We start from the raw sequence: 107,079 nt of genomic DNA, 5'->3' as shown, positions 1-107,079 counted from the left end.
ACAGAAACGCGGCTCCTCCTGCAAGCACGTTTATGGAGGCTTTGTCCTTTAAAGAGGACTAATGAGCCTCTGTTCCCTCAGCCACCCAGGTTTAAAGCCCTGTTCAACAATTTCACCTTGTACCCAAAGGGCCTCGACACACGAAACCTAAAAGGTTTAGTCTCGCAGTCTGAAGTTCATCTGAAAGAGACAACTAGCATGCGACAACTTCAGTTATTGATACACTGCATGCAAAACCAGAAGCTTTTCTTTTTTGTAGCTGATGCAAACGAGCACAAAATGTTTGCAAGCCTTGAAAGTTACGTTGCAAAGTGATGACAAAGCATCGATGTATTGGCTTTGGAGCCGTTCTGGGCTTGTAATTGAACTCTTGCGTGCAATACTTCCACGCTGGTGTGTGAAATGCAACTTAATGTTTGCTAGTCCTGGGGTCAATTAGCTGGAAGAGTTTGGATATTTTGTACTAGCACGCTTTATGCGGACAGTCACCGAGCGGTCTCCAGGCAAAGGTTTGCGCAGCGTGGCAGCGCAGTGCTAAGCCAGAGGTATCCTGGGCTTTCTCTGAGGAGCCAGAACTACCCCAAGTCCTCAAAGCCAGGAGGTTTGAAGCAAGCCTTGCTCTGAGGAGCATAGCAAACCCTGGTTCCCATGGGAATCAGTGTAAAAGTACCCTTCAGTAAAAGCAGTACCAGGAAGAAACATTATGGAAAGAAACTTGGTATAGGTAACAACAACCACAGGAATCGAAATCTGTACTGGTACAGAGAAAAGAATTACTAAAACAGTTAACGCATTTGAAGAGTCATCAAAACCAGGTATCTTGTTACCACAGGGAAGGGAGATACTTCTACAGAAAGATGTGCTTGAGCACAGGGGAAAGGATATAGCCTAGAAGTAAGACAGTGCACATTTTATTGCAGACAGATCACATTTTCATCAGTTAAATACGGTAAAATGAGTAACTTCAGCGAGACAAATCCACTTATTTATAAAAGTAGTCTTATTTAAGGTGTAACAATTTTCCTGATAAGATGATCTGATTGACTGAAGCACATCCAGCTATTTTTTTTTTTTTACTGCACCAATAATGAGATTTTTTTAAAAATGAAAACCTTTGGTAAAGTACAAACACAGTTTTAAGATGAACAGGATCAATGTTCTTTTCTTACTGTGCTGGGAAAAATAGGTATAGTTCTACAACTGCTGTGATACCTAGAAGAGGTTTAATTAGAGTAAGTGAAAGAATTTTAAAATAAACTTTTAAAGCAAATCTAAAAGAAACACACTAAGTTCAATGTCCCAAACATATTTAACAATGAGCAGAAGACTGGTTGTTCCACAGGTATTCTAAGTGAGCGAAAATGAATTAGTCCACACATCATTTGTCCAGCCATTACAGACTCCAAAATGGAATGTAATTTTTTCAAACCAAGACTTCTGAATTTTCATATCCATACAATATTTAAGAAATGTCTATTCCACCATATAAAAAAGCTTTAATGTACTACAAAGTTAAAAACAAAAAGAAAATGACACAAGCTAAAAGTAGAAAAATACATTGTAAAACATTTATATTTTGTTCCTTACACTGATCAAGATATAACAAAATATTTTAGATTAGAACACTTTCCTAAATTCATGGCATTTTCAGAAGCAGACAGTTCTCAAGTCAACAGTCACTGGTTACCCCCTGGGCAGCATCCAGTAAAGATGTCTGGCCATTGCAAACATCCAGTATATTTTAAGTTTCTAGAAATCCTGTGTAGACATTAAGCTTTATGATTACTAGCAGATTCCAAAAATAACAGAACCATTCTAAGTTAGGTTTGACAGTCAGTCAGCATCCCTCCTCTGTAGAGTAATCAGCCAATCTTTTGTAAGGAAAGGCCTTGAGGACTTACGGTGCCCCAAAGGTACAGCAAGGACCTGTGTGGGCTCTGAGGTGAAGGGGACAGTCCTAGCACGCTCTTCCACTTCTGTTGCCTTCTCACTTGCATCCCTAAAATTCACATGAACCATGATACTGAAAAAACAGAGAAGATGGGGAAAAAACCAATCTGAAAGAGAGGTATTATCTAATAAATATCGAAAAAGAATACAATTACAGATAATGGTGCTGAACCTAGTTTTAAGCCCTTATTGTCGTGTTTTTCTTTCCCCCTGCAGCGCACGTCAGTACTGCAGGCAGGCAGGCACGCAGGCCTGCCTCTGACCAGCAGGCGGTGCTGAGCTCACAGCAGTAACCGCAACATCCCCCAACATCGCCTCCTCAGGCTTTTTTTTTTTTAAAAAAAAAACACGAAACAAAAAAACCCCGTAGAGTTTCATTTTGGAAAATGTATTTGCAGCATCTCCCTAACATTGCTACCACCAGAGTAGGAAACCACTACTTTTATAGGGCTTGTCTGGATTAGACATAAGGTTGCAAATATGGTGTAAACAAGTGGAAGGTCTGTATGTAACAGTAGGAGATCAGATGGCTATTAAGCAGCACTCTCTTTAAACCAGTATTAGAAGAAAACCAGATTCCACTTCAAATAGGCATGTCTGTTACTATTAAAATCTAATTCATATACATGCATGTATAAATACATCCACCCATGCATTCAAACCCAAGTATGTAGCACTGCCATTGGTAGCCTGTAAGACTGCTTAGATTTATACCAACTAAAATAAATTTGTGTTCTCACTTTAGGGCTGGGACATAAACCAGGTTTTACACTCTGGCTTTCTCCTGACAAATTTTGCACTGCATGACAGTTTTACATCTAACTCCAGATGCCACATTTCCTAGAAAGCAACAATCTTCTGCACCCATGAGGTTTATGAGAATATCAGCTCTCTGGTTTGTGCATAACATGTTGCAAGAGTCAGTTGTCCCAACTGGCACTTAAGACTGAAAGGAGAGTTGCAGGAATTGCTACTAAAGTGTAATGACTGTTCCATCCTCCTCGATACCTCCTCTGGGGATAACCAGACTGTGTCGGGGATCAGTTTTTAAGGAACTGAGTAATTTGTGGATGTTGCCGTTGCTTTCTCGGCCAGAGTTGTTGTTGAGCACCAGGTCCCTTTGTAGTCTGTGGGTAAGGCTGCTGCCATTGATTCGAGAGAGGCTACTGGAAGTAAGGCTGTGCAGTTTTGGAATGTGCTGTGGCTCCAGACCGCCCTCGATGACAATGTCAGCCTCTTCATCACTCTCCATTTCATCAGGGTGGAAGTTCTGCAGCACGTGGGATGTAGGCAAGCTATGGTGACTAGCAGTGCTGTCTGTAGACTGGCCAGAGCTACCAGACATCCTACTGCTTCGAATAATATTGTTCCTCTGGTTTGCTGGCTTGACTGTGATAATAAGATTATGGCTGTTGGCGATCATCATGTCTGTGACTTGGTCGAGAGTCTTTCCTGCTACTTCAATGCCATTAACTTCCAGGACTTCATCATTCACAGCCAGCAAGCCTGTGCTCTCCGCTAAGCCTCCAGGAACCATACGAGAGATGAAGATACCGGGTACTTTTTCTAGTCCATGAGGAGTAACCCTTACGCTGGTGCCATCACGAATGTAAAATCCTAAGGGTTTCTCACACCCATGTCGATACAGCCTCACTCTCCTGTGTGTTTCAGGAAGAATGTCCACATCGATTATGGAAGACACTGGTCTAAAATCATGAGGCATGCTAATGTTAATGTGGGGACGCCGGCGGAGGTTGTCATTGCGGAGTGTCACCAGAGCCTTTTTCTTCCTTGATAGCGTGTTGGTCCCAAAATTACTGTAGTCCACTTCATCTGAAAGAGAAACAGTACCAATGTATCAATCAGAGAATAATTCAATCTACAGGGCATTTTCCTCTTAAATCTGGTTTAGTGAAGCCACACACCTAATAATATGGAAAAAAAAATATCTAATGAATCCTTCCGCATACTCTAACTGTTGTTTCATTTTATGTCCATCAGCACATCATTCAGAATGATTTTTCAATGAGTACCCATATTTCTTCCATATTTTTAGGGAAAAGACTTCTGATTTGCAACTCCCATTGTCAGCTGTGCAGAATGCAATTACTTGCAGCTGCAGGCCTGATATACCATCTTAGATGCGAGACCATATTTTCAGAGTTAGATTGTAATTTTACACATACATCTCAAGTGGGCAAGGAGCGTATACACATTCCTAACCTAAAAGTCTGAACTGGGGAGTATTTTAATATCCAATACACAACCTTAACTGATAGCAGACCTTAGGTACAAACATGAAAGCAGTGTGTGAGAGAGTAGTTGGATATGTGTTTTTAGCCTAGACTTTTTTAGGAAGGAATTTATGTTAATACGCATCTCTTGGTACAGCACTTTTCTCTTTGGAGTATTTTACTTCATTTCAGCTGAATTTGACAGCAATTAATAAAAGTGCTAAAAGTGCCAAGTACCAAAAAAGTTCTGTGTAAGCAAGCGGCCCGGTAGAATGAGAAGCAGGGAGAAACTAACTGTTCGGCTGCCTAGTCCATGTGCTGAGGATCACAGAACAGACACGGACTCACACACACATTCCTGCCCTTGAGAGGAAGATCCATAGAAAAGCAGCCTTTGTAGGGTCTACTGTTTAAAGAATTGTTTAAATATTTCTGTCTCTCTGGTGGTATCTCAAGGGCATGTGCAAAGTGATCAGCTTTAAATCAGCCAAGTAATATGACAAGTTATTCCATGTAAGAAGCTCATGTTGTGCTTTGTATAAAAAACACTTAGTCATGAAGTTGTTAATGTACAAAATGCGTCACCGCATTTCACATTAAAAATACTGTGCATATTTTAAACATGAAGCATGCACTAGCTGTAAAATTATTTCACCGGGAGTTTAGGCATGCTAATACTTTTTAGATAAACTAACAGACTTTCAGTTTAGTCTACTGTTGAAGACAAGCAGTAAAATACAAAAATACAATTACAGAACTGCCACTAAGAAAATTTTCTCTCGGAGAAATTAACCCTGCATACTAATGTTTGAGAAGTAAGACAATACTTGTACCTGATAAAGGTTGAAAAAAAAAAAAATGTTAGTAAAAACAAGTGTATAATTACATTTTTATTTCTTGCAAGATCTCATTTTCAAGTAAGCTTTCAAGGAATATTATTGGCAGATTTCAATTAAGTGACATTAAGTTACACAACTCAAAGGACACTAAAAAAAGTGCTAAGCAGCAACTTGATCTAACTGAGCCTGCTTGGAGCATGGTGTTGGATTAGCTGGCCTCCCGAAGTCCCTTCCAGCCTAAATTACTCTGTGATCCTACATAGCCCTTTGGGCTGGAAAAAATCGTTTGAAGATTTCAGAAAGACTATTTCTGCATTCTCCTGTAACTTATTTACCCTGGCTATACTAATACTGAGGACATCACAAGGCATCTAGAAGGTCGTCCTGAAGGAAAAGCTTCTTTGAAATAAAGATTCTACTTGGACAAGTTTGTCATGTTTAACTTCACACTTGCCTTGTTCTCTCCTCCCAGGCCGTTCAGAGGCATACCAACCACACAGGCACTACTGTGTTATTTAGACTGGTGAGGCACAGGACTGGAAGTCCTTAAAATCACCCAAACACGAGAAACTCCCAACTGGTTCCTGGAAGCATATTCACAGCCAAGAGAGTGACTGTGTGGAGAGGACACCTTCTCAAGTCCACCTGGTGAGCAGTCAGCGCAGCGTCTACTCTTTTGAATGCACAAGCCACCTGTGGCAGCCAAAGCCAGATATTATTCCTTTTTCTTTCATCAACAGGATCACCACCGTGTACATTCACCTAGACTTTAAGTTTTGATGGATGATTTTGAAGGTTGGCAATAAATATTTTTTCCTTGTAAAGTATGTGTCCACAAGAGATGTCTTTCATCACCACAGTCTCAAACACTGCGCCCTGCTCACCCTCACAGTTCACCGATAAATTTCTGTGACAGTCCTATGAAAACAATTTGGGGGTTCATATTTAGAATCTAAAATCTTCCTCACTTGAAACATAGCCTTGTAGAATAGGAGCACTGTACCTTAAAGCCCAAGACAACCTTTACCCCAAAATTTCAGTTTAAGATGGCAATTAAAATGACATGTGGGTTTATGCGTTTAAGACTGTCTCTTGCAATACTGGCAAGCCAAACTGAAAACAAAAGCTGCATCCCTTAAAGACTCAGAAAATTAGGTTGGCGAGTGCAGTTTATTGCACTGCAGGTAAAATGAAACACGTGCCCTAGTTATCCATCTATTCCCTGAAAGCACTCAGGTAACTGTTTTCTCCCTCTCTCTCTCTCTCTATGTTAGTGTGTTAATAATACTGAATTACTTTAAAGCAGACTTGCAAAAGATTTACCAAATAATTCGGCTGGGAAGATTTGTTGACAACACTGTTTTCTTCCCCTTAAATTAACAACAACCCAGAGAGTTAGTTCTTACAACATGCAAGTTTGTAATGATCAGGTAGTAATGTCACGGGAGAAGTACGATGGTCCTCCTGACACACATCAGTCATTTCTGAAGCAGCTTCCTTTGGCTGAACCACCACCAGGGCAATGGCACAAAAGAAGTGGTTGTTCTGTGCCTATGACCTCCTCACCTGCGCTCAGCCCACTAATCTGCCTCCCCAGATGATTGCCAGCATTCCTAACCTCTGAGCAGCTTCAAAACAACCACCTCTTTTAATAACAAAAAGCCCAGCTTACCACAAAAATGCTATCTTTTTCCTCCAAACATGAACCAGGCAGAAGCAGGGATTACATTACAAGTGATAGAGGCTACTTTCAGTGTTGGACCACTGACCATTCTTGGATTTAGTATTTCAGGGCTGGAGCATGTTAAAAAAAATGAAATCCATGTCCTGTTGATGACTGGATTCTTTGTTTTTAAACGTGTCAAAGTGTCAGGCATTACTTTCCAACTCTGATCCTAAAGAGGATTACATAAGAGAAGGATGAAGTCCCAATTTTAACATGTAAAACTGTTAAAACCTGTTAAATGCTGGAGAAATGAAAGCTAATTTGGAAAGCTGCTACAAAAAAATATCAATTGACTCTATTTGCTAGAAAAAGCTGAAGTACAGAATACGTGCTCCTTGACAATACAGGGATTATACAGGGATTATTACATTATTTATATTCGAGATGACCTGCTCACTAGCAGTTAGGCTTGCCTGGGACTTCACCGTAAAATAAAAAATTAGAAAAACAAACCCAGAAGAAAACAGCCACACACACCCCCCACCCCACCCCCCGCCCCGCTATTCAGAGCCACTACTCTAGCTGCAGGAATAAAGCAAAGTATCTCTGCTGAAGTTTAACATCAGCTGTTGCTGTAGCAGCAGAAAGTCATCAATTCGTAGCACAATGAAAAAACCATTTCCTTCCTCACAAGGGAACTGGGAGAAGTCAGCCAACATCAGTCCCTTTTACCAACTATGGGGTGGTCAAACAGTGGTGTATTGCCTATTTCCAGTGATACATTGTTCAGCTGGCACATGTCAGACTGAAATGAAAACTGTATCATTGCATAATTTACAATGACACACTTTTAATGAAGGTCAGTAACTTGTCTTAGGTTTTAAGTTTCTCACCGCATAGGATCGCAAGCATGAATGTCACTTAAGGTAATGGAACAGACCGTGCTTGATGCCAGGTCTTGTGAAGACCAGTATATACCATATGGAACCAGAGCTCATTTTTCTTATTTCGTTTGTTGCAATATCAAATTCTCCTTTTGCAAAGCAAAAAGTCTACAGAAATCTGCATGCATGCTGGCAGGAGACATGCCATCAAGCGGCACATCTGAACAGTTCTTAAAGCCTCGTATTTTACAGGGTGTCATGTGTTCCTATGTCTTGAATGAGGTTGAAGTGAAATGTTACGTGCCAGTGACAGAGGGAGAATTAGTCTTTCAGGTGCTGAATATGACCCCCATTTCTTAGAATGGGGAAGATTACATGGAGCATTTTCATGTACAAGATGTAGTGCTTTCAGACAAAGATGTACTATGAGCTGGATGGATCACAGAATCACTAAGGTTGGAAAAGACCTATAAGATCATCAAGTCCCACCATAAACCAACACCACCATGCCCATTAAACCATGTCCCGCAATGCCTCATCCACACGTTCATTGAACACCTCCAGTGAGGGTGACTCCACCACCTCCCTGGGCAGCTTATTCCAGTGTCTCACCACTCTCTCGGTAAAGAAATTTTTCCTAATATCCGGTCTAAACCTCCCCTGGCGCAACCTGAGGCCATGTCCTCTTGTCCTGTTACTCGTCACTTGGGAGGAGAGACCAACACCCACCTCTCTGCAACCCCCTTTCAGGTAGTTGTAGAGAGCAATGAGTTCTCCCCTCAGCCTCCTCTTCTCCAGACTGAACAACCCCAGCTCCCTCAGCCGCTCCTCATAAGACTTGTGCTCCAGACCCCTCACCAGCTTCGTCGCCCTTCTCTGGACACGCTCCAGCACCTCAATGTCCTTCTTGTAGTGAGGGGCCCAAAACTGAACACAGGATTCGAGGTGCGGCCTCACCAGCGCCGAGTACAGGGGCACGATCACCTCCCTGCTCCTGCTGGCCACACCATTTCTGATACAGGCCAGGATGCTGTTGGCCTTCTTGGCCACCTGGGCACACTGCTGGCTCATATTCAGCTGGCTGTCAACCAGCATCCCCAGGTCCTTTTCTGCCAGGCAGCTTTCCAGCCACTTGTCCCCAAGCCTGTAGCGTTGCATGGGGTTGTTGCAACCAAAGTGCAGGACCTGGCACTTGGCCTTGTTGAACCTCATACAGTTGGCCTCGGCCCATCGATCCAGCCTGTCCAGATCCCTCTGCAGAGCCTTCCTACCCTCCAGCAGATCAACACTCCCACCCAACTTGGTGTCATCTGCAAATGTGCTGAGGGAGCACTCGATCCCCTCATCCAGATCATTGATAAATATATTAAACAAGACCGGTCCCAAACCTGAGCCCTGGGGGACTCCGCTTGTGTTTACTGGATAACCACTAAACTTTGGAAGACTTGAACCTGAATTTTACTTGTGCCTATAACTTGCTTCCTACTGAAAATACTGTTCCTGTAAAAAGAGGTGAACAAGAACATTTACCACAGTTGGAGAAGGAATCCTCAGCTTTCCAGTTCCATCCTACATGAAACCGCAACCTAAAGCTACACAAAAAAATACCTCGAACTCATCTGTAGGCACTGAACGTTATTGCAACTCTTCTCCTCAAAAGCTTCAGTTTTTGGTATACTTAAAGAAACATTTTGTTATCTGGCAATGAGCTACATAAAACCTTAAGTATTTTGGCTGCATCCTTTCTGTTAATATGTGCTTATTTTCCTTTTTTCTTTTTTAAATAGGGTTGTCACTACCCACTTACCCATGAAGACCTTTCTGTTAGAGAAGATATATGCTACAGGTCTTTTCATGCAGAGATGTACCTGTGCTCACTTTCTTGACAGCAGTGGTGGTGGTGGTTTTGCTTTTTTTTTTTTTTTTTTAAAAAACTGATGGAACTACTTCCACTTGTCCATCAACAGTAAAACCCATTAAAGAGGTTTTCACTTCCAAGCATGGAATTTTTACTATCAGAATATTATTATTTTTTAAACATATGTAGAAAGTTATAGATTATAACATCTTTGAGGTACTCTTCTAACAATTCCGTAGTCAGCCTGTGACTTTACAAAATACATTATACCTTCCTGGTGGGCATCATGAACCCTATAGTTAAGTCATACAGTACAAAACAGCAGAGCATACTAAAAGGGCTATTTATAAGGGAAAGAAAACTGCTTAGAGCATCTGGTTGTAGCCAAAAGAGTATTGTATTTCTTTCATTTACATGAAACAAGAAATTATAGACCTTCTGAAAAAACCACCAGGAGCACCACTCCCACTGCTTGGACAGCTGCTTTTCATAGGAACTGCCTGCCAGATGAAATACCAAAGCTTAGCCAGATAAGATTGTATAAACAAGCTGAATTCCACAGAGAAGCAGACTGCCAGGCTCCTATAGGAACAGTTCATTTCAGACTCTACGTTTTCAGTGTACATGCACTTACGGCTTATTATTTCCTCTGGGAACTGTGGAACATTAGTTGACAGCTCTGGAAAGTACTTCAAAGACAAAATTACTTCCACTAGGGAGAGCAGCACTTCAGGCAGCTTGGGAAGGAGGCCAATGAGTCATTAATAGCGAAGGGTAACCCCTCCATCCAACAGATCTCTATTACTGAGCATTCAAATTAGCAGCAGTCATAAAACCGTTTCAAGGGAACATGTCATGTTTAACCCTTCTACCTTTCTGCGTCCCAGCTACAAACACTGTCCATGTTTGACAAAAGTGGCATTCAGTGTCTATTTTCTCAGATCAAAACCAGAAGCATTTGTGAAAGCAATCAGACAACAAATAAGCTGGCAGTCTCTCATTTGTGACCTGTCAGGCTGACCATATGCAAAGGGATTTAAGAGGAAACAGATATGAAGTGAACTATGGCTTGGGGGTAGTTCCAGTGCCAATATCACTCATCAAGGAGTATTTAATGGAGGGAAAAATAAGGTTATCTGAATGCTAACATTGCATTCTATGTGTTACAGGAATATTAAAAAATCCAGCTATCACTGCTGCCAGCAACCTCTGGGTGAACCAATCTGAAAAACACATAGTAGGTAAAGTAGTTGTAGCTGCTATTCCATCGAAAGTAAAGTAGTGTGTCCCAAACATGCACAGACATACACACACACACTCTCACACTCACTCCTTGCTCTCCCTTCATATCACTGTATCACATGGAACTGGGCACAATCTGAATAACGTTTAGAAGACTACCTAAGTGTTATAGTTAATGTGACATTCAAGAGGGCTTTTGAAGCATAAAAAGATAAAAAAAGACAAGTTCAAATAAGCAAGAGAGCACGTTATCCTTGATATCCTTAATCTCGATCCATTAGTTTCCAAAACAAATCTTTCCAAACACTTGTTTGTAGACTGTAAACTCAATTACGTATTTTTGAGAAGTTTCATCAAATAACTGCACTAGAAAGAAAATTTGAGAACAACATCCTACTCTAGTCTAGCCCCTACTAAACCTAGTAAACTGCAGTTTTGCAAACGGCAACCTTCTTTCTATAGTGATTCAATATTAAAAAGATAAATTTGCCTTCCTACTTAGGAATTGTTCATTAGCAGGTTAGGATTAGAATCTGAGGAACACAAATGTATCTCTCTACTCCCAAGACGTTTATAAACTCAAAATATCCTGCCCTCTTTCAAGAGAGTGAACATGATTTTGTTCCTTGGTCTAGCATGTCACAGCAAGCAAAACTATAGTTGCATTAGGCTCAGGCTCTCTTTACGGTGTCAGACACGCATAAGAAACATTTTTAGGCCACTTGCATTGAGGATGGAGACAACCCCTTGAGAATTTAGCCTGCACTGCTGGTGTGGCCTCCTGCACTTCTCACCGCTTGTCATCAGAGGCCACTGTTCCCTTGCTGAACCTCCTCCCTTCTCAGTAGAAGGCCCTTTTTGACTTGCTGCATTGCTCCAAAGGAGCAGAAGCTGTTGCTCGACCTGCAAGTTTTCCCCATGAAACAAGTGAGGCATTTGGAGGAGAAGGGTGCTACCAAATGTGAGCAAGTGCTCAGGCCTGTACCTCTCAAAGCTACTCTCAACCTCAGCAACATCCAAACCCAGCTCCTCAAACTAGCCCAAAAGCCAGCTATAGGACTGCAAATTTTAGAGGTGAAGTTGTGGACAGTATTTACTAGGACTGTCAGGATCTTCTTCCTCTAAGTTTCAGATGCGACTTCTCTTCTACCATAAAACATGACAGAAACAGCCCTTCCCCTCTTGTTTCCCTCCACAAACTGCATTATGCCAAGGTTATGTTATTACATTAGGAAATTGTGGGGTTTGAGCTTTGGCTTGTTGTTGTTCCGGTTTGTTGTTTTGTTTTTGGTTTGGTTTGGTTTTTTAAGTATTAGTTAGTATTTCCCTTTTCCTGCAGGGGGGTAGTGGGAAGGTGGGGGACGTCATGTTTCTTTTGCACATCTCAGCCATCAATCATTACTGTGTTCGTCCCAAGGTCACAGGTGCTGCTATGGCAGCTTTACTGGTGAGCTGGTTTCCCAGGCCAGTCAGCACCGAGCGGACACCCAGCAGCAGTAATGGGTGCGTGTTTTATACAGACAGTAATAGCATCACCTGTAAGCACCTCTCCTGTTGGCCGGAACCTGACAAATCAAGCCTATCACCATGCACCCAGCAACTCCCAGCAGCCATCAAAAATTGTATTCACTCAGCTGCTGATATCAAAATGGGAGGGCCAGCAATCCTATTCAAAGATGCTTAGGAAGAAAAAAAAAACCACCCCAACCCCCCAAATCCCAACACAACCACCACTCTCCAACCTATAATTATCTGCAATCTCTTCAGCAAGTCATAAACTTTACAGTTTAAAGTTATTAAAAAGCAACCCTTTAATTATTTTATTTCACCCACACCATTTTTGACCTGCAACAAATATACTCTTCTGTTCACTCAGAAGATCAAGCAATTGAGGGGAGCACCATTTGCTCCCCATACAGGCACAAAAGGAATCTCTTCTTTCCAAAAGAAAATGTGTACATGTTACGCAGAGCAAAACAAAACAAAGCAAAATGAGAGACCAAACTAGAGTAACTCTTGCTACACACCGCAGATACAGTAAAAATCTTATTAAGGACACAAAAAAAGGTGGATTTTCTCAAGCATTCTGTGAGTATTGAATGTAACTGTTTCCCAGCTAGTAGTAGAAAAATAGTTACTTTTTGCACAAGTCTAAAGTTTGGAAGATAAAGGTAAACAGAGTTGACAGATTGAACCAAAGAGCAAATTCAGGAAAATACCATTCTGTTTTTCACAGCTGCAATATTTGGAAAAAACACCACAAGTCATGAAAAAACCCCAAATTCACCTCAGGATCATATTCGTTCAGAATACAAATTTTATACCTCTGACAAGAGACAAAAAATTTTGTCTCATAGTAGTCTCAGAAGAAGCTGCAAACGAAGCTTGGAAACGCAGCACAAAATAAAGGTAGTGTATTTGTACTGGACTGTTCACACAGCCATAGTTCAAAGGAAAAGGTTTTGAAGAGCTGCAGTACTGAACCTGATCAGAACTATCATCCTATAGACCCTGATATTAAAAAATTCAGTGGGCTTTATCCCCTGCACCTCCTTATGATTCTTTTCCTACTTTCAAGAAAAATGCAGCATTGCCAGGACATGCACATTAAAAGATAGAGATCTCTCACAACCATGGCAATGTGGACATTCAATAGTTGCAAGCATTAAATCTGTGAAATACAAGGGTACTACCAAGGAAGAATTACTTCAGAAGAGAAAACAGTCTCTCATGCATTCTTTTGCTGAGTAACATCTTATTCATCCCACGCTAGTTTAGACAGGCAAGCTTGGAAGTGCCTTTTCTCGTATACTTCTAAATTCCCAGTCAAAATAACTAAAAAAAAAAGAGAAATCCCCAAATTGTGAAGAAGTTCATATTTAATGAAGATTTACATCTCAAAGAGATAAATGGCAGTCTCTTCCACACTCTTTACTCTAAATTGTTCTAACAAGTCACTACCACATCTTCTCAGAGAAAGATGTGTTTTTACGCAGTTAAAGTTCTTGTAGGATGCATATTCTCTCTTTAAAAAAAAAAAAAGGACACAATCATGTTTTTATAGCTTCACTGTTGTGGTGTGATAATACCACATACATCCTGCAATGGGGGGGGGGGGGGGGGGGGGGAGAGAAAAACATTTACAGTGCTTTACAAAGCACTTTTCTGGTTCCTGGCTCCAAGTCAGCAGATTGTAAACAGAGTCCAGATTCTGCCTCTTATCACCGAATTAAAAAGGCTTCAAAACAAGTGTGGCATAAGAAATTAATTACAACACTTGCCTTTCAAGTCACGACCTCTGGGAGTCTCCCAAATTTTGCTGGCTGGAGTCAGATTAGTCACAAGATAAACACCCCTCCTGGGCCAGCCCTTTGCAGGGCTCTGCACAGCTGCACCCTCTCATCAGTCCCATGCAGCCGCTGCCCTGGATGCCCCGGGCCCTACAGCACTGGCTGGCTCTCGCCTCCACCTGCGGCCTCATGGATGCACCATGATGCCCTCCTGGCTGGCGGGACAGGGGAGCTGTGGGAATCCCACCCAGTTTATCTCCCGTGTCCTGGTGGGCCGGGACCAGGCAGCACTGCCCCAGCACAGACACGTTTGCCAGTCCTCTGCTCCCCAGGGTGAAGCAGGGGCAAGCCCGCGAGGAGAAGAAGCTGCACCAAGCCCTGGCAAAAGGGAGTCGGAAGCAGTCATCCTCTGCAGCAAGGGAGTACGGCCGGTGCAACCCCATGCTTCAAACGTGGGCATGATGGGATGGAAAAGGAGCGCCAAGAAGCAAAGCAAAACTGAGGGTCCCTCACATTGCAGGGGACAAGGGAGGAGCAATCTCAAAGCGCTGCTAGTACAAAGCAAAAGAGTTGCAAACATGTTTTCTATAAATCTATTTCCTGGTCTGTTTTCTAATGTGGAGTAGAAGCAAGGTCAAGAGCCTAATCTAACTATTACAATTCAAATTGTGCCCGTAACGCTTGACTTCCCCAAGCTGCCCCTCTGGCATCCTTCCCCCTTCAGAGGACAAGGCTGCTCACCTCACAAATGGAAATCACTGCTTCTTCTAGATATAAACAAAGCAAGCCAGGCAGCCCTCTTCCCTGATGACTGGTCGCAAAGTAGTAAAAGCTGCCTGCAGAGTGCAAAATAGGATTTTTCCTGATTAAACACAAGGGCACAAGCAAATGCTACTTTTCTTGAGAGCTCAATCACTCCTGTGGAGGCCCAGCCCTGTGCCAGGCAGAGCAGAGCAGATCTACCCTACAGAGAGGGGCTGGGAAGAACTCCCCACTTGGGGAACGAAACATCAACCCCATCCATAGCACATGGGTACCCACAGCTGAACCCTGCTACTGGTGTAGTCCCAGCCCCTGCCCACAGGCTAAGGAAGGGCTGAAAAAAGTCAGTCTGAGGAGGGCTGCCTGTCTGGGATTTGCCCCATGCACATCCTCCCTACAGAGCAAAGCACATGCTGGCTGTCTCGGTGGAGGGAGAAGCTCCACAATACACCTTTTTTGCAGCACAACAGTGGATATTTAAAGATTAAAACCGTATCGCACAAGTTCTCAATGTGAAGTTTACCATCATCCCTGTGGTCTTCACCCCCCCTCATATGGCACGTTACCACATGGTACCCATAACCTCTGCTGTGATGGTGGCACTTATCTGGGCTACAGCAGCATGTTACCATCCTGTTTCCTTAGCAGCCACAAGAGCATGAAGCAAGAGGGTCAGAGCAATGTCCCCATCCCTCTTCCTCAAAACAGAAATGAAGCCTTGCCTAATATACGACTACCGTCACTTGTCCAGCTGAGAACAAAATAAATCTGTTACTTTTAATGTTAGACTAGCAATATCCTTTCCTGGCCATCACCGGAAAGCAAGAAGCTCATCACTTCTCTGTCAGTAAAAACTGCACGTTTTACTTAAAAGCAGCTTAAAGGATCATGGCGATTCTGGCAGAAGGGTCAGCTGTGTAGAGTTATTGGCCAAGTGATTTCCCCAACATTATTTTAGTGATGCTATATTCCTTTCTCCACCATTGGCTAGGGCTCCAAGCCCAACTGTGTAGACAAACTAATCAAAGGCTGCCGCCTGGGCAAACTTTGCACCTGAGGGGACTCTCCAAGAGCTGCAGACATTAGCAGAACCTGTGTACTTGAGGAGCCCAGCCCTCAGATGACCAATAACTGGACTGTAAAGCTTCTCTTTTCCTAGAGTATCAAGCACTGAACTGCAAGACTGAATAAACAAACAAGCAAAACCAACCCCAAAATACACCACCAATTTTATACCACTTAAAAAACCTGGCTTCTTTCTTCAAACAATTTTTGAGACACCCCGTCATTATTTAAGTGTGGTAAACTACTGGCTGGTGTACCTTTTTCGTTAAAAAAGTGTCTCTTCCTATGAGCACATGATATAAACAAGGGAGTGGCAGACAGGAAGTGATTACTCAGAAATTAAAAAATTAGATCAGGTTCCATGATATCAGAACAAAACATGACACATGGCAAGTGAAGCTGACATTTACCGGCTCAAATGTAAGAAAACTCTTTATTTGTTTACTAAACCTAATTCAGGGCTCATGTAAGTATTTTGTCTCCTTAATGAACATCAGTGTTGGCAGCTGTGAGCATCGGCATGCCTCCTGGGAAGCACAAGTTACTCCATGTATTTCACCAGCAAAGTTATACCCAACACTGCAGTACAGACCTCCAGCTTCTACCCAAACAAGTTTTTTTGAATGAAAGCATAGGTCTGCTAGTAGTAGCAGCAAGTCTGATGGCACTGCTGCTCACGGTTTGACTGGCATGGCTGCTCCAGAGGTGCTAAATGCAGACACTGCTCAAGTTCAGCCCTCATCTCCACCAACAGCAATCTCCTGCCACTACGAACAGAGCGGAGGTTCCCAGTGCCACGCTTGGGTACACCTGGTATTCCTGCCACTGGCAATTCCCTTCATGATCTCAGTTTTCCTGTTACACAGGAGATAACACTGAGTCATTACCACATTTGCTCATTAAGTGACAGTATTGGGGGGTAGGGGCAGACACATACCCGAAAGAACATACAGTATTCACAGCCTGATCCCTGCTCTGAGTGAAGTGTAAGGACTATACTGGGACATGGCTTTTCCTGTGCCTGGAAAAATTAGGTTGTGGCCAAATCACAGATGTTCAACTCCTTAGTGTGCATCGAAAGATTTACTACCATTGTAAGTTCCAGAAAAGTCACCCTACAGAAAAGCACCCCACACAAGAGGGCTAATTACATAAAGCACTTTTCATCTGTGGATCCCAAAGTGCTAAAAATAAAAATTTGCTGTTCACAAGAGACTAAGTTCCCATTAGAATGGTTTAAGCTAAAAACCTGGAGAATACATCAGAAGTTACACAAAGCCCAGCAGCTTCAAAGGAAGGAGGAGGGATTCGCATGGTTCAAAGGCAGGAAAAAAAAAGATGCAGTAGTTAGGACTTATTTTCATTACACTACATAGCTTGTTTCCAAGAATGCTTTCAACAGAAGCATCCTCCCAATACAAAAGGCAAGTGCTAGCTAAGCTGACTCGGACAAGCTTCCATACAAGCTGCATCCCAGCCCAGAGACTGAACTGCTACCAGGAACCTCGGCTCATTGCTTCTCGCCTCTAGTTGTGAGACCTTCCTCCACCTTCAGTCCCTCCTGGGGTACTACTGTGAGCAGCCAGCCCATGTCTTCACACCGCCACCCCCCCACCCCCCCCCCCATACGATACAAGAATGAATAAGACCCCTCTGCTTTCTTTAGACAAAAGCCCAGTGTTCCTTTTCCATGTCTTTCCCCACCTCATTCTCTTAAATTGCTAGACAGCATCAGGAATTGGCAAGACTTTTAACAATAAGATCAGGCAGTATTACTAAATCCATATTAAATTCCCACAACAGGAGCCAAATGGTGACCAAGACAAGAATTTTTATTTGATGATGCATCCTATCTTCAGAAAAAACAGTTCCACGGACATGAAAAGTGAAGACAAATAGTTATATAAAACAAAAACACTGGCTCACAGATTGATGTGATCAATGTGTCTTCTTGCTAAGATGCTCTTGGGAGGTATACTAACACTCAGCACTAAGGGTGTGCTGTATTTTAATGTGCACTTATTAACACACTAGCTAAAAAACCCAGCTTATTTGAAGTCTACCAACTCCACAAAGTTTTGCGGCTGCAGGGAAAGGGAAAGAAGTTTGTGTTGTGCTTATGTTAAGCCTGACGGATAGGTTTCAAGGCAGCCAAGAACGGAAGTGCAGAACCTTTGTGTTCAGTACAGCACTCGGAGGCACAGCATCAACACAGGGCACCTCTTGGAGAAACTGAAAAGATCCGAGTGCTTCCTCCCATGCTGAGGGACAGCTAGAGCACCAAGGAGACAGGTTAAACAGGTTTCAAAGTCAGTGACACCTGCCCTTGGCTTAGCAGCTAATACCACGTTAATCCAGGGAGCTGCACTGAGGAAAAAAGTAAAATAAAATAGAGAGGTAGGAAAATTTTTCTGGGCTTCTTTTCCATTTACCCATCCAGATCATATTTATCTGCTCAGCTCCAGTTTTTCCTTCTGGGTGGATGCAACTAAACATCCAGATCACTGCGCTAAAACTCTACACAAGACAGCTCGTCTTGGCTTTCTCTGTATCAGTTCATTTCACGCAAGTCAGGCCTTCGGCAACAGCAAGTCAAATGATACGTTAGTTAAAAGGAATCACTTCCAACCCTTAGTCTCCACCTTCTAATATACAGATACAGCACTGGAAGTTTAAGAAAGAAAATGGAGAAAAAGAAAAAGGCTGTGGCTATGAATCACCTGCTTGTCTGGGCAAGAAAGAAATCTGGAAAATCCTGATCCTAAGAGTACCTGAAGTATACTGAAAGAGTAGTGAGGCATTCAAGACCAGCTAGGCTTTACGGATATCAAAAAGCCAGTTGATGGAAAGGAGAATCTCATTTGTAAACACACAGGTCTCCTGGGAAAGCGCCACCATCCTGTTTGGTTTTATGCCTCTTGTGTCAGATCAGTCAAAGGCCAATGTGAAGTTAACATGCCAGATTTCACATCAGCTGCTTGCCCAAACAACTGGGGAAACTGTTTTAGCTGAGCTCTGCTCTTTCACTCGCTTCAGATTGTTGCATTAATTAAAAAGTCTTGCTCTTGTGTTACACAGCCCACAGGATGTGAGGAGGAGATTCCTAGCTTTATAATCATGTTAGTCAATAGCTCCCAGCACTCTCATCGCTGCTATGCACAGAGCCACCATTCCGCTGTCAGTTTGACAGGCTGTGGGAGGATGCTGTGTAGGAGACTCATGTTATGCAGAGTCAGCCCGAGCTCCTTCACAATTGGAGCTTTCTGCAGACGTGCAACATAAAAACCTCCCTAAAACTACAGGACTATCTGAGCAAACTTCCCAAACAGAGAGCCAGCCCTGCAAAAATTCACTTGATAAACAAAATGCAGTTGCTAGCTGGTGATGTGTCATCTTTGGGCTCACCCAACCCCTAACCTAACAAGTAAAAAAAATATTACTATTGTCACCTCCAAGCTTAGACTTAAGAATTTCCACCTTGGAAGCACTACAAGAAGTGAGTCACACTATATACCTTGGCAGTGATTTGCAAGCCAACAGGGAATATCCAGAAGGAAATAATGTCACCAATTGGTGAGGCAGCAGCTATGTTTACCAGCTTAAACAAGTTTGTGTCTCAGTACCTCTAGTTAAGTATGGCCAACAGTGAATCTCCAATTCACGAGTTGTAAAACTTTAAATTCAGAAGTCATTTACAACTTAATATACCTGAAAATTAGAGATCTTTAAAAGTTATCCCAACTGCTGAAGAAAAATACTAGATATTAGGATCACACAAAGTGCTGAGTTCTTTTGAATACCTGTACTGCCCTTGCCTGATCTCTCTCTTTAGCAGAGTGGGAGCTTTCTGAAGCTAAAACTGACTATTGTCAAGAAATTGCAAGGTGTGAACAAGCTAGTTAGAAAGAAAACAAACAAACAAAAAAAACCCCACCTAAACCCACCTGACCCTGTACTGGTCAGACTAAGTTTTGAGGGAGATACCAATAAATAAGACACTGAATAATTAAGAGGACTGCTGATGTGTCAAATGAGATGCTTAATACTGTACAAGATGAGAGCTATTCACTAGCTAAATCTAAGAATAAACTGAGGAATTAAGGGCTCTAAACACATCCTTTTACTACGTAACCTCTAGCAATTTACATATTTGTGACCTGTCTGATGAGCACTGCTAAAGGCGCACGGCAGTGCAATTAAGGAAGTCTTCCTTACTTAACTGCAAAGAAACTCTTAATGTGGCTTACTCAGATTTTGAGCTAAAAGTTTACTTTTGAGAAGGGCTAATGGAGATGCATCAGCTTCACCTTTGAAACAGACAGTAAGGGGATCAGCACAGAGCCAGGCTTACAGCTTACAGTTAAGACAAATCTCAGACCAAAGGCTGGCTAAGAAGCCGTGAGAATACCACCAAGCAGTCACTTGAGAGAAAGTATATTAATTGAGCAGGGTCCTTAAGCTGGTTTTCCTCTGTCTACTTCTAACAGCTCTACTATCCTCAGACGATTTATTCTTTCCAGAGTATGCCAACTGCTTTCATTAGCAGAAATGCTTTATGAACAGTAGAAGTTGGACACTTGTATAAGCAAGGATCACGTGCAATGAGTGCATGTTTTCAAACAAGTGACTTGCAAAAAATGAGGGCACAAATCCCTTCTACTATACTGATTCAGGAACCAGGAAACATATCTTGTCACCTTCTTCCCCATCCTGAGAAGTCGGTCATCAGATAGTTTTAACACTACACAAATATCCTTTCTAGCCTTTTTATTTCTGCGTATTATTGCAAGTCTTTAGGATGCTTTCATTAAGGCCTCAAAGTGAAGAAAGTAATTGTGAGCACATACTCGTCACCTTTCTCCTCTGGATTTTGTAGATACCTTAAATAGGCAATAAAATAACGTAGAACAGTTTGACTAAGATGCTTCAGTCCTCAGGTTTTATCTCCTTCACAGTGTACAGTCTGTGCCCTATCAGCTGCCAGTGGTTAAGAGGCAGAAGCAAAGGTGGCGTATGTTTTTTAACACTGCAACCACAAAATAAAAGCCTTGTAAGAGCCTCATTTTCTTTTAATAAAATACTAAGTCTCTGCTGCCCACTTGGTAGGGCACTTTAAACATCCTTATTTTCTAAGCAGACACAAACTGTCTTTGCAAACAGAAGGCATCACTATAAGACGTGTGTTCATCTGTTCTCATGAGGAAACAGCTTTCTGAAATTTGCTTTAAAATCCCATTTTTGAGGTATCAGTGCTTGGGGCAGCACACAGAAAATGTCCCTAACTGGCATGTGCAGTTATTGCAGACTGTACTAGTTGCTCATGCAGATATTACAGCTGTCAGCACACACATATCACCAACAACTATTATTTGCAGAGTCTTCAAAAAAAGCCTGCCCTTGTAAAACAGCATTCTCACTATACGTGTTTCAAGAAATCACTCGTTACAATGGCGATAATGGATTTAAGTGACCATCTTGCTAAAGCATTTACAATAGAAGTAACTTGTAAAGTTTGAGAACTTGGTGTAGGCAAAACATTTGCACAGCAAGTGCTCTTCAGGTGTCTAAGCTGCCACTGAAATGGGCTGAAACTGTGAACCACAATTCCTCCCGCAGGGGGCTTTGCCAGCTCTGTTGCCTACTGCCAGTTTTCACCAGCTCGGCAGCAGCCACCACCACCTGACAAACCACTTCCAAATTCAACATCTGCACCGAGCCTCGCAGTCTAGGGGCAAGGTAAGGCAGCCAAGCACTTGTTGCACTGTGGAGCACAACCATGCAGAATGAAGGAGAAGTTCTTTTGTTTCTATGAATTTACAAAAGATCAATACTGATAATTTCTCTCAATTGCTGTAGTAGGGAAGGCCACATTGGGAAGAAACCAAAAAAGGAAGAAAGAAGACTGTATCAGGCTTCTTCCCCCCTCCGTTTTTATTTTCCCCTCTTCACATCTCTAATGGAGCATGAAAGCTGTTGCTGTGTCCTATCCACTGTCACTTTCTGTGCCAGCAACACAGCCAAGAGATTCTAGCTCTAAAATTTACAGACTATGGTATAACCTGTCAGCACCTCTCATGTAAAAAATACACCGGATTGCACCCTTCAAATAATTTCCATCAGAGGAAGTCATGCTGTCAGTGGGGTGGAGAAAATGGAGGAATTCCTGTTTACTGTTAGACTTGAAAACTTACTTGGGAGGGGACTTCCAATTAAAAGCTAACACCTGAAATACCACACCAATTTGTCTGTCATTAACACATATGTTTATCTAGAAGACCAACCTGAAGTTTGTTGATGAAGAATCATTGCAGAAGGTGAGCAGCAACTAACGTGAGAGGAATGGGACATGCAGGAAAACATTGCTCAATGCTTGTTTAGGGTAGGAAGCGATACCAGAGGAGAGACGTGGTCCTGTCCTCTCAGAGGACAGCTGGGCAGAAAGGTGTATGCTATGTCATGCTATTGCACTCCCAAACGTCCCTGTCAGGGCTCAAACTGCTATACAGATTCTGATAGTGAGCTGCCAAGAATGCAGACACTTCAGCTTACAAAAGCTATGAGCTGTCATTTTATTTTAGGACAGGCTTAATTTTGTGATATTCTTACATTTTAGACATGCTATATTACTCTTACAGGTCCCCTGTCCTTCTAGTTAAATCAAGAGCTGTCAGCTGGATGTTGGCTCACTAAGAGGTACCTTGGACTTGCAACTCAAATCTGACCATATACAAATGTAGGCAAAGAGTCACTACAGTTTCCAAGCACGAGAGTCAAATAATGTTGGCAAAGCTGGGACCGACACTGCAAGGAGAACATATCTAACATCCCACAGCATGCACAGGTAGCTTCCACATGCTCCAGCCAGGGCTGAGCACAACTCTGTCCTACTGTCAGACAATTAATCACTGCAGAAGGGGAAGTAGACACACTGTGGGTCTTCTCGTGACCACTCCCACCCCCAAATAAAAGCCAGATTCCTACCCAATGTTGGGAGAGATGAACATACCTGCTCAGACTGTCACCACACCTCTCCCGAGCAAGGGCAGCAAGACCCTCAGAACTGTAATTGGCTCATTACAGAGCTGTAACATACACAGAGAGCAGATTTGAATTCTGGTTATTCATGGATGGCCGATTCGTATAGATAATGCACCTTTGCCAAACCCACCCAACAGGCTCAGTTTGAACCCTCCAACGCTGCCAGCTTCCCATGGACATACCTGATCTTTGCTAACTAAACTCCACCCGCCACTCTTTCATCCTGACAAGCAACTAAGTTGTCCAGGATGCTCCAGGCTGATAAGCCATCTCCTTTTGATTACTGCTGATGGTATTAATACAAGCAGCACTTCAGCAGCTGGCTCCACACAACACAGAAAGGTTGAGGGGAAAAAAAACCAAACAGCACACCAATAAAAACCAGGGCCATTGATCAGTGAACCACCTGCAGAAGGAAATAATTTGCTAGCTATTTGCCTGATTCACTCTGCTGCTCATGCAGCAACCCTTTCTGTCTAGTCTCTCCCAACAGACATCTTCAGGGCAGGGACTACATCCACATTTTTGGTACGTTGAGTCTTCAAATTCTAAACACAACATAGAGACTGTTCAAGCTTGTGGAAGAGAGAATGCTTGCAAAGAAAGCACTGGTTTGTAAACACTCTTCAAAATTTTTCTGTAAAGAGAATGCAGTATTTTTCATACATATATATATGAAATATATGTATTTTCATGTTCATACATACATATGAACATGCATTTCACAATCTCAATCACGCCTTTTCATTTGCTTTGACCCACTGCTGTCTAGAAGACAGCCACACTGTATCAAACATTTCATAGTTTCCAAATCTAGGCAGAACAGGCCTAAAGACAATCTGGATTTAATTCAAAAAGTAATTTTGCCTTGACTGAACGTTATTGGTGATTCTGCTTGTGAAGAGTCAGCCTAAGAAAAGGGAAGGCCCACCTCAGCTTTACGTTCCACTTTGGCCACAGAGGGACTTTCAGTGTGAAAGCTTTCCTCCATTTCCACCACCAAGGACAAAAAAGCAGTATGGAAAAAACACTTGAGAGGCAGCTGGAAAGTAGTATCGATACTGTTAAGTTCTGAAGAAGGGCTAAAACCAGACAGGTGAGTTACAAGGACCACATCCAGCCTGTTGGTAGTTTTCCTGAAAGGACAGATTCTATCCATGGGCAATTCCAGCATGCATCTTCATGCCTCGCGCTACAAGTTCGGGTCTCAGACTGAACCCTTTACACCCCTGCTGTACCCAAGCTTGAATTAGGGCAGACTTCTTGTCCATTCTTCTATCTAGCTTTTGTGGTTGATTCAATCAGTCCCTGACTCTATGTTCTCAGGCTGCAGTAGGCTGTGCCATGGCATGACCCTAGCTTGATCTCAGGATTGCTACAGCAAGCCAAACCCACTGCTGTATCTTTCTCCAGTTAGGATAGTGGTTTTTGTGGTCAGGTAAAAGCGTTTCCTCCGTGACAGCCTCTGAGCAACTGGGAGGGAGTCACTGCTAGTTCCTGCAGGTCACTAACTATGGCTTTTAGCCTCTCCCTGTGGGAGTCTAGAAGTTTGGAATTCATCAGGTTAATGAAATAGCAGTAATGCTGCCAGCAGTTCCACAGACCAATATTAACAAAATTATTTTCACCTTAACCTTCTCTTGACTGTGGGGTATCAAATGCATTAACTAGTTCTTCTTTTCAGTTCTCCTAGCTAAACAAGGAGAAGTTTCCAGGCCAAGTCAATTCAGCCAGCCCTCTCTCAAAATTACTACCATAAAGTGCTCACTTCTTTGTCCTCCTGGTCCCTTCCTAAGAAGTTCCTGGGATAACAAAAAAAAAAAAAAATCACATAAATATTCTGGGAGTACAGGATTATTTTATGCAGTTTATGTGCAAGTTTATAGCAGAAGGCTACCAATTCAGGACCAACAAGTTATAGCGCGGGCTGAAAACATTGGTCCTTAGAGGTAAATATTTCCTCTGTTGTCTTAGCTCAAAAGCCTGAGCCTCGCCCGCTCCAGGTCTGATTTTTCAGACTCTGCTTTGGAAAGGATTCTTCTCAAGTCAAGAGAGACCTGTTAAATGAAGTCAAATATGTATTATAGCACTGTATCAACTATTTCTGTATGCCTTTACAGCAATCAGCAATCTTATGGATGTTATCACCCGACTATACAGACACCACCTCCAAAAGAGGCAAGAAACAAAGTCATGACTTTTGTTTTGGAGATAAGGGACTTAAGCAGAAACACTTGAAGGATCATTAACAAAAATCCCAATGATAGTGAGCGAGTAATTGGTTGTCCATCCGTCCTGGCTTCAGAAGAAATCTTTGGAACTTCTCTACCAATCCTTGAGGAGCCCCATATCAAAACAACAGCGAAGAACCTCTGCCCTCATCAAGCTCCTCCTGGGAAAAGAAATGTACGTGTACACACACATGCTGGGGCACAGATAATGAAAAGCTCTGCAGAGTACTCCCTGAAGCTAGGCCATGTGGCTAACATCAGACGGCTGATAAACTCTGTGTGAATATATCTGCACAGAAAAAGGTCTTTAAAGCAAGATTGCTGACTGCATGACATGCACTGCTCCTACCGTTACTGGCCAGCAACTTGCTCCAAAAGGATGACGGCTGTCTGCACGGCTGCTCGTAGCCTTCTAGTGTGAAAGGGAAGCCGACTGTGGATTTACCACTCACGGATGTAACTCCCAAGAACCCAAATACAGAGCTATAACCCAGATTCTGCTCTAAATGTGGAAGACCCTCCCAGTCCAGTCTGCAGAGAACTACAGCAAGTTACTTGAGTATGAGCAGAGGGAACTGGAGAGGGGACAGTGCCACAGCTCACTTTGACAATCTGGTCAAATTTTGAGGTGACATCTTCTAAAGACAGGAAAGGTTTGCATCTGATATCGAGTGAGATCTGGAGTCAGAGCAGATAAAAGACAGGGTTGTTTGTCCTAGAAGGTTCTGACAGGAGCTTAAAGCAATGCTTATGTTCTGGCCAGCATCACTGACAGGGGCCAGCAGAGTGATGGTGATGTGCCAGCAGATGAAAGCAGTGTTAAGTGCTACTGTGAAGGGAGGAGAAAGCATCTGAGCATCTGCTGACCTCACTAAAACAGTGGCTACTTAAGTAAAAGAAAAGTCTTCCAGAAAAACAGAAGCAAGAACAGCTTGTTCTTCAGACTGTCAAGCTTATAGATATCCACTCAAAGAATCTGGATTTCACAGCAGAGGCGTACAAGGCAGTAGTCCAGCGTACACACAGAGAGCCAAAGGCTGTCATGGACACTCAGTCACAGAGATATTTAAAGCAGGACAAAGGGGAAAAACCAAAAGAATCAAGATGAGCAGGAAAAGAGGGGGGAGAAAAAAATAAAGGTGTGGGGGGGTTAGTGTTGAGCTGATGACTACAAGGAGCACTGACTACCAAAAAGAAGCACTAAGAGTATTTAGAAGAGTCGAAGTCTGTATAGAAGGTTGGCCACAGGGGAAGAAGATAAGAAAACAAGGGAGTCAGGCGTCAGATCATGAGGTAGAAAGAGTACTGTGGCCAGCACTAAGGAAAGCTGAAATTCATTATTTGAGAGAGGAAGGAACTGAAGCTATTGCTAAAGACTGAGAGGACCTCTGTAAATAGACCTAAGTAAGTTTCCTCAGTCATCTCACTTCAGTCTGACATACGCTTTCTTTAATGCAGATTCCAGGAAGTAGATGAAGAAAAAGTTCACTATTCACACCATCTAGACACGAATTGCTAATTTATTTGCATCCTTCTCTCTTTCCACTGAAGACAGTATTCAGGCAGAAAACCCTACTCCAACCTGACACCAAAACCTTTTATGTTCTCCCCTAGAAAAAAAAAAGCTTTCACTTTTATCTTCAAATGGTGCATTAAGAACTCTAGTTTGTAAAAGGCATCCATCTGCTGTGACTAGATTTACAGGGCCACATCATCAGCTTTTATGTATCATTATCACTCCACTGAAGTCAGTGGAGCTGCAGCTGGATCTGCTTCATGAGCTTCAAGGTTTAAATATCACAGTCTTATGTGCTCTCAAGTTGCAGAAAAAAATACTATCTACCTTTCAGAGATGTAACTATTTTCTATCAAGACAGTGAATCCGGGCTTTTGGTTTTGGTCAAGTCTTCAAGGTCTTGGCCTAGTCTTTTGTGATACTTTTCCTGCTTTGACTCTCAGCATGCATCAAGGGGGGTGCAGGCCTTTCATTAAGCCAGGATTGAAATACAGCACTTGGATTCATCATGAAATTATACTTATGAGGGCCAGTTTGGGCCCATTATTTCACATTATGTGGTGGAACTCCACAACGTCATGAAGCTCATTGGACTTCACAATCCCTTCTGCCTCTCAGGAGTCTCCAGCTTCCTAAACAGCAGAGACTATTACTTCCACGCAGCAGCCCATGAAGATGGGTTGCTTGAGGTAACAAGGATGGCCCAAAATGCTTCCTGCTCAAGACACCTTTCTTCTCACCCTTCAGCAAAGTACGTAAGGGCACCACAATGCTGCTGCTTCTGGCCGATCTGGAAGCCTTCAAAAGTGGCGCCCACCTCAACTGTTCAGAATTTGGCACCAACCACCCCTTGCAACCTTACAGTGTTTTACCCTTTTTACCCTTTGCAGAAGCAAGTGTTGAGATGTCCTCTCTGAACAATCCTCAGCATCAGCTAGGCAGCAGTCCCCACAATGAAGATTTACTCCTAGCAACACACAGACAGGTGGATTGTGTGGCCCAAAGTCTGCATAGGTTGTTCAAGGAACAGTGCTTTGTAAGCTCTTTAGCCTACAGGGATACTCTATCACATCATGTCTGGGTGACTTGTCTATGAAGACTAAGCATAACTTACAAGTGGGCAGGAGGTACACCATCCCTCTTAGGTGCTGCTGAAAGCATTGCTTAAAACCAGGAAAAGACATGGCATCTCCAACCCAGCAACACATGATGCAAAATAAACTTTGATCCTACCCTAAAGCTATTTCATGCCTATTCCCCATGCTTCTCCTCTCAGCCACTTAAGTCACTGATTTGTACTGCTCCACTTCCACAGCAAAGCATAAAAACAGTACTAAAGGCAGAGGAGACAGGAGGTTGGGCCAGCAGCTGCGCTGCACCCGGTAGAGAATTCTTGCTCCCTGCAAAGATGAGACCACAGAGAAAAATCTCTAAGTCTGCACAGTAATGTTAGGTGTTGGGAGGAGGGATAAGGGTGGTGAGGGTGGTGGTAAAAGATGATCTCACGCAGCTATCAAGAAAAACAGGAGGGAGGGAGAGAAAAGAAAACACACCTGACAGACATGTTAAGAGGTGTCTGAACAAGAACAGGGCTGGCCCAAAACCACACTGCAGTCTCTTGGGAGCAGTGGAAGTAAAAGCAGTTCTGCAACTAAAGGCTTATCAATCACTCGTGTGTCTGCGCATTACTGAACTCCTGAGGAAAGTGATTCAAAAGACAGGAATCGAAGGATGACTCTCACAGGCTCTCAACAGACAGGAAGAAGAGAGCAGATATGGGCAGAGGGGACAGCATAAGACGACACGCGAACACTATGTTTGGGAAAACCCAAAACATACAAAATGTCCATATCCCATACTGCTGCCTGGAATGATTCTTATCTGCCTTTCCTTTGAATAACCAGCGCCACATTGCTGACTCCCTTCATATTCCCACTTACATCAGACTCTCCCAAAACATCCTTTCTTCTTCAGGAGTGGTGACTGCTAAGCTGGAACCTATGAAAGAAGCAGCTGCTGAAGGAAGCATGCACTGAGTCTTCAGCTGACTTACAAGTCATGCAACTCAGTCAAAAAAGAATAATTCACACAGCCATTCTGTGGAACAGTAGAATGAGAATTAGAAGCTGAACTATCACCATTAGTTTATTATGCATGCTTGGATCCACTCTGTCCACAACTCTAGCAATCCAGAAGAGGTAGTCAACTTACTTCCTAGGGAAAAAAGCAAGCTATAGAACACTAGGTTACAGACTTAATCCTGCAAAAAACGACACCGCCTTGCGAAAACATATTCCAGCCTAAGCTTGTTTAGGCAATTAAGACAAAAGATCTTCCACCCTACCTTTGCTATAAGGTATTCCAGTACAACTGTACCCAACACTTAGCCTCAAAACATGCCCATTCAAGTTTGGATACTGGATTCAACCCACTTAAAAATTCTTCTGCATAATTTGAAAAACTGAGCATATACTTCATTAACAGCTGGTTGATTAGCATTAATCAGCCATTTCACTCCTCTCCCACTGTCCTTGTAGGCAGGGGCTGAAAGCATTCCCCATAAAAGTCACTCAATTTTTAAAGCTTTGTCATGTGATAAATACGTTCATGACTTAAGATTCCCAACAAGCCTCTCCTGAGTCAGCACCACCAGACTGACCCACCTCCTGCAGTGGGTGTCTGCCCAAGCCCAGCCACGTTATTCTGTGAGTACACACTCCAACTCTTATTTCTGGCAAATCTGCTCTATCCTCACCAGAGCAGGATTTCCCCTGTGTTATAACTCCAACACTATGACATGGAAGAACATGTCTGTAAAGACGTAGCTATAGCTGTACGTCAGTATTCAGTGCTGCAGGAAGTGAAAAAAAGTAGACAAGATGCTAAACTGATATAGTGCTTGTTATAGTTCATTCCTGTTTGCATATATAATTCTACAACAACTCTCCAGACAAGCACAGCACATCCCGTAGCAGCACAAGCCTCTCTCATACAGCTTCTCCTCAACTCAGAAGCAGCAGAGAGAAAAATCTAGGCTTTGGCATCTGTTTCTCTCCCCTTGGCTCCCCTGATATTTCTTGGCATACCAGACACATGAAAAACTCCAACAAATTGATTGAGCATTTTCAAGAATGTCAAATCAGCATTACCGCCCCTCACCCAGTCTGCCCTCCCACACCCCAGGTAAAGCTATTAATTGTATAAGCACCGCCTGCTGAAAGAGTAGAGATCACACAGCTGACAGATTTTCATAATGTAGTGAGATACCTCCAGCCACTCACTTTCCTGTGGATCCCCAGTGAGGATGGTCTGCTGAAACTCTAGGCATGAGAGAAAATACAAACCAAAAAAAAACCCCAAGTCATAGCTTCACATCAGCAGGACCCAATGTTTCTTCTGCAGCAGGTAGTGTGGAGAAGACATTTCATGACATCTGCCATGGGCCTCCTCCAGACTCCAACAATTGCAGCCTTTCTAGCCAGCAGAAAGCCCCTTACCTCATGGAAGCAAGGGTTAAGAAGTCAGCTGTCCCATACAGTCGTGGTCCTGTGAGACCAATGTGACGGTCAGCTTGCATCTTGCCAGCACAGACATATTTGTGAAGAAATTAAAGCAGCTTGGGAAAACCACTGCATGGCCACCTACGCATCTGTGGAAGTCACAGCTTGGCTCAGTGTGCTGAGGAGACCTACGTAATGTTGGCAAGCAGGAACAGTGGCCAAAACCAGCAAACCGAAGTGGCATTAGCATCGGAGGGAAAACAGTGGTTAACACCTGCTGCTCTAAGTCAGACCTGCGAGTGAGTGAGGTTCCAGTGAACAGCTTCTCAAAGGCACGTTCAGGATTTAACCAAATCCTACAGCAAGGATAGGAAACCATTCACTTTGGATGTTTCAAGCATGAAAACCTGTTTGTTTCTATTCCACCACGAGAGAGCAAGGGCATTTTCAGCAAAGGCAGAAATAAGATAAAAACAAACACTGAACTCTCCCCTCCTCATACATCGCAGGACAGGGGAAAGTTGCTTTCCTAGTTCAGCAGAGGCAGCTGCCGAAGGAAGGCAGAGGGCCATCTGGGGCGGAAGGAGCGGTATGGCCAAAATCAACACAAACATCAGAACAGCTTCACCATGTCATCCCCTGCCTGCTGGCGAAGCAGCTCCCCTTCTGCCAAGGCACAGGGGAAGGTGAGTCGTCATAGAAGTAACTGAAACAGATATGAACACTGGGGATAGATTTCCTCAAAGAGTCTCATTAGGAGAGCAGCTAGAGCCTGATCTCCTCCCTCTTTACTATAAAAACATAAAAACATACTCTTTATTAAACTCCACTTGCAAGTGATTTCAGAGAGACTGGGAGAAGGGCACACTTAATAATGGAACATGACTGGAAGGGCTAGACCTGATTTAAAAAGTCAATAAAGCGTGTGTTTTCATTTAAGAAACAAAACTTAGTCACAGTTTTAATAAAAATCCAACCCTTATTTGCTTTGGAGGAGGAGAAGGGAGATCAGTGTGCTGCTCCCCTTGCCTCCCCCAATTTTGAATCTATCTCATTGCTCCTGGCAACAACAAACAAAATTCAGCTCATCCCTAGGAGAGGTTTGCTCCTAAAGAGAGTGGGAAACCCAGGCGCGTGCTGGGTGGAGAGAGGAAAACCACTTGGAGATTCTTGCATTGCTTCAAAGATTAATCTAACATTTTAATTTTAGACCAGAAGCAGCACAGCAAGATAGGGATTTTGTTTTTAAAGGGCAATTAGAGCCTTCCTCCTCCATTTGTTCTTTCTTTAGAAGAAATGCTTCTATTGTCTTGACATTTTGGAAAGGAAAAGCCCCACTGTGATTGTTTTACGGCAGTTATGAAATGCAGCAGCCACACAATATGCAGCCCTAGGTTTGTGGTTTTGGTTCTCTTTTAGGTGCCCAGCCTGGGCTGTGCAGGCATGAAATCATTTGCCTGACAGCTCAGCTACTGGTCACTTATCTAAGGAGTAAAATCAGTGATGACTGCAAACCAAGATAAACACCCTGACATGCACAATAGAAGAACTTTGAAAAACAACATGCTCTTTTAAAGAGAGCCCACACATTAACGACCCATTGCTTTTCCACCTTAGTCACTGCCTCTGCCATAGTCATATCTTGCTATGGGCCTACTCGGGCCCATTTTACTCCTATGGAAGATATAAAAATATTTGGCTTACAGAGCATACACAGACTAAGAACAAATTACCCTGGAAAGCATGTTGCCAGATTTATAGTCTAAAAGCACCAGGACAAATGACCGTTACCTACTCTACTGAAATGGCATCTGAAGAGCCATCTTAAAAGTCCTTTAATCTCTTATCTTGAGAAAACTTGCCAGTACTGAGTGAATCGCAGTCATGTTGCCTGCTAGCTAAGGTCAAGAGTTCTGCAACACTTTGCTGTATGATTTTATCAGGCATGAGAAATGCAGAACTCCTCACATGTGCCAGCAGCCACCCCACAACACTTGCAGTGAAAACTGGCATATACCAACTGAGCGAACAAGGAAGATGAATTTTCTAAACTTAAGCAGCTCCCTGGGGACACCTCAGATTCCTGAAAATCTTGCTGTCCATGAGGCACTTGATTTTTCTGCAGCAAGATTGCAACTTTATTTCAGAGTTTGAATAAGGAAATTTTGGGCAGCCCCAATCAAGACACACCAGGACAGAATCTCACTGTGTTTTTAAAGGCAGGGTCCTTATTTATCCCATACAGCAGTCATTAAAAACAAAACCAAGAATCCCCAGGATTTTAGCCTGTTTAGGAAAAAAAAAAAAAGTTTAAGTATTTGATTCCAGATTTCCCACAGTGATTAACGCGGTTAAAAAAAGTTCCCTGGTAGACGCAAGAGCTGTACTTATCCTATCAATTTCATGCCATGACACTGACAGTAAGACTACAGCTGGCTCTTACTAATCCTTCCATTCAACCTGCTGAAACACGGTTTTGCACCCAAGGCCACATGCAAAAGCATCTAGCTCAGGAGCAGAAAAAGAGATGCTGTTAACCAGAATGAGCTCCACACCTTTCCTTTCTATGCCCATAAATGAACACAAACAATGTTTGACGCCAGATCCCACAGGCCCTAAGATGGAGGCAACAGCCAGGAAATGCTTCTTTAAAAGTAGGGGTAGAAGCATACGCTATAAATTAGGTACAGCCCAGTGCAGGTGGCCACAAGGTTGTAATGCAAAGCAACCTTAATTTCAGATTGAATTAATCCTAAACCTGGAGATTCAAAGTATGTTGTTGAGGTCTCTTCTGCTTACTAAGTAGAAGAGACTAAGCAGTCAGAAGTCTGCTGTGAATTCTTTACACCTTACGACCGCCAACTTAGATATGAAGAATCAGGGAGGTGAACAGCAGCTTCCAATGTAAGTGAACTCCAGCAGAGAGCATTTTAAGAAGTTAACAGAAACTGGGGTGGACAACAAAAAGTCTAAACCCAAGTGGGTTCAAGGCACTCCAGCCCTTTCCTGCTATAACATGCCATGTTTAAATGGAATCGAGTTTTTATGCCTCGATCCAAGGAGGATTTCCTTTTCTAGGACAGAGTAGCATACTATTTCCTTCCCTCAAGTAAAGGCAGCAAAACTAGGTCTTCTGAACTTAACTTGATCCAGCAATGCTGGCATTGAGTGCTGGTCAAACAACAAGGAAGAAATTTTTTTTAAAAAAGTAACATAATAGTTCACTCAGAGACTACCTTTACACTAAGACTCAGGAAATGGATGGCAAAAGTTTTATTATAACTAGAGGGGGGGCATTTTTCTTTAATAAACTCCACAACTGAAGTTACTCAGGTGTGTCTCCGGCAGACCTAGTTTCAGACACGTTGCATAGTCAAAAGATGAAGTCATGATCAGTGCAAAAACCAGTCTAGCCACCAAAGAGGGAGGCTTTTCTCCCACTCAGCTACTTCACAGCAAACATCTGATGTACCTGAACCAAACAGAGCGCAGCCAAGCACCACTGCAAGCAGCAGGCTCCCCAAGAAGAGGCAAGATAAAGAGCACAAGCTACAAACTCAGTAACAGAAAGCCCTTCGAAAGACCTAGTCGCTGCATCTGCATCACTTCACCAATGCCCCTGAGGGTTTAAGGAACACTGACACCTGTGTTCGACTTGGTGCTTCAAAACAAGGCAACCAGCGAGCCTTTAACGCATCGCTCTCTCCTGTGTCAGGAGTACATCCCAACCACACAGACACAGAGCAATTAATGTCTGGTTAATGGCCAGAATGGCTTCCCGAGGTGGCCAAAGCCAAACATACAACATGATGAGCTTATGTGAGGTGTGTGCCACTGAGGACACAGCATCCTTAATTCAGATTAGGTTTTATTTATTGAATATTCACATCAGTCAATAATGCTCCTTGCTCTCCCATCTTTGGCAATTTCATATGTTGGGGGGGAGAGGGAAGAGGAAGCAATATATATGCTCTTCTTTCTTCCATTCTCCTAAAAAAATGACTTGCAGCTTTGGGGTTTCAGTTTTAACAGTAAGCAAGTAGTTATACAGATGGTGTTGGGAATTACAGCAGTGAGATCATAATCCAAGGACAACAGCATTGCACAAGTTTACTTGCGTTTTCCAACCTGCCAGTCGTTTGTTACATGAAGCAAACAGTAGACTTGGACTTCAGAGGGTCAGAATAATACACCTCTTTAGATCAAGCGTGTTTGAAAACAAAGTCATCCAGACACACGGAGGGCAAAGGGTGAGGAGATCTATCTCCAAGAACACAGCAGACTGCACCATGGGATCTCTAGCATAAATCTAAACTATGTTGTCCTGGAACAAAACCTACCAGTGGGATTTAGGAGACAACAGAAAAGCTGACTTGTTATTTGCTTCACCTGCTCACACACAGGTAAGAAATTTGCTCAGGCAGAAACTGGCTGCAGGCAAAGTACAGCACACAGGACATACAGCACCAGTTCCTCCTGCACCTTGCCGACATAAAATAAGCAGTGCCCACGAGGAAGGCTAGTACTTCACTTCTACTGGGTCCAGTCTTTCTCACGCTACGTTTTCTGACCCTGTTCTAGAGAAAAGCACACCTCTTCTTCCCCCACTTTGTGTTTGATTTTCTCTTCTTCACCTTCCTAACCATTTGAATCTGGGCAAAATACTCTTAAGACTGCAACAAAAGCATACGATTTGGTGAAAGGTACACATGCGTTTCTAAATAGCTCTGTGGGAGCACACAGCAGCCAAGGAAAACTCCTACCATGTACCACTTGTACAGGAGTTTTTGATATGCAGGGGCTGGGAATGCACCTCAAGAGACCACCAATTCTCTACAGTGAGACAAAAGTCAATTAGCTTCCAGGAAGGGAGAGCCAGCAAGATGATGAGAAAAGGGCTCCTGGCAACTTTCAATGACAGTGTGAAAGACAGTTATAAAAAATAATAATAAAAAACCCCAAATCCACTGGAAGGGAGCATAGAAGTCTGCCACACATCTCCACTGTCATGTAGGGGTCTGCACATAGGGTCTGCAGCCACAAGAAGGATGAGATTCACCATTGCCAGCCTTCCATCTGGGCAGTCTGTCCTGCTATACCACCACACTAAAGCTAGCTCTGAAATGACCAAGTAGTTTGGCCCCCTTGAAGCGATCTATAAGACAATGATATAGAAGGTCCCAACATCCAGACTAAAGGTTTACAAGGCTTTTACTTCAGCCCAGGTCTCCTGCCACAGACCAAACACCCAGCACATCAGGTGAGCTGGGCGGGCTTTGGGAATGCAGCCTGTGGTTTTGTTTTAGGTAGAAGGAACCCAGCTTGCATGCCCTGATGTTGCTCTGCAATGCCAGCCGGCACATGGGACAGGGAGAGGGGGAAATCAGGAGGTTTACTTCAGAAGTGCCCTCCTGATCCAAATCAAAACATGAAAAGCAGACATAGTTATCTTCCAATGCCTTTACCCCACACCAGTGTCAGACCGATTTTCTCCTCCCTCAATTAATCTGTTTAATTTGGGGAAAAAAAGAAGGAAAAGTTTCCTAAGCCTCTTCGCCTTCTCACTGCTCACCTCTGGACCTTTCCTTCCTGAGATGAAGGGTTAACAGCCAAAAAAGGACACAGCACATTAAATAGAGGCCCCCCCCGGGCCAAATTGCTTCTCAAATGCCATTGTGCTAGTTTTATTGATGAATACATCCCACTACGTTTATCATTGCAGCATGTTTTTCCTGAGGTGTCCCCTAGTTTGCCATTGACCACGCTGGGTGAAACTGTTGATTTTAAGAGCAGCTTTTACAGCTACTTTTGAAGAGGCCTCCCCCACTTGCAGCATTGCTTACGAAGAGGCTCAAGCCTGGGAGTGGTGAGGGAGGAGGAAGACACTGCAGAGACACCCATCACACCAACTAGGTGCTGGGCTGCTGCTGGAGCACGGAGGGAATCAGTGATGGGAAGCAACAGCCAGAGCAAGGACACTGGCACAGAGGGTCCAGCAAGGCCACTTACTGGTGGAGCGGGAAAGGTGGCAGCTGCCCAGCCAACCTGCTAACCCAGAGCTCCCCAGCTAAGGAATCTCCCCCCAAAAACGGGCCTTACCACCAGCTTCCACCAGGTTTTTGGGACATTGCTGTGCAGGGCCATAGGACAAGAAAAGTTGGATGCTTTGCTAGACTGCAGGGTCTGAAAGCACAATTTGGCCCTTTATTATAAACTCTCTTTTACAAAGAGATTGTTACTTGTGGGAAGCTTTGGCAGAGAATGTAAATTCCTCCCCCCTTTTATATGCTTCTAAAAACTTCAAGCAATAGTCAAAACAGTCCCAAGACTTTCAGTTGCTGTCTCAGCTTAATACAGGCCTGTATACTTTTTCCCCTCCCATATGCACGTCCTCCCCAGTTTTCCAAAGATCCACCTTAGCCAGCATGAAGGCAGGCACGGGTTACACTTCTGGCAGCACAGGGAACAGGCTGCACAAACTACACAGCAGATCTGCAGCAACTCCTCACTGCACAAAAGAGTGCTTGGGAAAGGGGAGAGGACGGCACAAGAACAGTGTACTTTTCTCCAGACTGAAGGTACTGAGTGGGAGTGGTTTTGTTCATTTCAAGGCCAAAAAACAATAAATTCTTATTAGCATGCCTACTATAATTCAAAGTCTTAGGAGCCTCAGTGCAATAGCAATATGAAAGACATTGCCAAGCAAAGAACTGCTGTGCTGCAGAAAACTGGGTCTAAGTGGAAAAACTTCAGCAAGTAAGTTTTCCTCCTCTTCAGGAGGAGTTTTACCGCAACACACTGGCATTTCATTTCCTCCCTCCATCACCCTAGTCACCAATGCTGTCAAGGCTGATGGCAAGTGCCTGCACCATTCTCCCCAGCTGGTTCAGGAAGCAATGACCAGGGTAACTCGGTACATGCAAAGGGGGACTGAAATCAAGCTAGGAAAACAGTGTGAGTAACAAAGCCAGACCCCCGTGCTTTCAGGAGGGTTTGCTTCTCTGCCCTCTAACAGCAGCCTCCTTCAGTCCCACTCCTCACGTAGAGGCACTCAGTTTTCAGTGAAGCCACCTTTCCTTTTACTCCCCACGGTTGTGAGTCATTGAAGGACTGAGGTTTAGCCTCTGGAAACCACGGATTTTCTTCCTTCCTGTAATACGTGGCAATAGAGCCCATACAAAGTTTTGAAGAAAAATCTGACCCCAGCGGGCATGCATTTGTTGACTGTCACCTAGCGACCCTTTTTGGTGCACAGATACCTGTATTAACACTGCTAAAGAAATGTTCATACCGCATACGCTAGAAAAATCTAGGTGTAGTAGAGCAAATATCCGTTTATAGTACCGTGAATATCTGGTGCTAGCCACACATTGTAATTCCCTTCCTCCACTTCCTCCCCCAAAAAGAGGGCATAGCACAGGGGAAAAAAATAAATTCACATAGTTCTGTTAGTTTACCCCTGGAGCGCCAAGGCCAAGGGCACTGCTCTCCCGTCCACGGCGGACGGCTGCTTTCTCAGCCCACTCTGGACAGCGGGTACAGGAATCTGAGCTTGGCACCATGCTAACCCAACTATGTGGCTTCTGGAGCAAAATCAGTTCATATCCAGCCAAGAGAGCACAGAAGCAGCCAAAATGCAACTGCCTGTACCACTGCCTGTGCAACTAGGCCCTTAGATACTCATTCTGCTTGTGTTTTCATGTCAAAGTTTTTTTCCTTGGTAACTACGAAAACTAGATGACTTGCAGAAGCACCTCAGAAGTCAACCACAGGCTTGAGAAGCAAGGGCTTTGCAAATAAAAACACCTACCATTGCCAGAGCTAAATAAAGCAGCTGAAGTTTACCTAACTAGGAGTATGTTAACTATAACATACTTTCTTGGGAAGCACTGTTTTGTTCTTTGAAGCTATGAGCCACAGCATGTGCCACAAATGCTGTCTCCCCAGCCTGGATGGAGGATACATCCTCTGCTACTTTAATTTTCTACTCCTTGAGTTTTTCCTTGAAAGTCTCCACCCCCAGCACTGCATTCCCATCTATCCGCCCCCAAGCACTTGGACTAAATTAAGCCAAAAATCAAAGCCAGCTGATTATTTATTAAACAAACAGGATACATTTTGTCTTTGGTAGAATCGAGCACTCCTCGTAGCTGTAGACTTTAAACTTTACTTTGGGGGGGTTGGGGGGGAAGGAAGGAAGCAGTGTTTCACTTTAGGAGAGCACACTGTGAAGTTGTTATTTTACTTAAAAGCCATCTGCCTATAAAATGAAACTGTACACGCACGTAAGACTTAACAAGCTATAAACAAGCATCAATAGCAACACTCATTTCAGTGATAATAGCCGGCTTTGATCACGTTTCTTTAGACTACCCTCCCCTTCAAATAATTTTCAACTCTCTCAACTCCTGTCAAGCCCATCTCCCACATCTGCCGATTAAAGGAAGAGGCAGAAATTGGAATTAATGGGGATGCAGGGACGGAGGTAGTGCGCTTTGTTTCTGTGCCAAAAGCTTTACCAGGATGCAGAGAGGTCCCTAACAAACGGGGGCCAGCAACACGTGCAAATGAAAAAAAGCCACAGTTATGTACATGGAAAGGCATTCCTAAATTTTTCCAGAGAAATTCTGAATACTTTGTTTCCTGTGAGAAAATGAGATTTGACTAGAGATCTCCTAATCAGGAAACAGACAGGTCAGGTATTTCTAGAATGCTAATGAATGTACAGAACAGAGCAGGGATTATCTGCCGCCTGCCTCAGCTGACACCAGGGACTCCAAGCATCTGAACTCCCTCCTGCTTTTATTCAAGTCACAGTTTGCAGAGAGGTCTTTTGCACAAAAACAAAACAATACACAAAGTCAGTTCCCAAATGGATACAGAGAGCTACATGTGGAGCTACAGGAAGACAGAGCTTAGAAGCCACTTGCATCAGGGATTGTTTTCTTCTAGTTGGAGAAAAAAGAGAAAACATATCTATGACAAGAATGTGCAATAAAATCAGATTAAGGATTGTTAGTCACTCCTGGCTTCCCCTCAAAACAGAAGTCAAAGACTTTCCGCCATTCATTCACAAGATGTCTAAACAGTGAGTCTTGCTGAAAGAAGGAAAAAAAACACCCAAAAAACAAACCAGAGAAAAGTGAAAGGAGGCAAAGAAGGTTGCTCTTCTCAACCTACTAACAAACTCCCAAAAGTGCTTTTCCTTCATCCCTGTCCTAAAGGCCAAAGCAATCCCTGCAGCATCAGCAGGCGCTGTGGTCAGGGCTGGGTCCCAGCCAGCCAAGAGTGCAAATACAGTATTAAATGCATTCATACTTTCCCACTGAGACAAAGCCTAAAAAGCCTAACCACTGCTCCGTCCTCTGTGCTGCCTCTTCCCAGTTAAGCCCCCTGATATTGCTCCTAAACAAAAACGTCCCTGACTGCTTCCATCCATGTTTACACAAGGAAGAGGCTGAGGGTCGTGGGCTGGAACAGCTGAGAGGAACAGGCACATTACTGCAAACGTGTCTACTCTTCTTTGGATTTGGCTTAGGTACTCAGTGGCTTTGCTGTTGCAGTTCGGCATCCATTTACACAAACACCAGCGTGGTTCTCAGAGAAAGGAGGATTGTAATTGAAACCACCAAAAGTAACTACTGGCATAAGACACTTGTTATTTAGCACAGACCCCTTCAAGAGTTTTCATGGTCATGATTCAGCAGACACAGTGGCAATGCTCCAAAATAAGATCTCTTTCTCCTTTTTCTGCAAAAGGACCATGAAGCTGCACAGAGCAGCCTAGGAGAGGACCTCATGCCCCAAGCTTAACCAATTTACCACCACGCTGCATCCCAAACACAAGAGAAAATACAGACTAATGCAGTTGCAGACAGAGAATTGTGCTAAGCCTTCACAAAACCTCTCCCAGGGAGCCCTCTCCTCACGAGCAAAACGGACCTAGGCTGCTATTCCCAGCAGCTGATGAGTCAAACAACTTCATTATGAAACACTTGCTTAAGACCAGAGCTGTTATTTAAGCAGCCGATATCTCAAATGCCTCACAAAGATAATACAGGTACACGACACAACACACCCAGAATGTAGCTCCTCTCTTTACCTACAGAAGTGATGTGCTCTGAAGCAGCTTTTCTTTGACTGTTTTAAATGTGGAATGCTAGCGCAGGAGTTGTTTACCCAACTTCTGCTGAGATAATAAAGCTGGACATGTAACACCTCCTAGCAGTTGCAGAAGCTAGTGAATGTACAAAAAAAGCTGTTGGTTTTGTTTGATTTTTTGGTTTTGGGTTTTTTTTTTAAATGAATTAAGATTAATTTAAAATGAAATTTCTTCATCTCAAAGAGGGCCTGGCTGAAAAAGTTACTGAACGGCTATACGAGGTGACGTTTCTCTCCAAATTTTGCCACACAGAGAGCAGCAGGGAGTAACATATGCCCTAGACGTCTCGTAAATATCTCTCAATAAAAAAAATTTTGTAAGCCACACAATTTCAAAACAGTCAAACTAAAACTCCCTCCCTTCCTACAAATCTGTGCTTAAACTTAAGGCACAAGGTACCATATTTAGTATTTCTAGAGGTATGCACACAGAGATGACCATGAGGAAGATGGCTGCGGTTGTAAACTTCCCTTTAAACATCTTATTTTGCTTTGAAAACAGACAAGCACACTACATCTGAAGAGAAGCAGCTGTTTATCAGCTCCCAATTTACACATGCATTGGGCAAACGAGCTGCCACAAACACGGGGGGTTTTGTCTTGCACTGGTCATGTCAGATCCTCTGAGCTGTCAGACACAACCGCCTTCATATATGAGGACTCAGAATCTTCTAAACCAATTTGGAGGGACAATTATGCTCCTTGGAGTCTTTATAGGCTTTGAATTGAACCTGGCACCTCAGCTTTGGATTTCATCGTCCTCCAAAGGTCCTGGGCTGCTGCCTATTCAGACTGTTACTGGAAAGGCTAGGAATCAGGGTACACATAATAAGCAGCAGAGCATAGCAGCTGTATCATGCTGGTGCATGGAGAGACAGAAAACGACAGACAGGAAACAACTTTAAAAAAAACAGTGGAACTGTGCAGCTGACAGGCTTTTTTAATCAAAGTAAACCACTCAAAAATGTGTACATGTGTTCTGAGCAGATTACTCATCATAACTACTTTAAAGCCATTAGCTGGCAACTATTTCCCAGCTGATGTAGATTCCCAGTTGAAAGTGCACTAGACAACACACCCAAACTCTTTAGTTCTTTTTTTCCTCATTTTATCATTAAAAGTAACTAAGTGGCATGGGATCTAAGTGGTTTAAAAACACTTGATTATTTTTTTTGTCAAGAAAAGCTTATCAGGCCAGCGCAAAAGCTGTTCACCCAGCTCTTAGTGGTGTGATAAAGAGTTAGGCATGTAACTTACCCATCACAAAAGAAAAAAAAAAAGAAAAAAAAATTAAAGCTTACCCACCTTCACTGTTGGGAAAGCAGAATTCTGCAAGATGCAAAAGCTCTCATGCTTTGTCATAGAAATGATTACATTATTCAGGAGCGGCTAGTGGCAGTAACTGTGCCACCACGCTAGCAGACACACCACTTGTGTGAACTAGTAGCTTGGTAATAATCAGCTTCCCACCCTCTGTATCTGAAAGAAACACCATTCTGAACAGTGAAAAGAAAAGCTCTCCATAGAAGCACTACAGTGCAAGCAAATTCAGGGGCTGTATTTCAGTAGACCTATTTTTCCACACCTACAGCAGAACTTGCCTTATTTTACTGACATCCAAGCTGCCAAGAATTGATGTTGATAATTAGATAAACATATCAAGTATAGATAAGTATTACATGCAACCACTCTGTTTCTTCCAAGTGCCAATATTCTCAGTGCCATTGACACAGATAAAAAGCTTGAACCATATTCTGTACTTTACTACCCGAATTCAACATCCAGCCTCCTTGTGATGTCCTCCCTGGCAGGGTGTCTCCAAAAGCCATTCTAGCCAGATAGCGAGATATCAGCTCCTTAGGCCTCTCAAATTGCTGTTCAGAAAAGCTACTGTTTCGGCAAATGCATTTTCGAGCCAGCTGGTTGCAAACGTTAAGTGTGATAAAAGAAATAGTTAATCTGATTATTTGTTTTAAAATTATTCATGTTTTAAGTACATAAAAAAAGTCTTGAGGCAAAAGATCTAGGAAGCGAGGTTTTGCAGACAGAGTACGTGAATTCGGAACCCAAGTCCTTACTGGGTTCCTTTTAAAAACCCGTAAGATTTTGCCATTTTTTTCAGTTCTTTCACCATCTTTCCAATAGATGTTTATAATTTCTTGTGTGTTCTCTCTTCCTCTGCTTTTTGAATTGTACTAAAACTTTTGGTTTGTGGGTAGGTAGATTCTGGAAGAAATCTCAGCAATATGAAGACTGCAATCTCAGAACCCTTAGACCCTCTCTTGCAAGCTAACAAAGCAGCCAAGTGCACAGTTGCAAGTTAAGTACAATGTGAGCCCAAAGAGACCCAGACTGCATCTGCACAGGGACAAGACTTCCCCTTTGATCCTCAACTCTGCCCTAGCGCTCTGCACCAACGCACACTGCTTCTGGTATTTGCGCATCAGATCAGCTCCCAAAGCCCATCTGCAGGCACTGTAGCCAAGCACCACATTCAACAGGAAAGGGATTCATTCACTGCACTGAGTAACAAGCATTCCAGATTTATTTTAGGTTGCGTGAAAGCTAGTAACATAAGCCAATCTTACATTTTCCTTGAAACAGCACAAAGAGTCCGGAACTGTGTCTCAGCAAGACAGCAGGAACCAAATCTGAGTAACAGACTCCACAACTGCACGTCACGGAGCATGAACACACTCTGCTCTGCAAGCCATGCCAGTCCACACGAGCTGACACAGCCCCAACATGCAGGAGGGATGTGAGGCCATGCCAGAGCCTTTGTGCACCTTACAGACACGGGACTGTAGCAAGCTGCGTTTACCAACCTTCAGACCTCAGCACACCCCCAGAAATACCTCTAGCAGTATTCCCTCCACAGTAATCCCTCCCCAGCAAGGATGCAACTTCTCCTTATTATTTCTATGTGCAAGCAACTATCCAGCAATACGTGCTGCCAACACTGACATGCCTTGTAGTGCAAAGAGGTCTTTAAGGCAGGGAGACCTGGTTTGCTGGAATTGCTCAGTCCACACCAGTTGCAGGAGAGCCACCACAGAAGGGCACCATTCAGCAAGTGATAGCATGCAACCTAGCTAACAAGGTTTACACTAGCAGGGAAACAATTTCCTCTCACGGTTGCTGCTGATGCACATGCAGAAGTATCTTCTTCACACTTCCCTCTTCCAGCTCTCCTGGGACATCCACATGGAATTGAAGTGGTCTGAGACAGAGGCAAGAACATTTCTGAAGACAGACGGAGCTAGTGACTTTGATTTTCCAAGATAAGCACAACACACCCATAAACCAGACCAACAAGACTCAAAAGCATGCTACCCACACGCTGTGTGACACCCATCAGGGTAGAGAGGCATCCGCACCACACTCTACAGCTCCAGTACTTCCTCATGATGCAATATGGCTCTGGGAACTCAGGATGCAACTGCTGAGAGGAAGGGTGTGGGACATAGCCACCACTTACCAACTGAACTGGGACTAACTGAGGTACAGCACTGAAAAAAAACCACACAGGGAAATACTGCTGTCCAGCCTTACTGCAGGCATCCAGAGGTAGGACAAGTTAGTTGCAGAGATGCTCTCCACATGGTCTGGGGTTCAACACTGGTGAAGCCCACTTAGACAGGGCTTTGTGCATATCTCCAACAACACCCTTTCTCTTGCTCGCCACCACTATGCACTTCCCAGAGCTGATGCAGATGACACGTACCCTTGCTGAGGGTCATCTGAGCAGAGGAAGCCAAGTTTGTTGCGGCAAGCTGTTTCCTGTGATCTGCAACCCTATAAGCTGGCTCCTGTGGCCAGCTGCTTCTGGGAATGTTTCAGGGAGGGGAGATGGGTTTTGAGGTACTGCCAAGCCACTTTGCCCACAGCAGCACTTGTTAAATCACAATGGATATCCAGTCTGCAGCTTCTCCCAGCGCTCCCCCTCTCCTCTCCATCCCCTCTGGATGACATGGCATGCCTGAGGTGAGCTTAAATACTTCCCCCTACGCCAGAGGGCCCTGCAGTGCTTGTACACCAGAGATCAGCATACAGCAATAAATGACATCTAACATAGAACCTGTCTTACAACCCACATGTACCATACTTCTGTGTTACACCGTATGTCCCCTGTAAGGTGACTGGGAAACTGTGCATGTGGCAGCGGGAGGTGGGCTATCGTATGGTAGCCAAATAGATCAAGGAAGGAGAAATTAAATCTCGCTTAAAGCAAAATACAGCACAGACCAGTGCTCTTCTAGTGGGCAGGCTGTGACCCTCAGGGCAGCCTGCAGACAGCTATTCAATTCCTGTCTTTCAGTGAAAGAAATGTTAATGCACCAAACTCTACACTGTGACAAGAGCTGCCAGGTAATGCTGTCATATGGCCTTTGAAGTCAGCCAAAAAACCAGGGAAGGGGAAATTCTGCAATGCTCTTACCAGCACCTTTGCATCCACAAGCCAAAGGCAAGAGACCCAAACAGAAGACTGAAGTTAAAAAAGTTTCCTGTTTTTCACAGTCATGGCCCAGTGTGGGCATAGGTACCTTGAAGAGGTCAGAAAGGTACCAACCACACAATTACTGAAATCAATTAAAACAAAAAAGAATCTGATATGCCTCTGGGCTTGGCCTTTTTTACACAAGAAGAGGTGTTAGCCAGATCTAGTGAAAATCATGACCAGAATTAGCATTTTCAGTCACCCTTGCAAATGTAAACCTCACTAGCAAATCAGCAGCAGCACTGTCTGTGCCACAATTATTGCCTGTCCAGGGGAAACCCTTGAGATACAACCCTTCAGGTACAACAAGTTGATAAATGGACACATCATGTGGTTACCCACATAACTCCCTCATGAAGCAACCTAACAGATGAAGAAGCAACTTTTCAACCATAGCACTGCAGGATCCAAGTTCAGTTAACAGTGGAAACAAGAATCTCACATTTTGAGAGGTACAGGTAAAACCCACCATGAAGAGGTCATCTGTAGCTTTAAAGACAATTCAGGCTTGAGGAGAGATCCCGTACCAGAGCTTAATGCACAAATGTTAAGTTGGCTCCCTGCATGCTACACTCTCCTCTCTCTAATACCCAGGCAGAAGTTTTAAAAGCAACAAATGAGTTCATTGCACAAGTGTCCAGGGTGCTTCCGAGTGACTGAGGAGTAATGCAGACACAGCAGACATTATCACCCCTCCTGCTATTGATAATCTTTGTCTCAGCTAATAATTGCTCTAAAACAAAATTTTTAAAACATCTTGTTGCATACTGTACTTCAAATGTGCTATACTTCTATTTTTTCCCTCTACAAAGGATTAAGTCATGTTAGAATTACACAACGTCAAAGAACGCAAGCTTAGGGAACTCCATTTTTTCTTGTTGCTAGCCACAAAGACACTACCTCTGAACTTATTTATGGGCTCTATTATAAAAAGTTCATTCATTCAGATTCTTGCAGTTTGGGGGAAATTAGTTCTGAAACTTTATGGCTTTCTGGTTAACACAACGTGTTTTTTCCTCCCCTTTACTCATGCCTGTTGCATTTAAAACTAGACTTCAGTAAGTACAAAAAAGCAAAAATGTAAAGATTACATTATTTTGTAAACAAAAATCACTGCATCTGCTGAATACATACTACTAAAACTACCAAAAGGCTTGGCAGAATGAAAATGAAGCAGGAATAAAGCAGGCTAACAAAGCAAACAAACTGGTTGCCATCAGCGTCCAATCCGAGGTCATAACAGATAGACCTCCTCTTATCACATCTCAGTGGCATTCACAGATGAGGAAAACAGCTTTAGGCCTTTTCAAATCCTCAGCTTTAAAGGAAACAGTCGTGTTCACCTACAGCGGCTGAAGAGGCAGGAACACAGTCTCAGACCCCGCTGCTGCCAGCAGCTGGGTAGCCTCGCAGTGCCCTCACTATGCCATGACAATGCCTTCCACCCACTCCGCTGGATTCCAGCTCTGCAACTTCCACAGACACCAGGGAGCACATAATTTCTTATTCATACGTAATTTCAAATTAAATAAACATTCTCCTTCAAAATTTCACAATGTTTATTTTTTTTAAATTCTCAACTCCTCTATTGTTTCTAATGCAAAGGGATAATCAGAGAAGAAAACAAATCGGTCTGAGACCCACGGTAACTGGCAATTTCCTCACCAATTGCTAGTTCCATACCTGCTCTGTCCCTGCCACCCCACCCCACTGATGCCAATGTTCTCCAAGCCTTCTTCTAGCGCTTGGAGTAAAGCAGGCACCAGCGCCTGTGCGCTTTCACCCAACACACACTCTCCTGCCCAGTGAGTGACAGCCTTGCAGAGCAATTAAAAAGCTAAGACAAGGAGCAGAAAGCTGAGAGCTGAAAGGAAGAAAAGGCAATAAATGGGAGAAAGAAGTGGAACACAAAAAATACAAGAAAATTAAGGCAGGGGGATGAGTGGTGTAGAAGTTGTTCACATGAAGTTTTTAGAGGTTACTTAATGTCAGCATACGGCAGGGGACTGAAGAGCATGAACAACAGTGAAGTTTTCTAGGTTAATAGTTTCCTTAATATTCCCACAGGATTCTTTACTACTCTAAACATAGCGCAGAGGAAAAAATAAGATTCGAGTAGATCATCATCAGGGGCAGGTTCAAGAAAGAGTTCTTTCAACCTCCCCCAAACCGCTTTCTCTCTCTGAGCTGAAAAATATCCAGAGTTCTTCCGCAGTATTAATGCTGACACAGTTAAATTAGGAGCTTACAATCCCAACAATACAGGCAGTCTGAAGACAAAAGAGGAGCTTGGTTTGAGTTGAGTTGAGTTATATTTGTTGAGTTATATTTCGAGTTAATTTTTCAATGCCTACTACAAACACCTAGCAGAAACATCCTTCACTGCATGCTTGCTTTCAGTGAAAAAGTCTACCGAGTAAGCTGTCATAAGCCCTTTAGCACACTTAAGAAGTTTAAAGTACTTCAGAAATTTAGCAGAAAGCCTGTTCCTGAAGCCTGAATCTTGAGCTGTTTGTATGTGCACTGTGCTGTCCACCCTCCCTCACTACATGAAAGCTACTTTGAGCTTGTGAGGTCTCTTCGGGTAAAATCTGGTGTCAAAGAAGAGACTGTCAAATGCATGTCATTATTATCCGCACATTGCACTTGTTTCCATCACTTACAGAAGGGAAATGACAGCTAGGCACAACAGGAAAAAACCTGAGCCATGAGCAGGAAACAGAAATCTCTTGTTTTGACGACTAAGGTAAGGAAAGATAAATAGCGGAAAATTCCCTCATAGGGACCTTAAAAGAGGCAGATCATTTGACAAGTCTTCCTCACCACTGTTTTTATACGGTCAAGACACCTGCTAGAGCAGCTTCACTTTCTTAAATAAAAAGGGGCAGACCACGGAAGAAAACAAAAAATAGTTTTACTTCAGACTATCTTTAAGTAGACATAATTGGGGGGTTCTTCCATTTTGCTTTTTAAAGTACTATCAAAGCAGCAATCTGCAACTGTAAGACAACAAACACGAGTTTGGAGGGACAGAAGAGAGTGTTTATTTGCTTGTTCTTATGTGGGTTACCACCAAGCAAAGCATGGAGTTGAGTAAAGGTTCCTATTAAAGGCTGCATGAGTTTGCACTGTAAGCAAGTTTCTTTAGTCTAAATTCAGCAGAATATGTGGTGCTGGCACTAGCTTGATGCAATTTTTAGGAAGCATCAACTGTTAAAGTCTACTTTTATTATTATTTGATTATGTGTTTTTATTATTAAACTTTGAAACTGAAACCAAATTCCATGTAGCTTTAACACAGAAGTGCAACAAACGTTTGCTGCCAACGACAGACCAGCAGCAGCTGCATTTTTGCCAGGCTTCTGTTCCACGCTTACTGTACACTGCAGCGCAGATTTCTGTAACAGTTCCCACTACGAGTTATCGACCAACTCTACAAAGCCTATCTGTAGGCTATGCTATTTCCACACACTTTCCCTTCCTTTCACTGAAAATTCTTGCTTACCAGGTGTTCTGGCTGCAATTAAAGTAACTGGTGATGGAAATCAAATATCCTTATATTCTAAAAATGGAGTTTTCAAGGAGAAGGAGAGAAGCAGCCTCATGCTGGCTCTGCTTAACTACCAGGTATCACTAACCGTGCCAGCAACAAAATCCAAGGCTGTTTTCTGTTTATGTCTGACAAGTCAGATAAAACATAATGTTTTTAAAGATGCTTAATAAAGTAGTTGAAAGATAATGATTACCCACTCTCATCATTTGCACATGAAAGGTGGAGCAGAGAAGTTACAGTAACTTGTTGCCAAAGTTCACTGGAACAAACAGCTGCATTTTACTTATCTTCAGATATCAAAGGACTTGAGTGGGACAAAGATTATTTGGCTTGACAAGCATTCAAAGACCCCTCCAGCTCAAAACCAGAGATATTTCTGAGGAAAATCATGAAAGGATTTAATTTAAGCCTAGCAGCAATTCCTATTATACTAGCATGAAATCTACCGCCATCCCCTAATCTTGTCAAAGCTAAGACAAGATGTGTTGCCTCCTTTCCAAATACAGTGGTGTTGCACATTTCCAACGGCTACAACCAGACAAGTTCTTCCCCCCAGGAAGCAGAAGCTTCATGGCAGTGTTAAGTTGCTTTAAATCTTCTGTGGTCCTAACCCATCCCATGCTAGCTCCTCACTCAAACAACTAGTTTTCTGCCAAAGAGCTGGCTCAGAGAGCTCAGCCCCTGGGTCACACCAATGCCAGGGCAGAGGAGACAGGGTAGCAGCCCTGGGACAGTCTGACCAACAGCAGAGTCACATCCTCCAGTGTACCAAATGAGCTACACCAAGTGCCAGAAGAGTTTCTTCTCCCCTTATACAGGAGCAGGTAAACTGAAGACCTCAAGTCACCTTCTCTGCATCTTTATCTTACTGCCTCAGACTCAGAAGACCACTGTGAAAAAATCTGTGCAGCTCAACCAAAAAGAAGATCAGAAGCAGTTCAGTATTTTCCCCTCAACATGTGCTGCAACCTGCTTTATTATTTAATATATCAGATGCCTTTAACAAGAGCAGTAAAATCACATTGTTCTTGTTCAGAAAACAAGACTTTGAGAAGATGAAGTCAATGCCTGTGCTGTAAAATAAACAGGAAGGCTACTGAAGAACCAAAAAGAAGATGTGAAAGACTAACCCGAAACTTTTCCAACTGTACCCACTCTAGAAGGCTGAGCAGAGAGTTAAAGGTTTTAGGTAGCTGGAAATAGGTTTCATTTTAGTTGCTGCCTCAAAGCCAGTTTTTGTGTTTAACACATGTGGTTAGACAGCCAACCACCATTCCTGGGGATTATCTGCTTAGAGTATGAAAGACAGTAAAACAACCCACCATAGGTTTTTCAGTCAGACCTGGGCATGATTCCCATTAGCACATTTTTATTTTAAAACTGAGTGTGATTGCTCTGATTTTATAATACAAGAAAGCTAAGCACAGATGTTGGTACTTTGAGCAGAACAGAACTTTGCCAGGTAAATAACAAATTGCAGAGTTATTTCTGGATGTTCAGGAGCAGTTCATATGTTGCATGGCACAGCAGTTTAAAGACATTAGTTGCTGCATGCAGTTGAAGAAAAACAGCCTCTTCCAATCTTTAAATTAATGTAAATTAAAACAAGCCAAATCCAAAACCCAACCAGGTAAATGCACGTTTTTCCCTGTAGATTTTAGATGAAGCTTTAAGTGAGAACTGATGGTAGACAGCGGCTCTAACCACTCAAGGAGAAAAGCAACAACTGGTGTTCAGCACTGGTTTACTGTTACAGTAATGGACTATTAAAATATAACTACAAAAGACACTTATAGCAAGTTTCTGAAGATGGTATTTAATGGCTTTTTACACATCAGCAGTTTTCCAGACCACAAAATGCAAGACAATACAGGTATCAGAAGACATCAGCCTCCTCCAACTGCAGGCCACCTCAATTAACAGCTGCAGTTCATTTGTGGCATTTGCTACATTATTATGTAAGGCCCTGTTCCAGTTAGCTGTAGAGAGTGTTTTAGGGTTATTTGCTGTTAGAATGCTCTTCAGCGTCTTCAGGTTTTTTGCCTTTTACACTCCTGCAAGTGTGATATTTTACAAAGATACGCTGAAATACAGATCCAGCATCTGACACTCCAGTATTTCACCTGTCTCCTACTTGAAGGACACTTACCATGAAACCATTTAAACCTTTAGACAGCTTTAAAATTAATTTTATTGATGGAAAGATTGTGAATTTGACCTAGAATTGGCTTTAGGATTCAAAAAGTGCCCCCACATTCATTAATTTACTGTTATTTTTATGGAAGTTCCTTAAGAGCAGTAGTAATACAGGATTCCCAGGAACAGCAGCTGTACTCATGCAACAGCCACATGCACAATCACAGTCCCTACTGACACTCTGTATGTCTTGTCAAGACTGCCTGAATATTTAAGTAAGTTTGTTATTTCTCCAAACCCCAACTCCTTCAAGTTTTCCTTGAGAATTGTTCTGCTGAGGGATACATTTTCATCAACACTACAGATTTACAGGAACAAAGCCACTTGCTGAAACTCAGGCAAAGCAAGCAGAGATCCAAAACCTCAAACCAGGTTTTGGTTTGAGAACACACCTCCAGTTGTGATGGGGACAAAAAAAAAAAAAAAAAAAAAAAAAAGGCTTCCCAGAAGAATAGTTCATTTGACCTCAGTCTGGGATCAAGATGAGGCCTGACTGGCTGCTCACCACCTCTCTCATCTCCTTTGCTACTTGAGCTACAGCAGATTTTCTGTTACTGTCCATTACTCTATAAACCCTAAAGGGTGGTAGGAAGTGAAGGTCTGGTCATCAGCAGCTTCCATCACTTCTCCCAGAATCAGACTCATTAGTCTGGATCTACACAGTGGTGTGCTGAGTTAGAATTAGAGCCAAATATCACTCCATTCACTACGCTTGCTGTACTTCCACATCTTGGTCCTGGATCTACATCCTCTCCTTGGAAAAAAGTGCTGCCCAGAGTACTGACAGGGTGATCAGCATGTTAATCTTGCAACACTTCTCTGAGTTTCTGAACTTCCTAGGTTAAACACACCATAGTAGGTAGCCCAAGCAAAAGAGGAGAAATCTTGATCTCTCTATTACCTGGTAGACCTCCGCTTACATCCTTATGCCCCACTTGCAAAGTTCAAGGAGTCGTTTCAAGCAGGTTTACAGTGAAGTAATTGTAATTCTGCTATTTATTCCATTCTATTTAAAAGCCTCCAATACAGCCTGGTTTGAACACGTACTCTGCCTCTGGGAGACAGGCATTAAAGCAAGATTTGATAATAACATAATTCCATTTAATCATACAAGGAAAAATGTAAAGCATTCACACTATATAATACAAACTCCTTTCAGTTTTTGTATTCTTTGTTTCTGCTTGAATTCATAGCTTACACTTAAATATTTTTGCAGTATTCAAAAGACTGTCTCAAGCGCTGTAGTTTAAATCAGACACAGAAAAAAGGATGTCTTGAAAAAATTATGACCAACTGCATCATTGGATAAGCTCTTCCTTCATGCAGGTCTTATCCAGAGTACAAGAGTTCAGTTATTATGGAGCAAGTCAAACACATCTGTAATTCCTTGCATTGTTCTGAGGTCTTTGGGACATCCGTCCCTTCCCCAGCAGTGGACACCTTCCACAGAGAGTTCTGGATATGTCTCATATCAGTTACAGCTAAGTGAATAAATTCTTCTGCTCAAAGCATCAGCTGATATAAATCACTACTGTGCTAATGAAGTCAAAAGAGCCACATCATTTTACAACACAGGACACGACCCATGCTTGCAGCCTGGGAAAGCAAGTCAAACGAAAACTGCCTTTTCTTTTTATAGCCTGGTTCTCTAATTAGGATTTTTGTCTGCACTGTAATTTGGTATTGGAGAAAAAAAAAGAAGAAAAGAGCACCACATTCTTTTGGCAGATGGATCACTATGAGCTATAAAAACTTGTCATAGCTGAGTTTACTCAAACATAACCTGCAAACATCCCAGAGCCTTCAAGACCCCAAAAAGTATGAACAGTAATTGTTGCAAGCACACTAGGAATGGCAATTCAGGTCCTTAGTAAAAAAGCTGGCTGATAAGCACTGACATCCCCCGCCTGGGGAGGGAATAGCTACCGTGATGCTGAAAAATTGGAGCTCAGGAGACTTGAACAAAAGGAGGAGATGGAATAAAACAGCCATCCCATACCTGGACACCAACCTGGCATGTAAGAGTCCAAGCAGCATGCACGTGGCTTGCCTCTGCGGACAAGTGAGGGAAGCGCTTTTGAATTGAAAAAGTGCAAGACTAAGTTCAGATAAAAAACAACTAGGCAAACAAAAAATCAAACTAGCAAATTGTTGCTTGACTATTGTGCAAAGAGTAAGTTACCTATTTTGCCACTCTGGGAACAAATATTTAAGCTGTTTTAACATGACTGTATAATTCACTTGACAAAGAGAAAGGATAACCAAGCTATAAACTGGGAAAAGAGACAAGATGATTAATTATGCAGTTGATAAACAGTTTGCTCTGCTAGAAAAAGACCTGAACTTCAACTGTTCAGTCCTTCCATGCCTGCATATTTCTGCCTAGTTCTCTCAAACCCTCCCTACTCTACAACAGTGTGGGAACAACCTTTGGCAGCCACCTCCTAGGACTTCTCCCACTGAAGGGCAGTGATCCCTGACCCAGCAGGCTAGAGAGCCTATGTTCTGCAGTCTCCTTCAAAGCCACAGAAGAGGACTACCCTCGTATTTTACTAGTATCCCTGTCAGCTTAGTTTCCTGCCTCTGAAGTCAGAGTTTAGGGTGTGAGCTGAAGCACTGCAGGAACCTCACATTCCCCCAGATGGCACAATGATTTCTTGGTGCTAGTCACCTTGTTCTCTAGTGCCAGTCTCCAGCAGAAGTATCAGCATTGCTTCATCACCCCAGTCTGAAGACAGGAAAAACAGTGGGGGTATGATGGAGCAAGGGAAGAAGAGACAATCAAGATTTCAGTAACTCCTGTTATTGTTGAAGGGAACAATTTCTAAAGGCTTCTTCTCAGAAAAGGAAATGGACATGATTGGTTGGGAGCATCCACAAGTATGAATTTCAAATATTAACCCCCAGGAGTCCCTTATTAAAGGTGACGTTAATCAAAGGGACAGGCCAGAATTTACTCTTTGTTCCTTTCAGCTTTATAGAAGGAATGCAGGAGAATGTGTGTTGGGAAAGCTTTCAGGCTTTGCCACACGTGAGGAGACCTGGGCCTGTCTTCCCTCTTGTATGAGCTTCCTTACTTGTCAGCATGATTCTTTCCACTGAGCAACAGGTAAAAGAAAAGCTTTTTAAAAAGGAAATGCTGCACTTTTCCATTAAGGTTACAAGTTACAAACCTCCACAACTAGCATACTTCTCCTACTGAAAAACAGGAGGGAGCATTTTTTCCACACACAGTCAACAGTTTTCTCTTATTTGCCTACTTCTGCAATCAGTATTTTGGTGGCAACCCCCCTCCCAACACAGTTAGGGATACTCAGTGGTTTCAGCAGTCTGCCCAAGCAGGGCAAGGACAGCTGCATTTTGAACAGGATTGATCCAGAGACATGAATAAACTCAAACTGATGCAGGCATGACAAAGTCATGCAAGTGATTTCTCATGACCTGACCCATCATGAACATTCACAAGCCCTAACAGGCATTGCAGGAAGGAGACTTAATAGGACTTGTCATCCACCTTTGCATTTTCTGCACAAGAAGGGAGAGCTAGCAACCCAAGTCCTCTCCCACAGACATTTTGACTCATCTGACAGACACACAAACAAAACAAACTGCTCGAGACCCTCTTCTCCAGTGCCTCCTTGAGCACTTATTCCCATCTAAAAGAAGGTGGCAGACAACATGCTCTGAATGGGGAGGGCCACACAGCCCTGGATGTATCTGACGACACCGAATCAAATGACACACTATACCAGCTCATACCAACGAGCAGGCTGAAGCCTCCTGCTAAATCTTTATCCATACAAACACCCACACAGCAGAGAGTCCAGGCCAAAAAAGCTACATGACTGCTCAAAGTCTCACATCAAGTCTCATTTCTGACTCTGCTACTGACAAGATTTTAATTACAAGATTAAAAACTGTGGAAGTAGTGTTAACCCAGTGCTAGCTTCCCCTGGGATTTAAGGAGCTCTGTGGGGAAGACACCTTGTTATAAAACCAATCCTCAACTGAAGGAACTGCCAGACGTGGTCTTTAAGGAGAAGGTTTCAGATAACTGCAATAAAAGCTTGACAAGAAAAACACACAGCCACTTAAACCTGACGTCATCTTAATTTGGGCAATTCTGCCCATGGTTTGCTTGGTGATTCAAAATGGGAAGATTTTTAGTGTAAGGACAGAGGGGAGAATCATCATTTGTCTGTCTGCCAGATCAACATAGTCAAACAAGGCCTCATGTGTGACAGAACTTTTTTTTTTTTTTTTTTTAATAACTACATATCTGTGAGCATTCACACACTATAGAGGCATGAATCATTTGGGTATAACACTGACTATCAAGATGGATAGGTAAGATTTCTAAATGTGAAGTAGTAGTACAACACTAGGGTCCCCCCCTCTCCTCACAACTCCCTCAAACAAGTGGAGCGGTTGCAGTTGGCATGCTTAAGTGATAACACAGTACTAGCAGCACAAGGTATGCTCTCCTCAGAAACGAGGCAGCTCATGGTGATCCTCAGCATGTTATCCTTCAAACAGCAGTGCAGTCCCTCTACCTGCCCTGAAGTCAGGCCATTCCTGCAAGTTGTAATGAAGTGCCTGAGAGGAGGAGTGAGAGGGCTCCTAGGTTCCTCTTACATCACTTCAGCCTTTAAATGGGGCCACAAATCCACTCTTCACTTTGCCCAGGCACACTTTCAGGCACCGAAATGAAATTTCATCTTACCTTGTCTTTGTATAAAAACCCTGAGCAGTGGATGAGCACTTGAAACAGCCTTGAAGAAGTTGTCATCATTATTAATAGGGAGAAGGTCTCCATGCACATCAGCATATCCAATCATCACTTCCAGGTTGGCTATGTGATGAATGTGAAGAATTAGTTTGTAGAAGTCTTCAAACTTTCCTGGCTTGTAGCGATCCAGGGAGAACCTTCTGAACTCTGCCCCGAACTGCAAGAGAAAACAGAGCGTGTGCTGTCAAACATCACCACAGCCCAATGCTCTAGCTTGGCATTTGAACATGGTACACATCACCTCTCTCTTGCTATGATGAATACAGTCATAGAATATTGGTGCTTTCAAGTCTACAAATGACCTTTTAGGTCCTCACACTGGAATATAACCACGGCTACCAAGACACCACCCTGCTCAACAACAGACACGCTCAAGTGTGCCACCTTAAAAGAAAGTGTATTTTTTAAATATTAAGTTTTCATTAAATCCTCTAGAGGATAATTGCATTTGTAGGATTTAACTTTGAAGCTCCACCATTCTTTACCATCATCTTGGGCATCCACAGAACCATTCTTCTCCAAAGCAGAAGTGTTCACTCTACTGCTTTCAAAAGAAGTTACTCAGCTATTCAAACAACCTTGTAAAAATTCTTTGCACGCTTCCCATCAATACCACTGGGATCCCAACCACAAGACCTTTAAAGAAGTGTGGTATGCAAGTGCACAGCTTGTTATTAGGAAATACACTCAACTCTACATGCCCCCTGAATTTCCTGGTATCCATACAGGAGGAGGAAAGTTCTTATTCTAAGTTAGTTTTCATGGGTTTAATTTTTCTGTCACTCCCCTGGTTTTGATTTTTGAAGCTTTACAGACCAGAAAGTGGCTGTTAAAAAAAAAAAAAGGAGGGTGTGATTTGGCACAAGACAATTGAAAATGTTATAAATCCACGAAGTTATTTAAAGTAAGTCAGAAAGTGATTGAGGAAAAGATTTCAATGGACCTTATTTCTGATATTAGAAACAAAATATGCTATTAAGAACGGGATGAAAACAAATCAGATTCTCTAGTCAAGGAATTGAAGAGAGTGAAAAAGCAGGCATCTAGTTAAACTAAGTAGCTTAAATCATCTTTCTGGTAGATTTAATTTCATAACTCAGATTGTATAGTACTGGTAAACTCCTGCTCACCAACTGAACCTCTACATCATGCTAACTGACTCCTGAAAGGATGGAACCACATCCAGAAATCCAAGAACAAGAAAGACTGTTACTAGGATCTCATGGAAGTTCTCATTTGTAAAGTCAGTCAATACCAGGGCAAGAAACCAAAGACAAAAAAACTAACGAGCAAACAAAGGAGAAAAAAAAAAAGGTAATTTTCTGTAGATAAATTCTTCCTCAAAATGGAGAATGACTTGCTTAGAGGTTCTCAGATGTTAAATCAACTTATACATGCAGGCTGCTTTTTTGCTGAGACTAACAAAAGTATGAATCATCACCATAATCATCTTCAAGCAAAAAAAAAAAACCCAACCCTACTGGCTTTGGGTGCAAGCATGTTCTCAAATTACTTCCGCAGTTATGAAAATCGCACTCTTCAGCATCAAAGCCTAGTTGTGATCATCTGAAGGCTTGTTTAGTCAAATTATGCTGCTTGTTTGTAATATTAACTGCTAGTTCCAGTTTGGATTTCAATTCAGAGTGCCCATCCAAATGCACAAAAGCCGAACAAACCACAGCTGGTTCCAATGGAGGGAAAACAGTCCTCCTTTGTCTTCCACACCCTGCTCCTCTCCAGAAAAATCCAAGTGGCAACTTACTTCTGTTGACACATTTCAAATTGAAAAAAAGCTTAAGTCTTTTTATTTGAAAAGTATCTTAAAGTTTTCTTTTTCCTAGATTCAAACATGAAGCAACCATCTTTAAGTGACAAGTTGAACATCTACATGGTAAACTAAAGGGGCACGAACAAGATCTTTGTAGGCTTTGTTTAGGGCTGCACCTCCTGCTCCGCACACCAGGAACAAAGGATTCCTTTAGCTGAAAAAGCACCAGGCCAGGGTATTCGGATGCCAATCCCAGTAACCACTTGTTTACTGGACAGACAACTTATTCAGGACCATTACCATGCACGGTACTTGCAAGGAAGCAGATGCTGTGCAGTCTCACCCCAGCCAGTACAACACCCATCCTACACAACCACCCGGACACCAGCCCCACATGGTCTTGCCAGGGGAGCCCATCAGCCCTGCTCTGCCCGACACACACACTGAGGCACAGGCAAGATCCCATGCCAGGGCATCGCACTCAGTGGGAAAGTGACACGGCAAAGGAGAGGAAAGAAGCAAGGACGGTTATTTACACATTGGTATGACCCAAAGTTCAGCTTAAGCTGCCACATGAGAGGAGGACAGCTGGCGAAAGGGCCAGCCTAACCCCACGGGCACGCTAGACGTGACTGTATCAGTGGAGTGTGGCACATGGGTAACAGTCCACCCACAGGGATGCAACTGCAGACTTGGGGCGCTGAGGTCTGATGCGAACGCTGTATAGTCAAATGGACTCGTTCACACGTTCAGCCTCGGGAAAGCCCAAGAGACAGCTTCCTTCACCTAGGAATGGGACAGCGATAAACAAATGCAAGTGATTTCACTTGTGCTTTTTGCATGACACTGCTATTTAAGGCGAGGGAGCTAGAAGGTTATTCTGCAGAGAGGAGTAGGAGTGAAGAGTCTCTTCAAAAGAAATCTAAGAGGATAATGCAGATGATGTTTTGTTGTTTAAAGGTTAGTATTATTGTAGTAGTAGTTTAGCTGATGAATCCACCCCATGCATATACACAGGCAGCAACCATTGTCAACTGGTCTTTTCAGAAGAGGGGAAAAAAATGTTTCAGCAGTGACCGTTCATTCATCATCCCTAATGAGGCTGATAAAGAGTATCGCAGTAATAATAGGTTTTGCAGTACCGCACAGCTTGGAGACTGGGTGCTCTGCATTGTATTCAGCCAGGACTTCAAGATAACATCCACCACATATCTTCCAGAAACTACAAATTCTGAGGGCTTTGCACAGATAGCCAAGATGACTATCTGCTTTACTAAGCTACAAACAAAGTTCATCTTTGGTATATCCCTCCACAGAAAGAGACACAAGGACTGGTGTCTGCCAGCAGAGTCTCTGCCAGAACAATACTGTATTACCCTGTTTGATAAACTAACAGTTTTAACAAGCAGATTAGTTTTCCATAATGAAGTAAATTATTCTGACCTATTTATCTAACGCAGATACTGCATCTACTATTGCAGAAGTCAGAGGACAGGAGGGTCCAAGGGAAAAGAATTTAGTCTGACAGAGCTAATAATGACTGAAAAAACCTAGAAAGAACCATACACTTTCACAGAATCACTAAGGTTGAAAAAGACCTGTAAGATCATCAAGTCCAACCATCAACCAACACCACCATGCCCCACAATGCCTCATCCACATGTTCCTTGAACACCTCCAGTGATGGTGACTCCACCACTTCCCTGGGCAGCTTATTCCAGTGTTTCACCACTCTCTCAGTAAAGAAATTTTTCCTAATATCCAGTCTAAACCTTCCCTGGCGCAACTTGAGGCCATTTCCTCTTGTCCTGTCGCTAGTTACGTGGCAGAAGAGACCAACACCCACCTCTCTGCAACCCCCTTTCAGGTAATTGTAGAGAGCGATAAGGTCTCCCCTCAGCCTCCTCTTCTCCAGACTGAACAACCCCAGCTCCCTCAGCTGCTCCTCATAAGACTTGTGCTCCAGACCCCTCACCAGCTTCATCGCCCTTCTCTGGACACACTCCATCACCTCAATGTCTTTCTTGTAGTGAGGGGCCCAAAACTGAACACAGGATTCGAGGTGTGGCCTCACCAGTGCCCAGTGCAGGGGCACGATCACCTCCCTGCTCCTGCTGGCCACACTGTTTCTGATACAAGCCAGAATGCCATTGGCCTTCTTGGCCACCTGGGCACACTGCTGGCTCATATTCAGCCGGCTGTCAACCAGCACCCCCAGGTCCTTCTCTGCGGGGCAGCTTTCCAGCCACTCGTCCCCAAGCCTGTAGTATTGCATGGGGTGGTTGTGACCCAAGTGCTGGACCTGGCACTTGGCCTTGTTGAACCTAAGAATAAGTTTCACAAAGAATAAGCTCTGTTCCAAGATCCTCCGAAGTATCAGCCAATCACTATACTTGCTGTCTGTAGCTAGATGAGAAAAAGGACCCAACAAAATGCTATACATCAAGCAGGAACCTGAGCAAAAACAGATGCCAAGAAAAATTAGCAAAAAAAGAAAAAAAAAAGTGTTCTGATAAAAGTTGTGTTAAAGAAGGAGAAAAGTCACAGCTAGCTGACCAAAACGTACACAGGCTGACCAAGAGCAATCAACTGTTTTGGGTTTTTTTCTGGCTAGGGGGGACCAGCGGTCAGGGAAGAGTGCAGGATTTCGAGGTTTGTTTACTTGGAGGGCTGCTATTTTGTGAAATTAAATGGAAAAGTTCTTTGCAGGCAAGAGAGACCAACTTTTTTTTTCTTTAAATTTTAAGTTTCAAAAAGTTTACAGGGTCAAAAATGAAGCCTACGTTTATGAGGTGACATCCCTCTAGTTTATTGCTGGCTTTGAGTTCAGGCTATTGTAATAACAAAACATCAAAGAACAACATTTAGCAATAAACATGAATTACGTTAGCTACCTACTTCTCCCATGAAGTAAATATCAGGAACAGAAAGAAAAACAAAGACTTTCATCCTTGCATGGACTGTAATTTCTGCTTACCTGCTAGATTTTCAAAATGAGGAAGACCTGACCAGGGCTGCTTTATCAGTGAGAAGGAGCAGAGACCAAGACAGAGGAGAAGGGAAGACTGAATGTAAATGGGTTTGTGCTGGCTGACTTCATCTTCTGAAGCTCACCCAGTGCTCTCTTGCTCTGCTCCCAGTCTCAGAGTGGTTGTTGCTAGTGGCAAGATGCCACCAATCAAGCAGATGTTCTCTGCAACAAGTTCTCTCTTCTCCCCTTCAACTGCCTGCCCCAAAGCAGCTCTGCTCGATCCCAATGATCAAGCTGTTGGGAAGCGTGGGATTTTGTGTTCTACTCAGTTACCTGTTCACCTCCTGCTGTTTCTTCCAAGAGACAGTCACAAGAGCAAGACAGCCTCTCTTTTATGTGCCCTTCATAGGAACCCCATCACAGACACAATTTCATTACCTTCTCCCTCAAAGTTTTTTCCTGATTGGCATCGTGCCATACTCCTACCCTTCTCCCTTGCACTGTCCCCTTTCACTCCCCCATAAAAATACAGCCATGCTCAGTATCTTCAATACTTAGAATAGCTTCTCCCCCCAAAGAAACCCAGTGGTTCCCCTTCTTTTTCATGCTTCTTGGACACAATGCTTCATGTCTCTGCTTTTCATTTGAAGAACAGCCTTTGCAAACCCTCCAGTCTGTGAGGCTGAGTCCATGACAATATTTTTCTCTCTTCTGTATCTACTCAGAAGACAAATTCAGCTTCTTTCTCTGTCCCCATCACTCTCAGATCAACTTCTGTTCATGAGATGCACCTCCCATGCAAGCTCTTACTGATGTCTTCACAGATGCTCAGCTGCCAGCTCAAGGGCAACTTAAAGTTAAGTTCTCTTCCCTGCTTCACCTACCTTCTTTCATGATTACTGGGCACAAGACCATTACACTGCCTTCCTCAGCACCTGTAACTGTAGTATCACCCTTCATCCATGCAGTTGCATATACCTGTATGTTAATTACCCAGATCTTTCCTGGCCAGTATCTTAAATCCATGGACACCATTCAGCTACTCATCTGCACAGCCAGACTTTGCCTTGACTGCTGCTCTGTACTTTTCCCTAGATTTTCTAAACACTATTTTGCCTCATTACCACACAACTATTTCTTAGTTGGTGGTAATTTGTGAAAATAGCTATCCACAAAAGCTATTTTCCCAGTCTGCTCTTCTGAACTCATCATTCCCTTCTTTGCCACCCCTGCTCCAGTAGCTCCTCTCCTATCAGGTCACCTGTGTAGCTGCTTTCTCCCTACCATCTCTCTCCGTCAGTACTGCCTCCCAGCAGCACACAGTGCCAGCCTTCCTCACTACCTCAACTCTTGATGTTTAAACCCACAGTTCTGTTCTCCTTCAAGAAGCAGTTGTTGGCAGCAAAACCTTTAAAATAAATCTTTGCCTTAAGTTGTTGGTCTACCTTTCCAAAACCAAATCTCTTCCTTTTTTCTTCTAGTCCCCTACATCTCTGGGAAGAAACCAAAGTCTGTTTGCAAAGGATGTAGGCCAAGCTCATCTGTATTTTCAAGAACACACACCATCACACCACACAGCTTCAGCACAAACACAGCACAAGACGCATACATCCATAGCATGTCACCATCAGTACAAGGGGGAAAGGAACATTTGGCACCTTGCCACCCAGAGGGACAAAGGACCACTGAATCAGTTGGTCTGGTCAACACTACCAACAGCAGACAAGCCCATGAGCCTAGCTTCCTGCAGAAAGGCAGCCCTGCACTAGTACAAGTCTCTAGCAAAAGCAAACCATTTTCCAAACATTTACTAAGAGAGATACCTGCGTGGTTACAAGACACCTGTAACCATTAAGGCTGGTTCCAAACTTATTTAAGACCCTTTTAGTTTCCGCCAGAGGTTTCCCCATGAACTCAGGGCCAACAACAGCTGCAGAGAAGTAATTTGATGCGCACACACCCCCCCACAAACCCCTAGCCAGACCTGACAGGGGACTGGGAACAGCTGTGCAGGGCAGAAGCAGGAGGGATGGATGGCCCCAGGGCGGGTGGCCCTGGGGCTGGTGCACCACACCCTGCCCCAGACCTTTCTGCCTCAATTAACTTCAGGAATTTCCAATGACAACAGGACTACCTCTGTACTGGGAGATTTTGCCTTCCCTTAGAGGGAGGGAATGTCTCTAAAGGCACATTTCATCTTTAACTTCTGGCCTGCATTGTAAAGGTAATTAGGGGCAAGCAATCAATCCTTGGAAGAGCATTTCTTGGTTACTAAAAGCTCAGATTAAGTGTGCACAAAGTCTCTTATAAAGGGAATGATAAGGGACTACTGAGGAAAGCACTATTAATTGCACCCCTGAAGAACTCCTTGGAGGAGGCTATTCCTGCAGCCTGCCAGACGGAGCCTCCACAGGTATTTTAACCTCACGCAGGAGACATTCCTTTCTGACTTGGCTGTAAACAACTTTTCAACTTTAAAGAGCACCTCGGCAAATTAAAGGTCCATTGTTCAGTGTCCTTTAGGACTGTTTCAGTGTGGCGAGACTAAAATTCGGAAGACTATTCACGTAAGACAGACTGGCTGGACGAAGTTTTAAGCAGATCAGAAGTTGCCAAGGTACTAGGTTAAAAACGATTACAAAAACAAAGGTGAGAACCTGGAGGCAGGAGCAAGAATAGGGGAGTATGGGAGGTGCTGAAACACAAGGTAGCCACCCTAGCCTTCTGGTCAATGCATCGCAGGGATATTGATAACCATCCGGTTAGCACAGCTAGCACCCAAGTCTATAACAGATTACTAACTTCGGGAATATTGTCAGAGGAACTACCATCTTTCAGTAACTAGACTTTGACCTTTTTTTTTTTTTTGTTACACAGGACCTGAGACTATAACCCTAGTACCAGAGCATATCCTCCTCTATCCTATGCTCTGTGAAGCCAGGTAGCTCAAAGCACATGTCCCAGCCTTCCTTGTATCTCCTACGGGCACTACTGCTCACATAATGCCAAAGTATGGGTCAGAGAATATAGTTACACTGTGCTGGTGCTTATTGCAGCTGTCACCTGAACAGAACTATCGCAAAATGACTGTGCAACACCTTTTCGGCTGAAAAGTTTGGCCTCTCACCTGTCAAGGGCAGCAAGCATGCACAGGACCAACTGCTGTGGCTCAGCTGCGGCATGGTAACTTGTTAAGCTGCAGTCACTTTCTCGCAAGTTACCTAACCATTTAAAGACAGACTTAAGTTTACTAGGTATGATCACTTCAAAAAGTCATCCTACTATGAAAAACAAAGATTAGTAATAACAGCAACCAGAAGTTTAGTAGATGCTATTTAGCACATCACAGTAAATACAGTATCTGCTGTCAGAAGCTCAGCAAACTGGGAGGGAAAGGAACTGAGGCAAGATTTCTTAAGAGATTAACATTTACAGTCTTTCTCTTGACACATTTTGCAACAATCCAGACAATCTCAAGTTCCTATTGCTGTGGCATACTGTTTTCATTTGAGTGGGGGAAGCATTGTGGGTTTCTGAGTCCATGCCACATTTGGTTTGCATATAATCAAATATGTTTTGAAGCTCAAAACCAGAAGTTAAATCAGCTGGTTACAGGGCTTTTCATTGCACTTATTTTAGTTTTATTCTAGGTATGACAAGTATGACCTTAACTTGGAAGAATCTAAAGTACTGCTTAAAAACTTAAAGCAGACTTAAAGTCTGCTTTAACATCCTGTAGGTTTAAAGAGAGTGATGCTTTTTGATCAATTTTGAAGTGTGCTACACATGGAAAACATTTCTTAAAATTTCAGAAGGCCTGTAAGGCTTCAGGGTTACAGTGAAATCAAAGTACAAAAGGCTGGAAAACACAATTTGTAGACCTCTCTCACTTAGTTAACGCCAGACAGAGAAGAAACAGACCTTTAAAATCTCTTTACAGGGGACTGGTAAAAACAAGTTTGCTCTTACTACTATTGCTAGAGTTATAACACTGCTTGGTGTCATACTTTATACCTTTCAAATACACAATGTGTGTACATATACTGTAATAGCTAAACAGTCATGTAGACATGTCATACTGCTAAGATGTCTGAGCAGTATCAGCAACTTTTGGGGGGGGGGGGGAAGAACGTGAAGGGTTTAAAACAGCTGTGTGTACGTAACAAGCACAGGTACACTCCTCCTAAAAACAGGAGATGACACGTGAGCAGGACAAACCACCCACAAGCTGGGTATTACATCAATCTAGCAGTTGGGCAGGCTTGCTGAAGCACCGACTTCTATGCTTGCCCAAGACCAAAACATATCATTTTATCTGCTAGTGAGTTCATAAAAGCACAAGAGCATAGCTGATCCCAAACATGCTTCTCTTTGAGGACCATAACAGTATCACTTCTATCCTCTGGACACATCAGAATATGATTGAAAATGTATTAAAAATCCATTTGCAGCATGCATCTGAACACCAACATTTACTGGAACAAAGTCAAAACAGGATGGGAGAAGAGAGCAAAAAAAATATGGTTATAGTTAACTGGATATATTTATCTTAATGGGTTTGTTTATAGTAGTAGGATGTTAGTCACATTATTGTTAATTTGTAAATCAGTTTGTAATGCAAGAAAACATGACATTTCTGCCTTATTAATAGTGTCACAGTCAGTGCTTGAGTCAGGTAGGTGTGCTTTTATAATTTTCAGCCATTATCAAAAGTTCCATCATCTGAGAGGTTCAGCAACAACAAGGGTTCTTTTTCCAAAGGACTATTTTTCAGGGAACCATAAGCGCATTTAGCCGCTTTTGAAGCTATGACAAAGAATTCTTACTCATATATACAGCTTCCAGGAAATCATATAGTAGTAGCAGAAAAATAGTTCTCTGCTGGTTTTAAGCCAGAAACATAAAACTTAAGTTTCAAAGTGGGAAACCCCACCCCCCACTTTCACAAACAATTCAAAGGGCATTTAAAGGCCTGAAGCAATCTTATACCCTGACTATTCCAGAATATCCAAGTGACTGGAAAAGAAATATACACTTGGGCTGATAGCTACCTTCCTATTTGAAAAGCTGTATATACAATTCAAGAAAAAAATAAAAATCTCTTTTCACTCAGAGCAGGATGACAGAAGATTGGCTACATGTAGCTATAATTAAAGAGAAGTCTCACCACTAATGTAGGAATTCCTATTTTAAAAATATTTGTTCTTCTGTAAGGCTTACACTCATGGGGAGAGGGGCCTGCAACCTCTCTGTAAAGCTAAGGGAAGAAAATGAAAAATAGGTTTGGGATCTCGTGGCCACAGGCAGGATTCTTAACAAAACAAACAAAAAAAGCCCCACACATCGCATGCACTGGAGCTCTTGGTAGAAGAGGGAGAGAAAGGGTCACCTGGAAACCTTTTTCAGAGATTAGAGGCAATTTCTTCAGAGGGGACAGATACTTCACTTGTCACCCGATGGGGCAAAGGAGCCAGTAAGTACTACACACATGAGAATACACAGTTGTTTTAAGCCAGCAAGATAATGCGTTTTCAGATCCTGTCTAAAAAGGCTGAAACATTAATCCTGACCTACACAGACAACACCTCGATAAGAACTGAGTTTCTAATTTATTCTGTCGTGAAAGACAGGAGAAGAGGGATAAGGTGTAATTACAATTCAATTAATATTTTCCTACGACATGTGCCAATTTCTACGCAGGTTTCTCTTTATCCTTCCGCTTTCCTATCTAGCAATAAGCTTTTAAGTGATTTGATTATAAGGCCAGCTCTCAGGGGAGGAGGCAGAGGAAGGGAGGAAGCACAGAGCCTGATGGAAGAGGACTTCTTAAAGCAGAAGCCTACAGCAATTTGCATCACTGCCATGTCTGAAAACGAGATGTGCACAGATGGCTGATGCTCTGTTTTCCCCTTCAGTATTTGCCACAACACAGTGATCTGAGAGGCTTCTGCAGCACCTTACATTCACCAGAGAAAAAACAACCTGACGTACGCCAAGAGGTATTACACAGCACCACCAAGCTCATCCTTCTGCAAAGATGTGTAGCCAGAGAACATATCATTGCGAATGTTCCCACCGGGTAGTCACAAGGCATTAAAATATCCACGAGCATCGGGAGCTGAAGCATGCTTCTGGGCCACGTTCCCAGCGGGGCTGATGGGTCAGGCTAGGTCCAGGGAAGGTACAGGCTGGTTTAGACCAGCTGAAATCTGATCATCCACAAAACTCACACGTCTACTGGACAGTGAAAGAGGAATACTGTGTGCAGCTTTTTGGCCCTTCAGCCCAAGAAGAATGTTGAAAAACTTCAGCGAGTTCAGCCACTAAGATGCTCCCTCCCTTCTTCCCTCCCCCCTCCTTTTATTTTATTTTTTTTAAATAATCCTCTGACACACATCAGGAATCTTAAAATTTGAGGATAGTTGGTGATTGCCAGGGAAGTGTCCTATCCAGTACAGCACTAAGGATCTGACAAACTCTCCCCTTCCAATAATCAAGGGCACAAACTAACTTTCAAGCATTTTATTTTGAAGAAAAGGAAAGAAACTCAGGAAATCCATTAAAACCTTGGTCAGTTTTCACAGGAGCCATTTCTGAATTGTGACTAATGCAACACACCAGCTGCATGGTGGTTTATCCTTAAGGAAGGAACCACCTGGTTATCATAAGAGAGGCAGGGCTATCAACAACCCAGCGTTTGCAGACTATCGCCCATCTGACTCCCCACAGCTAATTTTTCCAGAGCTCCTTCACGTCCAACTCAATCTTCAGAGGAGAAAAGCTGTTTCACCCTGTTGTGTAAAAGCAACGCTCTCTCACACCCAGCTCCTCCGCTAAAAGGGATTCCACCTGCCCACGGCCCGCCACTTCCCCAGCCTTTGAAAAGCCACCCGAGAATCCCTTGATCCCCAGCCAGCAGCATGCCCCGGCGCAGAGGCTGAGCTGCACCCACCTCCGCTCACCTGGCAGCCTGCGCTCTCAGGCGATAGCTGCAAAATCATGAGTTCTCAGACTCAACTTTCAAGTTCTCAGGCAAGTCCGGACAAGGCCTCGTACTTACAAAACACAGGCAACTAAATGTTTAAAAGGCTGACTACATACGGCTACCAGAAGCAGCATTATTGAATCTTTTTGTTTCCCCAGCCTTAAGACAGTCCACCCAATCAAAAAAAAAACCAACCAAAACAATCCATATTTCTAGATGATCGCAGCAGGACAACCCAGTGATCCACAGGGACAAGACAGACAGCATCATAACCAACCCTACAAGATTACCATGTTTTAACAAGAGGTATAAGGTCTTTATATAGTACCTTGCCAGGTACTGTTGGCCAGAGCTTTTCACTGGATCTACTTCTAACCATTGAAGAGTAACTCCGTGAAAGGGAACCTAGAAGCTTTACAGACAAAAGAAAACCATCTTGCAATGTCAGTACCGACCACTGTTTGCCAACAACCTGCAACAGCCTGCTACATAAACAGTCTCGATATTATTGTGCACAATTCACACTAACAGTATAACCCCACCGGCACCAGGAAATTCAACAGCACAGCCTCCACTGACCCATGCTGCATGTTAATGGATCATCACTATGTAGGCCCTCAGCAGGATATTTTGATTAAGTTTTCTTCCAATGCAGCACAGTTCTCTAACGTAACTTCTGGGCCATCAGCAGTGACAACCCTGAGCTACAGAAGACCTCCAGTAAACCCCTCCCACCCACACAAGTTTATTTTCCTTTTCTGCAGAAGTCTGCAGTCACTCGTACACTTACAGCCTCCCTAAATCACTCTGTATCTATACAACTGTGTAGAATTCACTTACAGGATTCCTGCAGCTGTAAAGGAGGCTATGAGGTGTTCATTATAAGGTTGCTTTTTAATTGTTAACAGAACAAACTCAAGCTCTGGCAGTATTAAAGTAGAAGAGAGCGGATGAACTTAAAAAAAAAAAATAAATTCTCATCTGCATATAACTCAGTAACTAGAAAACAGGATCTGGAGCATTTGGGGGCCACAGTGAATGTCGTGGGTGGGTTACACCTTAGAAACAGCACAAACTGAACCAAAACTTTCCAGCAATGGAAGCAGGATGGAACTTTCCAGGCCAGCTGAGCCCCTTCAAGTGGCAACAGGAGGTTAGGAAATAAGGGCCTCAACCTACATTTAAGGTGCCACGTTTAGAAAAGATTGGAGTGTCCCTTAGACATAAAGTAGTTTTCCCACTGAAGCCATCCGACCATCCTCAGGTCTATGTGTTGCTTAAGGCTGTTTGATCTGAATGCAAATACTAACCCCAGCAAGGGACAAAAATGGGGACCACCAAGCACAAAGTCCCAAAGACGTCGCCTCCAATACCACCTCAGCAGGTGATCAGGGCTGTGCACAATTCCAGGACATGCTAACATTACTCCGTACTCTTTCCAACTTACGCATTGCCTACGCCTTTTCTGTTATATGTATATAAAACATGGGCTTCCAGGGAGATTTCTCAGTTTTGCTTAGATGCTGCTGATTTTTGCACACAAGAGGTGGCAGGCAAGATTTTCATGTGCTGCTTCAACCAAGAGCGACCAGAGCCTCTTGAAGAGAGCTCAGTAAGACCAACCATAGACACAGCCAACCGATACCATCGTTTTAAGAAGCCAAGCTCTGGCAGCCAGCTGTTTCTGCACATGACAGCCCTGCAGATCACGACTCCCTCCCAAAAATACGAGCGTGCAGAAGCTGGCTGGCTTATCGCGGAGCCGGCACCCCCAGGTAACACCTGGTAAAACAGCCACGGGAGGGTGAAGCTTCCCGCAGGCCTCGCTCCGGCTCCTCCGGCTCGGATCTACGGCAGGATTTCGGCGCTGCCAGCACCGGCGGGGGCTACCCGGCCCTTCTCTCTCCCAGTCCTCCGCTCCGCGTGCCAAACCGCGACGGGGGACCCGACCCACCACCCCGGAGACGGCCGAAGCAGCCGGGCGGCGTGCTCCAGCGGCTGCGGGGGGGGGGGGGGCAGGAGCACCCGGGGGGCGGCACTGCCTCCGGCCTCCCACCCGCCCACCGGCGCCCCGGGCCCGAGCCCCAGCCCTGCGCCAGGCGAGGCGACCGGCGCTTTCCGAGCTGCCCCACAAAGTTAGCGCCGAAGTCCCCGCGGCGAAACAAAAGATCGAGCGGGAGCGGCGGGCGCGGGGCCCCTGGCGCCCGCCCGCTCCGGCCCCGCCACCGCCCCGGGGACGGGCGGAGAAGGGTCGCGCCGCCACCGCCTCACGCCGGGCAGGGGCGGCTCGCCGGGGGCGAGGCCGGGAGCTGCGCCCGCAGCGGGGATCCCGCCTCTCCGCGGGCTGCGCCAGCCCGTCACCGCTCTCCGGGCTGCGGCGGGGGCACGGCTCCGGCAGCATCGGGCGGGGAGGCGGCCGGGGGGTGTGAGGGATGCCGGGGGGGCTCCACTCGTTTTCGGCGGAGCAGGCCGGGCAGGGGCGCACCCCTCCGCCGCCGGGCGAGGCCGCGCCGCGCTCTCCTCACCTTACTCTTCACTTCCACCGCGCTGCACTCCAGATACCGCAGAGTCTGAGATTTGTTGAAACTCCGGTTCATCTTCCCGGCCCCGCTGCCTTCCCACCACCCCGCGCCGCCGCCGCCTCCCGCCCGCCGCGGGCCGCGCGCCCCGGGACGCCCCCGCGAGCCGATCGCCCCGCGAGCCGATCGCCCCGCGCGCGGCAGGCGGCACGCGGCGCCCCGCTACCGCTCCGCTCCGCTCCGGCCACTTTGTCCCGGCGCGCCAATGAGAGCGGCCGCTCCTGCTGGGCTCGCGCTTCGGCTCCCAACAGCCGCGCGCCCGCGGCTGGCGGCGGGCGGGCGCCTGGGCCGGCAGGCCACGCCCACGGCCACGCCTACCCTCACCGCTTGGTCCCGCCCCGCCCGGCGGCCGCGGGGCTCCGGCGCGGCTCGGCCCTACGCCTGCGAGCGGTGCGCGGCTGCCGGGGAGCCGGGGAGGCGGGCGGGGCCGGGGGCGGCCGTGCCGCAGAAGTTGCTGCGGGAATTGCTCCCGGTGCGCTTAAACCGAGTGCGGGCAGTCGGGCCGGTGCGGGGCCGGCCTGCCGTGCGCGCCCCCCCGAGGACGGGCGGTAGCCGGGGCTGGAGGGGCGCCGCTTTAAACCGTTGCCCCGAAAGGCTGCCAGTGGTGCCGGCGCAGAATAAAACCGCGTTATTCTGGGGCCGCGGTAGGCCCCGGCGCTTGGCAGGCGTGGGCACCTGCCCGGTTTCGCAGACGGTGGGTATGGTCCTGCTGCCGAAATCATTTATGATGCAGGAAGTACACCCAAAGTAGCGCCGGGTGCCCGCGGGCGCAGGGGTGCTCGCAGGTGCCCGTTGTGTGCCGCGGAGAGCCACAGGAACTTTCCAGACAGCACTGACTGTTCGTAAAGAGCGTTGGGGTCTGGAAAGTGCTGCGGGTCGCTAATTTGAGACCACAGATTGTCAGGTTTGGGAGGAGAGTTCCCACCACTCCCTTCTTGAAATAAATGAGTGGACTGCCGCCCTCTGCTAGCAGTCCTTATTAATTAGGCAGGTTGTTAGTTTGAGCATCTCGAAGGAACTTTTTTCTTCCCATCTTTTGCCAAGGACCTTTATAATTCTAACAGACCTTTTCCCTTCAGTCAGTTTCTTTTAGTCACTGAGAGTCTTTGACAGTGGTATTTTTTCCTACACGGTCCTGCCCAAAACATCAGTCATGATGTAAAGAAGCTGAGGACAAGGCACAGACCTGTGCAACCAGTTTTCTACTGCTCGACATCTCCTAGGATCGTCTGCACATCTAAGGAAGGAGCATAAAGTCCTAGCAGACGTGACAGATCACCCATCTCCCCTTCTCCAGACCCGCTGGGCAGGTATCAATGGCAGTGACAGGGAATACCCATGAATTTAGGGGCAAAAAAAGACCTGAGTTGACTTTTCATGCGACTCCAAGTGGGAGGATCAAAGCATATGCCCCAGCTACAAACCAGCTCCAGCTTATTGGAAAACAGATCTGAAATGAACATTTGCCACATGTTCTGGGCTTGCACTGTATTTGGAAGGCTTGCTGTAAGCTAAACTGGAAAAATAAAGTCTAGAGAGGTGAGAAAGGAAATGTTTGTATGAACTTGATCTTTCCCTCTTTATACCTTAGCATGAGCAATGCAGCGGCTTAGCTTTCCTGCAGTGATGGCCAAGGCCGAGCTGTGGAGGTACAGCATCCCCGGAGTGATACGCAGGGGCTGAACATCCCTTTTGGGATGTTTCCATTTCAAGATGGACCTTGAAATCCAACAGCTGTATCCATATGGTTTAGTGGTTCAACATCTGGAGCAACAAGGCCAGTTCACTGGAGTGAAGTTAATCAGTAGCTAAAGGACTGGTCTAGTCATGTAACCTCCAACGGGGGAAATGCTGGCATTACTCGCATCTCTGGGAGCGTTAGCAGGGACTTCAGGTGGGATGTTATTCCAGCCCACCTGTCCTCCAGCTGACCCTTGGAAAGGGTCCCTGCTGTTTGCATTACCTCCTGGGTCAGGAAAGAGCCCCGGGAGTGCTCGTACACATTTCAGGCATGTGGTGATGTGGTTGAATTCAGAATCACAACCACAGAGAAGGAAAGATCTGTATTACTTTTTGTTTCAAATTTTTTATTTGTTCGTTTTTTTCTAAGAAAAAGTAAGCTCTCAACAGTTGGCAATCAATAAGCAATTTAATTTTAGTCTTAACTTTAAATTTGGTACTTCTTGTATTTGTGATGTTCATTTGAGAAGTACAGATTAAACTGATTTGTCTTTATTTTATGCTTCCTTCAGGGAGTGCATATGCTTCATTACCATCTCTTTTATATTAATAAAGACTCTTCAAACTAATAATGCCTACCAAGCTGTGTGTTAGCAGAATGGGAATTCAATGAAAATGAACAAAAAAATACATATTTTTGAGTGAGGTAAAAGCTGGTAAGCCATGCTGCATTCGTAAAGAATAAAGAAAAATTTTTCAAAGCATAAGACAGGGGTTGATTTACCAGCAAGGCTAAGAGGACTTCCACTCTCCCTTCCCTGTCAGCAGCAGCCATTGAAGATTCTGTTCATATTTCCACCACCACATGAATACACAATCCTCTTCTTCTCATCTACCCTGTCTTTGAAGCTAACAGGTATACTGAGGACACAAATTACTGTATTTGGGGAGTGGAGCTAATGTTGTTTCTATTTCTTCCATCCTACAAGAATTTAGAAGTGGTAGATCATTGCCTCTCCTTTTTTTTTTTTATTCTCCCATAAGAAAAGCTGCTTTTCTGCTGCTCCATTCCTGCCTACTTTTTCAACCTTGCATTAAACACTTATCACAGTAAACAAGGTGAATACACTAATATGAGGAAATACGCTCTTTATACTTCCAAAGAGGCCAATCCTAGCAAAGGTTCTTTTCAAACTACTTCAACAAAATTTCTGCTGCTTTTTCTCAGTTGATCTGTTTGCCTCTTTAAAAAATTATGTCGGTACCTGAAAAAGATAATGTAATTTCAATTATTTTTGTTCAGGTTTTAATAAATGTTGCCATGATTTCAAGCTTAACGATGACCAGACTTTTAAAATACAAGTGTTTTACTTAAAAGAAATCCAATTTGAGTTAAATATCCATTCTTTTGTAAATTAATACAAACAATTTTTACCCACTCTGATCCGGGGAATGATCAGTTTCTGGATAGCTCATTGATTAGGCTAAAATAGGCTCATGCATGGGTAGAGGGTCACAGTATGAAAAACTGGCTGTATACTAGTAGAAGAATGCAATAATATTACATAAGTATTTATTTAATAATATATTAATTATTAATATTATTTCCAAATTTATTAAAAATGAATGCTTCTCAATCAAGCTTCACTGAAATCCAGTTCGGTCCATTTTTGCAAATTTGCTAAGATAGACTTTTTTTTTCCTGTTTCCAAATTACTGACAGGTTTAATCCCTTTCCTCCAGAGCAGAGGTAAGGCATGCTTAAGACAGCTTGTGAAGACTCCGTCTCTTGCCTCTCCTTCCCAGGTCTGCGCTGTGCTGTAATGAGCAGTGACTTCAGCTCCATATACCAGCAGGAACCAAAACACTGTGTGTGCTCCCAGGCTGCCCCGGCCCCAGGTTGCACCAGGCACTGCAGCCCCTGCCAGCTGTTTTCCTCCTCAAACTCAGTTGCAAAGATGGTTTTAATTTAACTGCTTTTGTTCAGGCACCTTTCAGGGTTTTTTTTTTTTTCTCATCGCTTGCCAAGGGCACCGCATTCCTTTGACAATTTCTATAAATCTTCATCTGTTTTAGTAATCTGTAGTTAGTTTACCGTGTTTCTGACCTGCAGAGCTTTTAAATCACCATTTCTTCCTGGGTGCCCATCTCTCAGGCCTTCCTTGCAGCCTTGTCCCCGGATGCACCTGGAGCATGGGACACGTTCGCTCTCGCCCAGCCGCATAGCCCCTTCCTGCGTACAGCACTGCACCAAATACGCTCATTTCTTGCCCTAAACTGAGCAGTGATTCCACAACCTGGGGATCCTAACAGGCCATTTAAAAAATACTCAGATATTCTTCTTTTCAAAGCCTTTTATTTACCAGACCAATGTGAGGGGCTTCCCTCCGACTAGCTGCATGCCTCATTAGCATTAACAAGTCGTCTACATGTTCTGAGAGGTGAAAAAATACCCCAGACTCACATCCAAGGATTTATTTTTCTCCCCATGTCCCCACGCTGAATTTGCAAGAGTTACGAATAGCAAGTCTTAAGGGCTTGGGGGAGCTGCTGCAATGAGAGGCTGGTTTTGACCTCTTTAAATGTAAACCAAAATGAAGCATAGCACGAGGGAGAGAAGAGGGGGGATGACAACAATGGCTTTGCCTGTAGCGAGCAGTGTTCCTGCCACAGCGAGGATGCTTTCTACTTCATCAAGTGCAGAGGACAATGCCAGGGAACATCAGTTGCCCCAGTGCAGGAGCCTACCTAGAGGGGAACAGGAAGAATAATGCCACCAGCCACAGCAGTAATGGATGCTGCAGGACAGAAGACCAGCTGCTTCAGTGGTTTTCCATTGTCCCATCCCTCCTGGTGGTGAAATGTCGTCTTTTTCTTTGCTTTTGAGAGCTTTCGCCTTCAGGCCTTCAAGAGATGCATGTGCATTTAACAGGAAGAAGAGTGAAGAGAGACGTGTGTTTGTTCTCAAGGGGTGGGGAAACCCAATGCTTCTTTTCTACCAGGATGATGAGGCATGGAGGAAATCTCTTGCATGACTTTACTACAAAATGCTCCAAGAGGAGAGGGCAGAGCTGTAGCTGAGGGAACAGCACCTGCTGAGCTGTACTGCAGAGCTCACAAGCGAGCACGAAGACGGGTGTTGGCTATTGCAGCTCCCAGGATTTCTCCAGAGAACTGCTCTGCACTACCAATGTCCTTTTCCTTTTCTGTTTCTCCAGAATACTACTCCCCACCCCACTGCTGGGCTTTGCCGTCACCGCTTGGTGGCTGGCCGTGCCCCACGAGGTCTCAGGGTGGTGTGCACGGCAGCTCTGCCCAAAAGCAGACGGGGAAAGCCACACTCACCTTCCCCCTCCAAACAGGCGTGCATGCTCAAAAAGGCCAGACGAAGCATTGGGCGTGAGAACTTGGCCATGAAAGGATGCCAGGAGCATTCTGTTTTAGAGCTCCATTTTCTTCTGTTTGGAAACAACGCCGGGAAGGGAGCAGTGTGAGTGCTGCCGACTTGCCGGGGGAGCGGGCAGAGGTCCCCAGGCCGTCTGCAGGCAGGAACTCTGGCTTCTGCAGATCAGATCAACGTGCTCTTGTGTCAGCTGAAAATTTGCCCCTTTGGCTTACCTGGTGGATATTATATAAATGGCTACATATTGACATGTATTGGCATGCAAATAATTCAGGAACCAAAGCTGCTGGGATATCACAATCCCAGCGGCCAAACTGAGCATCACCACATGGGGAGTAAGGGTGGGTTATCAGACCAGTTGTCCTCTTTCCAAATTACACCTAAATTGGGGTTAAAAGCAACCGTGCTTTACAAGGATGGCAAAGGTGAGTTTGATTTGGAGAGGTGAGTTTGGGGGTGGGAGGAGGGAGGAGAGAGGATTGTGCCCCAAAGTATGCTCTGGCTGTATGAATCACTAGGGTAAGACATTGCCCACAAAATATAGAAATATTCAAACTATATTTGTTCTGCACATGTATTTGCTGAATTTAATTATTTTTTTCTCCCTTTCAGTTGCTTTGATTCTTGGATTTCCATTCTTAACTAAGAAGAAAAACATGAAAAAGCAATTATGTTTCCCAGATGTCATTCATTTCAGCAGAAAAATAGATCTCATCCACCACCAGTCGTGCAGAAGTAGGTCTCTCTACTTCCATGTGAGGTAAAAATGTTGTTTACAATGTGATTTCTTGCCATGGAGCATTGGAATCAACACAAACTTTACGTGCAGTAGCTCATACACCTCACATAGCGCAGCAAGGTTTCCATGTCCACTGCATGCTTTTATGGCTTGACAATAAGTGGAACAGAGACTAAAAAAAAGTAGGAAGAAGAAAAAGGGAGAAAACAGAAGTTCTAGCAAAGAAGGTGGTTTTACTTGTTGGTAGTTTTAGACATTCAATGGCTGTTCAAGAAGCACTGAGTTAATTTTTAGAAAACTCTTTAAGCCTCTAGATGAAAGCTGCTGTGCAGATAGCAGCCACTTATGATGTTAGAATGATGAATGCAAATACTTTTAAAATGTAATTGACATAAAGGCAGCACTGCTGATCACAGGCCTGGCGTGTGGGAGCATCTGCCTGGTTCTCTTCCCCCGAGAGAAAACTGTGCCTCACTTTATCCCTTTATTGTTGGTCCTACTTCTACAGTAAACTGAAGCATAATTGTAAGTTGGCAAGTGCAGGATACATCTTCTAATTAGTCCAGTGCTATCAAATGATTTATGCATCATCTTTATCTTCCCAAGCACCTTTTCTGTGTGAAACTATGAATGGGCTATTGAAACACACACTGTGACACTGGAGTAATTTGTCTGCAGTAGTTACCAAATTTTCTAATGGAGTTAAGCTGACCAGATCTTCCTTGAATTAATAAAATGGAAAGAAAAGTAGTACTGTTAATTTTCAAAGTTAGCATCTATACAAGAAAGCTGCTATCATGAAGATACAATCATGCCTGCCTTCTGCTTATGGTCTAAGTGCTGATCCAACTTGCTTAGTGAACAGAGAAAGCTGCCTGTGGCACCCCTCTGCAGTTCTTCTCAATCACAAACTTGGTTTAATCTCTTTTGGGTAAACATTTAACTCATATGAATGCCATCTACCATCTTTGTTAGCCCTGGCTGAAGTGTGGGGTTTGATAACAAGGTAGAAGAATACGACTTTTGCCCAGTCTAACTCTGTCCCTCACCAAAAGCACAGAAAGGTTTTTAGCTTGGCATGGGATGCAATTAACTGGAAGGAACACCCAGAATCTTCATGAACATATAATTTATTGAGAACTTCCATTTGGGAAGTGACTAAATGTCACTTTAAAGCGATGACCCCAATATTTCTGAATTTCAGCTTTAAGCGATTTGTGAGGTACTATGTCTAGCTGTTAAGTCAAGCCCTCTCAGAAGTGGTGGTTAGTGGTCTCACTTGCTAATAAGGGAAAATAATAAGAACTGTTCTAGCCCTGTGTGTCATACAACATACAAATCTTGACCGTTCACTTACTAACTTGAATCCCTAAAAAGTGTAACACACTGCAGCTGAAAACTTTTTAGTAAAAAAATAAATTGTCAGATGACTTTTTAAGTCTGCTCTTTTCAAGATTTTTTTGGCAGATCTGCTAGACCAGTGCAAGTGTTAAAATGCAGATAGATTCAAAGATGTAGTTCCTGATTAATAACAATAACAAAAAAAGGTTAGAGGGAAAGGTCACATACATTCACATAGCGAAATGCATCCGATGTTTGCCAAACCATTGCACATAGCTGTACCAGGCTGAAATCACCTGATCCTGTCAGAACCACTGAAGCAAACTCCTGTACGACAAGGCACTGGGAAGCTCTTAATTGTCTGGGACTGGACATAATCTCTTCCTCACCCACCTGATTTGCAAAGAGATTTGCCAAGAAGCGGCTTACTACATTAGAGATGTCTTTCAGCATGTCTTTGTGCCCTACAAACACTGAAGTTTTAAATCATTTGTGCACAATCAATCCTTTCCAGAGCTTTCAGCGAGGGCAGAGAGTCTCATGTGACGCTTGAAGGAGTCCTTCAAAGCAGCTGTTTAGGAATGCATGAAGCATGAGGCACATTATATCCTCTTCCCACAGGCTGAGGGCCAGATGTTCAGTGGGTGTAAAGCAGCAGAGCTTCAGTGTGACTTTTTTGGGGGCCACTATGATTTATACCAGCCAAGAATCTGGCCCCAAGCGTTTCAGCCAAGGGACTTCCCCGACCTCTGCTGCTGAAGGGCCTGGTTTTGTAATCTCTGGCCTAACCTCCATCCCTCACAATGTCCTCTGTGAGGTGAGAAGGGATGGGAAGTGTTCGGGATTGCTGGCTCAAGGTGCTGAAAAGAGAAATCTCTCAGAAGATTCCTGACATCGCTTCTCCAGGCCAGTTTGCTGTAGTCATCACAGGCTGTTGGTTGTGGTGCATTCACATATTTTCCTTCCCATGTTTCTGCTGCTGGCAACATACGTAGGTTCTTTTTATCTGTTTCCTCCCAAAGCAAGTTCCCTTCTTCACCCTCTTAAGATCAGGAAATGAGAATATTTCTAAGTAAAGGTGATGTTCCTGTATTTTTTTTTTCCTTCATAACTTGCGTCTTCCTGAAACATGAACGAGGATTACTCATGGGAGTATGGATTTCAGAATCAGGCCTTTTGGCCATTTTGATAGTGTCATGGGAGGAAAAACTGTTTCCCAGAACCAAACAATTTTATTGCATTCCAGAATCATGTGCAAAACAGGGATCCCATCTGTTCGACAGCATTCCCACTAAGTACGGTTCTGCCTGTAGCTCACTAGCGTAAGCAGTTCAACAAAGGAGCCTCAGTCTTCATCGATAAGGTTTTATTCAAAATACAAGACACCACTAAAAAGGACTTCACAGTAATTTGCACATTTGTCAAGGTTTATTTTCTTAAATACTGTTTTGACGGGTAAGGCCACTGCAGAGTAGTATAGTGCTACAGCAATCACTCCCAAATTAAGCCTTCTCTGAGATCAGTTTTGCCAATTCCTCTAAATCTGCAATAAATGAATAAATAGTAAATACATTAACCTCAAAACTGATGGATTAAATTTGGGCTGAAATAGACTTCCTTATTTTTTCCCCTGACAGCTTGAAGAGTTTTGAACAAAGGGTGCTTGGATGCAGCACTCCAGGTTTAGTCCAGTTTACCAGAGTGATTCTGCGATAAAAAGATTATGAAATAAAAGAGAGAGAATTTAATTTATGAGATTCCTCTAACTGAGGGCTGGTGCCTGGGATTTCTGTCATCACCATGAACATCAGCAAGTTTTGCTTAGCAAGTACAATGAAGGACTTCTGGAAACTCGAGGTAAGGGTTTTATAGTTGCTTAATTCTGCCTATCTCAATTTCTGCTTTGAGTCACCTTAAAGTCCTTTTAATGAACTCTCCATCTGACTGCTCGAGATTCCCCTGACAGCTCTGCTTATGCTTTTCCTTTCAGAAACTGATCTGAAAAATAAAATGCAATTTCAGGGGATGCTTGCTCTTGGAAAGAGATCATTGTTCAACATGCCCTGCCGGTGCACATGCTTTGCCTGCAGGCAGGGAGTGATGCCCACCAAGCCCAGTTTGCCCCAGTCTCCCTGTTTCCAGCCCCTTCCCTGTGGCTAGAGGAGCCAGGGAATATTTGTGTGGCTCTCAAAAGACCCAACTCATGGGTAGTGGCAAGAAAGCTGGAAGGGAGATGTCTTCCAAGACAGGGGCTGAAGCTGTTTTCTCCTTTCCTGGGAAGGTTTGGAGGGAGGGCAGCATATTTATTGAGCCTTATTCTACCTTTTCCTGCCCAAAGTCCACCTGAGCATGTCTGGTGCACCAGCATGGCTCTGTAGCCGTGCCAGCTCTTTCCTGTAGTCCTCCTATACACATAGCTCTGGGATGCATCACTGGAGGGTGTCAGCATCCTGGTCTCCCAGGATGTTTCTCACAAGGCATAGGTATTACAGCTGTCATCCATTGCCTAGATTTTCATGCTGGCTGGGATCTACCGCGGTGCAGGCAGTTTGGTGTGGGCAGACTGTAGGGCACAAGGGAGACAGGTCTCACTTCCACTCATTGCGTTCATTCGTAGCTGCAAGCATCACAAGGCCCAAGTGCTGGGCGATGACAGAGAGGTACAACTCATGGACAATTAAGAGTCATCCCTCACCTGACTAATGACTCGTATGGGTATGGGTCTCGTATGCCTTTGGGAGTGCACCATGGTGGGTCCACGGCTTGCCCTCGGGCTTTTGAAAGGGGGCAGCCCAGGCTGGAGGTGCTTCCAGGGCACCGAGGTAGGGAGAAGTAATGAATGTTGAAACTCCTCGTGATTTTCATCTCTGTAATAAAACTTGCTTAGGATTTCGCAGGGGCCCAGTATGTGATCTGTTAATTTTATCAGCAACAGGCCAAAATGTGTTGATCTTCTGGCAGGTGGGAAGGCAGCTAGCAGCTAAGGCAGGGAGGCCAGGGGAGGGCTTGGGCTTCAGGACTGAGTAGCAGCTATAAGTTGGTCCCTCAGCTTCTTCATTTGTAAATCAGAATGAAAAAAAATAGCTGTACCTCCACATCATGGGGTTAGCACGAGGCTTAATTAACTTGTGTTTATGATGCCCTGCCAGAAGGTGTTAAGATAATTAGAAACGTAACTCTTACATCTGTTCATGCCTACTCCGCTGGGGCCACAACCCATGATTAAGATTTCTAGCAGATGTCACAATGCAAATGGTGACGACTAATAAGTGGAAGTACGGTAATGAGGAGCACGAGTGGCTCCCCTACCTCTGAGAACACGCACGCTCATGTGATTGCTGCTGTCCGCGTGCCTCCACATCGGGTGAGGTCCCTTCGAGGGACCTGGCCCTAAACCACGGTGCCGCTCTGCTCCGTGTACAGGGGGAAGGGAGTCTATGCTGAAACATGGTGTTTTATGACAAACATCTAGCCACTAAAAAGCAGACTAATCCATTCCATGCCTTCTACCCTCACCACAGGCAACTGCAGAGAGAGGCACTATCCATTGGAAAGGATGTTTTATTGATGCTGTTAAGGAGTAGAGTGACATAATCTGATTTTTTTGTAACAATGGCCTTTTTCCCACAGCTGCCTTGGCTTCAGTTCACTTTGCACTGGCGCCACGCGACTGGCTGAGATCTGACGTTATTCGTGATACTGGGTGCCAGGAGAAAGCAGTCTCTGGAGAGTGGGTGATTGGGAGGAGTCAGCAAAACGCTGGCAGGCCCTGGTTGGTTTTTTGTTTGTTGGGGGGAGTGATGGTGTTTGTTTTTGGCCTGCTCCATGTTTCAAACTTGTAACTTGTTAGGAAAGTGCCTGCCTGCAGAGCAGGGAACCGGCTTGGTGGTATTTAGGTGCTGGAGGTAGTGACACGTATGGATGGGAGGGAGCCAAAGTCGGGTACTCCAGGTAAGGGCTGGAAGCTCACTGGACTGGAGTCTGAAGGACAGAATAAACCTGGATCCTATAAATAACATTTATAACATTACTCTCTTGCCTCTCCAAAGCAGGTCAGTCCTTTGCATCAAGGTGAATCTTGGTTTTCCTGCTCTTCCCCTGCTGCTTCCCTTAAGTTCCTCGGCCTCCTTTGCTTCACTTCATTCCTCCTGCTCTGCTTGACGCTTGTTTCTTCTGGTGCAACCTGGAGCTCTTTCCCATCAAGCTTGGGGTTCCTGCTGCTCACAGGAGTGATGGGCCGCCTGCCCCATTTGGGTGTCTGGGCCCAGCGTGACCTGCAGGAGCTAAGCATGACTAACCCGGGGAGGGTTTTCTGCAAATTCAACTGTTCAAATCTAAGAAGGTTGTACAAATGAGGACTCCTCACAGGCTAAGGGTTTGGGAAAAAATAGATGCATGTCGGTGGCCATGTCGGAAGTCTCCTACTCAACAAAACGCTGAGCAAATATCATCTGCACAAATACAGCCTTTTTCTCAAATCCTGCTAACATTAGTCATTTCCAAATGAAAGATCACACCATTTATTTCTTTTAAATATGGATAAGAGGTACATTCCCTAGCCTTTTCCTTGGCAATGGTGGAGCTGTTTTGCCTGAAACAAACAATGCAAAATAATCCCAAACAACCTCCTCCAAACCACAAAAATTCCAAACCGAAATCAACTCCCAACAAGACTAAACTAGCCTGAGGTAGGCACCCAGGGAAGATTTCAGCTTGCTCTCTCTTGGCAATGTCGTAAGAAAGCAAAGGCCGGGTTTCTTGCCAGGAAACACCAGGCAACCTGAACCCGAGGCGGGCTGCCCGCCTTGCCCGCTGCAGCTGGCCTGGACACTCGGCACCCCATTTCAGGTGCGTTGGCTGCGGATGGCAGGTAGTCTCTATTAGGAATTCCTGCTGGCGAGCTCTTACCTGAACAGCAGCTCCAGCGACCTTTTTTTTTTTTTGAATGCAAAGCAGTACGAAATCTGCGAGGCAGTAAGGACTACATGAGGCCGTTTGGGTAATCACTGTGCAGAGACTTAGTACCAGTTTCTAGAACAATAGTCTCCTGGGACATTGGTTTAGCACTCAGTAGTGGTTGAAAAGACAAATCAACTCTTGGCTTTACTAGGAGGGAAGGGGCAAACCTTCACCAGTGCCCTTATAAACCCGCAGTGAGCATCTCTATTGCATGGTGGTGGTATGTGGTATTGATTCTAGTCCCATCTCTCAAAGATGGCATAGCAGAATTAGAAAAGGTGCAGAAAGGGGCAACAAAGCAGGCTGGAGGTGTGATACAGCTTCTGTACTACAGAAGATGAACTGAAGCTCCACAGTCTGGAAAGAGGACTGAGAGGAGAAACTAAAGAGGTTACAAAATCATTAAGTGAATGAAGAGGGTGAATAACGAGTAATTATTAACACTTTATGATGGCACAAGAATTAGGAAGCTTCAGATGGAGTTATCAGATAGCAGGTTTAAAGCAAAGAAGAGAAAGTATTTTTCTCCCATAGCACGTCATTAAACAGTGGGATGCTGTAGGATGCTGTGAAGGCTAGAAGATTAAATTAGTTCAAAAGCACTTAGACTTGTAGAAGAAAGGCTATTAGGGCTAATAAACACAAAGCTGCAGATACGTCCTCTGACTCTAGAAAACCCTGTGCTGCCAGCTGCTAGATGCCAGAAGAACATACCAAGAGGAGCAGCACTGTATGCCGGTCCTACTCCTTCATTACTTTTTTTGTTCTTTTTGTATTAATTCCTAACCATTTTCAGAGACTGCAGGCTGAGCGGCATTACACGCATGGTTGTTCTTCCACTTACAGTGCAACAACGGTGGAAATGCACAATCTGTCATTTGAGGCAACTGGGAAAGCAACATGGCCGAGACGAGGTTCTCTGGGCTAGAAGTTCACTAACACGGCACCAGTTGAGCTACATCAGGGATCAATTTTTACTTTTTGCTTTCAACTACAGATAACTGCTTGGAACACTAGTCCTTTCCAGATAGGTTTGGTGGATTGTGCTTCCTTAGAAAGGTTACGGTCTATAAAATAGCCATAAGCAAGACAAGTACAAAGTATACTTTGGTTGGATGCTAGTCTTGTCTTTTCATAAAAAGTATGAAATCTGGAATAATGTGCAGCATGTTTTAAGTTATATTGTAAAAAAACACTTCTTAGGGAAACAATAGTTCTTGGGAAAAAGAGCCATCTAAGAATTAATACTGATGAAACCTACATTTTTCTTCCTGGGGATTCTCGTGGGAAATGTCTAGGTTTGCCATTTCAAATTATTTTCAGAAAATGTGCTACCAGTTGTTTTGGAAATAGATTAAGTGAAGGAGTAGGTGACAGGCATGAATATAAAACAAGAATAGTGAACCCTGTGTCACTGAGCTTGCCACGTGTGATTTGAATACTCCTGAGAAGATATCTTGCAACCTGTTGTTTTTTAAGCCAGCTGCCAGATTGCAGGAGCAGGTCTCCCAGCTTAAATCAGCTTCAAGGTGGATAAGCGAAGAATGTTCCTGGAAAAAAAGGAGAAAAAAAGAAATCTCCAAAGGTATTTTCCCTTTAATATACTGCCAAGGGTTTTCTTAAAACAGGAAGAGTTAGTTCACAAGGACTGGTAAGCCAGGATTTGGGCCTCAGACATAGTAGCAGGGAAGTTAAAACATGTGAAATTATGCTGCTAATGAGCCTAAGACAATCGGCAAGTCATTATCTCCTGTCAGAGAAGCTGGAAAAGCGGTGTGAGGAAGAAGAGCCTGCAATGCCCGCAGGACAATTTTGGCTGCTAATGAAGCTGTATGAATCAAAGAGCATCACATTCAGGCCAAGAGTCCTTCTCATTTGTTTTTTTCTTCCTGTAGGAATTTGTCTGAAGCTGCTTAGTACACTGCTGTCTGACGCCTTCAGGTTTCATCCAGTATCATCCCACCTTTGAATAAAGGACCTCAAATCTGTTGCTGATGGAAATGGGTTGCTTTAGACAACTGCATCTTTCAGATTCCCCACGTTCTGCCTCTTCTGCTGTCCACAACTGCTTCATTGTGAGGTTGCTGACGGCACTGAAGTGACCGCCATGGCTGGGCACAGCTCCTCACTTTTACCTCGGCGTTCCCCACAGTCGTTCTTCTCCGCATGGCAGCCTGGGTGATTTCGATTCACTTCCTTGTTTCCCCAGATGGGGATAACCCGGTGACTTTGTGATATGAGCATGCTTCCTCCTAGAAAAGAAAGCCATCGGGATTTTTTTCCCCCCCTTTTCACTGACAATGTGTGTTCACAACTTCTGGATTAACAGCATCTTTCAGTTTAGGACTGAACTGTTCTGTTATTAGTAGCATGTCTGTGAATGACTGCAACCTGTTTTTCAGCTCCTTCTTGTCTTCCTCAGCATCAGCAGTGGGGCCTCAGACTGGACTGTATTCACCTCCTCAGATTTCAGACTGAGCCTTTGATACCAGGCCCCACGCCACGGTAAGATTTTCCTCTGGCGTTTAAGAACATACCACCCCAGACTTCATCATCTCTTCTCCATCTGCCTTTACACATCGTCGTGCCATTGTCTGATATAAGATTTTCTTTCCTTCAGGCCATAGACCGCTTACTCTCCAAATGCCTTGTGTTCATTTCACCAAGTCCCAATAATTTCTAACTGTTTTTCCCATTTCCCTACCTATTTGGGCAATCTGATATAAAGCATTCCCAATTAAAGAGGAAGGCAAAGCTCTCCTGAGGTTAACATATTGCCTTGTTTCAGCACTTTTACATTAACCTACTGTGCTGGTTTTGTCTGGGATAGAGTTAATTTTCTTCATAGTAGCTAGTATGGGGTTGTGTTTTGGATTTGTGCTGAAAACAGTGTTGATACACAGGGATGTTTTAGTTACTGCTGAGCAGGGCTTACACAGGATCAAGGCCTTTTCTGCTCCTCACACCACCCCACCAGCGAGTAGACTGGGGGTGCACAAGAAGTTGGGAGGGGACACAGCCGGGACAGCTGACCCCAACTGACCAAAGGGATATTCCATACCATATGATGTCATGCTCAGCATATAAACTAGGGGAAAAGCTGGCCAGGGGACCGCTGCTTGGGCTGGGCATTGGTCGGAGGGCGGTGAAAAATTGTTTTCATTTGCATCACTTGTGTTTCTTGTTTGGTGGTGGTTGTTATTTTCCTTTTCATTACAATTTTTTTATTATTATCATTATTATTATTATTCTATTTTATTTCATTTCACTTATTAAACTGTTCTTATCTCAACCCACGAGCTATCTCACTTTTACTTTCCCGATTCTCTCCCCCATCCCACTGGGGCAGGGGAGGGAGTGAGCAAGTGGCTGCGTGGTGCTTAGTTGCCAGCTGGGGTCAAACCACAACAGTCCTTTTTGGTGCCCAACGTGGGGCACAAAGGGTTTGAGATAATAACAGAGCATATTAGAAGGGTTTTCCCTCTGTTAAAAGTTACAGGTCACAATATTGATTCATCTATTCTCGACATCAGTTTATTTGATCTGCGCCATGCTCTTTTTTTTGCTGTACCTGTTAAAGATTGGTGCTGGCTTTTTCGGTTTGCTGTGCTCTGTAGTGATTAGTGATGTTTTGCCTGGGAGATTCATTTTTAAAACACCGACCTTGAGCTTAATCTGGTATTTGGTCTCTGTACTGAAGCCATTACTGTACTTCGGGTACCATCTCATGGAGACATTTAACAATTATACTTCTTCCTCTGAGAGGTTTTTTGTGGAGGAAGTACAGAACGGCACCCTCGCTACCTTCTTCTGTGATGTTGTCTCCCTCGTTACAATGACTTCTCAGTATCTTGAACATCCTTGGGTAGTTAAAATACTTCTATTGGTATTTCTTAGACATAATGCTTCAGTTTTGTCTAAGGTTAACAAGCAATTTAGGAATATGACCCAGGCTCCACGAGAGTGTGATCATGGGTGGCATGGCATGTGGGAGAATATGGGCAGGTATCTAGAGAACTTCTCACCTCCAATGGTCTGGAACTTCACTCCTGAACAACTACAGGATCCTGATGAAGTGGTAGAATGTTTGAAAAAAAAATGCCGAGGCTACTCCAAAGAGGCACAACTTACTGCACTGTGCTGGGCCCTGGCCAGTATCTACCAAACACTGCTCGATATCATGCAGCACCCCCAGGAAGAAGAGAGGGAAAACAAACCAACAGACACTGTGGCTAAACCAGGCACTGTTATCAGTCACCCCTATAACTAAAAAGAAACAGTGGAAGCGGAAGTCAGCTCGTTTAGTAAGGGATGAAGAAGCTTCTCCTAAGAGGGAGCAGGAGAAAGAATCAGAGGAGGCAGCCTGTTCTGCGGCAGAGCAGCCACAAGAACAGGAGGACCCCTGCCATGCACCAGCCTCCGGGAAAATTGAACGATACAATGTACTGTTAAAAACTACACTGAAAGCAATGGGCGCTGGGACATTCAAGCACTGGGATACACGTTTAGCAGAAGCCACTTGGCTAGTTAACACTAGAGGCTCTGCCAGTCGACCTGGCCCTGCCCAATCAAAACCCCTGCGCACTGTGGAAGGAGATAACATCCCCGTAGTACATATAAAGAACTTGCTGGGAAAACCAGTCTGGGTTATTCCTTCCTCAGGAAAAGGTAAACTTCTTCGCAGGGTGGTTTTTGCTCAAGGACCTGGGTGCACTTGGTAGGTAATGCAGAAGGATGGGGGAGTCCAGTGCATACCTCAAGGTGATTTAATTCTGGGTGAAACTAATCCATGATTTGAGTTACATGTTACAGGAATTACTATAGCAGGAACCACCTGAACCAATGGAGGAGAAGCCTTACAAGAAGCAGTGCAAGTGCAGCAGTGACCGGACCTGAGCTGGCTGTGGTGCCCAATAACTTCATGCAATACAACATCTCTCCTGTCTTGAGTGACCACCATAACAGATGGAGCCCAAAGTCATGGACTAAATGAACTCAATGGACATTTTCTGGACATTTGTGGATATTTATGGATGTTTTACAGACATTTCACAGGGGTGATCCACAGACTAAGGAAATGATATCTGTGTACTATACCAAAGGATGGGAAGGGTGATGGTAGGTAATGAGAAGGTATCGGATAGTGTGCTACCTGAGTATGACATAAATGGCATGGAATAAGGGGTGGAGAATGTGCTGGTTTTGTCTGGGATAGAGTTAACTTTCTTCCTGGCAGCTAGTATGGGGCTGTGTTTTGGATTTGTGCTGAAAACAGCGTTGATACACAGGGATGTTTTAGTTACTGCTGAGCAGGGCTTACACAGGGTCAAGGCCTTTCCTGCTTCTCACACCACCCCACCAGCGAGTAGGCTGGGGGTGCACAAGAAGTGGGGAGGGGACACAGCCGGGACAGCTGACCCCAACTGACCAAAGGGGTATTCCATACCATATGATGTCATGCTCAGCATATAAACTAGGGGAAAAGCTGGCCAGGAGACCGCTGCTTGGGCTGGGCATTGGTCGGAGGGTGGTGAGCGATTGTTTTCATTTGCATCACTTGTGTTTCTTGTTTGGTGGTGGTTGTTATTTTCCTTTTCATTACAATTTTTTTATTATTATTATCATTATTATTATTATTCTATTTTATTTCATTTCATTTATTAAACTGTTCTTATCTCAACCCATGAGCTGTCTCACTTTCACTTTTTTGATTCTTTTCCCCATCCCGCTGGGGCAGGGGAGGGAGTGAGTGAGCAGCTGTGTGGTGCTTAGTTGCCAGCTGGGCTTAAACCACAACACCTACATTAGGTCCACCATGGAGTAATTAACTGTCACTCCAGCTTCCCTAACCGTTAGAAGATGGCTAGCCTGTATTTCCCAGTGGAGAACAGGAAAGACATCCAGGGCTCTCAGTGAGGATGCGGGACCTCTTGGTAGGCAGTAAAGCCTGGCCTGGCATTACGCTGGGTTTTATATATAACACGATTAAAAATTTCACTGACCTTTGTCAGGCATTTCATGGTTGGTTCCACCCTTGGCAGGACAGAGAAAGCACCCTTGCACCTAAAAGACCCAACATTCAATATTCAGTGTGTAGGGGAATAGTAGATTCAGCTTTGCTTCCTGAAGCACAAGCTCACGTGGAATAGCTGTTTATTTCCAGTGACAAAGAGGGAAGAATGCTTCATTTCCCAGAGCTTATGGAAAAAAAAGAAGCTGACAAGGGAGGGAAGAAATTATGGGGATGAGGTAGTCAGAAAAACCTTGTTTCCCATCCAAATAAAATATGCAGGCAGAGTATATTTTTCCTAAAAGAACCTGATATGAAAAATGTTATCATTGCTGGGCTATGGGAAAAGGAAGCATTTTGCCTTCTCATCTCAGCTTGGTTTCAGCAGATAGGCAGAGCTAAAGCCGCCTTGCACAGCCCACAGAAGATGAACTTGCTTATCTTATAACTGATGGTTTCCAACTGGAGCTTGAATCCTGACCATATGAAGGGCACCTTTGTATCCAGGGAAGTAGAGCACCCACAGCTCTGTGCCATTGAAGTCAACTGAACTTTGATTCCTGAGTTCAGGAAAAAGTTTTATGGGTTGCCTGGGAATTGTGTATGCTTGGTACTTCATAAAAAGGGCTCATTTATTAAGGCCATTCAAAGTCCTGTAATGGGCTGATTGATTGAAAGACAGAGCAAGGGGGTGAATTTTATGCAGTTTGTGGATGACACCAAGTTTGTGCTGCCTGGCTATGAACACTCAGCTCTGGGAGCAAAGAGGATGAGGCTGGGACTCAGAGTGGGACTCACAAGCTGAGCTTCAGCAAGCGGCGGGAAGAGGAGTCACATGCAGACCTTGGTTTACTAGCCTAGGCACACCACCACTAATGATGCCAGGGACCATTCCCAGGAGACTGAACTTGCTTGTCCTGCTGTTAAACAATTTTGTTCAAATTGTTGAACAATTGCAAAGTATTGTTAAATTGTTAGTATAGCTCCTGCCAAGAAGCATCTTCCAAAGAGCTTCTGCCCCAGGGACCATTCCCAGAAGGTAGCTTGGGTTTAGGCACACTCTTTGGTGGGTAGGAGAGGTTAGATATGTGGTCACGGGGCACTTAGTGCCAGGGAATGGTGCTGGGCACAATGAATTTAGTCATACAGACATAGCTACAACTTGTACAGAGGAGAAGGTAACAGAGCTTGATCTGAGTGTTCCTGACAACCTATTTGGGAACCAACAATGATTTTAAAAGGGGCTTTACCAAACCGAAACAAGTGTCTGCAGTGATGCTCTGGATGATACCAACCCATGAAGGGCTGCAGGTGCTCTCCTCTGCTGCTCTGTCAAAAACTCACAAATAAGAGAGCAGCTATCAGCTGGGGGATGGCCAGCCTCTGAAGTGGTATTCACTCTGTGCCAGGGAGTTTGGATACCAAGTGCTGGCTTTGTGGAAGAGAAGGAAGTGAAATCACATGTTACAAACCCTGTTTTTAATAAAGATTTTTTTGCTATTGAGTTAAAACATCCACACAGACAATTCTTTCGGGTTGTAAACATTTGCTTCTGGTAGATTAACTTGGTTGTTGCCCTATTTGTCCTGCTGGTGCTTGAGAAACTGAAAGCGGAAATGAGTGGAAAACAAAGGGAAACAGCTGAGCTTGTGTTCACCCTCTGAAGTAAGTAAATCAAAAGCAAATGAATAACACAGATAATGTGATTGATGATTATAAGACTACATAGGATCCTTCCAAAACGTGGAATGAAATGAGCTACTCTCTCAGTCTGCCTGTTGCTTATGCTGTTCTTGTTTAAATGTCATTGAAATAACAGTGTGCCAAGAAATATAAACTGCAAACACAGCATTTTAATAAACACAAAGTGAAATAAAACAAGCCAGAACAGATCTGCTGGCTCTGGCAGTTTTTTGTTTGCAAGATGGGGAGGTTGAAGGTGGGGGGCATGGAGGGAAGTTATTATTTCTTGCACGTTTGCCTGGTGCTGATTAACACGGGCAATATTAAAAACTTTCTGTGACTTGTTACAGGCTATAATCTTCAAATTTAGGGCCTCGTACTGCTCTCAATCTAGTCACACGATCCCCATTAAGGAGTGTAGAAAGCCCTGAGGAGTTTGTGTAATAGGCTCTAATAGTGTCTAAGAAACAAAAATCTTCTTAATTGTGCCCAAACGGTCTTTTCTCACATTTTGCAGAAGGACCTTGGGTACTAATGTATTTTGCAATCATTTAAACTGTTGTTCTGTAAGAGTGTTCATGTAGGCTTAAAGCAGATCTAATTAATAGATCTGATTAGTTGACTAGTGAGATATAGCGTAGAAATGTTAAGAACTACCTAAATGTGAAGAAAGCTGAGTGACACCCTTCCCTCCCCCAAAAATTAGCCATATACCCATCATTTTCCCTGTCACGCGCTCCACTGTTTGTCAGTGCCTTGGTTAGCAGCAGCATCTCTGAGCTCGTGTTGCTCAGTTTTACTTCTTCTTTGCTCAGCTAAAATCCCTGTGAACTTCTGAGCTGAAGCTCCTGCTTTGAATCCCAAAGGATTGAGTCTTTTCCAATGTGTAGACAAATGCTGCAGCTGTGGTGGCTCCCCTTTCCCTAATCACAAATGTCATAAGCATGACCATCCTGTGCTGGTGCGGATGTAAGGGCCTCATGGTTGGAAAGAGGGGGAGCAGCTCGCAGAACATGTCTCTAGGCAAAAGCACAGCCAGCACAAGGCTGGGGGTGGTGGGGGCTCAGGGACCACAGCTCCACTCCCTGCCCCGCACAGCACGGTGGCCCCTGAGGCCACACCGCCCCAGCCCCGTCCCCATCTCCTACCACTGCCTCCCTCCTCCCCTCTAAGCAAGCTCCCGCCTGACATTTTAGACAATTAATGCTAAGTAGAAAATGATGAAAGCATATTACCTGTAAATTACCTGACTAATCATATTCTCTCTCTTGGGACGTATTATGCTTCCGAGCCTGCAACTTAGTCATCCTTGCAGGCAAGCTCTCCCCATTTCCCAGTTTTGTTCATCAGGTTCATCCAGAATATTTGCTAATTTCTTTGTTTTCCTCCAAGCTAGCAGTTCAGTCCTGCCAGGTGCTCAGCTCTCCAAGCTCTCTCCAGGAAAGTAATTAAGCACATGCTTGACTTCAAGCATGTGAAGCTGATGGCAATTAGGAAAAGAGCAGGCTCTACAGCACTCTCTTTTTTTGCTGGCAATTCCTTAGGTAGGTGGGATGAACTGTTCTCTAGAGATGCTTGCCTCTCGCCATTGACTTCTGAGGAAATCCTGACAACCTGTACACCAGTAAAAGCAGTCTGAATATACCAGCCAAGACATAGCATGTGCATGCCTTGAGTAGGCTATTTTGACTCACATGGAAGATAAGTCAAATACTATTTTTAGTGTCCTTTATTGATTCCTGTATAATTTCCCTTGCTCTTCCTGTGGAAGTTCCTTCCTTTCCAGTAACACCAGCATTTGAAGTAGCACATCAATCCCTATTATGTGTCAAACCTGACTTTTTTTCCGAAGCCTCAGCATGAAGCGGAAACTCTTAAACACAAAGTCTTCCTGTAATTTAAACACCCAACTGTATGTGTAATTCAAATAAGATGTAGTGAGTACTAATGAAGTTACCCCCGGGCTCAGCAAGCAGTACAACTTTCTGGATTATTCATGGGAGGGTCGATATAGAGCCACAAAATACTTTATCATGCCAGACAAAAGAAGGAACAGCTCAATGAAGGCTAAACTCTAAATGACTTTGGCTCTGCTGACTCTGTAAGACCATTCTGCCTTTCTGAAAATTGCAGAAGAAAAGTGGTTATTCATAATTTTATTACACTTGCTCTCAAGCAAGCTGGCTCTCTAGTTCCCGGAAACCTCTTGGAGGAGTTGCTCCTTTTAAAACGCTTCCACCACCACAAAGAATTGATGTTTAAATCTAGCCAAAGTAATGGAGGTTGTCTGGCCACTAGTTATGAAAGTCAAAAGATTTAAAGGTGAAAGCTACGCATCAAGTGCCAGCACCTACTGTGTCTTGACAAACAAAATCAGGCCATGTGAGATGAAGAGTACACATGTATTTTCAGCCTCAGGAGTGGTGTATGTTACATCAGAGCTTTTTAGATTAACATCTACCTATTCGCATTTATCCATATAGCACAGAGCGAAGAAAGTGCTATGCAGTTTGCTCATTAACTATTTTTTCATCATGCATTTGGTATTGGTATGCCAGCCTGTGTCTCAGGGTGTAGCAAATGCTATTGATTTTGCATGGGACAACAGCAGACAGAAAGGACCTTTATCATTTTCACATCTTAAGCACAAATAGCAGGGATCTCTATTGCTTCCACCAAAGGTCTTAGGGCCACATTTTTAAAAAGCATCCAGCCCTGTAAAAAAAAGCTGAGCTGGTTTCTTTGCTTCTACTAAGTGTAAAATATTCGGCCCTGATCTGTTAGAGCTACACACTAAGCTCTCATTGCAGAAACTGTGAGCAAAAGCATTGAACACAATCGCATTGAAGCACAGGAACCCACCACCTGCTCAAGATTCACTATCTACCACGCGTGTGTGCACCAGAGTGAGACAGGCAAGCGGAGGAAGGCTTAGCTATTTATGCTACCCGTGTATAGCAGGGAAGCCAGCTACAGGGCGTGATGCTCTGAATTCATGGCTCTTCCACACTGAGCAACATCTTCCCATACACTGCCGTATTTGGGAAATGAAGAGGTAACTGAAGCGATGATGCTTGTGACCCTGCCATGCTTCCCAACAAATACTACTTTTTGACCACCACCTAGGTAAGGGCACCCCAGGTCCATGCCGAGCTGCTCAGTAAAACAAGGGGCTTCTTTTGGCCTCCCACTGCCCAGGTTTGGTGACACAAGCGTGGAGCCGATACACACCAAAGAAAGGAAAGGGGCCATTTTTTCCTCCTGAGGATATCATGCCAGCCAGCAAAGTATGGGAAAGCTGTTTTCTGTCCAGTTCAGGTGAGTCCTGTGGGGATGTGTGAACCCCAAAAGGCTTTGACGGAGGCTTGAAATATTCGATCAATGGGGACAAACTGATACACTCAATGTCACAGAAGAGTTTTCTGTCCTCATACCTAGGTGACCAGTTTGGGTTTTGAATGCCAAGACCAGATGCTTAACAAATAATTCACAGGCTGCAATGTTTTTATAATTTTCTTCTAAACTTTGAATAGTTTTAAATGCTTCATGAAACTCAAGTAAAAGCTAAACTTAACAGTTGCTAAGCAGCTTGCTCAAAAAATTTAGCTGTCTACCTTGCTTCACAGTTCTGAAATGCTTTAGATGAATGTTCTTGTGCAACACTAGCCCTGGCTTCCACGGTGTGCATTAGGACTGTTATAAATAAGTTGTGAGTTACATTGGCCTGACATGGTATTTATGAAAAGATCATATTTGCTCCTTTGAAATAGCCACCCAGCAGAAAGTCTGGCTCTTGTACAAAGGCATTTATTTGGTGCATCCCCTTTAAAGGTCAGGAAAGAAAACTTAGAAGATGGATAATTGCAAAACTGGTTCTGGAAATGTGCTCTTATCTCCTGGACAAGACGGGAATGCCAAGAAGGCAGTGAGGTGAGCTAAAGCAGGCTGGGGAAGATGCAAATTCCAGGACCCTCACGTAGGCAGATGTTATGAAAGGAATTCCTCCTGCCGTTGCCAGCTCCGAGGAGCGCTGTGCCATCTCTGGCCAGCAGCAGAGGCATCCAAGGGAGGAAAGAGCCATACACCATTTACCCCACCTACCAATTTTTTGCAAGAGTGGGAACAGGGAAGAAAAAATAATTCTATACTTTAACAAGGTATTTGGGCTACCCTGTTTTGGTATGGATTATCCTTTTAAGTCCCAAATCAACCTTCCTATTCAGACATGTGTGGTGGGTTGACCCTGGCTGGATGCCAGGTGCCCACCAAAGCCGCTCTATCACTCCCCTTCCTCAGCTGGACAGGGGAGGGAAAATATAACGAAAGGCTCATGGGTCAAGAGATCACTCACCAATTACTGTCATGGGCAAAACGGACTCGGGGAAAGGAGTTTAATGAGGATAATGAGAAATAAAACCAAATCTTAAAAACACTTTCCCCCCACCCCTCCCTTCTTCCCAGGCTCAACTTCACTCCCAATTTTCTCTACCTCCTCCCCCCGTGCGGCACAGGGGGATGGGGAATGGGGGTTGTGGTCAGTTCATCACACGTTATCTCTGCTGCTCCTTCCTCCTCACACTCTTTCCCTGCTCCAGCGTGGGGTCCCTCCCATGGGAGACAGTCCTCCACGAACTTCTCCAACGTGAGTCCTTCCCATGGGCTACAGTTCTTCACGAACTGCTCCACTGTGGGCCCCTTCCATGGGATGCAGTTCTTCAGGAACAGACTGCTCCACCGTGAGTACCCCACGGGGTCACAAGTCCTGCCAGCAAACCTGCTCCAGTGTGGGCTCCTCTCCACGGGTCCACAGGTCCTGCCAGGAGCTTGCTCCAGTGCGGGCTTTCCACGGGGTCACAGCTTCCTTCAGGCATCCACCTGCTCGGGCTTGGGGTCCGCCATGGGCTGCAGGTGGATATCTGCTCCACCATGGACCTCCCTGGGCTGCAGGAGGACAGCCTGCCTCACCATGGTCTTCACCAGGGGCTGCAGGGGAATCTCTGCTCCGGCACCTGGAACACCTCCTTCCCCTCCTTCTTCACCCACCTTGGTGTTTGCAGGGCTGTTTCTCTCATATTTTCACTCCTCTCTTCTCCAGCTGCCGTTGTGCAGTTGTTTTTCCCCTTTCTTAAATATGTTGTCACAGAGGCGCTACCACCATCGCTGATGGGCTCAGCCTTGGCCAGCAGTGGGTCCATCTTGGAGCTGGCTGGCTTTGGCTCTGTTGGACATAGGGGAAGCTTCTAGCAGCTTCTCACAGAAGCCGCTCCTGTAACCCCCCTGCTACCAAAACCTTGCCATGCAAACCCAATACAACATGAAATGTGATCTGGCAGGCATTTCAATGCCAGACCCTCTTTTCTGTTGACTCCAGTGGATTTAAGGAGATTTTTTGACCAATGTTGCTGTTAATTTTAAATAGACACTTGGCCTATCTGGTAAATAATAACTTAAAAAATAATCTAGTGTTATTCTGCTCCCTCTTCCTTAGGATTTTTTCTCTGAGACTGATATTACTCTGTTTTGCCTACTGCAGTACTTTCTATCCACATTCTCACCGATCCTCAAGTTATGTCCATGAAGCACTTCCTGCACTTTGTTACATGATGGTGAAGACTGGTGTTTCACTCCGTACTGTATGGAAGCACCTAACTAACTTTTAGCACATCTCTCCTTGACTTTGTTGGGACTTACAGCCTCTGCTGAGTAGAGCATTATTGCACACCTGAAGCACAAGCCTTAATCCTTTGCCCCTGGGCTGGGCCTGTACCAATGCATTGAAGGGCTTGAGTGGTCCATCACCAAGTGCCGTGCGAGCTTTTGAACAGGGCTCTCTGGGGCAACTCCAAATCAGGCACTATGGTGCGGGAGGGAAGGATGGGCAGGTTTGATCACCTTGTAAAGTGGAAAATTTCTTACTCAGGAGGAGGTGCTCTTCTTGCAGGAGCTGCTTGTTCTCATGAGTAAGCATAAATTACAGTTTCTGAGTTTCTGGCACTAGTAAAACTTACAGAGCAGGTGGAGAGCCCAGCACAGATGTGCGGGGGGTGCTGGGTATCACCTGGATCCACCAAGCCTCTAACAGAAGATGTCCAAGGGCTCCTGAGGCAGCGAAACTTCTCCTCTATAAAAGGCAGATAAAGCTGTAGTTTCTTTTGAAATCACAAGATGTGTGTAATTCCTCCATATACACCAGTGTTTCTGCTGTTTTATTAATCTAGAAATAACAAAAGGAGTTGTCAGAGCTTGTCTGGAGTTAGGTGACAAGCACCGTGTGATGGAGGTCCACATTTCTTAACTGTAAAATGAGACAGACAGCATGCCAGTGAGACCACAAAATAAAGGAAAACAAATAACCATTTGTGGTAGCACCCTAACACCCCCACAATTTCACGTCTCCCTTTTATTTACAGTATTGGTGCTATGGTACCATTGCATGAATCTGAACTCGTCAAAGAAAGCAGAATTAAACCCCGAAGTGCTTGTTTCTGAACCAGGGTGGGCTGTGTCACCCGAGAGCGTGGTCCCGTCGGCGGGTGCAGCACTCAGCCAGGGCAGAGGTGCCCAGAGCCAAGCCCTGGAGGGGAGAGACGTGGGCTCCGCTGCCGCCATCGCCCCAGAACCACTGCGACCTCGGGAAGCCTCCGGGTCCCCACCACCATTTATTCCTTTTATCACCCTCAAGAAGGTGTTAATTGCTTCACGCTTCCAAGGGCTGTTCTTTTAACAAGCTGCTGTTTCATTTGCTGAATGTCCAGTCGACTGGAAGTGTTGGGTTTCGCTGGTGTTTGCACCAATGCAACGAGAGAAGAGAGTCAGCCACAAATCAAGCAGCAAAGCATGTAAGCACTGAACGGGCTGGGATATAGAGTTGTCTCCTGCCAAGTGAATGAAACATTAGCATTCTGCTCTCCATCCGACGTCTGCGATCGTTAGGGTAAGAATAAAATATGAACTTAAAACATTTGCACAACAGCCATCAGGCCATAATGAGATTTCTATCCTGTGGTCTCTTGAATATTTTAGACTGTCAGGCCCAGCAGTTCACAGCATATGGTTTAGATTTATGTTTTACACATATCAGACTTCGGGCATGCATCTGGAAGATTGCATTTATAGTGGATGAAGGTGGGCTGCTGTGGAAAAATCTTCAGTGTCTCAAACCTGAGTTTTATTCTATTCTAGTCTGGTCTAGTCTATTGTTTTGCCTTCCTGTGTCCCACCTAAAAGCACACATGTAAGATCATACCTCATTTCTGTCCTGGAAATGTTACAGAAATTACTAAATTATGAACCTTCTCTCCTCAGTGTTCCTAAACCAACCCAAAGGAAAAATACTGGAATTAAGCACAAGGAAACCTAAATGCTGGGATGGCTACTTCAAACACATGTGCCAGGAAAATGTTTATTTGTGGATAAAAACCCAAGTGCTCCTATTTACCCCTCTGCACCTGGCATAATAATGTAACCATCACTTCCAGCAACTATACGGATTTGAAAAACAGAGCTCCACAGTAAACGACCTGCCCCATCTAACCAGTTGTGAATAACAAAGGGGAAGCTGGTGCTGACGCATGGGGAACCCTTTTCCCCACTTAACTTTGGGCCTCTGCAGGAGCACAGGCTAGTGCTTCGCTGGAGCACAAATCTCCTAATGCTGCGACGGCACAACATTCATCCCTCACAGCTGTGCCGGTGGTGGTGTGTCCGTGTTGTTTCAAGCCAAACGCACAGCTCTCGAGACAGGTCTGAGATCCACCAAACGGGCACTAGCAACTGCTGTGATAGATCCTGACATCCTCCTTGCACTCGCTTTTCTTCTTTTATGAGTTACATTCATTGGGGAAAGACAAGAGGGAGGGAAGACATGCAGCTTGTGCTGCTCAGAGGAGTCTCCTCATGGTTATCCCTGGAGCTCCTTGTGGACCTATGCGATGAGGAGGAGCGCTAGCACTCATTTTTAGTACAGCTAGTAACTATCATTTTATTCTTCTAGGTTTTTAATTTACAAGCAGTGGACACCCATAGTCCTCTCAGTGGCTCTGCCCATCGCTGAAGATCTTCAAGAGTCCTATCTGTATCCAGAAAGGGAGACCAGATCCTTAATTCACTTATGAAAGGGCTTTTTGCAAGTGCATGTGTTTGATGCTGTTGAGAAGTGGGAGCCATGGTAGCCATGCAAAGAAAGTAATATGAGCCTGGAAGAGAGCTTTCAGCTGTCTAGGAGGTTAGAGAAAACTGAATATTTGGATATGCATGTGAGCTGAGTAAGAGGCTGTGCAGAAAGTTGGCATGATTTAAACACTGCCAGCATCTGAGGATGTGAAGGGAGAGAGTAGCAGGTCAAAGACAGTGGATAAGCTGTAGGTGTATGAGAGGAGCCTAAAGGTGGTGGTGTCTGTGGCAAGCAAGGGAGCAGGTACCAAGGGCGGCTTCGGGAGTATCAGTATCACACTTTGCTGAGGGGCATGTTTATTCAGAAACAATTAAACGGGAGTGCCGAGCGGCTGCCCCCTGTAGATTAGCTTGTTATTTATAGAAACTTCTCACACACTTTTAAAACCTTGTCCTTTCAGCCTTGGCCTTCTCTTTAGTGAGTATAATTGACTGGGTGAGTATTTCTCAAGGCCACTAACCCCAAGATAGCATCACTGGGAGGGATAACAAAGAACCACCTGGAGGCTGGCTGAGGAAGACATCTGGGCTTTGCATCACATCTGCTCTGAGGGAGCATCCAGTGAGCCACACCAGCATGTCAGTGAAAGTGAAGTCAAGAAGGCCTTAGTCAAGGACGTGGCAGCAGATTTAATTCAGAGGTTGCTTATGTCTGTGGCGTGAGCAGGTTGAGTGTCTCTGGCCTGGGGCCCCTTCCTTTGGTTATTCTCGGTGTCTTGTGTCCACTGTAAAGTGTCTGCTAGTGGCTATCTCTTGACTAGGTTGCGTTGTCTACTGTGTGCCTTTGTAATATTTGTTAGGAAATAGATTCTGAGCATTATTGTTCCCCATGAGGATATGGGGACTTTTATATTTGTTTTTGTTCTGGGAACAACCTTTCTGGTATCGGTGAACAAACCGCACAGACTTAAGGCAAACTCTAACGCAAAGCAACAGGCTTATTCCAGGAAAGACTTTGCTTGACACACTGTTGATAGGCAACCTCTGAGGAGACAGTAACAGCTGTCCTCTTTGACTTGAATGCCTAGAATATTTAAAAACCTAAGTAAGTTGCTTTCTCTTGAGAGGTGCTGGACACACAATGTCCCTTCATTTTTCAAAAGGTGCTAAATATAGATCTCAGGGCCTGCACTGATGACTCCAAATTCGAAAGTGCTGGCTGATATTCTTGCTGTCTCACTGGGTCAGTTCCTGGTGGCCATGACATAAACAGGGACATGAACCACTTTCCGCTGATCTCAGCCCATGATGTGTCTGTTTTTATAGGCACGTGTAACTGAGAGCAGAATTTGGGCCACTGGGTGGGGAAGTACAAAAATGTTAAGATGTTAAGAGCTGACCACAGATCATTCTTGTCCATAATGAGCATCCCTGTGCATGCTCTAAGCTCAAGACAAATTTCAAGCGATTTGAGTTGATCAGCTCATGGTCTCTCATTAAGGGTTAACTCAAATGACCTTGGACTAAAAGCATGCCCATGGGTAATTACCACGAATCACATGGAGCACTGACTACTTCGTGTGCCTGAAATCCTCTGTTCTCCTTTGGTCTGTCGTTGAAGTGCACACCCTGCATCAAGGCTGGATCCTTGGGCAGCTCCAGTTTTAAAGGCAGTGAATCCAGCCTCATGAATAAAAATATTAGCCTGTCCCCTTCTAAATACCTCTCACTGATGCTGAGGTTCTGTTACATACAGTTGCTGAGATTTCTCACTCTTTGTTGTGCTGTGCACTTCCAGGAAAAGCTTTCTTTGCGCAGATCCCTGTTAGCTGTATCTGAGGTCTTCACCTTGCAGCCTTTAATTGGGCAAAACACTGTTTCGCTTAAAAAAGTGCTGCCAGCCCCTAATGAGCCTTATTTACGCCCGAACGTGACTTGGAGAGGAGTAACAGAAAGTCCAACTCTGATCTTAGGCAAGCTTACGCTGGCTCAGCAGCCAGGAGTTCGGTAGGAGCTGTGTGAAGTCAGCTGTTAATCCATATGAACAACACATTGATACCTTAGCAAAAAAAGGATCAGGTGTGGTTTTTTCCCCCCTGCTCTTCCTTTCTATCCCCAGTGTAAGGTGCTATTGAATAGGACAGAATCAATATTTGCTTCTTAACAGGAAGCACTTGTGTGGCCGTGCAGGTTTATATTTAGAATGGGATTGGTTTAAGATGAGGGCTGGGAGTTGCCTCCAAATATTGGCATTACTTCTTTAATGAAATATACAGTTTGCCTCCCTCTTTAAATAGTAGAACGACCTTGTATAACCAATTATTAAAGCTTGCAAGCCTTCCTCAGGCCCATAGATGGCATATTCCAACTATTTGTGTTCTGTGAAACCAGCAGTGGGATGGAAAGCAGAACAACCTAAAAAGCAAGATTAAAACTTAAATGTTTCTTCATAGGCACAAGGGAATGGGAGGGTTTTTTCCCAAAATTCAAAGGCAGAGAAGTGAGGACCTCAGAGGAGACTCAGTGAATGCCCACAATGGATTCTCACCAGTTACCCCTTGTCTAATGATAGGCAAGAAAAGCAGTGTGATGGCACAAAGCATTTATGTTTTCTTGAAAACCAAAGTAGGCTGGAAGATGAGGCACAAAATGTAATGCAGATGGGAATTACAAAAAATCACATCACTGATGAATCCTGGGAGAACCACAGACTCTCTTCCATTCTAGCTTTACAGTGGCCTCAGCGCTGCAACGGTCCTTGTCACACTGGCTAAGCTGTTGAAGGCTGATCAAGTGTCGCACCAGTGAGTGACCTTCCCAGACAAGAAAGGCAACAGAAGGGAAAGAAGAAAGGACCAGGACTCAAGTCTGTTCTCCGAAAGCGCTAGCTGTTAAAAAGCCTGAAAAGGATAAAAGATGCGCAAGATGAAGTAGGACACAGCTGACCCTTCTGGGCCTTTGGTCTTGAGCTTCCTATGCCAAAGTATAATCCAAGAGTTGACGTAAAACTAAAATTGAGTCTTCCTCTCCTGTCTCAAATTCATGCAAATGATGCATGCAGACTCTGTATAAAGGGTAAGGGAGCTGGGGACAAATAGTGAAGTCATTTGGGAATTCATTATGGATTAGCAAGCTGCTTTGTGTGAAGAGAAGAAAAAGATCTTATGTTCTCAAAGCATTTTACAAGTGGACCCAATAATTGGCCTGCTGTGACCATCAGTGCTGTGTTCTGGTACTGAAAGGCTCACGTGGAAACACAGGGAACAAACCAACCCAGCACAGTGCAGCCTTCAGCAGGGGTAACCTGTTAGGGAGGATGTTCAGAGCTTTTCTGACTGCCTATGTGCCCGCCACAGAAGCCAGGTTCACCCCTCGCTCAGCAAAATTGATGCTCAGGGCTGTTACATATTTCACCGGGCAATAGGAAGGAGTAATGCTGCCTGGCATCACTGGTGGGCCTGTTTTCAATGTCTTCAGATACATCTCTGCAGCCACAACAACATTTACAGCAGGACATGATCCCCAGTGCCCAGGCCAAGAGGCACAGAGAAGGGCTTATCCATGCCGCTCATGGTAGCCACAGCCGGTGCATCCTGGTGACATCTACCCTGCAAAGTACATGGCTGGCTCTATTGTGCCTGATGTGGCCCCCCCAAAATATCTTTATTTTTCAGTTCAGTGCACCTGAAATGGATGTATTACAGTCAGAATGGTGGTTTCAATAGCAGAACGCTGAAGTTGCACATTGCACGCTCTAACAAGTGGCATGAGGAGCAGCCTGAGTGTACAAAGTGCTGTGGTGGTGAGTAGGACTCGAACCTAGTGCAGTCCCAGGGTTGTTCCCCATGGGGGTTAGTCCATTAGCAGATGAGCTACGGACATTGTCCTGGGGGAAATCAGAAAGCTTGTTCCAAAAGGGACCCTGGGACTTCAATATCCCCCATGCAGTGCAGATGGTCAGAGGAGTACAACACAGGAGCAGACCAGGCAACAAATTTATCTGGCATTTTAAATGTACTCTGACCACTTGCTGCTTCATAGGTTAATTAGGCTAGAGTCAAATAACCCTTTGGCTCCATCCTTGCAAGAAAAATACTGCAGAGATCTGCCCATATGCTGCTTCTATGAGGAACACGCTATGCTAGCGGAGAGCTCAGCAGCATGTCATTTTAGTAAACATGATGAGTCAAGCTTTATCGAGGTTTGTCACACTTTTTTGTGGATCTTGGCACCTTCTGCACTGTAAACAAAACAAAAACTTGTGTTTTACAGAGCAAAGTTTGCTCTTGCAGGGTTGAAGGTACCTTTGTAATCTAAACTGCAATCCATCTGGAGATCTGCAGCAAAGCTCACCAAAACCTAATAAAATAAACAGTGGATGGAGAGAGTTTATATTGGAAATTATATCATTAAGAGCATTAGTAAACCAGGCCACATGCAAGGGTGCTGAGAATTCATCAGAAATTGTTCTGATGATCCTCAAATAACAAAGACTTACTCTTCTTTGTTTTTGTAACACATGCGACGGTGAAGTTTCTGGTGTCCTTGAAGCCTGCCAAGAATGGGAAAAAGGAAAGGAAAATTAAGGAAAGAGAGGAGAACGTACTGCAAATACAGGATGACAGAGGGCAGAGTAATGTGGAATGAGCTTTGATGTGGAGCAGATGTACCCCTGCATTCCACAGGCAAAACTGATGCCAAGGCTGCTCCAAAAATGAGGAGGGAAATGTCTCCTGTCTCCCTTTAGCTTTAACACAGAACCATTTCAGAAACTAGGATGGGTAGCAGAAACATTTCTAATAAAACCCCCAAACTTTTCGCATTGAAGGAGGGGAGCAAAAAGCAGGCAGAGAGAGAATTACACTTTCGGGTACACAGCAGCGCTTTTGCAAATTACTTCTGGATTCAGACACTTTGCAAAGTGCCCTATGTTACCCTCAACCTGGGGATATTTGCTCTGTCTCCTAGAGATAAAGCTAGAAAGTCATATTAATGCGTTGTATAAAAGTGTTCAATTGACATAATACGCAAATAAGGAAATGTATCTATTTTTCTATATATTGCAATAGCAGAAAATACAAGACAAAGGCATAAGCAATGGCAAATTACATTATTAGTTCAAATATTTTCTCTTTTTCTAATAACATTAGAGATTTTCCTTTCAAGCTGTTAACAGTATTTAGAAAGGGATGGGGGGGTGGTCATGGATAGAAACCCACATGGAAAGCCTGGGACGTTAACATTTCTCTTAATTTGGTCTGGGCAGGGATTGGAGTACAGTTCTGGCCTTACAAGAACTTAATGGCAGAAGCTACACTGACTCCAGCAGAACTGGCATTTAACTCTTTGCATAGTTCTGCTTTATTAGAAACATATTATGTCAAAGACACAAAGAGCTGACAAGGAGATGAGAGGACTTTCTCTGGTTTTACATGTAGTAGCATATTGAAATGTATACATATACAAGTGTGTTACAACATAAGCACTTACCAGGTATATGAGTATGTGTGCTTATACACATATGTGTAAAGCTATGATGCTTTGAGATGCATTTTCTTCCATCAGTCAGAATATTTTAAAACTTTCAAAAATTTTTAATAAGAGGAAAAAAGCCCCATTGAATTAGATTAATAGAAAAACTAAGTAAGAATCCCAAACTATGCAGGATCAGATTTTTTTTTTTTTCAAACAGAAGTGACTTTTTCAGAGAATGAATTGTGTATCCTACATTATTTCTTTTTTACCATTTATATGGTTGAAAGTTAGATGTGTTTGCAATCTTTTAAATGAAAATACTCTTCCCTTTCTTTAGCCTAGTCTGTTCAATAGGAAGAAATTACACATTTCAGCAATAATATCTCAGCAATTTAATGTAATTTTTCCTCTGAATTATTTAATAATTTCTATTGGATGCATTAAGTAACAGCTAAAGTAGAAATCAAAACATAAGAGAATGATAAGGATGAGAATAGTTACTGAGGACACATACAGGTTTCAGAAATGCTCCCTACAGCACCTGGGGCTCCAGCGTAATGCGCTGTCAGCTTTTCATGCCAGCCCTGGTACACAAGGAGTCACACAGGACCAGAGGTTTTTCAAGCAGGATCTGGTGGCCAGGCGGGACTCACAAAAGAGGACTTTTGATGAATCAGGCAGCCAAGGATGGGAAGTCGTGTGAGAAGGGCTACAAGCGCTCCTGTATTAGGGTACAACCCAAAGCACTCAGCACCTTCAGAAACTTTCTCTTGTGGGCAGCAGTGGCGTGTCCTCCACTTTCATCTGAAACTCTTGATGGTAGCTACAGTCTGGAAAAGAAGCATAGGACCTTGCACTGGCTGGATTCTGCCAGTACCCGGGAGTCCCAGACAACCAGCTTGGAGTAACAGGTTCTCCAAGGGTGTGAGCAGCTGGTGGCATTTTTCCCCTTGGCCATTATTAGCACCAGCTCCTGGAAACAAAGAGAGAAGCTATGGGTGATCTGCACAGATGCAGCTGAAAAGACCCCCTTACTGACTCAGTGGGGGATGTCACGCTGGGACAGGGGGCTGTAATGGAGGTGTCCCCGGCAGACCTGTGGGAGAGGTCCCCACAGAAGCCCCAGAGCCACCTCCTGGGCAGGAGATCTGAAGAAAACAGTGAATTAATACAACCCTTTTTGGTTCAGGACTCATGGATCTTGTTGGACGAGTGCACGGAGGCCCACCAGGCTTTCACAGCCTGCCCTGGCCAATAGTCCCCATACAGGAGCCCACAGGGGAGGCAGGATTAGTCCTGAGAACGTCAGTTAAGGTTTAAGCTGAAATAAAACCTGCCCTATGGCAGCGAGCAAGGTCTGATGTTTTATTTCACACATGCTGGGGTATACGCAGCAAGGAGTTCTTCGGAGTCCCCAGTGCCTGAATGAAATCGATTGAAGTGCAAAAAAAAAAGTCAGGTATAAAAAAACCCCTGAAAGCAAGGTTATTGCTTCCAGATGTTTTAAAATTGCTTTCAGAAATGAATAATCAAATCCTGCACAAGCAAGACACAATAGCAGAGGCAAGAAGAGTCAGGAATATTTATGAAGAACGCCAGGGAGGGCACCTCTTCTTTCAGCAGGGGCATAAAAGACTTAACTACCAACAGCATCCAAAAACCTGTGTTTTGGATGGTGGCTTGCTATAGACTTTCAGACTGGCAGCTGGTTAAGTAGAAAGGATTGACATGCTAATTACAAATGAACACAGCCATGACAAGTGTTGTTGGCCACAAGTTTTTCAGGCCTTAATTAAACGTGATAAGACACACAAAGCCTTGGTTTATTGAACCGACAGCATGGGGCCGCTGCCTGTCACTCATCCTTGCATGTGGTCTTATAATAACAGAAAGGTAAACTTAAAGCCTTATTTCCCTTTCAACTGATTTAGTACATGGAATATTTGGGCTCATTTAACTTTATTTCAAAATTAGGATTTTCTTATTAGGTCAGTCTGCATATTTTTTTTTAAACTCAAAAAAAAAAAAGAGAGACATCTGCATTGCACTTTAAACTGTTACAGACAGGTCACTGCAGAGACCTGGGTCCGATGCCTGTAAGACCCCCTCCACCTCCCACCCATCGGAGTGGATCCCAGGCTCAGGTACCACAGTATTCCACTGTGTCTTGAGTCACACAGTCAGCATAAAGAACTGAATTGCCCAACAACATGTATAAAAAAAACCTTAGAAGGCTTTCAACTTTCTAAATATGATTTTTGAGGGACAGTGCCCCTGTTCACAGCATACTCGAGCCTGAATGAGTACCAAAGAGTACTGTCTTAACATCCACTGTCCAAAAGCAGTTTACGAGGTCTGTTTTTCAAGCAAGCTGCAGCCACTATGAAGGAGCAATTTAAAACATAACCCATATCAGCAGGTACCATACTGATCGATAGACTTACATGCAGTATGTAAATAATTGAATTCAGCATTGAAGGAAATGAGAGAAAAGATATGGTCACAGGAAAAATATAAAATACAGATTTTCAGTAACATTTACACAATCAGTTTTGTTGTGCTATGTGTTTTTTTTTTTAAATGAACATCTGTATCTATGTATTCTTTACCTTAAAAGGCAAGCAGAAAACAGAAGGCAACACAGCTGAATGTGGTTCCTATACAGGGAGCAATGGGGTTGGAGCATAGCTAGTGCTTCCATGCCAAAGTGGGACTGGGGAGGTAATCTGTCTCCCTCCGGGGTAGATGTTTGTAATTAAGACACCATTCCTCATCAGCCCCTAGCAGAAATAAAAGGTGCTTTGTTCTCTGTGGTTCCAACAAGCAGCTGAGGAAAGGATTAAAGAGATTAAACTGAGCCGAACTGCAGGAGTAATTGTTTCTGAGGATGGACCATGCACTCGCCCACCTTGGAACTCAGCAGTAGGTCCCTCACTGCTGGGGGGAGCTCCCCGAGCGCACGTGCCTGTGCTTCATGCACTGGTGAGGGGAAGGAGAGCGCGGGCAACGCTCAGCGTCTGCAAGGCCATGCTCTTCGTCTTCACCGAACTCTTCCCCTTTAGTGTCACGCCGAAGTTGGCATGAGGTTGTTTCCTGGTACTGCACTTATGTCTTGGTGTGGTGCAGCCGCACCTCTGGAAGGAGCGGCACAGCAGATCTGTCGAGAGGGAACGAACAGAATAGAGGGGCTGTGCCAAGCACTTCTTTCTTGCACTCACAGGTCCAGCTGTTTAGCATTTTGTCCACTTTAGGGTCATTTCCACTGATGCAGGTTAAGTATAAGATATTCCAGGTCTGGTTTTGTAACACGCTGCTTCCCTTACAATGACATGAATGACCAGCTATTGCAAATGATGAAGTTAAAAATGTAGAGCCTCATTCTGTCAGGCAATATTGTCCCAAAACCTCAGAAATTAAGTTGTTGCTCCACCTGCCAATTCACTCTTTGCTCTGAAGGGAGAAAAAGAGCTTCCCAAACTCTTTGTGGCCAAGAGCTGTGTTTAAGTAAGTTGTGTTTTTGTAGAATATTTTAAGCAAAAGAAAGAAATTCTTTGTAAATGTCTTTATGACAAAGCTACTATGACTTATTTTTAATAAAAGCTAAGGTCATGGACCAGCTTCTCTTAATTGTTACAGAAATACTAAGATGGCTTATGTTGGGGACTAAATTTGTTGATGAGGTCTGTATCGCTTTGCAAAAGATCCTTATATCTGACATGTAAAGGTACATTCAGGACATGCCCATCACACCATTTTCATAGCTATACTGTGGCCGTCTGCCTAGTCCTGAGCACAGTCATTCCTGATGAGGCTGACAGGTGACCAAGCTCCACAGGAGTTGCCCTCATGGTTGGCTAACGATGCTTCTACAAAAGCAAAGTTCTCCAGGGAAAGAGATTCCTGTTGCCAAGAAGGCATCTGTGTCTGCATGGGGCAAAAGATGCAGCCTGGGAGGAGCAGCTCTACAGCGCCGCATGCCCACATGGAGGACAAAGTGCCTTTGTTTTGGGCAGCCCTAGCCAGATCGCCACCTGGAGAGCACCCCAACACCCTCTTTTTGGCAGTCTGATGAAGCTGTTGTTACATCCCCATACTGAGCATG

General features: G+C 44.2%; 1 protein-coding gene across 1 annotated transcript; it reads right to left on the bottom strand.

Annotated features, from left to right (window-relative positions):
- Nucleotides 1-2,923: 2,923 nt before the first annotated feature.
- Nucleotides 2,924-69,593, bottom strand: PARD6G (par-6 family cell polarity regulator gamma). Its single transcript, XM_059815619.1, has 3 exons — nucleotides 69,522-69,593; nucleotides 55,207-55,429; nucleotides 2,924-3,783 (listed from the first exon to the last, which is right to left on the bottom strand). The coding sequence occupies exons 1-3, from the start codon at nucleotides 69,591-69,593 to the stop codon at nucleotides 2,924-2,926; spliced, it is 1,155 nt and encodes a 384-aa protein (XP_059671602.1).
- Nucleotides 69,594-107,079: the final 37,486 nt, after the last annotated feature.

Source organism: Gavia stellata, chromosome 3 (genome assembly GCF_030936135.1).
Source record: "Gavia stellata isolate bGavSte3 chromosome 3, bGavSte3.hap2, whole genome shotgun sequence".
Lineage (NCBI taxonomy): Eukaryota > Metazoa > Chordata > Aves > Gaviiformes > Gaviidae > Gavia > Gavia stellata.
Note: the sequence above shows the minus strand (reverse complement) of the source record. Positions and strands in the feature narration are given on the sequence as shown.

What these genes read in the sequence shown, in the direction of transcription:
- PARD6G (XM_059815619.1), bottom strand. Translation starts at nt 69,593, where the DNA reads ATGAACCGGAGTTTCAACAAATCTCAGACTCTGCGGTATCTGGAGTGC. An exon ending in CGGTGGAAGTGAAGAGTAAG is followed by an intron (nt 55,430 to 69,521) that starts GTGAGGAGAGCG and finishes TTTCTCTTGCAG; the next exon opens with TTCGGGGCAGAGTTCAGAAG. An exon ending in GGTTTTTATACAAAGACAAG is followed by an intron (nt 3,784 to 55,206) that starts GTAAGATGAAAT and finishes TTTCTCTTTCAG; the next exon opens with ATGAAGTGGACTACAGTAAT.